The sequence below is a fragment of the Epinephelus fuscoguttatus genome, linkage group LG17, assembly GCF_011397635.1.
Source record: "Epinephelus fuscoguttatus linkage group LG17, E.fuscoguttatus.final_Chr_v1".
NCBI lineage: Eukaryota > Metazoa > Chordata > Actinopteri > Perciformes > Serranidae > Epinephelus > Epinephelus fuscoguttatus.
In genome coordinates, this window is record NC_064768.1 from 15,318,032 (window position 1) to 15,456,265 (window position 138,234).

Here is a 138,234-nt window from a genome sequence, read left to right on the forward strand (position 1 = left end):
ACTTTTCTTTTGGCTCAGTAATGGGAGGTAGATTTAGTGAAGGTAGGTTGTCCTCTTGCTTTTAATAAAATGCGTCTAGACTTCTGACCAAGAGTGAATGTCGACCATTAAAATTACACATACACATTGCATGTCACAGTTGGAGATGAGTCCAGTAAAAAATCCTAATCACATTTTGTGTCAAATACAATATCAGATCACATCCAGGACCACCCTTTTTACAACCAAGGATTTCACTGCATTTTCTGACAGTTGTCAACTTTCATCTGGACAAAAACAGATGGAATTGGACAGTCAAGGGGCCTGAAGTTAAATCTCAAGTCCTCATTTTGTGCACATCCAGCACATTTGAATCAGGGCTGGTGTAAGCCTGTAGCGGATCATGCATTTAGTCGTGTGTGTGTGTGTATATATATATATATATATATATATATATATATATATATACACATCTATCCCCAGCAAATTTGCAAACTACTGGACCGATCAGCCAAATAATGTGTGTGCACATTTATAATTGTATCTTTGAGGATTTCTCATGGTTGTGGTGGTTCACAATGTTCGAAAAACCTCTTTGACTTTTTAATACTGTTATTGACAGCTGACTCCTCACTCCTAACTGGCTAGTAGGGGCTGCAAGTCATCAACAAAATCATGAAGCAAAAGCAAAAAACCAAAGGCATTTCCAGCAATCAGCTCAGCTAAAAACTACAAGCCTTACCATTTGCTGCAGGCCACATTTGATCTTTGTCAAAACTCAAAAACTGACATCCATAGAAAAGTTTGGTTTCATTTTGTACAGGAGCATCTGCAGATTGATTCCATAACTGATATGTTAAGTTCCAGTAACGTGAGGCATGATGCAAGATAAAAAATAAAAACATTCACCGCTATTATGACTGTAGAGGATAATTTACCCATTACATTAGGCTCTGCTTCATGTTGAGTGTTATTTTTTCATGCTTTTTGTTGCAGGTGCTCAAAAAAACTCACATTATAACCCTGTCATTAAATGTGCTTTATGAATCTGCCTCTTATTAGATAATGTAAGTCATGTACAAGGCCAGGTAAAAGTTGAGAGAAGCTTCGTGGCAGTATCAGTCATCCCTGCTTCCTCTGGGCATCGCTGGTGCCTGTACTGTCTTTCACCCAAAACCTCCCCCACACGCCCCTCGACGCATTTACCCCTCATCTCCCTGAACCCACTGCAGAAATACCCCAGTAAGAAGTTGTCTGTCGACGCCTGCAGCCTGTGGTGGCGAGGTAATGGAGCAGTTAAGAGTGTTTTGGGTCATGTATCTGTCGAGCTGCTGCAGGCTCGCTGCTCTGGGATTAGCATGACAGAGGAGAGAAGGGGCTGTTTCCTCATATTTGAGTTGACTGGGTGACCTCATTGTCTGCAAAAGACACACTGCATACCATTAGTCTTTCTAATCACCTCAGCAACACAAGAAAATATTTCATGTTAAGGCCAGAGAGCAAGAAACTGTAAAGTTTATTGCATTAGTTTGTGTAGCCATTGTTTCCGCAGCGTCTTTGATGACTTTAATCAGCCCACAAGGGGCCTGAACTCTGTGACCTCTGGGTCCAGCTTTGATCCATGGCGTTGTTTCCAGGGATCTCTGAGGGATGGGTTAGGAATTAGCAGAGAGTCAGGCTCCCTCTACAAACAGGCGGTGTCACCAGCACTTTGCCAAAATATTTCACGCTTAGCCAGGCTTTCCCCGCAGCTCATTACCTAAGTGAGGAGGAGAAGGGGATAAGGAGGAGGAGGGGAGTGCTGCCGGTGACACCAGCATCAGGCTAAGATGAAGAATGTGGATAACGCTGTTTTTAAGGATCTGCCTGCATAGGAATTTAAAATAACAAATGTCCAAATGGAGTCGCCAGGAGTTATAAAGTCTTTCAGCAGGTGTTAACAGGGATTTGCTGATTTTTTCCTGTCGTCCAACAATAACAACTTGCAGACATATTGACGCTGTCAGGGAAAAATATTGTATCTCCAAACATAAATATTTTATAGACCTGCATGTACTGCTGTTTATAATTGTTGTAACAGAGAATTATTAGGAAACATTGACATGGATCCTATTTGTTTTAACTTGCTTTAAACTACTTGACAACTTTCATTTGAACTCAAGGTCCATTTAGTAGCTGCTCTGGAGCTTTTAATTGTATGACATCGGCAGATGCCCAAATCTCAGTTTTTCTGAGCATTTCTCGTCCATGCTGAGACATGTCCACATAAGGCATAACAGAACAGAAAAGTGTTTTGTAGCAGTTGCAGTACAAAGTAGGAAAAATATCGATAAACAAATCAAAATCCAAAACATACATAATGCCAAAAATATAACAAAGGTTAAGAGAAAGGGTCACAAGGTGCTCATAAAAAAACAAATATGCATATTAAGATAAAAAAAAATGTCAGTAAGCATCAAGTAACGTGTGCTTTTAATCTGATGCAAGGATTTTTCAGTTAAAGGTGAAACAACAAAGATATGACAGGTTAAAGTGTGATTTGCCCTGCCTGCCCCAGTGACTCCAACAGAACTGACACCAAAGTCTGGCTCCTGGACTGCTGTCACTGTCGTCATGACCGTCCCTTCATTTATACCTTTCTTGTTTTTCAGTTAAGGTTATTTCTCATATAGAGAATGGGGTTGATAGTCAGATCAGATCTGTTAAAAGCCTTGTCTCAATTAAACCCCTAGTCTCTTTTACTAGCCCAGTATGGGTACACAGTTTGACAAATAAAGGCCTGTCTCAATTAGAGGCCTGGTCTGGTTACCAAGCAGTTCATTTTTATAAAAGTTCTTTGATATATAAAACTGGGTTGTTGGCAACCCACTTGAGCTAACAATTGTTAGCTGCTTAGCTTAGCATAGCTTAGCATAGCTTAGTTTAGCTTAGTTTAGCAGCTTGCATACAAATATCAGTGTTTGAACTGTTGTCAATATGGACATGCTGCAAAATGTAGACATGCTGGCATGGTTAGATTCTCCACAATTCAATTGTTCAGTTCATTTTACTGAAACCATGTGCACCAACGAATAATTCAGATTTACCAACCTGGTTATCAAGAGAGACGGAAAAAAAAGATAGTGACTCTATCTCTTAAGCGGTCATAACGTCAAATTATGTGCCCATTTGTCAGTTACCTGGTAAGTTATTCATATTCCTTCAGTCTGTGAGGGTCCACTGAAAAGAATCAAAAGGGTTTTCCAAAAAAATTAATCCAAGATGTGAGTATTATTTTAACAGGATAAAGTGGTGTTGTGCCGGTATGCTCGGTGATGTAATTCGGGGTGCTGTAAAACAGGTGTCCTAACTCTCTCCCTCTGATGTGTTGTCTGTCAGAGCTAGATCAAATGAATAATTCATAATTAATGAATATTTTTTAAATTTTAACTCAAAGACCTCTAGGCAAACTTCTTTCAACAACAGCCAGCAAAACAACATTCATCTGCACACACTGCGATGACACAGCTGGTTAAAAATCTGCAAAGTTTTCCTTTACACAGCCTACTGTAGTCTATAGATTTTAACATACCCGTAACATAGACAAGGTGAAAAAGTTGAAATTATACAGTCCTGTGCTGGGGCCAAAAACTAAAGGAACAAGACACACAATCCATAATTGAAGGTTAACATCTTGTTCTGCCTGTCACTCCCAGAATACGCCTTAGGTGTCCTGCAGGTGTAGCTGGTAAAAAGATACATTTCATGGCCCTGTGAACAGACCACATCCCTCACGTCTTCAGTGTAGCCAAAATACAAGTTAGGTTGACTAACTAGCTCACCTTGATGTTCTGTTTTGTCACTCAGATGCAAAGATGGCATGGCAATGCACCTGCGCAAGCTCGGAAGACGACTTATGACCTGCAGCATCTGCTATACTGTAGTCATATGCAATCTTCCTGTTTAAGCTACAACTTTCTTTATTTGACAAAAAAAGATGGCAAGACTCCATGAAATTACTATCACGTCTATAAACTACAGTATGTTTTTTTTTTTACACTTCAATTTTTGTACAGGTTAAACAAACTACATTAACATGCTAATTGATAAGCTCTAGAGATACTGGTAGACAGATTTAGTTTCCTTTGGACATAGGCGGGCTAGCTGTTTCCTCCTGTTTCCAGTCTTTGTGATGAGCTAAGCTAATCAGCTGTTGGCTGTAGCTTTATGTTGAGCCAACAGAAATTAAAGTGGTATCGATCTTCTTATCTAACTCTCAGCAAGAACACAAACACATTTTCCAAAATGTTTAACTATTCTTTTAAGCAGAGCATTTGAAGAATGTTTGTGGAGTTCAATACAAACACTACCTGGTATCTAAAAAACAAAACATGTCAACAGTGATGTTAGCAACAGGTCTGTTCTCACCATCCACAGGTGACCTGGATTGAACAAACACTGCATCAGCTTCTATTCACTGAATCAAATGAACCAGAAGAAGCGAAGCTCAGTGAATCAAATATGTGCAAAGTGTCGGATTAGTTGTGATTTTACAGTACGTGTCCAGGTACTCTTGCATCACACTGCAGATCGCTGCGATGAGTGTGGCATGAACGGAATGACTGTGGCTCGTGTTTATTTTATACGTGTTTTTCGTAGGCGTGTTTGGATAAAGACAGAATTCAGGATAACGGCTTCATCTGATACTATCTGTACCTTCTCATCTCTCTCGCCTTTTTCTCTTCGTAGGTTTACAATAAACACTGAGGTATTTTAGTATCTCAGGATCAGGTGAGACCTCACTCTGGTCTATCGTAAGCAAGTGATAACATGAACATGGGGAAATGTGTTGAAATACTAACAGGACACTGGTGAGATCTCACCACAGCAGGGAGAAAGTAGTCCAGGCAATTAGAAAATAAAGCATGTCAGGGTGTTAAAATCACACCACGGCATGCTGGCTGTTAATTCACTCATTATTAGCAATATGTATGTGTTATGCCATATTAAGATGAAATGTTGTAGTTCTGCTTTGAGCCTTCTAGACTCTACTTTACCCCATGCCGTCACTTTGCACTCTAACCTTCCTGGACAAGTTTTTTCTTCTTCTCTTCATTCATCTCTTTCTTTCAGCCTTTTGTCCCTGACTCTCTCTTCCTCTGGCCTTTCAGGAGAGTGTTCTCGTTTCAGGTTCAGTGACCAACAAGCATTTAACACAATAGTTCGGAGTCTGAGAAATCAGGTTCAACTTTGGTTCCTGTGCAGAGAAATCCAGTTCTTTCCAGTTTGTTAATGACAGTGAGTTGTTGTCTTACCAGGGCTTTAGAAAGTCTGTGGTGACAATCAAGTTATTAAAGGATCAGTCTGGAGTTATCCTGCATTGGTCTCATGTCAACAAATCCCATGAAAAGACAAAACCTACAGTAACAAAACATTATCTAATGCAATGTGTACAATAAAAATGGGAACTTGATTATAGTGCTATAATAAAAATGTAATCAAATATAGAATAAAGGGTTAAATTTAAAAAAAGATTTATTCTATTTTAGTCTCATTATTATTGCTGTAAGCATCTCCTTCTGAAATGTACAAATGGTAGTAAAATCAAATTAGTATGTAAAAACTGACAGTTTTGGATCCCTTGTGGATGGATAATGGATTAAAGGACACATGGTCAATGGTTAGTTGATAAACCTGCGTAGAATCACATTAGATTCTGCAGGTCCTCTCGGGTCTGTGGAACATTTTAGAGTCTTTCAGCTTTTTGTTTTGGTTTTATGGCTGCAACTGTTTTTCATTCTCCCTCATTGCTCTCATCAACATTTTTTCATTGTTTGTTTTCAGTGTAGCTCTAAACTAGAATTTCTGCCTTGCAGTTGTATGCCTCTGTGTCCCAGTCAAGTTGCTTTTACATTTTACATCCACTTCATTTACTTCACACACATCTTCCCCTGGCAACACAGTAGATCTATACAATCAGCAGAGTTGCAATGTGGGCACCCAAGATCAGTGTCATCAATTCAGCGTCCGACCAAATGTCTCCCCGTCTGTTCCTGAGTTATGATGTTGAACAATGGCCAGAACATTTACAGAGCATTATAATGTCACAGTGAAGTTGACCTTTGACCTCTTGAATTTAAAATTTCAATCAATCAATCAATCAATCAATCAATTTTATTTATAAAGCCCAATATCACAAATCACAATTTGCCTCACAGGGCTTTACAGCATACAACATCCCTCTGAGAGAGAGAGAGAGAGAGAGAGAGAGAGAGCGAGAGAGAGAGAGAGAAGCCCGGTGTATTATAGGGGGGTCCTCCGGCAGACTAGGCCTAAGTCAGCCTAACTAGGGGCTGGTACAGGGCAAGCCTGAGCCAGCCCTAACTATAAGCTTTATCAAAGAGGAAAGTCTTAAGTCTAGTCTTAAATGTGGAGACCACTTGTGGAGCAGTTAACAGCTAGAGAGGCAGATATTTCCCTCGGAGTTGGTGGAGACCAAAACAGAGCTAAAATAGAGTGAATGTTGCACTTACTTTCATCAGGTGGACACCGAGCAGCAATCTCTGAGGGTGAAAAATGAAGCCAGCGCACAAGTGGCAAAAACTGCAGTACATCAAATGGCCACTTGAGGCTGGCTCCAAAACAGAGTCAAACCCTCATAGTCATACCCGTATGTTAAATTTTCCAACTTTTCCAACAGCAGAAATAAATATGTGTACAGCTTGGTATAAAAAAAACAGTTTTGGTCTCTATAGCTAATTTTCCATTTGTGACAACTGTAAAAGGGGTGAATTTTATATAGCTCACCCATTTACATTTTATTAAGACTTGTGTCATCCCAGCTAGCTAGTCGCTAAAGTTGGCCTCTTGGCCGTGTTTGTGGTGTTGGTACCTTTTGGATTGTTTTTTAATGCTGATGTTGGACAAATGATGTGGCTAACTTTGTGGTTAATTGTACAAACAGACCTTCCGAGAAGTTTGATCTCCATTTACTTCAGAGAGAAATAGCTCATTATCCAGCTACTTAGACAGCTTATGATTTGATGATGAGCAATTATTTTAGACCACACAAATGTTTGATATGCATCCCTACTTTGCTAGGGTCATGGTTAGATGGTAACCTTACATTTGTCAAAGTCATGTGAGCTGCTTCAAAATATTCTTGTCTCACTGTTTCATGGTGTGATAATGCTGTGGTTGAGGTCTGGTTAGGTTATAGCACAAAAACCACATGATCAGGGAAAGATAATGGTTTGGGTTCAAAATCATTATTTGAAATATGGAGCATGAAAACTCACAGGGAGTATTCGCAAATCTAGGGTTACAATCAAGACATGATCCATGGCTAGCCACGTAGCTACATACAGAAAAAATGACATAAAAGTTACTACAAATGTGGATGAAATCAATTTGTTTCACTATTTCATGCATATTCTTTGTTGTGAAAAAAACCTTACCGGCTTAACAACAACAGTGTAAAAAGTAAAGTCACTGGGTACCAGTTGTCTCAGGGCAAAAATTTAGAATAATTCCCACTTGCAACAAGAAATCCTGTAACATACAAAACGATGTCAAGCTAAATGAACTAACTGAAACAAAAAAGTTTTCTCTGGTTATCATTTTTCACACAGTTCTCTCTGTGAAGCAGCCAACAGGCAGACAAAACTCAAATTTTTCATGATCATTCAACCAATAAAAACCATAAATAGAGGTCATTTTAGTGAAAAGTACATCCCTTATGTCTTCATATACAGGACAGAAAAACAAGAAATTAAACTCATTTTCTCCTGAGCACCAACTCTCAGAACATTGAGAGTTATTAAGCTCTTCCACTTAACCACCAGTCCTCCTTATTGACCCAAACTGTCACACCATCAGTCGCATTTTATTTCCCGCCCCTTCAAAAACAACACAAGTCACTCAGGTGAGGTGAGACGCTGGCGAGCAGCAGCAAATCTCCCAGCAGTCACTTTTGAAAAGTGGCTTTTCTGGATTCTGGCGGTGAAATTGCTCCTATCTACAAAGGGACGTTAGAATTATTTATTTTTTTCTCCATGGTCCCTAAATGCCTTGTAAAGAATAATAAACAAGCCGCCAAGATAAATCATGCCATGTTTTTCACTCTCAGTTCTAAAGACAGACTTTTCATCATGCTGCTGTCATCCTCGCAGTGAGGTTCCTGAGGCAGATAAAGGGTCAGGAGACTTAGAGGGTGCAGAAAGCAATCTGTCCTCCAGCTTTATTCACTGCACACAAACACACACCCAGTTTGCATCCTCTTGTCTGTGGCTTTTGGCAAGTGAGCTTGAAAGGGAAATTTACATTGATTTGTCCGGATGTCTGCATCGCACCAGCCAGAACGTTGATATGAGGTGTTTTCACTGAGGAGATAAAAGAGCCGGAGCAGCGGCCACACGGCAGAACACAACACTAAAGGGCACCATCAGGCAGGATACACTCAGCTAAACAAATATGACCTGTGCATTGATAAAGGTGTCACTAAGCTATTATCACTTCCGCTCACTCTTATAGACGGCACAAGATTTTCCCTTTTTACAATCTTGGAATGCCAAACAATCGTAAAGGACCAAACTGCTGTTTATGTACAGCATGTTTTTACACCGTATATCATCTCAGAAATTCAGCTGTCCAGGTGCCACCAGAATGATGGAAGTTAAAATATAGTAGTGTTGGCCTGCCTACGAAAAATATGTACTGTAATAAAAATTCAGTAACACTTTACTTGAAGGTATCTACATAAGAGTGACATGACACTGTCATAATTATGACATGGCACGGTCATGAACTTGTCATAATCAAAGTGACATTACGAGAAGTTGTCTTTGTCATGACAAGTTGGCATTAACAAGAAATGCATCTTTTTTTTTCCAAATTTCTTTATTCATTTTCTGCAGACAGTACAGAAAGGTACATCTGTTTCAAATAACACCAGAGTGTCTGCTTTAGAGTGAAAGAAAACCCTGAAATAAACCCCACCACCCCACCCAACAACCCATGTCAGTTGCGGCCACAGCAAACATAATATGAGTTAAGTAACATACAGCATAAAATATTACAATAATAAGGAAATGAAAATAAACAAACAGACAAATAAAAATAGATACATAAATAAAGGGGGGGCTCTCTCTCTCTTTCTATTTAGGAGTTTTCAGCATCATCTGGAGTAACAGTAAGGTTACTGCTAATATAGGCCAGCAGGGCGTCCCAGGTTTTATGAAATGCTGTCAGCGATCCCCTCTGTGAGAACCTTAACTTCTCTAACTGTAGAGATTGTAAAATGTGCATTTTTTTTGTGTTTATGACAAGTTCACATAATGATTGACAAAGACAACTTCTGGTAATGTCACTTTGATTAATGTCAAGTTGTCATAATCAAGACAACTCAAACAATATCAATTTGTCATTACAAAAACCGAATGACACTTAATGACAGCAGTCATAAATGTTTATGACATGTACATAATGTTCATGACAAGTTTATGACTGTGTCATGTCATAGTTATGACAGTGTCATGTCATTCTTATGTAGATGCCTTCAAGTAAAGTGTTACCAAATATTCTTCACCTGACACACATTTCTCTTCCTAACCCTGTTTGATTTCACTCTGCACTCTGCTTACTGTCTTGCCATCACATTTTAGCTTGTAACTAATCATGGACATATGGACGTGCTACTGAATGTTCATGAACGTGACCACATAGCAGGTTGATATTAAAACAAAAAAAATATAACAGGAAAGGCAAAACATAATTTAAATCACAGTTCAGGAATCTCGTAGTTCCTTCTCATCCACTCTCTCTGTCTTTTCCTTGACTTTGTAACTCAACTCAAAAATTTGCTTTGCACTCATTTTGAGCACACCTCTGGGCTGTTCACTAATTCATAAGGAATGCTGGAGCTGCTGAGCTGAGTTATAATTAAACCTTTAATTGGTGCCTAAAAAGAAAAGCACCGTTTAATCTTGTCATGAAACATAACACAAACAAGTAGTTTCCACCAGGTGCAGACAGTAGTCATCAGTGGTTACATGCTTCAAATATATGTCTCAACATTATGTACCTGCCCTTGAAGTTATTGTCTCAGTGCCCCCAAAAGATGAGAGTCATATCTGAATGAATCCAAATGAAGAGATGCTCTTAAGTGTACAGATGTTTGTGCGACTGAATGCTTAAACAAGAAACTATAGGTGTCTGCAATGGATGTAATGGATGTGCAGTTGCTTTGCCTTCTTTCCATCTGAATAACGGTCATTAGATCTTTTATTTGTATCTGCTCAAAGCGTTAGGTGTGGTAACCCTAGAATGCAATAGCACCATGTTGTGATCAGTCTTAACTGGCATTTTGTAATAACTAAATCACCTTGCTTTGATTGTGGAACACTTTAAAACTGCCTCCACCCGCAGGTCAGTTTTACACTTGGTTTTTCACTACCTCTTTGCTGGTGGTCTGTTGCTGCTGGTGATGACCTGTGTGGTCTGAGAAATGGATGTCAAGGTCAGGGGATACCATAAAATCTTACAGATTTACACAGTCCAGCTATGAGTCCATAGTGCCCAGGGGAGAAAGTCCAGCAAAGAGAGAAAAATGGATTGATAAAGGCTCTTTACATATGTGCTGGCTTGGTATGACTCGGCACATCAGCCCAGCGCAGCAGGGGTTTGTATCTCCACACAACAGGGTTACTTGGTTGAAGGTGTGTCTTTAACCAATCACATGCTTGTGCTTGTGAACAAATGGAACTTTAATCTGTCCGCCCAGCTGGTCTTATTGTGGTCATAACCTTTTTTTTTTTGTTGTTGTGTGAGTTTTAAAATTTTCACATTTGCACATCTCCCGTCTGCACACTCCTCTTGCTCCCTTTGCTTTTTTTTGAGACACAGATGAAAAAGACGAAGTATCTGCTTTGTCTGGCGATAGCAGCAGCGGAGGCTATTTAGACATGTTGCTGAATCATCACTGAATGTTGACACTGAATAATGATGCCAAAGCCCATCTGACGTCACCACAACTTGCTTAGTGCTTGCAAGTGGTTGGGTGCATTTTGGACTGACTTAAACTCTATGTATTTAAACTAGTGATGGAAACAAAAACAAGCGCGGCATGGTTTGACTCAGCGCGGCAAATAGAGCCTATGGGAGAGACTTAATGTGTCTCACCATAGGAAAACAATGCTGAGTCACTGCCTTAGAACAAAGCAACAAAGTTAAATATGCAATTGATAGACAGTGTCAGTGGTATGACATCAGCGTCCTCATTTAATGATTTGCAGAGCCATCCAGGGTCGATGACACATAGCACGTAATTTATAACCAGCTAAACAAGTGTGGTAAGTTCTTTTTATTACAAGTGTGTGGGCATTGTGCTTCAATTACCTTCATGTTGGGTGAGGCAAAAAGGTCCTCCTCTGAGACTAATTACTTTTTAATGTGTCTAATATGTACATGTATACAAGAGTCAGCACTATAGCAACACAGCAAACTTTGACACAGTTTCAACCGTTTCTCTGTGTCTCACTGAATATCAGTGTTGATGACTGGCAGAGCTACAACTTATCTGTTGGTGTCACTCACCAAGCTACAGTGGCTGAAAGGAAGACAATGAGCAGTGCCGAGTCTGTGTTGTTATCACTGAATAAAGTCCGTCTGACACAGAGCCAAAAAACCTGCTCAGTGTTCAGCCACACAAACTGGACAAAATGAAATTTGGATTATTTTGGGGACGCTTGTTTCTAGTTACTTCTCTTTTTTAAAACTAGATAATCTATTCATTTTTATTTAAATGTTGGTTGTTTAAAGGTACAGTGTGCAGGATTTAGTGGCATCTAGTGGTGAAAAAAGAGCCTTGTCTCACTTCGAATTCGTCGAAATCCAGCGCTTGGGTAATGACTTTTGGCGTCAGACACCGACAAAAAAAGACATCCTTTAACCTCAGCATAGTAGGTTGCCATTGTAGTCTAACAATGGAAGAAAGGGGGATGCACTGAGACAAGAGTGAAAGTTGAGGCGGCAAATGTCCGAGTGGTGTGGTGGATGGGTTCAACAAACACTGACTGTCATCCGAGTGCGCAGTGTTCGTGTCCAGTAAGATTACAAAGCCAAACCCTGTTCTTTTTTCCTAAACCTAACCACGTGTTTTTGTTGTCTAAATCTAACCACTATCATCAATTTGCGATGTTGTACCGAGGTAGTGCTTTTATTTTGGAAGAGACTGTATGTAAACGTTGCCTATTGTAGTGGTTAGAGCACTGATATGTGGAAGGTCAAGGGTTCGAATCCTGCTGGGATCCTGCCAACACACCCAGGATACCTTGCATGTATGTGGACGTGGAAAGTCCATGACCATCACGTCAATATGTGACGAGGACGGAGTGAGAATGTGTTGGAAAAAAACACAAAAATTCTTAGTTTCAGGTGATCGTACAGGACAATTCAAAATTATTTTTGTCACCTCTGACCTTTGCTTTTAGTGCCACAATCAGGTCAGAATTTCTCCTTTTTTTAAAACACACTTTTGTCCATGATGTGGCATCTTCAATCTTCAAATTAAATTTGCCGTGGACATTCATTCATTAAAGCTGTAGTTGGTAACTTTCATAAAAAAACAACTTAAATCATATTTGTTGAAACTGTCACTACATCCAGTCAGCAGTACATGAGACAGATAATCTGTGAACACAGCATGTTCCTTCTGCCTCCTCATAGTGCTTCTAACGGCCTTATCGCACGAGAGCAAAAACAAGTTTATGAACCAGTTGGCATGTTGGAAACAATCGACCAAAGTACCAAGCAACGCTCACCAGCTGACGCAAACACTAAAATATGTTTGTGAAAACATTTGAGAAGCAAGACATGGCAAGAAATAGGCAATGCAGTAACAGAATCTTCATTTATATTTGATCAGCGCTGCCTAGTTCCTAAGCAGTGTCTGAAATGATTGACAGCTGTGTGAGAGACTCCTTGGCTCTGATTGGTTGTTTTCTAACAGATGTGCCAGATTCTAGCTGATGATATTAGAAGCACGAGTGGGAGGCGAAACCTGATTTTGTAACAGACTACATGTTTCATGTAACACTTTGTGTATATAGTGACGGTTACAGCAAATATGACAAAAAGTTATTTTTGTCATTTTTTATACAAATTTTCACTTGTGCACTGAAGTGATAGAAGTCAAATGAACAGATTTCACTGAGGCTCCCCTGAGGAAAGTCTCTTATCCATTATTTTTACTTTAAATTCTCCGACATTTCCTCTAACGTTTACCTTGAGTTCAAACAATCATCTCAGAATCTACCAGTTAGATTACCATGCCATTTCATGAGCATCTGCATAAACCAAAAAAAGTGACACTAAGACCTTCTTATAGCTGCAAAAAAATTAGATGAATTACAGATGATGGTGAGGCAGCACAAGGAACCAAAACACAAATATTAAGTCTTTGGGAAAACATGTTGTAATTGGCAGCGGCGTTCCAAAGTTGCAGTTCGACATGCGTTCCACACATTTCGTATCATTTCTTGTTTGTATAAAATAGTAAAGCATTGATTTCTTGTATTTTGCTTTTAACTTAAAGGTAAAGTGTGTGAGATTTCGGGGGATTTGATGGCATCTAGCAGTGATTTGCTGCCTGTCTGTCTGGCCAGAATTCCTTTAGTGTTCATAAAACCATCTCACGTTTCAAATCAGTGCATCTACGACACTGCTCAGCATCTTGGAGACGGACAGCTCGCCTGCAACATGCTATTGTGTGCTCATTCCTTTTGTCTTATAAGTTAATGAATGCTCATCTTATTTCTGAGTCAGATGTTCAGGAGGGTTTAACCGTAAGCCAAATTATCTGCATATTCCAGTTGGCCTTTTTACTATGGTGGCCAGCACAAAAAAGCAAATGGCTGTATCTGGAGCCAGTGTTTGGTTTGTCTGTTCTGAGCTACTGTAGAAACATGGCAGTGCAACATGGCGACCTTCATAAATGAAGACCAGCTTTCTATGTAGATATAAACTGTTCATTCTTAAGTAATGAAAACACGCTAATTCTCATTTTTAAGAAAACACTTATTGTATCATATTCCATTTCCACTAATATATCTTCCTAAATCTTACACACTGGGCCTTTAAATGCCCTGCTTAAACAGCATACCAGTAAATGAGTTATATTATTTCTTGCATACCCTGTAGTATTAAAGTGGGACAAAGGCATGTATTAGATAACACTACAACCTCATAGGGCTGTTACTGGAACTTTAGCTTTATGGTCTGTTACCTCTTATTTAGACTTTAATAACTGTACACTGTTCTTGGTCTCCAATTGATACTGAAGTAGACTGTCTCCATGTACTGTGTATACTACACTCATAGAAACAAGTTGCATATTATGGAACATGCTGCTCAGTGTTTACAAGCTGACAAGGAATGATTTTTGTTTTGAATTGTCATCATAAAGTGTTTTGGTACAGTGTGTGGTGTCAGATGATTACTACAAAGCAGTGTGGCTTTCAATATTTAATTTTATTACAACACCCAAACAAAAGTGAAGTACATCTCCTTTATTCTAGCCCAAAACATAAACATCCAAGAGAGATAACCAGCCCTAGTTTTCTTATCTATAGTCAGTTTCATGTCAAAGAGTCACAGATGTGGTGTTCGGGGTCACACCTGCTACCGATTACTGTACCACCTGTGACCGTGCAGGTGGTACAGTAAAAGTTTCTGTACGTCACAGTTGCCAGATACTGTCCCACCTGCAAGATGCTAAGCAGCTGAGACCATCAGAAGTCTTCCTTGTCTGATACAACCAAGACGTGGCCTCTAAACCTCTTCTTGCTGCCCTCATGTGTCCATTCCAAGTGGGTGGCCACTATATTTTTCCACAGCTTGTGAAGGTTGGTCAAACGGAGGCCATTAAGAAAAGGAGAAAGATATGTTGACCCCATTGTTCCCCTGTCACTCCCTCTCTGTTTCAGAGCCTGTGTCCCCGCAGGCAAGGTCATCACGGCCTGAATGGCGTCCCCAAATAGCCCTCATAAAGGCATAGTGGATGTGAAATCCTCTGTGGGGATCAGGTAGTGCATCGGGGGTCCCATAGATGAGGCGGGGCTCCACACATTGAGGTTGGTAGGAGAGGAGGGCGAGATCTAACCCTCGGGAACAATGAGGTCAACCCAAAACCAAATGTTATTGTGGATAAAAGATTTACCTTTGCCTTTAGCTAAGAAATAGCTATGACATGCCCAAGCCCATAGCCAAACCAATTTGTCATCTTCAGTCTGTCAATGGAGCACCGCACAAAACACCTTGTACTGTACATCACGGGTGTCGGGCTATTGAAGGCAACATTTACTGGAACTGACATCCCTCGTTGCCTGGCAACCTTGAAGCGACGAAAAGACGTAGCAGGAATAGGTGTATTTCCTAATATGTCAAACTGCTTCTTTACAAGTTGCAGACAAAAGATTAATATATTATAATCTCAGTGTCATTGTTAGCACGTTATGTAATAAGCCTCCCCACTTTTTCTGTAATGTATGCACCAGTTTAGCAGACGCTTCACCCTGGGTTGTGATAATCTTCCATGTTATTTTGGTTAGAGGTGTCTGAGGCTGTGCCGGGTGTCAGCTGGCTCACCCACTGTTGACAGAGTTTGAGTCTTGTTTGGGAACGGCTGCCTCGACATGCTGCAGGTGCACACAATCTTGTTTAGCTTCAGGGAGATAGCACCAAAGCAGTGAGGGAGAGGGTACATTATGCGATGACGGGGCACACTATCAGAGCTGCAGATGTACTGAAGTAGCTCGGTTATAGAGGAGAGACTGGGGTGATGGAGTGATAGCAGCGTGTGTAAACACTTGCCTTTTGTGTCTGTGTGAGTTTCTCTGGAAGTCGGTGCCTGCTGCTTGTGAAGACAGGTCACAGTGTAGGTTTTTTTTGTTGGGCTCTTTTCACCCTGAGACAATTGGCACAGACGTAATAGTGCGCTGCAAAGAAGTAGATACTTTACAGGAAATGTGTTGAATGTGTTGTAGAGTGAAGGCTACACTTTGGAGACGTGGGCCACTGCAGACAGACAGTCACATAATCAAATTAGCTGACTGTAACTGGGATGTTTACACAAATTTAGGCTGGAAGAAAAACTCAGACCACAACACAGCAGAAGGTGCAGGGTTTTGCACAACAGCACAAAATGAATACCTATACAAGTGTCTCTGTTTTGTCCAGTGGTTTAGCCCACATCCCAGTTCAACCAAATGCAGTTTAGCATCCAAGCAGATAGTACAGACAACAGCAACGTGCTTATGAGAATGAATCAGTGTATAAAATGAATAAAAACGTGTATAGAGTTTATAATGTAGAGTGAATGAATGTAATTATGTAGCATTTAAACATAAAAAGGAAGCTCGTCCTGTTGCATCAAAGCCGATAAGATTATACAAAATAGATTTAATTACATAGCTAAGGGAGTGCAAATACAGTTAGCGTGACAACTATGTGGCAGCATGAGGTAGTGGCACAATAACAGCTGTGCCAAAGGTGAAGTGAAAGTCTCTTTTTTTCAGTCCTGGTTGATTTGACAACACTCTTGGCTTGGCCTCAGGTACTAACAGGAAGTGTGGTTTAATATCGCGTGTCTGTTGCAGTGCAGCCAAAAAACTCATGTTTTGATAAACACTGGAATTGATCATTGCTACTAAAAACAATGTACTTCCTGTGACTTTACAATAAAATCCACCCCACGTTTTGCTACTGTAGTTGCAGCAGGTGAAAGGTCATCTGTGATGTGCTCTCTGCTATGCTAACGCTTGCAGCTGTGATCAGGGACGCTGTAGACCGACGCTCAGCGGTGACGTTTAGATGGTGAGTTTCATTTGTGTGATTATCAAATAATATTTATAGTATGTGTTACACAGCATCATCATCAAATTGTGCATCAATTAAGCAACATGAGTTTAATAGTGGCCCTGACTGCTGGTTCTTACTGCGAAAACCCGACAAAGACCCACAATTCAGCAACACTTAATGACTGTATTCTCCTCTTTAATGAGAATTGTCAACTGTTGCTGTGGCTGCTGTGCACTGTTGCAGTTGCATCGCTCACAGTCACTTCAAAAAACAAAATAATCAATTAAACAACCCCAAAAATGCTTCAAACACTTTTCTAAATAATCTTAATATTGAAAAGAAACAAAATATACCCAGATAAGGTCGGAGGTCTATAACTGCACGTATGTGCTTTTTTAATGGCATAAGTGGGTATAGTTCATTTCCTTTCGATATTAAGATTACTTAGAAAAGTGTTTGAAGCATTTTTGGAGTTGTTTAATTGATTATTTTGTTTTTTGAAATGACTGCACTGAACAAACCCGGTTGGCTCATCTTGAAGGGTTGTAACAAGTTTAAACTTTGTCCAATACTGAGCTTTTCCCTTGGTGTTGCTCACCGTCTTCAGTTCACCATCTTCAGTCTTTTTCTTTATGTTGTCCATGTTTGTGGCGGGACCTGTGGGCTGGACACGTGAACGGGATCAGTAAAATATGATGAGTGAGGTACAGCGGAGAGGGAGAGGCACAGCGGCTGCTGCATTCAAGTGTTGCCGTTTAAATTGGTTAAACACAAACACACACCTCTCTAATTGGCAGGTTTAAAAAAAACGCCTGAGCCCGGCCCGTGTCTGAGGTAATGATGTGGTAATTGGCCCAATGATTAACTGATTAGATTTAGTGGTCAAAGGTCACGGCCACCTTGACCTTTCGTCAGTGTCATTCTTGTGAAGTGCAATCTCTTAAGAACAACTTGAGGGAATTTCTTTGAATTTGGCACAAATTTATGTGATTTTATGGTTCTTTTTTTTTCAGAAATTTAAAGGGAAAGTCAGCTGAAATGACATTAAAACACATTCATAATTTATTCATATTTATTTCTCATAGACCCTCTCCAATTTCATTGGATGTAGGACAGTAATATAGTATGATGTGGTTTGTTGAAAGATATGATGTTACATTCAGTTTTAATATGAGTTGCTAAACTTCAACAAATTATATTGTAACTTACTTCAAGTTTCTTGTATGGTGTTTTAAATTATTGTTTTATTTTGCTCCCCTTTTAACTTTAAGCTCTTGCCCCCCTAATGGTCTCTGTCCCTGTTCTTGGTCAATGGATTTACAACTCTAATTCTTTCTTAAAATATTTCATGCATTTCTTTTAGATTTTACTGGGTTTTCCTTAAATGTATTTCAAGTGTTTGCATTTCAAAATAGGCCCTTGTGTCTTTGTATTTGCTGCAAGTACTGCTGTGCCACACCGCGCCATACATACATCTCCCTGTGATCCACAGTCTCTCACGTGATGGGGCCACAGCACCTGTCTGACCACGGGCCTCCAGTGCAGCTGCACTGTGTGTACCGGTGCTGTGAGTGTGGGGTTCAGTGTTGAGTGGGGACATGTAGGGCCTCAGTGCAGACTGACAGACACTTTGGCAAATAGGACAAAGTCTTTCAGAAAAAAATGCCAGGAATGTGTTACAGAAAGATAGAGAGAGAAAAACATGACAAACTTTCATATCCAAACCAGATGAAGGTTATGGTAACAATACGGTCCTCTCCTAGTTTATCAGTGATGTAAGTGTTTAACCCCTTGGCCTCTTAGATAATTTTCAAGGATGTTGGCCAAGCTGTAGATATCACTTACATCAGTATGTGCAGTAATTCAGTTTAGTAACTTAGTTAAGTTAATTGGAGTCAAGGTTATGGGTCATGTATTCTATATAATGTAGTTTATTCTCCGGTTTGTGCTACTTTACATCCTCATCTGAAACTGGCGTCCCTACTTTGGACAGAGCCAGGCTAGCTGTTTCCATTCTTTATGCTAAGCTAAGCTAACAGCTGCTGGCTGTAGTCTAAACAGTCAGATACTAAAGGGGTATCTATCTTCGTACCTAACTTTATTCAAGAAAATGTAAGTGTATTTCCCAAAATATTGAACTGTTTATTAAAGGGAATATCAGCATTTAGTTGATCTTCTACCAGCCATAGACATGTGAACATGTGATGCTGATTTCTTTGCACTAACAGAGTCTCAATCTAAGAACCATTGGTTGAGACCTTACAACAACATGACCTTTTCAATTTAAGGAATAATCTCTAAACCCATAATGTAAAGCAGATCATGGAAACAACCCAATTTAAACATTGCAATAGGCTTCGTGTCAGCCCTGGCACTTTGCACAGACCTGTTGGCTTGCACTGCTGTGCACTTCAAAGCATTTGGATGTTTACATACCGAGTTGCATCCACGTTGTATCACTACACACATGTCAACAGTCCTCTCACTCCTGAGAGCTCCCGTATTTATGGACCACATTCTGCAGCTCGTCCCGTATTGTTGTTACTCCCTTATTTTCCTTCTCAGGATGGGATTAAATCTCCGAACTTCCACTGCAGTACATCACTCCAGTTTAACACATCAAAGAAATGTGTTACATGTTGAAGGCTGCTCCAACCAGCTCAATTGTTCTGTTAATTCTTCTACAAATATTACAGCAAAGCCATGATGGTATAACATAGTGACGACCTGTTACAACAAAGGCTTGGGGAAACTTAAGACTCTTTGAAACAAAAAATAATTAGGAGCAAAAATGTTACATAATCTGAGTGGCCCTGTCACTCATTTGAAAATGATGGAATGACAATTATTTCCATTTGAAATTATTTTCATGAGACTGTATCACCAAAAATGTGAAAAATGCAGCTGAATGAATGAGACTGTAAAAATATCTCCAGAGATATTAATAATGCAATAGCAGAGGTGAATCATAGTGGGCAGAAGTATATATTATTGTTTTGGCTGAGACTGCTGTCTGATCAAACCACTTTCTTTTTTTTTTTTTTGGACAATAGAGGGGATTGCAAAATTCCAGACCCCAGTATGAACAATCATCTTGGCATGACTGTATACAATGAAAGGCTGAGCTAAAGAGGACGATGATGGAGCTTATAAAAAGACTTAACACAATGAGTCGAACACAGAAGTTTATCACTTGGCAGCCGTCCTGACAAAAAAAAACAACAACCCAGACTCTTGGTGCTGTCACAGCCCAGGTTGGCTGCTGCTGGCGGCTGGATGGCAGAGAGGCTCTGACCACGCACTTGAGTCATTCACCTCTTAATACACTGGGTTTCGTGTCTTTTGGGTCAGTGTGCTTCGGAGTTTAGCATTAAGACCAGACACAGGTGAAAACAGCCAGTCTTGCTCTGTCTAAAGAAAAAACCATCAGACCATCTTGCTGCCTTCAAATGGAAGTGGTGGCTCGAGGCTAACAACTTAGTGAGCTAGTGAGAGGATCATGTAATACAGGAAATGCAAAGGCTTAAAGGAGAAGTCCGGTATTTTGCACTTTGAGCCCCATTTCTGGGTTGTTTATCATGAAATAGAGTGGTTAAGACCAAAATAGTGATGAGTGCTCCTTTTCAGAGAATTTGGCTTTCCCCTGCCTGGCTAACACTGCTGCCTATGGCCCTGTGTGAACCTGTCCTAAAACATCCTAAACGTTAGTTTTCAAAGCCATGAAATTCACCGAGTGGTCAGCGGTGTTCATTGATGTTCTGGCATAAAAATCGTTGCAAACTGTGGTTTCCGTGATGATTTATTTTACATTTTATCGAATCCATTGGTTTTCTATAGAAGCCTCATTGTCCATTGGAAGAAATCCGCCACCGGAAATGGAAAGGGGGTTGTTTACGACAAGGTTGTAGTCACTGTAGGCTTTTAGCTCAGCGAAAGTGCCGGCTCGACAGTGCTGTGTGCGCTCCTGGAGGAAGAACGAGAATGAACGAAAAAGTTTTGTAATAAATTTAAATAACTGCACAATGGATCACTTGCTTGTAAACCTTCTTTGGGGAGTTTTTCCCTATCCGCTGCGAGGGTCTAAAGGACAGAGGGATGTCGTATGCTGTAAAGCCCTATGAGGCAAATTGTGATTTGTGATATTGGGCTTTATAAATAAAATTGATTGATTGATTGATTCTGCTTCTTCTCTGTGTCCCATTACATTGCAATGGTTTCCTGCCGGTTGGTGACACCCACGTAAAGGAGCATTATCGCCATCAGGTGGGCTGGAGTGTATAATGCTTCAGGGTCAAACGAACGATCAAGCGGAAGTTTACACACGGGTGTGAGGCAGCTGAAAAAATAGTTCCACAATCGCGATGACTAACAAATACACGGATGGAAACCACAGTTTGCTACAATTTTTATGTCAGAACATCAAATTCTCAGAAAATGAGCAATTGTCACTATTTTGGTCTTAACCACTCTATTTCATCATAAACAACTCAGAAATGGGGCTCAAAGTGCAAAATACTGGACTTCTCCTTTAATGATAGAGAAAAAAGATGAAGCTGTTGGGAATATCAACATTTTACACAGACATATTTAAAAATTGCAAAGAAAAACTATACAACTAAAATATATTAGCTTAATATCCACCAAAAAATGAACTTCCACAGCTTCTGCCCTTTCTTAAAACATAAGCAAACAAGTCACAACTTGTGAACTTGAAGCTTTCAGAAAATTTCCATTTACAACATTGTGAATACCACAAGAGGGTGTATTCATATGTTTGTCTCGTGAATACGATAAACAGGACCCCATTTGACGACAGCATTAAAATGAACTTGAGCCAGGGGTGTAAAGTAGGTGGGCAATGGCCCCTTCCCTACTTCCTAACTCCTACTTCCTGCCCCCTACCTCAGACCACACCATCTTGAAAACCACACACGCACAGACTCACAACTTGAAAACAATACTTGTTGTCATGGCGTTGTTGTGGCTGGTGAATATGACAGTAGTTGAAGTAAATTGACATTTTGGAAATTACTTTCTTGTCGAGAGTTAGATGAGACGTTCAATACCACTCTCATATTGGTACACTGAAGCTGGAGCTGAAGCTGGAGCCAGCAGATGGTTAGCTTAGCTTAGCATGAATACTGGACACAGTGAGAAACAGCTGTCTAAGGGTTAAAAACACAAATACCAGCACCCCTTAAATGTACTTGTACACATTATATCTCATTTGTATAAACAAAAACATAAATGTTAAAATGACAATAGTGCCTGAGTCTGCACTGGACTGTATTTTAAATTGCATTAAATTATTCCCTCAGCTGTGAAACTCAAACTCTGGTGCAGTTACAGTTACACGTTATGTCCAGGGTGGGACCTATTTGATCATCTGTAAAAAAAAAAAAAAAAAAAAAAAAAAAAAATTGAGTTTGAAAAACAAGGATTGTTTTCTTTCTTCCCAACATGTTGACAACTGAAGCAGTTTACCACTGCACTGTACGCAGTAACCTATAGCATCGTTGGCTTTGTGTTACGAAACACTTTGTGTACTGATGGATAAGCTGCTCCAGATAAAAATCGCTTGAATAACTCAACACACTAAAAAGTTTTTGTTGTTTCAAACCCACTGCTTCTAAAGACTGATGCAAGGCTTTGATATTTTACATGCATTAACAAATGAATTATGAGATAATGTCAGTGATCTCTGATGAAACGTCTCTTTCTGAAGAGATTTAGACACAAAGGAAAAGGCTTCATACACACCATCAGTGTCTATCACCATTCACCTTACATATCCTTCAGAGGGGATTTTCATCATGTGTTGAGAGACCGAGCAAGAAAAAAAGAGAGTGACTGAAGAAGAGCTACATCTCCACCTGCCTAGCAATGTAAACAAACACAGTGATAAAGGAGAGCAAAACAAACAGAAACACTCTTAATAACATGTGTTACCATGCGTGCTGCTGTAAGTGAGTGTCCCCATTACTTTGTGTTTTTCTTTGAAGTTATCTTTGGAAACCCAGAGCAGATTGATATCCGTCTGTGGCTGAGTGGAGTGTTTTCTCAGATAGTGTAATATTTATTCTTGGTCCAGTATATCAGCACTTTCAGAGCAATCAGAACAATGAGAAAAATATGGGTCAAAAACCTCAGGCTGAAGTTGCACATTCTCCTTGGACTAAAATAACCTTGCAACAGTTTGATTCTGTGTAGAATAAAGCTTCAGGAAGCAAGACTGTCACATCAGGGACCTGGGTCCTGATCCAAAAACACTTGACCCCATAGTCACCCCTTGGGACGGTATGCTGATCATTTGAAAACGTGGTCTGGTATGGTTCATTTATACTCTGGTATGGTACGCATCAGGTGTGAACTCCAACTGTACCAAAACAGAGAGTAGGACTGCTATTTAACGCCACAACATGGAGATTTTAACCAATTATGAAACAGTCTCAGTTTGACACTAATGCCTCTATATCAAACAGCAGTGCAGCCCAGAGTGGATTGTGGCTATAAGCCTGCCATTGGGCCGCTGATTATCCCTTCCTTTCGCTATCTGGGTGTTATCGTTTCCAATTTCCCATCGCTACGGGAAACAACAACAACAGCAACAACAACCTCTGAGCCAACAACTTACACCCTGAAAATGGCATGTTTTGACAAAGATTTGGGTTGTACAATCAGACATTTGGAGAGTATTTGCCGCATCTTTTAACTCCAGCAGTGGCATGTGCCAGTAACACTGACTTCACTAATGTATTGATCTGTTCCACTAAACACAAGCTTCTGTGCTGTCGTTGTAAAAATGTTCTGCTAGAGCCACGTACAGCCAGCAAATCATCAGTGAGCTCCTCTAGAGCTTAGGTATAGTAATACTTCACCTCAAGGACACAGATTATCACATTTTGTTTGCCTGTTTTATTAATAAAAGTTGAATCCCACAGTGACAAGCAACTGTTAATGTTCTAAGTGGCATTTTCCTTCTCAGAGCCATTTTAATGACAGTGCTTGCCTCCCTACATGCAAATGTTCCACAAAAACAGGTTCATCACCGACACTTTTTTGCAAGCGCATCAGTTGTGGGCCAGTTGTACTTGGGAATGTTATGAATCAATCGCACATAATATGAAAACGCCTGAAGAGTCTACAGCAATGCTACAAGGCCTGTGAGGCTCTATTTAGATACAAAGGCGCTTTGAGCTCAATGCTTACATGCTAACAATAACAATACCAATATGCTGGTGTTGAGCACTTAGAATGTTTACCATAAACTTTTAGCATGCTAACATTAGCATATCAGCAATAAGCACAAAGTACAGCTAAGGCAGATGGGAATGCCATAACTTAAGCATATATTTTGTCACAAACCAAAATCTGATCACACTAAAGGGAAGGTCAAGGGATCAGATTTATCATAATTCATCCTGAGGGGAACATGAATTTCTGAACAATATTTCATGTGCAGTTATTGCTGGCATATTTCAGTAACCAATTTCAGGATCACCAATATCATTGATACATAATCTGGGAACCTTGAATGCCTGCACCAAATATTGTGCCTATCAGTTCAGAAGATGCTGAGATATTTCACTGAATGAGAAAAAAACTTGGCTTGATAGAGACAGAGGGTCACCGACATTGTTACAGTTCATCCTCTGGAGATCCTGAGTACTATGTGTCGTAATTCTAATGAAAATCCATCCAGAAGTGGTCAAGACATTTCACTTTGAACATCAAATGTCCACCTCCTGGTGTTGCTTAAAGAGAGGTCATCCTCTGAGGACCATGAATGTCTGCACAAACTGGCAATCCATCCAGTACTCACTGAGTTACCTGATATCAGCCAGAATTGTTGACTTGTTCGATTTAATTTCCATGGTCAGTCTGACATTGAGTCCACTCTAACTGGTTTTCATGTGGGAGGGGGACTTGATTTTCCCCAACCAGTAACTTAAGACCAATATATCTGTCTGGCATCAAGTCCACACTGAAGTGCAGCCATGCCAACATACCTGTGGAGCGGAATGAAGTAAAAACAAACTACAATATCTGATGATATTGAGAAGACATGCTGATTTAAAACCGGCTTGAAAGCAGTGTTTATCTTGTCTATAGGGGTCACCAGGGTTATTGTTGCTCCTTATTGGTTCCAGTGCCATTAGTCCTACCTTTGCCACTGATTGGTCATTTTTTATTTCAACTAGGAAACCACTGTTGCATGCCACGATGCTGGAGGAATCAGTCAACTTGAACTCAGCGGAGTGGGCAGACTCAAAGGTCTGAAGCCAGGCAAGTTGTTGAGATGTTTTAGGACCAAACTGGGGCACTGACTGACTGACTGACATTACCATCCCTCAAGCAGTGCTGCTAGCATGACCAAAAATAACTGAAACTGTGACTCTTTGAAGTTAATTATGCTGGTTTAAAGCTTTAACTGGACTTAAACTGTACTTGTACACAGCATGCCTGCAGGCTTTATCTCATCAGTTGATGAACGTTCGACAGTGTGAATAACTCCATCTGGAATGCTTTAAGACAAACACCTGTTAACCACTTCAACAAAAATGCAAATTATTACTTCAAGTGCCAAATAAATGCATATTTCACCATCCATTTATCATCTGTCTGCACCAAGTGTATATATTTGTTATGTAATATGTGTATATTTGAATCTATGGAATATGTGTTTTTCATCGTCCCCGACTTTGACTGAGGTAATTTTGGACTTAACTGGGACCTGTTCCTAAAACTTGGTGTATAATTCTTTGCATACTGAACATTCCCTCCAAATGTGCACATAAGCAATGGGTGACAGGGCCCCCCACTCTCTTTGATTCCAAACTACAGTAATGTTGAATAAACCCAGGGAAGAGCAGGGGCATAAAACTGCAGACAGGACTCATCCTGGCATTCATGTCTGCCAGCAAAGCATTTTTTGAATATCTCAGGGATATATCCTGTAATGCTTTTCAGTTTGTGTTGTGCTCCTTGCAGGCAGGCAGGGAGTAGCTGGGTTGGGTTTTGACAGAGAGTGGGATTACAGGCAGACAAAGTGCTGAGCGATACCTGCAGATTCCCATAATCAGCTCTCCGAGAAGTGTGTCATCCCCTCTCGCCCAGATGTGATGACAAATCAAATTCAACCACAAAGGAGACTCACTGGAGCTGCCAATCTTGACTGTCTCATGCAAAGCTAGACTCTAAAAAGGCAACCCCCCCCCCAAAACCAACCCTAACCCCTCAAGTAAAGCTCCCTGACAGATTTCTCATGGTGTTCAGTCATTCAGCTGACTCCTGGTGACCCTTTCAGCCAAATCCCCAGTTTGACTCATCCTACTGCAGTAATTAATCCCCGCTGGTCATGCTGCAAAAGTGTTTCGTGAGATGCTTTGGCACAGCTGGAAGAGTTAGTTGGAAAACAGGGTGTGTATAGGTAAAAGTCGGGCGTTGATCAGACGTCAGAACTCGAGGCCAGTCCGCCCCGCCCAGACGTTCTTTGCACAGAGTCCTATTGTTTGGCTCCTGAGCTCAAGAATTCCTGTCGAGTCGAGGAGATTCCTTGCTGTGTAATGGGGTATTATGTTAGCGCTGGCTCTATTCAATAGACTAATGAGTTATGCCAAAAGCTAATGTCTCAGGGGAGTTCCTTGCATAGAGCTGCATACTTTAGAGGGTAAGTACCATTGTGTTTGGTCCCAGGCCGGTCCACGTGCTGTTAACCTCTTCAATGTGCAGGTACATCAAGGCATCTCCTTTTTAGCAATGCTCCTGCAGAACTGAAAGCTTAATAAAGCAATGGCTGGTTCATGACGTCAGGCGTATGGCAATGGTTTTGAAGATATGAGTGAAAGAAGTCATAGAAGCAAACATGCAGCACTCATTTTGATAAAGGTGATCTGATAAACTGTGGAGTCAGTGTGTTAAAAGGGCTGTCGTGATATGGATTTTCAATAGAATAATGTCAGTAGTGGAAAGCGACTAAGTACAGTTACTCAAGTAGTGCAATTTCAAAGTACTTGCACTTTAATTTTCTATTTAATTCCACTTTATCCCTTTACTCAACTACATTTCAGAGGGAGATGTAGTTTTTTACATTCTGATTTTACATAAAAAAATAGATAAAATTAATAAAATTATAGATCATGTATTTTATCAATTAAACGACCTAACAGTATGTAAAATAGTTCCAATAAGCTCAATATTTCATATGTTAACATCAGTGCTTAAACAATACTCTTATCGCAGAGGGGCTGCCAGTGTTTAATTTGTCCATTCTGGGCTACTGTAGAGACATGGCGGTGCAACATGGCAGATGCTGTGGAAGAGGACCCACTCCCCATGTAGATATAAGCAGCCCATCTAAGGTGATAAAAACACAAAGAGGCTTATTTTCAGGTGATTAGACACTGAAGAAAACATTATATTGAATTTCATGTTGCCAGTATATCCCCTTAAATCTTACACACCTGAAAACTTAAGTACATTTTGCTCAAAATACTTAGTTTTCCTCTGTGGCATTTTCACTCAAGTAAAGAAATAAATACCTCTGGTGAAATGCATGTAGAGAAATGTAGTAATGGAGCATTATTGAATTGGAAGGCATGATTATTATCTCTTAGCTTCACTTGTTATGTAACATGTTGTGGACAAAATGTTAAGCATTATGCTGGTTTCTTGTTGACTTAATAACATTTCCTTTACAAGCTCAGGGGAGCACAGATGTACTTCCATTCACAGGTTTGTTAGGCTGCAAAGTGCACACTCTACCTGCACTGTGATTAAATCCATCCCAACACATTTCTTGTGTGTTGTCAAAACTCTGTTGTCTTCAGACTGTCTCTGCAGATGTAACTGTCTCCTGCAGCGGGCAAGTCTTAAAATTGCTTTGCAAACAAAAAAGTGGGTCTTTCTCGGAAAATATGACATCAGTATTATTTTGATTGGACTCTGCACGCAGGAGGATACCACAGTGTTTCTTTCAGTAAGCCCGAGGCACAGAATCCACCATGGATTTGTTTGCTAAATGGGCTGGCTAGATAAGACTTTTCAACCAATTTGCATTGGATTGTTCTCCGCTGCCAGTTCAGGCAGCTGTGTGATGAGTGATGGGAGCGACTTTTAGGTGCACCAATGTTTGAACTGAACCCAAGAACAACTTGTTTGACATTCATCATATTTACAGCTGATATAAAGGGGGCAGATTTGACAAATTGATGCAACACACTCACACTGCTTTAATTTCTGCTTGGCAAAAGTGCTTGTGACAGTAGAAATAACTTTTAAGAGCTACAGCCTTTAATCATTACACCACAAAGAGTTTCAGCCAAGTCTTATTTTCTAATCCATGCTTATCGGGTGAGTTTTATTAGCAGATTTTTGGAAGACATTGTTTTGCTGTCCATTGAAATTCCTGTTTAATGGCGATCTTTACACTGACACTGAATTGAAGGATTACATGCACGTCTATGGGTGTTTAAAAACTGATTATATCATCTCAAAAATGCATTTCTCTTAGTTGCAGCAAAGGTGTTGCAGGCTTTTCTTTCCAACAACAGCAAAATTAGCTAGATGAATGATTTACTCAAATAAAACAAAGCTGATTTATGAGCCGAGATGGAATTAAGGATATGCGCAGGGCAGGGCCAGCAGGTTTGGTTTCATTTAGGGAAGCAAACAGATGCAAAGGCCACCAGAGGAACAGCCGTAAAGGCTGATTAAGGGACAGCAGCTGTAAATTATGGCCTTTATCTGCAGTAATCGTCAGAGGTGAGCGGAGAGGCCAGGGCAGGTAGTAAAGAGAATAACATAACAGTGACTCAGGCTTTGTTGGATTTCACTGAGTCACTCATCAGGAGTTTGGAAAAGCTCAGGTTGGAAGTATTTTAAAAGAAGGGAGATCATTAGAGAGCTGAAAACAAAAAAACCCTGCTGGATGAGTGTTTGAAATCTGAGCTGTTGAAAGAAACCTAAATCCACTTGCAGCTGATTTAGAAATTGCCGTGTGTACGCCGGTTTGGCACAGACATTAAAGGGCTGGGTTAACTGGGCTTTATTGCTATTTGCTTTATTGTCTTCCACATCAACATGGTGTGTGCTAGCATACTGCTCGGTAACTGCTGTCTGCTGTATGTGTGTGTTTTTGTGCCTCTGTGCCGCTGCAACCTAATTTGCCCTTTGGGACATTAATAATAAAACTGTTTTCTTTAGTGAATTAATCACCTGTAAATATCAATCATGTTTCTGTTACCTTATTTATATCTACACCTTTTCACACCATCATGTGTCTATAGTAGTGCAGAATGGACAAACCATGCCATTGCTCTAGATAGGGCCATTCACCTTTTTAGTTAGCGGCCCCCATGCAATGAGAGTGTTAGAAGATCACTTATATTTTAGCGTGAAACTGCTTCATTCTGTGTTTTTAGCAATTTAAATTAGCAGGTCCATTTCTTTTTAAAACGAAAAGACCTCTGCAGACAGTTCGGCCCCTGCTAAAAACTTCCTAAATGCCTCAACCTTAAGTTATCAAAGAAAAAAAAAGGTGCTAGGCTAGCTGCCCTTGTGCGACATACTAAACAGTGTAAGGTTAAACTGCTTTATTCAGTGTTTTACCAGCTTTAATTACCTGCTCTGTGTGTTTTGGAGGGAGAGAGACATCTGCAGACCGTGGTAAAAAACCTCCTGAACAATGACCTCTGAATGAATCCTAACCAGGAGAAGCTTCAGCTGGTTGCAATCTAGTAATCTATAATGTTCACACAGCTCTTTTAAGATGGTGACATGCAGCTTTTTTTTTAAAGTCAGTGTAGCTTCAAAGATCTAATTTACAGCAGATAAAACACAGCACAGCATATGAAACAATAAAGATGAAGGAGTTGATTTTAAATAAGTGTAAAAATTTATTTAAGTTTGGCCAAAATTTGGCACTTTGGTGACAAAACATTTCATAGAAACGGCAAACCCAAACATGTGACGGACCAATGTGGCCATCAAAATACAAAAACGTAAAAAGAATAAATAAATAGCAAACATACATATTTAGTGAAAAAAAATTAAATTATGATAAATGCTCAGAAAGCTGTGATAACATCAGCATGGAAAACTCCCAGCAGCTACGGTACTGCATAGCTACAATGACCTGGCACACAGGAGACGACCTGTTACGTAAAATGCAGTAAATAGTTTCAGTCAATGAGAAAGTGTCTTGTGTAAAGCAGTGACACAAGGCACATAATCCCTTCTACACAGGTTTTACAGTCTGCTTTTGCAGCTGTATAATGGTGTTTTGAAATATAATAAGCAGAACTGCCTTCACCCGTATACGGCAGTGATTTGTATTTTCTGTAACAGAGGATTTATGTTAAATCCTTCCAGTAAGATGAAATGCTATTGGTGATTGAGTCCAAAGTGTCTGACCATGACACCTACAGGATCAATAAATGTCCTTGATTCTGCAGACTGAGGTCAAGTCCACTGTTCGACTTATCTCCTGTCACCTGAACTCCCCATATTGTCTGTGACCTCGTTCCTTTGCCTGAAGTGCAGCCAAGCAGAGTTGTGAATGCTCTGACACCGCAGCCATGAAGCCAACGTTTGCCATCCTTGTTGGGGGCTCTCTGTTGTCTTCCACAGGGCTGCCCATTGGCTTTAGAGAAGGGCTTACGAAACCTTTTCCCCCTCTGTGTGTGACAAGGTGCGGAGGTGATCTGTCATCTTTAGGAGGCTGTGCTCTCGCCCTCCCATGATCTCGCCCTGTGGTGCTGTCTCACCCTCCACTTCTCCAGCAGCAGACGGGTCTTCAAAGCAGCCCTGATTGCTGGAGGTGACACCCGTTTCTTGTTGCTGTGTGTCATCCTGCACACAAAGACAGAAAACAATCAGACATCCGAGCCATGATCTCTCAGGGTTATGCAAAATGTAAACTTAGCTGGGTGGATTTTAGCTGTCAGTCAGTCACATTTAAACCGCTGAATGTCATGCAGAACACACTCTCAAGAGGTTTTTGGCAGATTGAGGTTTATTTTTACAATTATTAATGTGTCAGAAAGTGCAGACAAACAGCGCCGCAGATATGGAGAGGTGTTTGAGTTTGAAACAAGATGGTACATGAGTGCAGCTGTGGCTCTGTTACCACTCTCACAGTTAAGAGATGCAGCTGACTTCAGGTGAATTCCATACAATCTTATGAGCTTTTAAGGAATTTATCATGGTGCTCAGTCATTTTGATATACAGGGAATTCTTTGCTTGAGGGTAAATCCTGAAATTCCTTCCTCTTTCATACTGTTTTTATCTCCCAGGCTCACCATGCAAGCATGATGTACTCTGATATACTTTGCCCTACAAAAGACCTCACTGTTGCGTGTGGTTCTAATTACCACCTCCATTTATTTTGCAAATACACTTGGAGGTTTTTCAGCCTCCTTGAGTGTGAGCGGTTTGTCTTACCTCTTAATCCTGCCCGTGTCGGCTGCCAGCTTGTGTTTGCACTGCGCCCCAACACAACCATCGCCCTCGGCGGAGCGGATCACCGTCTCTGGCGATGTTTCATACCTGTGAGCACAGAAAAACACAGCATGAGTATCTGGATCACGTTTCATTTATTCATCTCACAGGACTCTCGATGCACTCGGGGGGCATTTTAAGACACGGAACTTGTTCTCACATGTGGTGGAGACACGCACAAAATGATAGACTCTGGTATCACTGACATTAAATATGATTAATCTTCGGCTTATGATTGTTATTGCTTGTTGCTATGAAATGTAAATGACATACCTGAGGTGGTTTTCCGGCCGGCAGAAGTTTCTGCACGTGTTGTCGTTTTGGCGGAGACACTGGCAGCGAGGTCCGCTGCTCGTTGCCATGGAGTCCGCGACTGCGCGCCTCGTCCTGGGAGCGTTGCCCAGTCCGTATGAGACCACGCGCCTGGAGAGGGACAGGGGTTAGAAATTACAGTCAATCATCTGAAATGATCAGTCAGGACGGGAACTGTCTGACTCTATAAGCGTTAAAGTTTGCTTGTTTTACTTTTAAAAGTAACACTTAAATGCATTTAAAAATGTAAGCGTGTAACACCTATCCAATACTTCAAATGAGTAAATTAATTAACTTGTTTTTGCCCAAAATAAAATGTCTCATTCTCCTCTTGGGCTTCTGTAGAATGTATTCAATCTATTAATGCTGACTTACTCAGGTGTGTTGACCCAGATGATGTCCAGGTGGCAGAAGTAGACGCACTCCTTGTCCAGGAAAGTGGCGCAGGAGCAGCGTTTGGTCCGCACATGGGGCCGCTGAGTGTCGGCGGGCACAGTGGGTGTCTCTCCAGCTGGTGCTGACAGCGCTGTAATGAAATCATCTTCATCAAAACACTGCAAATCAGCTATTAATGCAACACCATGTGGCAGAAAGTTGCATAAAGCCGACGACGGTGCGTGCAGCATGGTTTTACTCTGCTGCGTTGCATCGATATGATCCAAATTTAAATGTTACTTAAAGTAGCCTAATTCAAATAGTACTTATATTGTGCACCTAAAGTGTATTAGTGTTCATGCACAAGTTAAAAAGCTGTAACTAAACATGCCAAAGTTACCTGTCCACAACATCCAGGAGTGCATCACTGACAACACGGAAATCAAAATGTATACATCCATTTCTCCAGGTTCTTGTGAATCAAAAATATAAATCAAGAAAATTAATAATCCTCCAAAGGTGGACAAATAACCATCCAGTGTTTCCCTCCTGGGCACAATGTTTCGCTGATCGTCCTCAGAGATTCACGCAGGAGCGCAGAGGCGTCAGTGTGGAGTCTCTCTGTGTCAGTGTGGCCCCACATGTGCAGCCTTTTGACTTTATACAAGCGCTTCCCACCTCCCCTCCTCCTCCTCCTGCTCAGCCATACACTTTTGTCCCTTGGCTTTTACCCAGACAATGATGTTTGCCAGTAGTCGGCCGCTGATAAGCAGCCGCGCAGACCAAGCGGAGGACTTTGAGATGCCTTGGTTCCGAGGAGGTGGATAAGGGGAGACGCCGGGTGATTGAATGCGACCTGTGCCTGCGCTCTTGCTGGGCTCTGTGGGTGAGTTGCACCTCTGAGACAGCAGGTGGCAGTCAAGCGACAGGAGTCAGTCCCCTGTTTTAATGGAGGGAACTAAAGCAGTGCTGGGGATGAGGTAAGATTTTATATGATGTGTATAATAGACCACATGAATTGAAAGTATAGGATGACAGTGAAGTACTTTAATAATCACAATGAGAAGTTGCAGTGTCAGCAGCCATACCACACAAGTTTGTTTGTTTTATTCAAAAGATCCCATTGAGTTTAGAAAACTTCTTTTGCAAGGAAGATAAAACTATACAAAGATGAATCAACACTAAGAGCAGATAACAATGAGGCAAAAATAGACCAAGAACAGACAATAACAATGAGAGTCATTTACTGTAAAATTTACAATAGTCTTGAAATTGTCCAGGGAAACCAGTTTCCTTGATTTACAATTACAAATGGGACAAAGGCAAGATAAAAAATACAATTAATAGCCATAAATAATTCTGATAAAATACAATATAAGATAGAACTAAAACCAAGGACAACATTAGACTCTAAATACAAGTGTGTTGAATACACTAAACAATGATAGTGCCCTAAACTGCACATTCTTTATGTAAGACAAGTAAGAAAGCAAAGAGTGCTCTCAGTAACAGGGTCACTGTGACATTGTCATTGTAAATGCTCCAGTATACAAAAATGTGGAGATGCTCTGGTGACAAGTTTTAATTATAAAACTTTTGTTAGTTTTCCTCAGTGGTGGAAGTAGTATTCAGATTTTCGTACTTAAATAAATAAATATACAAAACGATTAGCATCAAACTTAAATTATCAAATGTAAAGGTACTATTTTTCAGGGTGGTCCTTTTCAGAATCATATATTCATTGATGCATTATTTTGGAAGCATAACTTCAGTATTGCAGCTGGTAAATACGGGGCTAATTGTAATTCAAATGCCAGTTATATATTACTTTATACCAGTGGGTAGCTTGTGAATTACCCCCCTGGGGATCAGTGAAGTCTTATTGATATTGTTGATTATGTTTTATATCATTAATCTAGTTCTAGAATTTAACTAAAGTTATGAAGTAAAAAGTTCAATATTTGTGGGGCGTCGGTGGTGTAGTGGTAGAGCAGGTGCCCCATGTACAAGGCTGTTGCCGCAGCGGCCCAGGTTCGAGTCCAGCCTGTGGCCCTTTGCTGCATGTTTCTCCCCTTCACAATTCACTATCCTATCAATTAAAGGCAAAAATGCCCTAAAAAATATCTTTAAAAAAGGACAATATTTGCATCTGTGTAGTCGTGGAGTAAGAGTATAAAGTAGCATAAAATAGAAGTCCTTAAATTAATGAAAGTCAGTTTAATAAAAAGAATGAAACTAAAAAAAAACCTGGAGGAATTGATCAAAAAAAAATTTAAAAAATTGACATATGTGACCTTTGACCTTTTTGTAGTCATAGGAGTAAATTAAGGATTTTTTAACCCTTGTGCCCTCCTAGGAGAACACTTCAGTTAGATTGCTTATGACTGTAAATGATCAAATGCGACATTTGTCACTTTTTAAAAAATGTTTGAAAAATTCCTCGGGTTTTTTTTTCTTTCATTCTTTTAATTAAATTGTTTTTAATTAATTTAAATCATTATTTGATTAAATTTTAACCCTTTACATGCCAGTTTGTATCATATTCCACTAATTTCCATTTGTTAAAAAAGACAAATATTCAAGTATTTTCAACATACCAACAAATATTGAGATTATTCTGCTGTTATTATCTCAGTCTGACATTGATTTTGGTGCAGTATTTTTTTGGGGTGCAATGTCAAATTTTAATTAAAGTCCTTGATTGTGCTTAAGTACAGCATTTATGTACTTTACTGATTGGAGCTCCTTAGCACTTAACAAGCTGGTGTCTTCTGTCATTCTTGGCCTTTGTAAACAGAGTGCCATACTTTAATATGTACATCAAATATGTCCTAAAGTGAAGATATACTAAAAAAAACTGTACTAGTTTTACCTCAAATCTTACAACAATAAAAGTTCTGTAAGTGTTAGACATTCCAGTCCATTCTAAAGCAGCGCATATTGAAGAACTTTAAGAGCCAGTCCACTCTGTAGGACAAAGGAGTTGCCTGCTAGAAGGCGATTTTTCGCTTTGCATTGTCTGCACTGGAGAGTTGGCATTAAAATATGCACTTCACTGTCTGTCCCCAAGCTCATAGTATTATAGGGTTAAAATCTTGGAATGGACACTACACCCAGCATTATATAACCAGTGCAAACATCTTTATCTCCAGTCCTTTCTGTGCAAGATTCTTGCTGCAGATTGAACATTTCAACAGGTAATCAGCAATGAATATAGGCTCCTGCTGTACCTTGTGCTCCACAACTGAAAGAAACCGTTCATACATGATGCAAGTGGATGTTAATCTAATGGTTTCCCTCCACCACCAATTGTAAGAAACTATGGAAACCAAGGGGCTACCTCATTTCCCTAAATCAGAGACGCTATGCCGTGAGGCAGCTGTGGAAAACTGACCTTGTTTGTGCGTGTGCATTGGTGGAAAACTCTTAGGTAAAGTATCCTGACATGCTGCAGCTCTGAGGCCCCTAATCAGAGGCTGGTGTTAAGACTTTCCACTGGTCAGGAAATGACAGGAGGAGAAAGAAACAACCCAGCAGAGCAGCATCACAGTGAAGGATTTGTTAAAGTTTAGCCAGCTGAACTGTGCAGCTGCTGTGATGTTGTGTAACAACAGAGATTTCTTCTGAGTTGTCGATGTTGTGGCCACATCTTCACTTCACAGCCTGCATCTTGTTTTCTCAGCACTAGCAGATCATGACCTCTAGGGGGCTCTGTTTGCTTTGCTATGGCTTCCACCCACAGGTTTCATTCAGGCCTGCAGGAGGAGGGGGTAACATGATGGGGTCTGTACTGTACTGTAGATGGATGAGTCACCTTCTGGATAGCATGGAACAAGAGAGATATCACTGTAAAGCCTCTTCAGATTGCTATGTTTGGTCCTGGTACTCTGACACCATGACTCTAATTGTAGATGTAAAATAATATTGATTTAGGCTATTAATCAGTTACCACTCATGTCAATGGTGATTTTTAATGTAATTGGTATGCTCATAATGGTGAGAGGATCTCAAAGCTGTCTCCTGGGGATTTACAGTGATCTTTGCTGTACAGTAGCTCCTGTTATGACAATTTTAATAACATTTTATAACGTACTATACTGTCACCTTTTATGATATTTTTCATGATATAACATACTATGACATTTTAAGGATTTCTTTTGACAGTATGACTTTTTTATGACATTATATCATTAATTTTTGGACACACTGTTCTATGATTTTATTTTCTATTTTTATCCCCCGTACTTTACTATGATTTTTTTATGGATTATTTTATGACACACTATACAATGAATTTTTATGGATTATTTTATGGCATTTAAACTTTTTTTTTTTTTTTTTTTGCATACTATACTATGACTTGTCATGGATCTTTTAGTGATATTCTATACCATGACTTTTTTTTTAATGAATTTCTTTGACATACTACCGTGACATTTTTTATAGTATAAACACACTATGACTTTTTGGACAAACTTTACAATAAGGGTTTTTTTGTTACTATACTGTGAGATTTTTATGATTTTTTATGACATATGGTACAATGACTTTTTTATGATGTACTTTTTTTCTAGCATATTATACTTTGTCATTTTCATGATCATTTTTTAATGACATACTCTACTGTGATTCATTTATTTATGTATTTTTTTGGCATGCTAGACTATGATTTTTCATTAAATTTTTATGGCATACCATACTGACATCTTTATGATTTTTTTATGGCATTCTATCCTATGACTTTTTTTTATGAAACTTTAATGACACAATTAACTGTGAAGTTTTTATTACATACTTTACATTTTCTGGTCTTACTATACCATGTTTTTTTCTTTTTATTTTATATATATTTTTTGCACACTACTTGATGACATATTTATGTTTTATACGATTTTTGATTATATGATTTTTATGACATACTAAACTAGGACTTTTTTTTCATTGTGTACTATATTATGACCATACTATACCGTGACATTTTTATGGCATAAAATACTATGACTTTTCTCATGATTTTCCACTGAAATGTTTGACACACTCTGACTTTGTTTATTTATTTATTTTTTACAACACTTATTCATGTCACACATTTTCATGAAAAATTTTCTCACATATTATACAATGCCATTTTCAGGACTTTTTGTTTTACTACAGTAAGACATTTTTTGATTATTTTTATATATTTATTTTATTTTTATTTTTATGGCATGTTATACTCATGTCAGTGTTTATGACATTTATTACAGCATACTATACTATAGATAGTGACACTTTTTATGACATATTTTTATGACAAAGATATTTTTAGGACATTTTTTTGACATGTTATGCTGTGTATGTTTTTTTTATGACAAACTATACTGTGACATTTTTATTTGCTTAAAAAGATTTGTAAAAATAATTAATCAAATATCAAAACTTTGCTAATCAATTGTCTGTCCAGTAATTTCTGCAGGTCAGATTATAATGTTTTGATATGAAAAATGTGGCATCCAATATTAAATGTGACACGCTCACTGCACTTCTCACTGCCCTTCCAATAGTTGTATTTACCAATTTAATTCACTGATCGTAAGAATTCATACTCCTTTTTTATTACCATAGAGTGTGGATGAATACCTATCCTCTAATAGATGTTCAGTCTATCTTTAAAGTATGTTATGATGATACAGTTCCAGTGTTAAACTGTATAAAAATACAATGACACCAATTTAATGTTTGTAAACAAATTTTTACTGATACAGTTAAGAATATTGATACAGCAATGTAAAGCTACCATAATGCACATAACTATGGACTTATGAATCATAATGGGCACTAGATGGATTATAATAAATAGTTGAACACAACATCTGTACACAGAAACATTGCCCCATAATCCATAGAAATGTACATATACCAGTACAACATTTATATTTCCATAAATTTACGAATGACAAATCCTCCAAAATAAAATTGATATCCTCCATTTTTCTGCCTCGCTTTACTTCTATTTTTTGAAATAAACACAAGCAACTACTGAATTTATGAGGAATTATGTACAGGTTCCTAAACAAGAAACTCCATAAAGGCACAATTGTCTATACAACATGTACAAAAAAAAAGAAACTGTCTGGAGCTGACAAAAAGTAAAAAATAAAATGATTGGTCATTATTGTAATTATCATATGATTGCACATACAATATGAATGTCAGCATCTGTGCTTTGAAAGGTGATTTGCAATGAAACAAACCCCTGAAAAGTGTTTTCAGTCTTACAAAGTGACAAGAATTACAAAAAGAGAACAAGAAGAGCTTTCCACTTGGGTATTTTTAGGTGGCAATGACCAGTCTGTCTTCATCATCGCTGGATACCTCATTATAGTCATCAAGTACCTTCTGCCAGCTGGTCACTGGCGGAGGTCGTGGAGGTGCTGAATCACTAGCGCCCTCAACTGGTGACTCCTGAGCACTTTCTGCTCGGTTCTCAGGAGCTGGTGATTGATGCTGCTGTGGAGATTTATCCCTTTCTTGCCTCTCAGTCTGTGTGAGCTCTGCTCTGCTGCTACCTCCGGGGCTAGCCCTGCTGCCTGAGGTCACTTCTGGACAGCTGCTGACCTTAAAAGGGGCGGGCGGTGAAGCAGGCAGCATGCAGCTCCGCAAAGAACCGAGCCCATGTTCACTTTGAGATGGCTGTGCTCCCGGAGCTTCAGGGCTTCCCTGCCTCTCTGAGAACCCAGGGAGAGGACTTAGAGTGGAGATCGGGCTGAGAGAAGGAATGATGGCAGGCAGGGCAATGTTAACTATCTGCAGACCTGGGACATGTGTCTGGGGGCCAGTGCTGCTTTGGGAGGTGGGGTTGGCAGCAAGAACCTGCAGCCCGAGGGTGGCATTGAGTGTGAGCCCTTGCTGGGGCAGCAGCTGGGTGGATGCCAGGCCTGTGTTGGTCAGCCCCATGAGGTTAAGTGTGTCCAGACCTACTGGCTGTATTGTTTGAGCCTGCAGGCCAGTGACCTGCCCTAAGGGGAAGCAGGGAACAACACTACTGATTGGTTCTTGGACCACAAGTGGCTGGGTTTGCAACCCCTCCGGATGGGGGGGAGTGTTGGGAGCTGGTAACGGGCTCGTGTTTCTGTGAATGACGCTCACTGCTGGGATAGTGAGCTGCACGGGGCCAGCTTGGATTGGTACAAAGGTGGAGTAAGCTGCCAGGCCAGCGGGCACCAGCTGGATCCCCCCAACTGGGACCATGCTGTAAGAGGAGCGAGAAGGCTGCTGGGAGTGCAGAGGCAGGTGACTGAACAGGTGTGTCTGCGTCTCTGTTCCTGGTGTTTGGGATAGACCCTGTGGGGGAAAGTGCATGAGACCTTGAGAGGCGTAAGAGGAAGTCTGAGTGCTCCGGTCCACTGGTATGCCTGATTCACTTGTTGCCACAGCAGGAGGCGTCGATGAGATGTCCTGTGAAAAGAGACAAAAATCAATCTTATTCTTCGTCTTCATTGTGGCACAGTCTTGAGGGTTTAAACAGGGCTAATGTAAAATGGTATTTGGATTAATTAACCAAGCCTAATCAGAATCAATAAGACTATTCACCTTTTTAAGTGCAATCACAGGAGCTTTGTGGAAGTGTCTCGCATGCAGGATTCAAAGTAAGGGTATGGATAGGAAAGAAAGGAGGAGGGCAGGGAGGGGTGGAGAGAGACACAATGAGAATACATGGGTCTCACCTGGCCTAGCTTGGAGCCCTTGCTTGGCACTGGGGGACTAGGGGGCACATCAAAGTCAGGGTAGTCGATGGACATCTGCCTGCATGGCGACACTGGGCTCATCATATGCACTGACTCTGTGTCTGAGGTGTAGAAGTCTGATGTTGTGGCAACAGGCGGAGGAGAGTAAGGGAGGGGCACTGAGCTGCAGCAGGACCCAGAGATGGATATCTGCTTGCTCAGGGATACGGGGCTCATCATGGGGACAGATTCTGAGTCTGATGTGTGGGGAGCCGGAGGCTGGGAGAGAGGAAGGGAGACTGAGCTGATTGACATCTGGGCTAGGAGGGCGCTAGGGGGGACTTCAGCCTCTTTGGAAGGGATATGCTGCGGGCTGGCAGAGACAGAGGGGTTGGTGGACAGGCCAGACTCTGCCTGGCTGTCCTCCTCTTCCTCCTCATTGTCATCATTCTCCTCATCGTCAGGGCCATCGGAGTCATCACCATCTGAATCTTGGCGATCAGCGCTGCTCACCTGACTCCGGTCTCCTGTAGACGAGAGAATAAGTAAGAAGTCTATTCTTGGTGTTCTGCAGAACATATGAGTCATCAGAGCTGGTATGAAAATATATAAACTTTTTGGTAGCACTGAACCACTTTCATTCATTAAAGATCCCGAGTTCCTTCCATACAGAGAGACAATCCACCACTATAAATACCATTCAATGATGTTTTGTGCTGCAGTGCTATACGCCCTAGACCACCATACGCCCCTGAGCTCCATCGCAGGCAGAGGAGGAAAAACAAATATGCTCTTAAGAGACTGGGACCATAGAATGCTTTCAGGCAGCTCCTCTCTCTCTCTTTTTTCTAAAATTAGATGCAGCAATTTCCTCTTTCTAAACGCTGTGCATGCCGCCCACATGCGCTTTGAGTTAACAGAGGAAGAAGCTGCATTTAGAATTTCTAATTAGACCATGGCAAAGCTATTGATCGACATAGCAACAGAGCACAAGCAGGGACAATCTGTGTTTTATATCTCATGCCATGAACAGAAAAAACTATTTAAAGAAGGGCAATCCTGTTGTTTGAAACCAAAGCAAACAGGACCTGTCTCTATTAAGTCACTTTCTAACGGTAAATAAAACCCTTAATTTACAGAGAATAGTTCATTTTGTTTGTTAAGCTTTTGAGCACACAGCAATCCTTCTGTTTTTCCCTCTAGGCTAAGCCTGTGCAGTGAAGCACTGTACCTGAGTCCTCTGCATCTTGATCCTCAATGAGACCCTCAGGAACCCCCATCTCCATGCATTTCTTACTGTGGGCCTTGGATTTCATGTGCTTGGTCAGATTTCCTGCAAGAAGAGAGGCAGTGAGGTCTTGCGGGTGGGTAGAGCTCGAACAATAGCACAGAAGGAGTTTACGTAAGAGAATGCGGTCTTTGGGCAAGCTGTATGTAAAGGGTGAGTAACTGATAAAGACATTTTTAAGTGAACGTGGGTTGCTCTGACACCGAGTACTGTTCTGCAGTGTGGCGTGGGTAGGCAAGTTCGATGAAGAAGGGTGAATCATACTGTCTTGGTTTAAGAGATGGTGAAAGAACATCTTTAATTTTATAAAAGGATGAAGATGAACTGTGGCAGTTCAAGGCTATTAAAATATATTGTTTCAAATGTAAATTTGGGTGAAAACAAATTGTGTGTTCAGATGTAAGATGAGTGTCTGCAAATATAATTTTATTTAAAATTGTGGTACCATAATTGTCATGGTGTACATGAATCCACCACCACAAATAGTGCAGTTCACTAGAGGAATTTTTCACCCACAAATTGATCATTTGTTTATCAAATACACACCCCATTGAATTAGGGAAAACAGTTTTTCCCGAATGCTTCCAGAGTGAATCCAAAAACTGAGAAAATTATTGATGAATTAGAGTAAAAGGGAGTTTAACAAAAGCAAAACATCCATTTATAAACTCTCACACAACTAGTGCAGAATAATACAACTCATTTATTCAGTTAACATGGACCACTATAAATTCATCAAGAATGTTCGCCTTTTTTGGATTCTTTGTTCATTGTGGAGGCATGTGAGAAAAAGTTTTCCTCATGAATTCAATGTAACACATAAAGATAAAGATAAAGCATCTCTATCACATCATGGCATATGTACAGAAGTACAGGTGCAGTGGCTTTTGATTTGTAGCACTGAACACTGATAAACTACCAAGCTCTAACCTTTTGTCTTGAAGGAGAAGTTGCAGTGGACACAGTGGTATGGCCGGACATCAGAGTGGGTGCGGATGTGTTTGCGTAGCATGCTTGGCTTCTTGCAGCGGATCCCACATTCCTCACAGATGTATTTACCGCGTCCACGCCCACGTACATAAACATACTCTTCATTAGATTTGTATCTGTGGGGTCAAAATAGCACCATCAAAAACACAGGAAATTGGAAGACAAACACATAAAACCAAGCAAATAAGATTTATATTTGTAATATAATGTAAAATGAATTAATCGTTTACAAATCGTACCCGCCATCGAATATTTTGACCCGTCTTGGTTCTGTTTTAGATGCCACATCCTTGTCTGACTCATTGCTGGCCTGAGTTTCTGGTAGCACTTTACTTCTGGTTTCAACTGATGCAGACTTCTGGGTTATTGGCACCTGCAGGGCGAAATGATTGATGTATTTATTGATCTGGTTTAAAAAGAAGGCAGCAATATATTAAAAAACAAAAAAAACCTTTGCATTTCTTACCCTGGGCATGACATCTTTCAGCTTGCCTGAGTAAGACAAGATGTCAGATTTCCCACTGGTTCTTATGGCCGAGGTGTAGTGTATTTTCTTGGAGCTCTGCTTGGAGTCGAACAGAGACATGACCACCTTGGTGGGCAATCCGAGTGGGTTATGGTTGTTGGGGCTTACTGTCCAAACAGCATATGCAGAAGTCTTCAGGTCAGTCTGTGGAACATGAAGAGATTTCCTCTTCATCAAGAAACACCATGTGAAGGTGGTGGTAGTCTTCAGGCTGGGGAAAGACAGGCGATGACTGTCTTTGGTGTTAACCACAGACACAGATGTGGTCAGTTTTACCTGACCACCATGGAAACCGGAAGGTCTAAGCGGAGATTTGGCAGGTGTCCATCTCTGTTCCTCAGCTTTCTCTTGGGGCTTCAAAGTGTTATGAGCTGGCATGGAAGTGCCCTGGCTGCCAGGTGTAGTATTCAGTGCAGGGCCGGCCTCCTCGTGTATAACAGTGCTTGTGTCTTTATTCAGCCCAGTACTGTCAGGTGACATAGGCTTAACATCATCAGTAGCCTGTGAGTCCTTCTCACCATCTGTTTTGACCTGTGGCAGAGGTGGGGCCTCAGTTTCAATGGGACTGTCTACCGGCTCAGTTGTGCAAACCTGCCTAACAAGTGTTAGCTTCCGCTGTCGGGTGACCTCTGACATCTTGGAATTAAGATAATTGACTGACCTGCCATCAGTTAGACAGGCCACACCATGCTCATCCTTTGCTCGTTTCTGGTGCTTTTCCATGTAGATGTCCAAGCTGTTGGCAGGTGACAGCATCCGTTTACTTGAGGCAGTGGGTTCCTGCTGTGGGCAAAGAGTTACTGATGCCAGTTTCTGTGTGCAATGTAATGACCCAAGAGAAGGTGCTCGTTCTCCAGTATTGTTATGAGTGCTCACTGTTTGAGTTGGAGGCCTGTCCTTCTTTGCAGTTGGTACAGCATGAGCATCACTCTCTACACTGTGAGTGGATGAGTGGCTATTTTTATTGGACACAGAGGGGGCAGGGTGCATCTGCTCATGAGTTATGAGGATCTGTGGCAGTGGTGTAGTACCTGCTTGGGCCTGATCAAAAGGGTCCCTTTGCTGTTCACCTGACAAAACAACAGTCTGTGTCTTGATCTCAGAGGCCTGTTGACTGGGTTGACCAACATATACATTTTGGAGTACATCTGACGATTTTGAAACACTCAATATTGGATTGGCAATAGGTATTGTTAAAACTGGCAAGGCTATCTGAGTCCCCTGTGTGCTGGAGAATGAAAATGTTTGGCTTGCTCTCAGAGCGGGACACTGCAGTTGGTATTTGGGCACAAAACATTTCTTTTCTTCAGAGTCGGCTTGTTTGTTTTGGACATTCTCGCGGCAAACTAAGATCTGGCTCAGCGGTTGTTGTATCTTTTGGCATATTTGAACCCTTGATGTTTGATGCCAAGGGTGTGGAAGGCCATAGACTTGAGGCTGCTGAGCTGGGCTACCCAAATTAATGCTTTGCACCATTTGCTCATTCTTTTGCAAGGGTGCTTCTCCAGTATGCAGGATAAAAGGCTGAGCCATGGTGCGTCTATTGGCAATATGAATCTGCTGGGATCTATTCTGAGTTAAGGAGCTTACATTTGTAATGGGAGGTTTATCTAGCGGTATGACAGCTTTCCGAACAGGCTGCTGACTCTCGGGCCCTATCTTTAAAGACATTTGGCGAACTAATGGCCCCCGTCTCCTTTCGATAAGTGGCACCTGGGCAACTTGGGAGATATGTCCAATTTTTGGCTGGCCAGCAGGTGACAGAGATCTGCTGGGAGATACATTGCCACAGTCAAAGGACTTGCTACGGTAGTCACATGAAATCTCCACGGAGGGTTGAGTACATGTGATCTGTTCAGATGCGGCACGCCTCATCATTCCAGGCACACCGAGGGTGTTGAAGGCTGTTGGCAACCCTTGAGGCTCTGGAATTTTGCTGACACACTCCCCCCTAGAGGGACTCTCGGACCTGGATGGCTCGTCTCTGTCAAATGAGGCTGAGATGCTGGAACATCGAGAAAGACTACTGTCCCTGCTGAGGCTTCGCGAGAGGCTGGACTCAAAACTGGATTCACCCGAGGAATGGTCCATTTGAGCAAGACGAATTCTTTTCTTTTTTGGTGGAAGTTTCTCTGCTGGTAACTTGGACAAACTCTCACTTCTCTGAGGCCAGCTGAACTGATCTGCAGGCTTATCTGCTGGCTCAGTAGTCTGTGTTTCATGTTCTCTGTCAGGCTCTTCCGTGACCAAAATCTCAGGAACTTGGATGTTATTTTGACGAACCAGACGAGACTGATGGACGGGAGTGGTGTTTTCACCAGCTGCTGCTACTGATCCATCAGTGCATTGTTCCTTCCTTTGTTTTCCATAGTCAGCACTCTTGGGTTTGGACATTTTTTCATGGTAGCTGTCAGCCGAGACATTTGCTATTGCATCTGTTTTGAGCTTGTTGAGGCAATCCTTCTCTAAAATATCCACAGGAGAGGCCCTGTCGATAGAGTCGGTCTCAAATGAATTGGGTCTGCTGAGAGAGTTGGTGTGTCTGATGACTGAAGTACCACTGCCTTGCCGTTGCAAGTCTCCTTTACTGGAGGTGCTGATCTGGGTCTCTCGTATCGGTGACAATCTGGAGTCTGAAGTATTAATACCTCTTGCTACAAGCTGAATCTGAGGTAGCTTTGTCTGGTTGTTTTTGGGCTGTATGTCTACTATTACAGCATGCTGAGTGAATGTCCGACTTGCCAGAGCTGTTGGTAGCTCAAAACTAACCGAACAAGGTGGAATGGTGTCAGTAGGAGACTGATCATCCTCATCTCCAACACTTTTCATTTTCCTTCTCTTCCTAATTGATGTCTGTTGATCAAGTATTCCTGAGCCACTAGTTGATCTGGGTGCTATGGGCTGCATTATGTTAACGTGAAACACATCTTGATCAGTTTCTTTAACTGTGTTTGGCTTGTTTTTTGGACCATGAAGCTCAGAGCAATAAAACTTCTTGTGAGTTTCAAAATTTTCTAACTTTCTGTACCGATTGCGACATGTTTCACACTCATACATTGTGCCTTTGTTCTGCTGAGGCTTTCTGTTTCTGTCCTGGCTGTGCTCAAAAGATCTACTCCTTTGCATCAGCTCTGTGGAACTGCTCTGACCATGATAGCCCTCATCCATGGAACGAACAGTAGGGAGGCCATGCCCCTCACTTGTGGTAAAGTCCTCCACCGCTGCTTGTCTGACCAACATTCGAGAATGTATCGCTGGATTTGGGGTCGATGGGGCGGATGAAAAGACATCATCATTAAACGAACTAATTTTGTCATCAAATGACTGGCAGATTCGCAGAGGGTGGGGGAGAGGGGGAACATTAAGAGGAAGAGCAGAGTGTCCTGGTGTAGTAGGCATAGAGTTACTTCTTGTTATTGGCAAACAATCCATTGGCGGATATTGAGAAGGTACAGAGAGAAGAAATACTGGCTTTGATTTATCTGTAGGAGTGAACGGGGACTTGGGGATGTCTGAGCTGGAACTTGACCTTCTTCCCATTGGTTTAAGATCAAACTGAAAAGAGTCTTTAAATATGTATGACTTTGGGGAGTCTATGCTACCTCTCCTTGAGAGAGATGTCCTCCTTGGCTTCACACTGTCCAGCTGCTTGTTGTCAACTACTGCCTCATTATCAGATATCAACTTTGAAATCCGCTCTTCCAGAGAGAGTGCCTTGGCTTCTAATGGTGGACGCATCTGTCCGTCTGTGGTTCGTGGCTTCTGCTCAGCTGCTACATGCATTACTGTGGCAACCACAGGAGGGACAGTGGGAAGGGTGGGAAGGGTGTTCTTAGCGACGTCAATGTCCACTGGTGGAGTTATCTTAACGAATGGGCTGGGTGGACTCATTGCCTGGTCAGCACTTTCAGAACGTGAGAAGTAGCCAGAATCTGTACTTCCCAAACTGCGGGGGCTAAGTAGACACTTGACCTGCTGCTGTTGAGAAAAGTCTGTTGCTTGTTGCCTCTGAAGCTGAGCATGTCCGCCTAACAGTGGAGACTTGCACTGCTGGTCTTCATCCTCACTCACAGTATCTAGTGAGGGATTTGTCCCATCCACCTCTTTCAGAGACGAGAGGAGTGTGAGGCTTGATCTCATGCTGGCAGTCTGAAACTCTCGTTGCCGTTGTGCAGCCGCTTGCTCAGGTGCTGCACATGTGACTCTTGGACTATCTGCCCTCAGAGGGGAGACATTAACCGGGTATACAACGACTTTTGGAAGTGCAGCTGTCACTTTGGGCTCATGCGCCCTCTGACCTGGGGCTGGTTTAACGGACTCAAACACACCTGATGAGTCCACTTCCACTTGACTTGCTTGGGTTGTACCTGCACACTGTAAACTATTTTCAGACAAAGCTGCCACACTGCTCTGTGATGAGTCTGGGTCCAAGTCTGCAGTGCTACCATCCTCGTCACTGTCACCGCTCTCCTCCGCCTCTGAATGCGTTCCTGCGGCTTTGTCAGATTCTTGAGAGAGCGATCCACCTCCAGATTCAGAGCGTGCAATGAGACCCAGTTTTATAGCATGAGCGTGTGACTTCTTGTGCTTGTACAAGTTGCTCTTGGTTTTGAAAGAGAAGCCACAAGTAACACAGGGGTACGGCCTTTCTCCTGTGTGAGACCTGATGTGTTTGAGCAGTACGCTGGGTTTTGCACACGCCCGGCTGCAGTATTCACAGACGTACTTTCCGGGCTTCTTAGGCTTTTGGTCCTTTGAAACCTGATCAGCACCAAAGTTCATTACAGTGGTCATCTGAACTTGGTTGCTGCCAGGTGTAACTGGGACCTGAATGGTGCTGGGAACACTTGCTGAGAGGGACTGGCATGTGTGCACGACTGGTGGTTGGCTTTGTGGCAAAGCGTTGGAGCCTGAGGGAACAGGTGCATGGGTTATAGTGGATGGTCCAGTGTTAAAGCTCATGTGCAAGCTGGGCTTTTCTGGATTTGAAGCAACAGGCATAAAATGCTGTGTAGCGAGCGGAGAGGACTGCATGGCTGTGCCCTGTGGAGACGTCTGCACATTTCCCTGTAGAGGTGCTGCAATGCCTATAAAGTTTCCTTGCTTGTCAATATAATAAGTCTGCATATGGGAAGGTTGGTTCTGGAGACCAACATTGACAGCTGGCATTGTTGTTAATTCACCACTAGATTGAGCATTAAGGGTGGAGGCTGGTTTTCCAATGGCTGTGACCTGCAAGGAGTTTTTCCTCTCAGCCAGTGTACTAAAGTCAGGCTCCATGGCCTTGAGTAAAACATCAAGCGGAGCACTGCTGTGGTAAGGGTCTCCCTCAAAGCTGGGGTCTCGGCTCTTGCTGTCTTTGGGCTGTGATGCTTTACTCAACGAGCCCTCCTCACCATCAGTGGGCTCAATGGATGGCGGTCTAGAAGATGTTTCTTCCTGCTTCAGCCTTTCAGCATCGGAGGAAGGTGACCCCTTGTGAGGGGATGCTGTAACTGGTTGAGCATACTGTGGGTCTATTTTCCCAATGGGTGATGCTGAAGGATTGTGAGAAGGACTGTTGGCCGAGGAGCAGCAGGAAGAAGGTGTAGTTTTCGTGGCCGATGCTCCGTGGAGTGCAGTTTCAGATATTTTTAACTGCAGAGGCTTCTTCACCGGAGATTTAGGAATTTTCTCTAGCCGATTCTCTGCAACAACCTTTTTCCTCTTCAGGCCTTTTATGTTATCTGCATTTCTCCGACTGCTTTCAGATATCCCTATGGGAGAAAGAGACAGAAAAGCACAGTTAATACAACACCATCTTTCTCCAAACTTTTCCCAGCACTCACATACCATATGGGCAGAGTGAGCTCTAAAGTCCCCTCTGAGAAAATGAAGTCTCTTTCCTGTGCTGCACTGTTAAAGTGTCATTATTGGCTTATGAAACTAATAGCATTTAAATAAAAAATAGACTGCAGATAATTTCCAGCATATCGTATTTAATTTAGAGGTCAAAATTTTTAGACATTTAGTCATACTGCCTTTTTCCAAATTAGTAAAATTGTGGAGACAGGGGAGCCCATCAAAAACTAAAGCTATGGCACTTGGCCTTGTGTTTTTTTTTTTTGTTGTTGTTGTTGTTTTTTTACATAACAGACATTTTAATATCAGTTATATTTAATCAAATTTTCATTCCTAGTTTGCATTTACAGTTAAGCACGTGGAAGAAATATTTTTCTCCCCAATAATAAATGAACAAGTTATTTTATCTTCGATATTCAACACACATTGATAAACACCAACTGATCAATTATAAAATCTAATTACAATTCTTCTCATTAATTAGTCACAGTTGCTTTACAACATTTCTCTGCAGAGATAATATTACTTTCTTTAGCCAAAAAAGCAAACAAGTACTGTTAACTACCGTAGAACTACAGTATTTTGAATTATTTTTATATATGTAGTAGTAGTATCATTGAATTAGACAACCTTTATTAATTGCTATTGTGAAAACTTAAATATGTTTAAAGCTTTAGTTGGATGCTTTTATCAACATATATTTTTTTTTGCCATATTTCCTGAAACTGTCACTATATTCAAACAGTACAACATGAGACAATAATCTGTGAAAAGAAATCATGTCTCTCCTTCTCTTCGTATTTGCTACAGTCTACTGCAGCACAGGGAAAACAACCAATCAGAGCCAAGGAGTCCCTAACTCAGCTGTCAATCATCTCAATCACTTCTTGTGAACTTCAGTTAAACTGTCAAACTCGGCAGCACTGTTCAAATAACCAAGATTCTGTTACTGCACTGCCTATTTCTCACCATAACTGTTTTCAGATACATTTTTTAGTGTACTGTTTAGCTGTAAAATGTGAACGTTTGTGGCCAACATGTCGGAATCAGTCGAGCTGAAACGAAGCACTGCCCTCTGGTTGGACCAGCATTCTCATTTTATTGCTAAACAGCACACTAAAACCATTTGAGGCAAGAGATACGCAATGCAGTAACACAATCTTAATTCATATTTGATCAGTGCTGCCTAGTTTGACAGTTTGACTACAGTTCATGAGGAGTGATTGACATGATGACAGCTGTGTTTGAGACTCCTTGGCTCAGATTGTTGTTTTCAGCCATATGCAGTAGGCCAATATAAACAGTTCTGCCATTAGAGGCAGAGGAATATGATTTTTTTTTTTTTTCAAGGGATTTCAATAATTGACCATTAAACAGTTAAATAGAATATTTTTGACTGGTTATGCATGCTGGTCATTGGGTTAATTTTGCTACCCTTCAGTGTACTGCACTGCCCACCATCTGGAACTGGTGGGAGACAGACAACTGCCTAGCCATGTTAACATGCAGAAACATAGTTTCCACTCCCTGCCCGCTGGTCTACACTGATTGGCTAACTTAGCCTTGGCAGCTGTGCACTGCACACCAGTGGTGTTGGGTGGGAGCTAAGTTAGATGGTGGCACTGATCATTCACAACTACCACCAGTGACAGTAGTGTGGTGGGACAACATTGCTGCAGGAACATTGTGCCCGCCCTCCAATCTCCCCCCAGGTTGCCCCACTGGGTAAGTGGCTAAATTTTGAGCCACAAACCCCCTTTAGCATCACTGTTAGCTCTGTTAGCAGTGCCAGAACTGCTTGTGGTGCTAACATAGTTAACAATGCTACAGGGGGTTTGTGGATCAAAATTAAGTTGCTTACTCACCAGAGCTTTATGGGGTGAGACCAGAGGGTGGTCACAATCTTTCTGCAGCAACGTTGTCCCACCTCCGGGATGCTGAATCAGTAGTAACTGCCAATAATCAGCGCCACCATCTAATTTAGTTCCCACTCGGCACCACTGGTGTGCAGTGCACAGCAGCCAAGTGGTTAAAATTTAACCACTTCTATTAAATTATCACTTTGAAGTGTGGCACTAAAGCTCAGAGTCAGCTCAGAGTTTCACATCATTTTATGTTTCTTTTATATTGAAAACAAATATGTGTCATGTGGGCTCCTACTGTGTGGATAATGGTGACAGTTTCAGTAAATATGATTAAAAAAACTTTATTGTTATAAAAGTTACCAACTAAAGCTTTAAGCATATTCAAGTTGAATGATTCTGTGCTCTATCAGCTGTGTATGGTTTACAGTGTTGAACTTTCAGACTGAATCAAAGCTATTATTCTTGTTTGAACTGTTTCCTTATAGAGCCATTCAGTCGTTCTTGAAACCTGCAATTTAATGCTGATGAACATACCGAATAATTATACTGCAGTGCAATTACATAATTGATATATAGCATCCATAAGTGTTACATAAGACAAAATCTTGTACTCGACAGCTGTTTAAGTGTTCAAAAGATAAAGAGCATAATCTTCCACATTGAATTTCTGAAAAGCTTTTACAGAAGCTGAACACCTTTACTTTTTATTTTTATAATTTTTTTTTAATAACTTTTGTGTTGAAATTAGATGGGGGCATATTTTATAATTTAGACACGTCACCCTTTTATTTATTTGCTGTGTGATTAACACCACAAAGGCCCACGCTTCATTACATAAGATTGTCGATGTACGGAGGCTCGGCTGATCGGGGAATGTAAGTGCTTTTGAAACTGCATTCAAACAATAAAGCAGTGCTGTTTTGAAAAGGGCGCACCCATACCATGGTGTCCCATAATTTGTCTAGTTGGCTCTGCCACAGTGATTCATGCGTGTGTGTTTAAGGACATGTTGCATAAGGTTAGCAGTGCCCTGTCACAGTTTCCTGGCTTGTGTAGGTATTTCCCAAGATGAGGTCAGGGTTCCTTCAAGGTCTCTAGTATAATTAGATTGAGGAACGCCTTGTCTTTACATAAGTTAATCCATTCTCCACGCAAACATGCAACCATTTTAAAGCGGCACACAACCCAATGTAACACGCTCTCAAAGCAAACCCTGTGATTTTTTAATGACTGGCCTGACAGAGGAACAGATTTGTATCAACTGCTGCTGAAGGACATGGGAAAAGGATTAGCTCTTCCTACCCACAACTAGTCTGCAAAATAGATTCCATGATTCACCACAACTTTTCCATCATAAAAAAGGCACTTCACAAACAAACATTTGTCACTGTCTTTCTTCAGCTGCAACTTTTATTGTTAAAAACAGTTGTTTAGGCGATCATCGGATAAAAATAAAAATCATCCAATCAGAAAATTCTGCTTGATATTATTTGCCTCCATTCTCTAACTATTATATCACTACATGAAGGTTGTGGTTTTAATTATTGTAAAATAAGGTCGTGCCTTAATGATAAAGTGTGAAAGAGCTTCTGACAGAATTAACTTCCTTTAAAAGGCGGTTGTCAGAGGGATTAACCTCTGACATGGACATTAGTACCTCCTGTACTTTGAGCGGGGGATTGAGATATTCTTATTTGTTCTCTTTCTATTTAGCGTCTCCACCCAGCCTCAATTACAGTGGATGATTCAATCAAAGATTGCATGTCCTGCAAATAAGCTGGATGTTTGTTTTTTTAAAAGGACAATGCTGCAGCCATGACTTAAGATCAGCTTTGACAGAAACCACGAAGCTGCCTCGGCTCAAACAAACTGACTTTTCTATTCTTCTCTTGAATGCAGTTACATAACAACTCACTTAACAACAGAAAAATGTTCCTTATGTGTGTCACAATGGCGCTGCTGTAGTTGTACTGCAATACTAGGTTCTTCAAAGATCACTGTGTGTGTATACATCAACTTTAATTTACAAGAAGATTTTCTCAAATGATTAAGGCTTGAAATGTTACGATTTTTCCAATTTTCTGGATAAAGATTTATTTCTGTGATGAAAATAATTTAACTGCAGTGTAATCATTTAACTTTCTGCAGAATGTGAATTAAAATTTAGAATTATGACAGGTCACTGCTAAAACAAAAGAGCACATTAAGATATTTAAAACAAAGTTTGTACCACCACAAACCTAAAACCCTGCTACTGTTAAAATATTTACTCAGGTATGTAGAAGCTAAATAAAACTTTTTTATTACAAAAAGTATTCATAGTCAATATTATTCTTTAACTTCACTCACTGGTAAATAAAGGACATAAAAATCAATAATGAAGTTCAATTTAAAAAAATAAATTATCAAAATTCCAATAAACCAATACTGCAGGGATAAAATCATTAACATTTGTAAATTACATTTATTTTGTGCATTTAGTGAGAAACCCATTCTAGGTTAAACTGTTCATTTTAAACTACCAGGTGTTGAACAAGAACGAAACCCTACTCAAACAAACTTCCATTTAAATAAAAGAGAAAACATTTCACCTATTTCTTCTTAAAAAAAAAAAAAAAAGTATTAACTTTTCATTCAGGGTCTTGATAAAACATCTCTTACCTTTCTGTGAGCCTTTGGGGTCTTTAAGTTCTTTCTGCGCCTCCTCGATTTTATCTGTAAGACAAGAACAGAAAGCTTTTTCAGCACAGATGCACACAGATTCTTGCTACACAGCGCAGGCAGTGCAGAATGTAACTAATGATACTGGGGATGCTTCCCACACGGCTGCAGCACGATGAAGGTCTTTCAAATGAAAAACAGATATTCTTCCATAGCTCAGAGAGAGTGCACTATTCCGTTATGGAAACTACTGTAATTATGAGCCGGGGATTGTGTGCACACACAATAACACAACCACGCAAGCACACCCACTTACAGAAATACCAGTGAGAGTATGTATGATACACAGGTTAAGTTTGCAAACAAGTCAGCGCGGTGAGTTCACTCTCATTATCACAGAGCGAGCAGTCACCCACTGATCAATCTGCATATTTAAAGAGCATTTACACCCCTCGGGGACCTTCCTCTATACGTCACAGTCCTCACCCACAATGCATCAGGTGAAGAACCTGTTTCTGTATAAACCATATGGATGTGTGGGAGGTGGCGCAGTGTTTACCGTGTGTTACTGTAATCAATATTAATTACATACGCTGGCTCAGCGTGGCGTGAATGGGTTGTACGCAGTGGAGGAGAGGCTCCTGCAGGGTCACTACCACAGGCTGTGGGAGTGTGTGTACATACATGCACGTCCAAGGCTCATTAGTTTAACGCATGTATCTCTTAGTGCTGTCATCAGTGGCGTGGGCTTTGTTTCAATACTGGGGGGACACACGTGAAGCGGTGGTTTGAGGGCACAGTATCTCTTTGGTTTAAAAAAACTGTTCTGTTTATGAATAATACAATTCCCTCGATATAAGAAATATTTACATTGCAAACTCTAGTTTAACACCTTTTTTAATCACTTTTTGTTTGAGGAAATCCAGCAGCTTTTTTGCATTTGCGTATATTTACTTTTTGTTCTGTGAAACATATTCTGCTCACCACAAGACAATTTTGTTTACTGTAAACTGCAGTAATCAGTTTCTTATGTGCAAAAGCATTTAACAACATGAAAAATTACAACCCTGATTCCACATAAGTTGGGATGCCGTGTAAAACATAAATAAAAACTTTTTTTTTCCCAATGCAGCTATTCACATGAAATTTAGACCAGATACTGGTATTACCTCAGTAAAACCCTGATAATGAAAAGGTAACATTTCTACCCATAAACATTGCGTGCAATAAAGTATAATGACACAGGGAGAAAAAAAGCCTGCTAACTGAAATTTATTTAATATTTGGAGAGGCCCTTGTTTGCAATGCCAGCCTCAGGACACTTCCTGTATGAAGAAACTAATCCCTCACAGTGTTCCTTCCTCCACACAGTCGTTAAATCTTGGAGATTTTGGGGGGCCCACTGGTGAGTCTTGAGAAAGAAATTTTGCTTTCAAAACTTTCCCAAACACTTACTCAGCATTGTTACAGGAAAAGGTTGCAGAGATCAAATTAAGAATGAGTGTATATTTAGAAAAAAATAATAAAGTTTTTCAGTTTAAACATTAAATATCTTGCCTCTCAACTGTTTTCCATTGAACAGAGGTCGAAATTGATTTGAAAATCTTTGGATTCTTACTTTATTTTACATTTTACACAGCGTCCCAACTATTTTGGAATCAGGGTTGTAGTTTAAACCAATCTGCTTTTTTGTGTAAATCAGTAAAAATAAAAACAATGTGCCTTCTACATGTTTAAGTGCAACTGTGTGTGCAACACACTGACACTGACCGCAGAAGAAAATGGGCAATTACTGGAGAAGCCTGGCATGTTTCCGCCTCCCATGACCATGGAAACTAGATGGAAAAATAAACCCTCTGTGGCTTCTGTGCCCTGCATATGACATTACAGTACACGACGAGTCCTCGAGGACCAATAGTAACAATTTTGTCCTAGATTGCACAAACGTTAATGGAGGGTGAAAGAGGATGTTCATCTGTGGTTCCCAAAAATCACAGCGCGGTGCCGGGAATACTCAGAGGAGGGGGTGGACATGAGTGGGCCACAGAAGAGGTCAGTAGATTATGTCATCATATGTGTGTGTGTTTGTGTGTCTGTGTGTGTTACTACAGTCACACCCTTCTCCATCTCTCTCTCTCTGCATCCCAGGCACACGCCACAGATTACATAATGCATCCCCACCCCTCCCTGTGCTGCCGTGGAGCAAAACAAAGGCACCCTGCCAGCAGAATCACAGCAACTGAGGCTCATGAGGAGAGAGAGGGTGTTTGTTTATGTCTTTGACGGTAAGGTATGTGTGTCTTTCTGCATATAAATGATCATGTGAACGCCCTCCTATAAAAAGAATCAGGTAGGTTGGGTTTTCCTGGCAGTGACAGAGAGAGGATCCCGAAGCTTCCCTCACGGGTTACCACGACTCGACCTCACAGCTTCCTCAAGTAAATGTCTGTTATTGCAAAAACCAATTTGAGATAATAAATGCTTATTTAAGTGGTTAGAAGATTTGGAGGTAGATTTTTTTGCGAGCATATGCTTCATTGTTTGCACAGCTTGATACATATGTCTCGTATTAGACCGCACTGGCAAACCGAGGCGCAAGTGATTACTGCCCAACAAAAATCTTATTAGTGGTTGTGTATGGTAGGAGACCAGAGTGTAAGCTATTATGGATCGGATTGCATTTCTTACATAACAAGCCACAAAGAGGACCCCTCACGCTGAATGACACCCATGGAGCGAAGCTCTGGAGCATGGAAAAGAACAGGAAACACCCAAATCAGTGGAAAGGGACAAGGCAGCCCAAAAAAAAAAAAAGGATAAAAAAAATATTCCATGCACAGTGCCCGAGTTATTAAGACAGCAGGAAATGATTATAGGGTCGTTCATATTTCCGTTATTATGGCTGTTGGGGTTGCTGAAGTGGTCTGGGTGATGTTACGCTGCATATTTTACTGCGGACGCTTCGAGATGCCATATGAAATTCGTGTAATTACTCTTTGACCACGTGGGAAACAATAAGAGGAATGTACACAAATGTTTTGCATGTTGCTGTTGATGAAAACCAGAGCGCTCTGATGAAAACATGACCACGAAATTTGAGGCAAACACAGTTTGAGGGCACTAAACACAAAGACGGTCCCACTTATAGCTAAACTGTTTACAAGTGTGGTCTTAGACAAAACTTAGGAATACTGTGCTTAACATTCTGCAGACAAGTCACACTGTAAATCTTTTTGTTAGAGCTCCTTCCAACCAATAAATGGCACAAAAAATTTACATGGCTTAGTGAATGCTTTAAAGCTTGGATAGTTGCCATGGTAACTTATGTCCAAATCCTTATCCTAAATAGGCCATAAATTAAGAAATAGATATCCAACATAATTCGTTATGCATCAACATGAATAATTAAATATTCTTAAGCAAGGACATATTAACTTAGTGATAGGCCTAGTTTTGTCACTACGACAGTTAGACCACACATGGCAGGCTTACAGATATGCTAGCATTATGTTAAAAAAGTCAAACATCTGGTGTGGTTTACAAATTCACAAAGATGACCCCAAAAAGTTTGAGTGCCAGATTTGCCAAAGGAAACTTCCATATCACAAATCTACAGCCACCTTAACAAATCACTTGAAAACTGTAAGTAACAGCAGAGTGGTCTTGCAAAGTATTCTTTTTTCTAACTATTATGGCTAATGTTACTGCGACCTGCATGCCAACAAGCCCCTTTTACACTGCCTGTTCAAGGTGGGAATTTCGCATTGTTGTTCCGCCTCGCTGTTCTATAAAAAAAAGTCTGATTGCGGAATGGGAAGCAGAGTTGTCACGCCTTAAAGCCGGCAAGGGAGGAAATAACAGTGTCTGTGTCTGTGAGAGACAGCTGACAGGACAGGATCGTGGACGTGACAAGCGTGACGTTTTAGTGATGCGTTGTGCGTGGGACCCACTGCCAGCAGGTTTAAAAAGCAGCTGATAGCAGTTAGCAGCTAACTCAAAAAAGAGGCACAACAGACAAAGATGTCTGCCAGTTGGGGAAACAACAATATGTCACACTACAGGCCAACGCTGTTGTTATACATATCACGCCCATCATGCCTTTTTTGCTTTTGAGGTGTCAGCATGCTGTTTAAAATGACACACTGGGACAGCATGATGCTGCTGTTGTTTGGCTCTGTGTAAAAATGCAAAGGCAACATGATGAAGGGACTTCTTAGCAGCCCTAGTGCACGACCTCTGCGTAAAAAGGGCTGAAGTAGCTCTACTGTCACATTATTTTAGGTGCGTCAACTCAAAACTGGTGTTTAAAAAATGTTCTTATGTGTGATGGTGGGAACAAGAGGTGCTGTCCTGCTCCTGCTGTGGATCACTGGTACACACTGTACAGAAGCGGCTGCAAAGGGGAGTCGCTGCCTGCGTTGTGGGAGGAGTGATCATGCAGCTGTCTTGTTGAGGTCGGGATGTGTGGACAGTTAAAATCATTCCACAACCAGGAACCATGGGTTATGAAAACCACCCAGAAACATGGAGAATTAGTTTTACGACAAATAAATGATAGATTGATTGATTGATTGATATTTTTCACTTAAGTTTTATTGCACCAAATTTGGTATTTGGGAAAGCCCTAAAAATGACCAAGAATCTGCAGAGCACACTGAACCACTTGCCTGAGAGGTTTATTATGCTTCAGTAGGCTGTAAGCAAAAGCATGTGAAGCATCTCTTTAATAATTTAGTCATTTATGAGTCAATACACTCCGTAGTTGTAACTTAAACATGTGGCTGTAACATTACATCTCTGTCAAATCATAAAAGAGACTGATCTTCATCTTGTTTACTCATGTTTCCCTCCCTCATCTACCTGACCCCTCTCTCCTGATGCAGTGCTGCTTAACAACAGCGCAACAGACAAAATCTGAAATGCAGATCAAGGTTCAGTCTCAAGGTGGCCGACTCGTGATCTTTGATCCGTGCAACGTGACATTTGTGCGAGGATCGGGCTGGGAGGGGCCGGAGTGGGTGGGTACATGTCAATTAAGCAGGAGTTTGTAGGCGAGGGAGTCAGTGTCTCCTCTGTGGTCGCTGTCATGACAACCACGAATCTTTAATGCAAACCCCCTGGCTTGCTGCATCTTCCAGCCCACTCCTCTCTCTGCACTGTTGAAGACGAGTGGGAAATGTGATTATTCGCGCCCCGAGGTGCAAAGTGACGTCACCAGCACAGGAAACGTGCACATTTCTAGATCCTGCTGCCCACCTGATGTGAATTTACAACCCATCAGCTGTGGCCGAGGGGGGGGTCGCTCAGTGGGAGGGGAAGTTCATCGCAGCTCCATTAAGGCGTCTGACAGACAATTATTAGTGAGGACATAGCCACGGATACAAACACATGCTAATGAGCTGGAGCGCCAACCCACCCCTGGAAAATGGATCTAATAAACCAAACTTGTGTGTGGAAGTGGACCCCTGCCTGTCTAATGAATAACATTACATTGCAGATAAGTGGCAACTTCAACCCACATGGAGCAGCAGCACAACTGCATCTCCCTGGCACTGGAGCCCCCTCCCACCCCGAGAGCCCCCGTCTGCCTGTTGGCCAACAAATACCCACCAGGCCCCACCCCCCACCCCCCCACCCCCCGGCCGGTGCCAGCTTGTAACACATTCATATTTTGCTCAACAGCCTGCCCTGCTGGGCCTCAACATGCCAAATGGCAGCCATCAATGGCAGCTTTTCACAGAGTCCATATGCACAGCGTCCACGTGTTTCAGACGGCCCTGGCGGCTTGGCTCCAGCTTTCCCTGCTAGCATCAAAGATATATGTTTGAGGGGAGGGGGACAAGTTGTTTTGCAAAAACAGCATCTGTGAGGGTTGAGGTGTCATCAGTATGCGTGACACTACGCCAGTACACCAGCAACAAGCCTGAACAATGCCAGTGGACCACCGTGTGTGGGCAGATGGGCGTCCACCAGCGATGATGAAGCGCAGCAGCAAGTCACTTCATTCCCCCGTTTTAGGACAAACGGCGCTGTAAGTGTTAAAGGTTGAAGTCATGTACCTGTTAGTGTGGAGCAAGCTGTCGATACACACAGACATACAGCGATAGCAGGTTGATGTCTGGGTGCACTGCCAGCTGGATGTGGACTGCACACAAACAAACGCAGTGTTTGGAGAGGAAGAGGAGGAAGAGATGCCTCAGCAAGCTGAGGATGACGAGATGGGAGTCGGCAGCTGCCCCCTTCTTCCCCGTCACTGTGCGGGAGGGAGATGGAGATTATGTAACTCGAGCACCTCCACCAGCCTGCTGTACACGCCCGGCTGTGTGCAAGTGCATCAAACACACCCTCGCAGTGGCTGATGCATTCTCACATTGATTACTAGCGAAGACATTTTCCAGTAAACACAAGCGGATGGAAACTTAAATGTACAAGTCGATTCATCAGAAACTATTTTGACATTTCATCAATTGTTTCAGTATTTTTTCAAGCAGAGAACACATATCCCAAGCTTCCACACTGTGACAGGCTTTTCTTTGTCCTATGTGATAGCAAACTCTTTGGGTTTCATACTGCTGGTTGGACAAAAATGACCTTGAGTGTGACTTTACCTCGCTCCTGACATTGTGCAGCACAGCAGCTTAATCAATAAGGAAAATAATAGTTAACTGCAGCCCTCTACAGTAGAGCAGAGGCAACTAGTTTGGATAATAATAATTAATAGACATAAAATTCATGGTTAACAATTCGGACATCTCGATTATATTTACAGTAATTACTCTAGCAGAAATTAAATGCTTTAGTTGGTTTTGTATAATAATAACTTGATTAACCTTTGCTAAGACAAAACAAGAACTCAGAAGACAACATATAACACTCTAAGAACAGTATTAGAGAACTGAGACTTATTCACATTGTTGCGCCTTCCCAGAGTCCCATCCATGTTTACTGTCTACCTGGTTTGCTGCTTCTAATTTGGTGCTGGAGAGAGCGCAGCTATTCTTCACTGTTTACGAGCCAGGACTAAAACTTATGATAATATTAAGCATCTTTGACTTTGCTGGAACGGTAAGGCACTAAAGAGACTGACTTAAGACATCTCGGACTAAGTTTTCTGACCACCTTACACCAAACAGTTGAGATCATGAGAGCGTGCACCAACAGAGGTAAAACTCGTGATTTTATTCCCACACTGAAAACTTGTCTGTGACAGTGAAAATCACAGTCACTTGAAAAGTCATCTGATGTAACACCAGCCTAACTCCACAGAAATTTCCAACAGTTTTTGTTTAAGTTATTTCTGAAGCAAGATCCTGCTGGTTCAGATGCAATGATTCACTGTTCTTTGTCTTATATGGCAGTAAACTGAACCTTTTAAGTATTATGCAGATTACTGTTGACTTCTTTGTTCTTTTGTATTACAGTTTCATACAACAGATCTAAAAATATTTCCTTTCCTTTGACTGTGGGTCCACATCAGTGTCACTCACTGAAACAAAATGCAATCATATGACCATAGCTCTCTTATTACACCAGGACGTCTCCTCCTATAATAGTCACAACAACAGCTGGGCGATGCACGAGCGCCGCAGAATTCCCTGTCATCTTTTACAGGGAAGTCTGTTGATCCTATCTCAGCTTTTTTCTTCCTGCGGCCTGCGGAGGAGACGCAGCGTTTCTGCAGCCCTCAGCAGCTGACCCGTGCAATAAGTGGCCATAAGGGTTACTGTCAGCATCTGACACATTCTTTATCTTCGTGGACACGCCCGTACAAAGAGACGGCCTTGAGGGAGATGAACCGGTCTGAAAGCAATGACTGAAAGAACAGGAAGTGCTCAGACGATGATGCAGAACAGAGGAATCCCCCCCCCCCTCCCTCCCGCCGCCATACCCAGAGTGTCCCATTACCCTGCAGTCCATCATCATCAGCTGGCTTAGAGGAGAGCGCAAAGTGACTTCCCTCCCTCTCCTTCCTCACATTAGTCGGACTGAGAGCTGGAGTGGCTCGCTCTATCAACTCTAATCGACACAAAAGGACAGAGATAGGGAGGATGAAAGATGGAGAATGAGGCGAGGCGCACATAGAGACGAGCATGGAGCCACAAAACTACTGAAATGTGCTCATAGTGCTCAAACAAGGACATTTTGATAATTGATTAATGCGTAACTGTTTTTGTTATAAATTGTATTTATGAGCAAACAGAGTAGGAAAAACACATTTATATCAGCTTTCTAACTGTAATTTTCAAACAGCAAAAATATCTCAACAGTAAAATGGCTGAACACAGTTTGTTTGTAGCTGGTTTCACCTCTTATGAACAGCTTCCATATACGTAGCCAAGTTAGGCTATTTAAACAGCGTGACTAAGGCCAAGAAAATGTGAATAATGTACGTACGTAACCGGGAAGTGCATCGTACCCACCCCACAGACCCTAACCACACCTGATTGACGCAACTCTCATATTCCAGCTGGTGCAAAAGACAGAGCTGACACACACTCAGCAGAGGATTAAAACATTAAAACATTCTATTAATTCTTATTTCATTACAAACCTTATCATCCAACACCCACAATCCAACCCCCATGTTCTTATTCTTTCACCCAGAACCTAACCAGGAAATTAAATTAAGACAAAATAACACCTACAAATCAACTATTTTGCAGGTATTGGGTATCTGCAGATACCTGACCTGATGAAGGACTCTGTGGTGTTGCACAGGGAATATCTTTAGGTTTTGAACCTTTTGTATGAAAGGAAACATCTCATTTAGAGACATCACTTTGAACATTATGAATAAAATGTTACATAATAATGAAAAATGCCTCTCTTAATCTCCTTAAGTTCAAATATCTTTACATGTCTTTGTTTAGTCCAAAACATCTTGAGTTTATAAAAACAGAAAAGCAGACAAACTGAATCCAGCAAATGCTTGGCATATTTGCATGATACATTACTTAAAAAAATAACTGATTGTCATAAGAGTTGGAGATTTTTTTTTCTGTCAGTCATCTTATCATGAGACAGGTCTCTCCGACCATCAGGTCTATCCAATCACAAACTATCATTCCTATAGTACAGTAAACCAGCCAACTATGCTGACAATAAAACTGAAATGTGCAACAACATTTTTTTTACCAACACTAGCTATCAAACAAAAACCAGAGACCGTGTAGTTGGTTGCTTTGATGTGTAAATTAACCACTTCCAAGCAGAGGAGAGAAGATAACGTTGTCTCAGAGCCTGACTGGGCAAAGCCTCGCCGACCCTGGGCAGCTGCCTCTGTGTCCACAGCTGCTTTACGTAAGAGCGACGTGTAAACATTAAGTGCTCACTCTGTTGCTAAATGTGGGGACCAAAATGTCCCCAGAAGTGCACTGTACACTGACTGACAAATAAATAAATTAAACATGACTGCTAGACTTGAAGGAATCTCAGTCGACTGAGGGGTCACTGACTGATGATTCAAATGTCCAACTTTCAGGGGGCGGCCCTAATCGACGCTTTTGAATCTTTAATCGCAAGGATAATAATTATCAGGGAAGTTATATGAAGTCTGGTCTCATTTTTTAATGTATGCAGTTTAAAAGTAACATAACAGAATGAAAATATTCCTACTTTTAATGAAGCATAAATGAAGAAGCACATTTTCATTTAGGTTGTCTGTTTTGTTTTTCTTCCTTTTTTGTTGTACATTTAACTTTTAGGCTGATTTTTGCTTTATTCTGTTTGTTACTTGTTCTTTATTCATTCACTGTAGTATGATTTCTTTTGTTGCATTATGTTGTTTATCTATTGGAAAATTTAATACAAAAATTTCAATTACTAAAAAAGATAACACTGAATGTCTTGTCATCTTGTTTTTCATTGTTTGATCAGAGAGTTTCTGATTTAAACACATTTTATTGACATGTTCTCTTGGAGCTGCTTTTGTTCAGGCAACATTTCACAATGCAAGAAAAACATGATTATATTAAAGTAAGGCACACACAGGTATCCTATCTGCACTGGAGTGAAACATTTCAAAAAATAAAGAGCAACATGCAGAGCAGAAGAAGAAGACGGTTTGATGCATCTTAAAAACACTCGACATAAAACAGTGACGCAAAGTCCTGCTCTCTTTGCAGGGTGGAGACCAGCTGCTGACTGCTAAGCATCGCGGTGGAGGTTGTGTATGAGCAGCATGTTGAATGGAAATGACAGAGCCAGGGCAGGTATGAGTTAAAAAAACATCGCCTTAACCAGAGCTTTGGGCAGGCAGCCTTTTAATAATGCATGCCTATAAAAACAGGGAGGGATGCTGTACAGAAACACAAGCTGTGCAATTATACGCAGAAATGTGGATTTGTTTGAGTTTCTGTCCCATTTTCTACAATAATAATAATAACAACAATAATTAGAGGACATGTTTGGAGGCGAAGTCATTACTTCCTTCCCTTGTAATAATTCGTGACGAAGCTGCAAACACCCAGTCAACAAATGAAATATTGATCACACAGACAAAGACAGTGGTTTGGTAGCTGTACAGTACTGCTGCCCCCGCAGGAAACTGTAGGTGGAAGAAGCAGCAGACTGGAGGCCACTGATTATTGGGACTGCGTGGGCACCCTTGTGAAAAATTGATATAACGAGAACTCTACTGGGTGGGTAGAGAAGTGTGTGCATGTGTGTGTGTGTGTGTGGGGTGGGGGGGGGTTAATGGTGCAGGCGGGGATGAATGTGAATGTTAATATAACCTCTTCCATCTTTTTCAGACCACACACACAGATTTAACCCCCACCAACAAAAAAAAAGATCTGCCTGCACCAAAATAGACCATAAAGAGCCAGACTCCAAACACAATACAGAGCAGTGACGCCAAGAAACACTAAATAATGATTTCCTTCCCTCGCAGTCACAAATCATGGAAGGTGTGAAGCCTGTAAAGCTTGTTTTTATTTAGGATGTAGTAAAATAAATCACAAGCTGCCCAGAAGAATCTGCAACTAACATTTATTTTCATTATCGATTCATCTCAAGTGTTTTTCCATTAACCAGCACAGAGGTCAAAAATTCAGTGTGAGGGGGTTTTAAGTGGACATTAAAGCAGAAAAAATATTTTTAATACACACAATCCTGCTCTTTCATTTGGATTTTTTATTTAATTTTTAGGGATTTTTTTCCTTACAAATTACCTGGTTAATTTATGTAGTCAAAAGAAAATCGTGGTTGACTGAAATTCTACCTAATCTCTGACCAATCAATTGGTCGAAGGGGAAAAATATATGGATGTTATCTCAAGATTAACTAAATCAACTACAGTGCAATTTTTGTTTTCCTGATGCTATTGTTGCAGTGGGACCTAAGGGTCCTACACTACAGTACTAATGCCAGTGGTGTGATGAGGCGTGAGCATCTATTCTGCATGGAGTGGTTTTGAGGGTTGAAAGATGTTTGAATAAAATGCTTCAGACGCTCATCACTCTTACTTTTCATCCATCCAATCATAGTGACGAAGAGGTGGGACAAATACCACAAAGACCAACCGTCACATCATTTACATGTGCAGAACAGCAGTGCTGGAGCGGAAACTAATACTGAACCTGCTCAGGTCGGCGGGACCGTCCTCCCTGCCTACGTGCTTCAGCCTTTGCTTCATCCAGAGCAAGTACTCTACCTTGTGCTGGCATTTTCACTTCAGTGGATGTTCTGTTTCATAGCAACCAAACACAAACAAAGCATCTCAGTTGAAAATAATGCTGTGCCCAGTTTGGCATTTTCACTAGAGTGCCTGGAGGAAGAAACACTTTGAAAGTAACACCAGCAATTGTCCAACCAATGAGAATGTGGTCAGACTAGCGCACATCGACCAACTAACTGACCAGCAGAGCAGAAGGCATCAGCCCTGATTATTTTAGCATAATTTAAACACAACAAGGGAAATAAACCATTTTGCGTTAACTCATCACAATCAGTCGACATATGCAACTGATTAGGAGAGCTTTGCTTTAAGGGGTCATGAGCCAAAATGGTTTGGAAACACTGATTTAGTCGATGAATTTAAAAAACAAAAGCAAAAACACCAACACTTTTATAGAATCCAAAATTACATAATCAAAATGCTTCTTTTGTTCGACGTTACAGAAATACAAAAACAGGCTTGCACATCAGGAACTGCTCCTTTTGGAAATTTTAATCGTATCACCACTTGTGACGTTTCAGGCACCAGCCCTTCATCAGACATGAAAAAGACAGGCTTATCTTATTGTTGACCTGTTTTTGTTTGTTTGTTCATCCAGAATTTAGCATTTATCATTTCTGGATGTGCGTGCTGTTTTTTGAGTCTTCTGTTGGACCTCAGGTGGAGGAGTTTAAGTATCTCGGGATCTTGTTCACGAGTGAGGGTAGGATGGAGTGGGAGATTGACAGGCGGATTGGGGCGGCATCAGCAGTGATGCAGGCGCTTAACCGGTCCGTTGTGGTGAAGAGGGAGCTCAGCCAGAAAGCGAAGCTCTTGATTTACCGGTCGATCTACGTTCCAATCCTCACCTATGGTCACGAGCTCTGGGTAGTGACCGAAAGAATGAGATCGCGAGTACAAGCAGCCGAAATGAGTTTCCTCCGCAGGGTGGCTGGGCTCAGCCTTAGGGATAGGGTGAGGAGCTCAGACATCTGGGAGGGACTCGGAGTAGAGCCACTGTTCCTCCACATCGAGAGGAGCTAGTTGAGGTGGTTCGGGCATCTGGTAAGGATGCCTTCCGGACGCCTCCCTTGGGAGGTGTTTTGGGCATGTCCAACCGGGAGGAGACCTCGGGGCCGCCCCAGAACACGCTGGAGGGATTACATCACCCGGCTGGCCTGGGAATGCCTCGGTGTTCCCGCGGAAGAGCTGACGGAAATGGCTGGGGAGAGGACTGTCTGGGCTTCTTTGCTGAGGCTGCTGTCCCCGCGACCCGGACCCGGACCCGGATAAGCGGAGGACGACGACGACGACGACGACGACGACGACGACGACTGTTGGACCTAACAGCCCAAAACCCAAAGATGTTCAGTTTACAATCAGATAAAACAGAGAAGTAAATCCTGTAAAGCACAGGACTTTAAACCAGGATACTGGTGTTCATGTCCTGCGTGAAACTAAAAATCAGTGTTGAGCTGTTCTGTCATGTAAGTCAACTGATGTCAACCACAATCTTTTCCTAACTCTAAGTAAGTAGTTCTTTTAACCTAACCGCCAACCTGTTGCATCAAGATACAACACAAAAGGCTGTCCCTGGCATCGAAATAATGACGTGTCTGCCCAAGCATTAAAATATGACGACCACACGTACCACAGAAAATACTCTGTTTTAAGTAAAAGTCCCGAATTAAAAATGTTACAATAGTATACTCATAAAAATTTAAGTATCAAAAGTATTTAATACAGAAAAAATGTCCCAGTGAGTATTGGGTTAAATATATTATATCATCACATTATTATTATTACTGATTTGAATGTTTTATTAATCTGACAGTTGTTTTCTTAATTAATCCATCCATTTGATTTGTAAGAGACCTATTATAAATGCCATCACAGTTACCCACCATCCAAAATTATTCAATTTACTGTAACTTAAGATAAAAGCAGCAAATCGTAACAGTAGCTGAAACTATCAGTTATCAAAGGAGTTGCAGATTAATTTTACAGCGATCAGTTAATTAAATCATCATCTGCATATTTCAGCTCTAATTCTACACTCTGCTGGGTAATTAAATGTTTCACAGTGCATCTTATTTTTAAAGTTCCTCATATGTTTTGTATGTTGATCGAAAGAATCAGTAACTCTATGGTGGAGCACGTATAAATCAAAGGAAAATGGAAATACTACTGATCCTCACATTTAAGAAGCTGAAACTTTGGTCTTCTCACATTCAAAGGTTACTACTGATGATTAATTTTCAGCTAATCGTTTCAGTGACTGCTCTATAAAAAGTCCTGACTGAGCCCTCAACTTTTCAGTTTAGATTCCTGTCAGCGTTTGAGCCTAACAGTTTCAGATAAGACGTGAAAACACTCATTGAAATTCAGCAGCGAGCCCTCGACTGTACACAAACACCCACTTCTTTCTTTCTTTCTTTGCCGAGGCTAAAAAAAAAAAAAAAAAAGTGGAAGTAAAACAAGCTGCACGTCAAACTTCGTCAGCGTCTCGAGTTCCCCCTCTGGGTTGTGAGGTGCTGTGACACAGAACTAACTGAGCTCAGTGACTGACGGGCGGCCGCCGCGTCGACGGGCCTCGTGGGACAGGAAGCACGTTTCATTCGTTTCAGTGTGAAAAACAAATTTTGCACACATACAGTGAGCTCTGTGCGTCAGCTGCAGGAAGAGGAGGGAGGGAGGGAGGGAGGGAAGGTGTCACATGCAGCTCAGACTGTATTTATTAATCATGTTAATTAGAGCTGAAATGATTAATTGTTCAATCTATTTGTTAATTGACAGAAAATTTATAAATTCAATGTTTAAAATCTCAGATTTACATTAAAAATAACAATAACTTCCTGCTTTCCTTTGGGTTTTTTTTGTGAATAAAACTGAATATCTTTACTATTGTGACATGGATACCCTGTGATATTTGCTCACAATTGTTTTATTGTAAGAGCATTTTTTTTCATGTGATGCTAATTAGAAATTAAATAAAGAAATAAAAGATAAATTCTACAATTGGCTAATTCTGCTTGCCGAGGAAGACCCTGTGATTCAATCAAAAGCCAGAGAACAGATACTGAATGGACCTTAAAGTGAGACTGTTCTGCCAACATCTGTTTCTGTTTCAATTAAACTGAGTATCTTTGGGGTTCATCCAGCAAAATCATTACGTAAGCTGTTGCTGTTGCAACTAGCAGCCAGTCACAAACTCCATTTTTTTTCCAATGTGTGCACCCCAAAATAATTTGTTCATATTTCTTACATTCATTTATTCATTGTAACCGCTTATCCTGTTAGTGGTCACGGAGGACTGGAGCCTATCCCAGCTGACATTGGGTGAGAGGCAGGGTACACCCTGGACAGGTCACCAGACTATCACAGGGCTGACACATAGAGACAGACAACCATTCACACCTACGGACAATTTAGAGTCACCAGTTAACCTGCATGTCTTTGGACTGTGGGAGGAAGCCGGAGTACCCTGAGAAAACCCACGCTGACACAGGGAGAACATGCAAACTCCTCACAGAAGGGCTCCCCATCCTGGGTTTGAATGCAGAACCCTCTTACTGTGAGGTGACAATGGTAAACACTGCATCACCGTGCCACCCCTTTTTCTTATTAGCGATATTTTAATAATGCAGTCACATTTGGAACCAGAACCAGACAACACTGCACGTGCTGGTACATTTACTCGCATGCGCACAGGCATCTTCTGGTACTTTGTACACCAGGAATTGAGGGTGAAGACATTAACTTAAAACACTTAAGATTCAAATTCTGAAAGAATCAGACAAAACACAAACTACAGAGAGGTCTGTTTTGTTACAGTCAAATATTCATTACTAAGTTGATGTAAAACTGCATAGTATCTCAACTACTCAAAATATGAGCTAACTGAGAATGACATCTTTTCAGTTTCGCCAACCAAAAGCTGACGCCTGCTTTCCTGACAACCACTTTAAAAGTTATCGCTGAGCTCTGGTTTCAGCAATGATGAAAATAATAGTTAGCTGCATCCCAGTTAATAAACCCACACATCTGTGCAGAAAGCCAAGCACCTAACAAATACTGCAGTTGCACAGCCTCTGAGTGTGGAGAGCTTTACAGTAACAGTCGATTATAAAAACCAAACTTCATCACAAATTAAGCCCAGGACTCACATGTCAGTCTGTTTGCTACAGAGCAGCCCGGCGTCCCGCAGCTCCTGTCAAACCATTACTGAGAGCAGCGCTGCCTTCAGTTTAAGGAACTGAACAGTCGAGAACAACTTTGAAAACACGCTCAGGCTCGACCGTCCCTCTGCTCGCTTGTTGTTGGTTACCGTGGCGCCACGGGTGAGTGGCAGCACTTCCTGTCTGTGTCTTTCACTCTGAGCAGACCTGTATCATTCAGTTTCATAAGAGAAGGGGTATTCTGCTGTTGATTTTTAGTAGAAGTTAACAATTAAAAAAAACACCACAAATAAACAAAGCTGCAGCTGCACTCAGGTCTGACCTCAATCTGACCAGCGACACACTAACATCTCATTCAGCACAGAGCAAACAGCTACTTCATAATAGTAAATAATGCAACATATCTCTGCCTGTTTCACTACAGGACAAAATGTTCACTTCTTACCCTGCTGATGTTTCATGGAACAAACACCATGAAGCTCCTTTTGTTCAGGAACAAAAGGCAGCTGGAGAAAGAACAACAACTGCACACACACACTCCAGTGTCAACACAAGCAGTCACAAGTCTGCGTTTCCGCCCTATCAGCTGTGGCTCTGCAGCGGTGCGGGGCGGTTTCCTCCGAATAAAGTGACGAGGAGGGGAATTCCTGTAAGGCCCAGGAAGAGAGAGAGGGGGGAGGGAGGGCCTGCCCAAACAGAGCAGGCCGGGTGACGTCACTTAAACCGGCTTTGGCACCCTCCAGGGGATCCTTCTCTCTCGCTCTCCCTCCCTCTCTGTGTTTGTGTCAGAGGGGGAGGAATTTAATGTGCCCTGCCAACTGCTGGCCCAACAGCTCACTCACCGGGTGAGAAAGACTTCCAACTCTCGTCCTACAGCTTCTCTTTCGGTTCCTTCTCAACAATGAGCTTGCAACTTTAAAGTTGTACAGTTTCATTATGTCTTCAATGAGCTTCATATGACTGAGGCTCCCTTCAGACGGGTTTTAAGATACTTTGTTTGGCGTTGAATGTCTGGTCAGATTCTTGCTCAGATAGTTCCTGCTTGAAATCAAAATGTTTTTGTACACCATTTTATTCGGGCAAACTTTTAGCATGTGTGCATATTTCTATATAATTATTTCACTACCTGTTTACAAGCTGTTTCTCCAACATAGTATATTTATTTACCTATATTTACCTTAGTTTTGTCTTACTTATGTTTGGTAGGACTGTTTGTCTTTCTGTTGATACATCGCCCTCTCAGTATCCTGTGTCTGCTTTTGTTTGGTTTTTCAAAGCAATTTGTAAACTCTTTTTTTAAAGGTGCTATATAAATAAAGTTACTATCTCTCATGTCCTATTACTGCATCTTGCTAAGTCGGCCATTCTGGATGTCACTAACTCGGTTTCTTCTCCGGAGCCTTTGTGCTCCACTGTCTCGCAGCTTAACTCATATCGCAGTGGTACCTGGACAGCGTGACGTGTGTGGTTGTGCTGCTGCCGTGGTCCTGCCAGATGCCTCCTGCTGCTGCTGTTATCATTAGTCATACTTCTACTGTTATTATACACATATGATTATTGTCACATATGTATACTGTCAGCTACTATAATATATTTTCAGCATATTGTACCACAGTAACCAGAACTATAATTATAATATTATTACTTTCATTAATGTTGTTGTAAGCTACTGTCATTCCCGTCTGTTCTGCATATCTCTCTCTCTCTCTCTCTCTCTCTCTCTCTCTCTCTCTCTCTCTCTCATTGTGTCATACGGATTACTGTTAATTTATTATGCTGATCTGTTCTGTACGACATCTATTGCACGTCTGTCCGTTCTGGAAGAGGGATCCCTCCTCAGTTGCTCTTCCTGAGGTTTCTACCATTTTTCCCCCGTTAAAGGGGGTTTTTTTGGGGGGAGTTTTTCCTTATCCGCTGTGAGGGTCCAAAGGACAGAGGAATGTTGTATGCTGTAAAGCCCTGTGAGGCAAACTGTGATTTGTGATATTGGGCTTTATAAATAAAATTGATTGATTGATTGATTGATTTCAGTCCAGTCACCAGAATGGAATGTCGTCATTGTACCCTTCTGTAAACCACTGTTTCTGATTACATGCTTATGAAATGACTTTGGCATCAGGAGGTGGTCGGGAAGCAAGATGGCTACCAAGCTGCAGATCACTGTTCAACACCAACTGGTTGTTTTTTGGTAAAAACATTGGGCTGCATTTCTGCTACATAAAAACGTGTTACATATTACATGTTACATATCCAGGGTTTGCAGAAATGTACAATGCCAACATTAATTTGGGTGATGGGGTTGTTTTAATATAACATAGTACCTAGTTTTAAATTCTGCATAATTTTATGCCTTGGATTCAAATTTTAATTGCGTGATTTTCTTTTTTAGACATATTTGTATGAGCTAAAACATTAAATGAACATATTAAAGTGGCAGAGGACTTATATTTGGACAAAATTATAGATATTTTCACCATAAATTGATCCAGAAAATGCACAAATTGGTGCATCACCAGAATGCAGAAAACTAAGTATTTAATGCTCAAAATTTTTTGATGGAGGAACTCCAAATCCCTGTTTCATTTGTGTCTCCCCCAAAGTTATAACAAGACCTAACAATATGCAAAAAATATATATTCTGATTAGTTTTTATATGTAATGTGTATTTTCCTTTCTTTTTTTGTTGCTTGTATTTTTTAATGTCTGTCTTTGATTGATAATTTAATCTGAATGTAATGTTATTTAAAGCAAATAAAATGTATGAAGTCACTGCTGTTCTTCATCTTTAACTGAGGAAATCCGTGGCAAACGCAGACACCCGGCAGCAATGTTGTTTTCCTTTCTATCTCCAAAAAAAAGGAAAAAAAGAACATTTAAGGTCTGTGTGTGGGCGTGTGGAAGTGCCTGTAAAAACTGCTGAATTTTTAAAGTCAACATTAAATTGTGCCTCTCTGGACTGACTGAGTGACAGAGAGATGTTGACACTGACAGGCTGAGAACGCTACAGGGTCTCAGTCAGAAACAGCCCGCAGGTCACTGTGGGAGGGTTTTTTAAAGGGCCGGTCGATATTTAAAGGAGGGATTCACCCCACTCAGGGCTGACAGGCTGATGGGTGTTACATAAGCACAACTAGCCAGACGCTAAATGACACACGCATCTCCCTGGGTGACGCTCGCCTGTACATTTCACCTCACTGTAGTGGAGAAAAGAGGAAGCTCCCTCTGCTTTATTTTTGGATTAGTCATTACGGGGAATTCTGAGGGTTTTACATTTCTGCCGCAGAAGAGGTTCAGAGAATCAGATAAATATTTACCCAGGGCCAGAGACAACAAACAGCGTGACCAAGCAGTTTTTGCAGTGTCATTGCCGGGGTACAGAAGATAAATACTTCACAGGCAAAAGCTCCAACATCAACATCATGCTCTGTAATTAGGCCGGCCAAAGCAACAGCATAAAGTTGGTGTTGGCGGGCTGAAAGCAAAAATAAGCACTGAGTCACTGAGTTCTTTAAAATGACCTAAGGAGGGATCACTCAGAAAGCACTGCCCCTGTAAGTGTGTGTTTGAGTGGAGAGCAGAGGAGGACACGCCGCCTCATCCCTGTGGGAACATCTGAGTTAATGACAGCTAAGCTGGTGATAATGAAACAGAGCCTGAATGAAGTAATCCAGCTAGTAACTCTAATACTCTGCCCTCTGTGTGTGCCGGCTGTCCATCAGGTTAAAGATGTCTGCAAACACACACGATCACGCACATCCTCACAGTCAGTCAGCTTGAAAATAGTCATGAATTAAATCATATTTGTTGCCAAAAACTGTTCAATCCTCTCTGCATACAACCAGACGCCCACGCTGACCCCTTCATACTCTAAATACCAAACTGAAACCAATCCAAAACCACGCGGGGAGGGACGATGAATAACAAAGCTTAATCGCAGAGTTAGACTCCATTCAGACAGCTCCCATCATAACCTTCTTTTCACTTGGCTTCATCAAAAAACTTTCATGCATACAGTCGCTATCAGAGCCGCATTCAGCCACACACAAAGGCCGCATTCACATGTCCTTTTGTTTGTCTTAAATGAGCTGATTTTTTGGCAAAAATCTGAAGCAAAATGTCAAACTGCAGCCTGAAACCAGTGCTGTCACTGAGTTCATTTATGTGAGTACAATTCTGAGATACTTGTACTTGAGTACAAACTAAACTTGAGTATTTTCATTCTTTGCTACTATAAACTCCAACTCTGCTACATTTAAGAGTAAACCAGTGGCTCCTCTTACAAATAAAGCAGTGGCCAGTTGAGGCTCCTTGTCATGTTTCAGATATCTGTGAGATGTTCCACCATAGAGCAACAACCCTTCAACCCATACAACCATATCATGGACATATAAGGAGACTTGGATACAGCGTTGGGGTTGGGGCCCCATTTATTCCTATGACAATTGCCCAGTAGCTCATGAAGCCAAAAATGTTCAACTGCTGCATATCAAATTACCCAGATGATCGGCATCTGATCGGCATTCTGCATCATTGGGCCCCCAGAGCAAGCACACAAGAGACTTATGACGGTCGAGCCAGCTAGATTAGTTCAAGTTTAGTGCTCCGCTAACTTTAATGGGGATACAATTACTTAATCTCGTTGCCCTTCTAGACTTTCCAAATGTTATCAGACCAAGTGCATGAAATCCCAAGGGTGAAATGAGCCATTTTGCAGAGGTTGTGATGTGACGCACATATATATATATACACATATATATATATATATATACACATACACATATATATATATATATATATATATATATATATATATATATAAAAATATCATCATCCACTGCCTACACTAAATGTAATGACTCGTAATAAGCTGCTTGTACAATTTTAGTTTTCTTTTTGAGGAGAAGATGCTCTCCAAAGAGGAAAAAGTCCAAAAAAAATAAAAAAAAGTAAAAATAAATAAATAAAATAAAATAAATTGTGTAGCAGTTGTCATCTCACATCTCAATAGATTTATCTTGTGACTCTTCTGAGGGTTCCAACCGCTAGATTGGGAAATGCTACACTAAACTGTCGATAAAGTAATTAAAAGCTGCAACAGTAAAACACTGCTTCATGTATAATAATGTATCAGTTCCAGGGGACATTTTCTGAGGAACAAGCACTTTTACTTTTGATGCTGTGATATTACCTCTGTACTTTTACTTTAGTAGAATTTTAACTGCAGGACTTTTACTTGTATTGGAGTGTTTTGGTACTTTTAATGAGTAAAGGATCTGAGTTCTTCTCCCACCGCTGCTAAAATTCCAGAGAAGCCTGAACACGACCACTTACCATCAGAGACACATTTATAACTCAGAGGCACTGACGCAACTGTGCATCCAATCAGAGGAATCTAACACAGTTCTGGCCAATAAGTTTCATCCGGCTGACAGATGTTGCTCTCATATCTCTGAATCTAATCACAGCGCCATCCTCGCTACGGGAGAGGAGACTATTACAGCAGCCAAGCCTTCTAGGAAAAAAGACAACTCTTAATTAGATCTGGAGCTTATGATGCTGAGTGCAGTGAGAGGCAGTGGGTGTAACAAAAGGCAGTGAGCCTATACAGGAAATAAGGATCTAAAACGTACACCAGGTCATTGATCATGTTACAAAACAGCAGTGGGATCCTGCTCAGGATCAGCTTCTGTATCTTGGCTGCCTCTCACCTATTCTCTTCCTCCCTCTCCCTCCTCCCTTTTCTGCTGTTTCGATTGCAGAACAAGGCTCGTCTCTTAACCGTCAGCCACTCCTCCATCCGCTGCCTCCCACTGCTCACTGCTCGCCCCTCAGGGGAGGAGCTGAGATATTAATGAAGCTGTTGTGATGTGAGTGTATGTGAAGAGTTGTACTGTACATGGAAATGTGAGGCATGTTTACAGCATGAGACACATTTAGACAAATGTCCTTTTTGTCTTGTCTTGATTGTAAACTGCAAACACAATTCTTATCAGACTGTACAGTGTCAAGCCAAAATGACTAATTAGTCAAGCAGCAGCTGTTGGATAACTGATTAATCAGTGTGCTGTTACAGTGTGTTGTTACAGTGCATTTCTGCCTTACTGTGTGCTGTTACAGTGTGACATTTCCCAGCAGGAAAAGCAGTCACGTCTCTGTAAAAAAAACAACCACTTTTCAGGCCACTATCCCGGGAAGAAAAACAGTATCTCAGTGTCTCAGTAAAAAATAACAACTGCGTTTCATGCCAAAGAAGCCACTGGAAAAAAGTGACGGGTCGCCACAGAACCCCCACATTTGGTGACTAAAAGGCTGCTGGGAAAAAAGCAATGACTCGCTAAATAACAATCTCTTTTTGTGTGTGTGTGTGTGTGTGTTGGGCTTGAACAGTGGTCTACAGCTTGGGGGGTGTCTCCATCATCCACCATCCCCTTCACCTGCTGATGTCAGTCAGCTTAGATATTACATGACTTTACTAACGTTGATATGATATGCATAGAAAATACAAATGTAAGGTATTCGTGATGCCAACATTTTCTTCTAGACAGACTGCTGCTGTGAATTACAGATCGTTGCTATTCATGGTTATGATCATAAAATGGCAGAAGAAATCAATAAAATAATTCGAAAATCATTATTTTGCATCACATTATGATTTCTCCTGTAGGTAACCATGCAATAAACAGGATACTGTACAGAAAGTGGGTCATTATGGTGAAATTATCCCTTCAGGGTGATTCAAGACATCACTGTGTCGGTTTATCTCGCAATGCTGACCCTCTCGCTGTACATTATCCCTCACTTGCTATACAGTGTGTTTCTCTCATGCAGTGTATTGTTACAGTGTGTTGTTACAGTGCGCAGTCGGCTCGCCTGGAGAGAGCGGTGGCCGGCTTTGCAGACTCCCACAGGGCTTTCCTGCAGCTGCTCTGAGGCTCTCTCTGGTTTCTCTCTCTGTGGATGCCGCCAGACAACCATCTGCCTTTATAGCTCATTTAGCACATACACGCTCTCGTATATACGTGGCTGGTGCTGCATGTAAACACAGAGGGACACGTCTCGACAGTGGCCACAACAGACAGCCATGTGCACGTCAACCAGTGAAGCGTTAGCACCAGAGACAGAAATCAACCCTCTGGAAGGATTTAACCAAAGAAAAAACAACCAAAACATTCCATTCTCACAGAAATACATCACCTACAACTTTTTTTTTTTTTTTACAGAGATAAGTCTGGTGCAAAAACTGTACATGAGGCATTCAAATGTTATCATCCTACAGTCACTACCCAGAGAGAAGCTGTGCACTCTGAAAACACTGCAAACTGTCTGCCAAATTACTACTAAAGCTGCAACTAACAATCATTTTCATTATCTCAATCAGTTCCTTGCTTCGTCTACAAAATGCCGCAAAATGGTGAAAAACTGAATGTGCTGAATTCCAAAATAATGTCTGCAGATAACTTGTTTTATTCAACAGTTCAAACCCCCTCAAAATGATTAACTGTAACATAAAAGTCAAAGAATAACAGGTTTTGACAGTGGTCATCTTCATCAGGTTGAATTCTGGGAATTACAGGGAGGTAAAAGCAGCTTTTGACCTTTGATATAGTTCTAATGGATACTGCTGCTGCTTCTTCCTCTGTGGTGTTATTGTTGCCACCCACCTCCACGCCATCCACTGCTGTTACTCTGCGCTTTCCTCTGCCATCAGCAGTAGGCAGGAGGTAACGTTACATAACCACACCGAGCACCAGAGACATGGCGTTCCCTCACTGTCTTTTTATGTTCCTCCTCCTCCTCCTCCTCCTCCTCCTCCTCCTCCTCCTCATCTAAATCCTCAATTTCCCCACCTTGTCTTCCTGTTCTCCTCCCTCCTTTCTGCCTCTTCCCATCACCATCACCCTCTTTTACTCCCCCCCTTTCCCATTTTCTCCCTCCCCGTCTCTTTCCTGCCTCCGCTGCCCACTCCCCGCTCCTCCGTTTCTATCACATCAGAGGTTAAAAACACAGCGAGGACGTGGTAACCAACAACATGTCTGTGTTTTATAAAAGTGTTTTATAAACCCCATCCATCTGAGCACAAATGCGGCTGCCAGTTACTATAAGGGCTCCATCATTTTCATTATTGATGAATCATGTGGCCAATAAAACGCCGATCCTAGAGCCCAAGACAGTGTCTTCCAATGGCTTGTTTTGTTTGACCAACGGTCCAAAACCCACAGATATGCAGTTTATGATAATGTAAGAACCTAAATATACTTTTTCTCACAGACTTACATCCAGTTCTCTTCATACATCCATGGTTTCATGTGTTAATTTGAAGAATGTTACAGACTCCTCATCATTTGTTTTGTCTCTCCAGTGGAAGTTTAAAGGTCTAGTGTGTACGATTTAGTGGCATCTAGTGGTGAGATTGTAGACTGCAACCAACTGAAACTAGTCCCGTGTACCAAGCATGTTGGAGAACCACAGCGTCTGACACGACAACGCAAATGGCACTATCTAGAGCCAGTGTTTAGTTTGTCTGTCCTGGAGTACTGTAGAACAACATGGCGGACTCTGTAGATGTCGATATAAACAGCTCATTCTAAGGTAACACAAACACAGTGATTCATAGTTTCAGGTGATTATAAACTCATTAAAACATAGTTATGAATATATTATTATTTCATTTTCTGCCAATAACCCCCCTTCTTGTGAAAATGTTCACAGAACCAGGTGAATGGAAACTTGGTGAGTAAATGCCACAAACAGGAAATCCTGCAACATCGGAAGATTAACGCAGGCCACCGCTGAGGAGGATGTTTCCAGGCGATCTAATAAGATGACGCACTTACAAGAGCGTGATGAAATTACAGCAGTAAAAAAAAAAAAATCAACAAAAGGATATTTCCAAATAACTTTGGTCAAGAGTGCATGCAACAGCACTGACCTCAGTGTTTCTTCTCTGTAATAGCTACATCTATTCTTACATGAAGCCGTCCAGTGGAGGGGGAGAGGGAGGGCAGCTAAGTGAGTCTGATGATCTCATGGTGTGTTGGAGAAGAAGTCAGAAGTGTCTTAGTTCAGCTCTGCTCTATCTCTGGACCGAGCTGTTGCATAACACCAGCAGCTCATCCACAGGCTTATCCTGTCCTCATGTTGTACGTCAGCTGCTGCAGTCTGGACGCTGAGGACGAACACGCTGCTGCAGACGAGTGCTTGTTATTGTTGGGGGGTCAGAGAGCTGCCGGAACCATGAACCCTCTGACTGATGTGAATGGGCGGTTGGTAATGTTTTGGAATGTGTGGAATGAAATAATCGTGTTATAAAGGCAAAAACAATCTTCAAAAACTTGTGACACTGTGGCATTTAGCATCTTTTCTGTTTAATTCAAACTGTGAAAATAAGTTTAGTTGAAACAAATAAATGATTAGTCGACTATTGCAGCTATTTTTACGTAGCTGTTTACAGCACAAATGCCAAACATTTTATGGTTTCACCTTCCTAAAATGTATATTGTCTTGTATAAAAAAGCAAACTAAAAATTTGGGGGTTTTGGACTGTTGGTTGGACCAATAAGTGCAATCTGAAGATGTCACCTTGCTCCAGGAGACTGTGATGGATATTTTTCCCTATTTTCTGACTTTAAAAACCATAATACTTTTAATCAAGAAAATAATAAGACAGATTAATCAGTGATCCCTAAATGAGCCCCATCACAGCAGGATCAACCCCCTATGAGACAACACTAGAAACAGAGAGGCAGGAAGGGGAACCATTACTAAGTTTGGCAACATTCAGGAGAAATGAAATGATGTAATGACCCAAGAGAAAGGAAAACCAGGAGGAAGATAGAGTCAGACAATGAGACTGAGCCCACGCTGAAACAAAAAGCCTACATGGAGGAATAAAACACAAACTGATCAGCACAAAGACGAGCTCTCTCGGCACAATACCTGTTAGGAGGCAGAAGTGAACCAAAGAAAGTCGACACTTTCTCAGAGAGTAGCTGCCGGCTGGCTCGCTGGCGGCTGCTGCTTTTCCCTCCTGGAGTCAGTTGTGCTTACGGGGGAACACCTGACATTCCCGACCCAGACAGACACACACTCTCCCGACCAATAACCGCTGACATTCCTGTGCCTCCCTGTCTCCCAGAGAGAGAAAAAAAAACTGAAATGCCACTGCAGAGCAGAAAGCCGGGCGTCTGGCCGCCGTCTGTCCTCACACACTAACACACAGCTGTGTCGCTGCGCTTTCACTTCTCACTTCTGCCTGGTTTCTCCACTGTCAGTGTAGCAACCACGCTTCTTCCTCCTCCCTGCCTGCCTTTGTGTTCCTTCTCCCTCCCTCCTCTGCTCTCTTCTCCACCCTCCTCGTCTTCCTTTTTTTTAAAGTCCCTACTCCAAATCAGGGAAAGCCCTCCCTGCCTGCCTGCCTGCAGGAGCGCTGACTTCCCCGAGCTGAGCAGCAGCGCTCCCTCCCTCTATAAAAAAAAAAGGCAAAACAAAGCAGGATGGAGGCTCTAAAAACAGCACTAATTCCTCTGTATCTCACACACACACTGTCAACATCAGATTAGCAGCTAACCTACTTGGGGCGTACAACCTCCCACACCCTGGCACAGGCTATAAATACTCACCTATCCGTTCTGTGCATTGATCCTATCGGTGCAGGGCCAGTGCAAGGGACAGCAGAGACGGCAGGACTAATGAAGGCACTAATAGGAATAAGGAGTGTGACGTACAGGGTTAACCTGCCCCTGAACGCACCAATGCATCCATATCAACATGCAGGGACTGCTGAGTCCAGATGGTTATTTTTAGGACTTTCATTATCACTTCATCTGCACATTATTATCTCAATTAATCACTATGTTACGTAAAAGATTCTCATTAGATTTTAACTTACACAGTTTTTTATTCTATTAATTTCATTGCCAGTGACTGCTTCGCCGCAGTTGTTTTGCACATGACAACAAAGGATTTGAACTTAATCTTCAGTCTTTACAGTTAAATCTCAATTTCCTGAAGCTTATGTGACGACTTCAAATGTCTTGTTTTGTCCGACAAAAAGACATTCAATTGAACTGTCACATAAGATAAAGAAATGAAGCAAATCCTCACAGCTGAGAGGCTCGAACTATGGAAAATTGTGCATTTTTTAGCTTTAAAAAATTACTTGTATCAGATAAGCTGTGATGAGTCAGTGGAATAAATGATTAATCTATGTATAGTTCCAGCTCTAATATACACTCCACTTTATTAGATACACCTTTGCAGTCTAATGCAACCAACTGTTTTGCCATAAAGTACTTTCATCCTGCCTACAATGTTTCATTTTTGTTGATTCTGTTATAGAGGTGTTAATTAGTCTATGTTTTGCACCGCATTATATTGAAAGGTGTTTCTGATGTTCTGTACCTTCTCACGTAACTAAAATGAGCATATTACTGAGGACCCAGGAAAGAGTTGAGCGCAAGCTCTTGAGTCCTACTGGTCAAATTTATTAGTAGTGCATTTTGTACAGGATGGAGCTGTGGAGGAGTGAGGGTGGATCTGACTCATAGACTGTGTGGTGACGCCTCGCAGCCTGTCACTCAAAGCGGCCACTCCCTTACAATCATTCAAACAGGTGAGAATAAAAAGTCACCCCCTGTACAGCTGTCATGAACGGGGAAATTAGATGTGGAGACCAAAACCATTTTTGTACCAGGCTGTAAATATGTTTATTCCTGCTGTAAAGTTGGGCATTTTAACATGGGGGTCTATGAGGACAGACTCACTCTTGGAGCCAGCCTCAAGTGGTCATTAGAGGAACTGCAGTTTTCGCCACTTGTGCGTAGGCTTAATTTTCCGCCCAGGAGGTTGCCGCTTTGTTCCAAACAGGCACATTATGAATGGGTGCTGTACTTGTGTATGTAAATAGGGATGAGAAAAAATTAGAAACACCTCTCAATATAATGCAGTCAAGTATAACATATATGAAACCATAATAAGCTGTAAATCCTCACAGTTAGGAAGCTGGAATCAGTGAATGCTTGGTATTTTTGACCAGTATGCTTATTTGCCTTCAAACCTAGAGGGGTCCAGGGGCATGCTCCCCTGAAGATATTTATTTTTCAATTTATGGCAGCTATATGTACTGTTTTTTAAGCCATTTAGAGAATGCCTAAAACTTTGTGCTTAATTTGGGAAAAACATGATAGTCGCCAAGGGAAAAATATCATCCTGTAGAGTTTTGTATCAAATTGTTCTCAAGCTGTCTTCGTCACACTGAAACCACCACACAAAAAATGTTGAGGATGACTAATTTTCACTCCTTCCACCCAAAAAGAGGCAAAAAAACTCTGATGTTGCTATTTTTAAGTTACATAACATAGGTGAGGTAGGGATTTGGTGTAAACAGCATTACTAATCTTGAAACCTGTTCTTTGTGATACTGTACTGGAGTTCACGGGATGATTGTTTCGCTGACAAATCTGCTGTCTTTGAACCCATCTCATAATAATCTGGTCTGCTCCAATTGAAAATCAAGGATCCCAAACAGTGCAAAGTAAATGAGGTTGTATACTACCAATTATATAGGGCTGCCCCTGAAAGTCAGAGATTTGAATTATCAGTTGGAGTCAGCTGAGATTCCTTCAAGTCGAGCAGTTGTTTTTCTCAGTTAGTGTGCAGTATACTTTTGGGGATGTTTTGGTCCCCAGATTTAGCTGCAGAGTGAGTGCTCCTTGCTTTCACACAGCTCCTGTGTACGGGCAGCTGCAGACACAGAGGCAGCTGCTTAGAGGAAGGGAATTCACGTTTTCCTCTGCCTTCTGCTTAGAAATGGTGAATTTACAGCGCAAAGCAAATTAATACAATACAGTCTCTGGCTTTTGTTTGATATCTATTGTCAGAAAAAATGTTGCTGCACATTTCCGATCCATTGTTAACTTAATTAGCTCGTTTATCATATTCTCGTGAATGTAACTGTCATCCTGAGTGTCCCACTGAGCCATAAGCCCTCAAACTATCAGACTCTGTTTGGGAAAAAAAGTATCAGCCAAATCTGGTTCAACTGGTATCATTCTGAGTCACATACAGCCCTACAATTATATAAGATTTACTGAGGGAATACCATAGCTTCAGGGCTTTTGAGAAAACATTTGGGTCTGGAGAAGCAAAAGCCACACCTGTGCTCCTCCCTGTCTTAATGACAGGATTCCCATTTAACTACAAATTGGTGTTTTTACTTTTCTGTTTGTGAACTAATTAAACAAAGACACAGATAAGTGTTAATTAGTAATCTTTATAGGTGCTGATGGAGGTTAATAGAGCTGAGCTAACAACTGTTTCCATCCTTTACGCTAAGCTAAGCTAAGCTAACCACTTCCTGGCTGTAGCTGTACATTAAACAGGAAGATGAGAACTGTTGAGATCTTTTGCAGTTGATTAATTATCTGTTCATATTAGCACTACAAGTGAAGATGCATGTATTCTTCATCACACGATTAGTGACCAGGCTGATAAAACACACCCACACACACACCATCAGACACAACACCTGCACACACACACTGCTGAGACTCACTGTTAGTCATGTTGTGCACATGTTGAAAAAAACTGTGGTTATACACAATGCCTGGATTTGATTTTACGAGGCACACCTGAACTAGAGACTGAGTCACACACAGTTCCCACACACAAGCACAACTTCTGCCTCGCTCACACAGTTTCACATGGCAGCGGGTTCCTTATTTTTTATTTTAAATGTTTTTGGAAGTAGCCGGCAGCTTTGCTCAGTGCTTTGACTAAATATCATCCAGAATGCAAAATCTAGAAATATCACCAGTGGATTTTTTTTTTTTTAAATGTCTCTTCTCTGTTCGAGGAGGGAAGTTGCAGCTCAGAATTCCCCAGAGTCTCTCCCACCCGTGAGGCATCGGGAGCTCAGAAACCCCCCTCCCAACATCTCTCCCCATGGCAACAGCAGCTAAAGGAAGAGATGGCCCATGTTACGCAAGAGGATGAAGCTTTGCCAGCAGGCAGGCACCCCGTCCTCCTCCTCCTCCTCCTCCTCCTACACATATTTTCACAGCCTATTCCCTATTAACCCTCTTTACATTTGTCCCTCTCGCTCCCTTAACCTGACATCATTCCCTCTCTCTTTCACGCTCCCTTTCACACCCTTAACTCTGGCGCTCTGCCATCTTCCCTTCCCCATCTTCGACTGCTGCTTTGCCCCCTTTTCATTTTCACCCTCTCCTCGGGTCTTTTTCAGAGGCATTTATCTTTGTCCGTGGCTGCAGAAACACTGTGATGCTGCTGCTGCTGCTGCTGCACGGCTGAGCGGCTTTCCATTTTTAAAAAAGAAGCTATTTCCACAGTCAACTGACCCGATCGCTTGATGTAGGCTCGATGTGACCGTCTGACCCAGCTGAGGGGAGTGGAGCATGAGTTTCCCATCGTAAAGCCTTCGTCACGTAATCGAGGGCCCTGCAGGGTTCACTAAGTTTAAGACTTAGAAGATGATTTTAATACCTAATGGTATCATTAAATCAATGCAGCCTGGATAAGTGGCAGAAAATGCATTTATGGACCAATTAAAAATGATTAATTCATTAAAGTTTTTTTTTTCTAAAATGGCTGGCTGCTGTGGCCCACAGTAGTGGCAGTATTTGTTAGGGCTTATTTATACTCCGGAGGCAGTGTTGTAGACAGCAGTGATCTCAACTTGTGAATGAAGAATTCTTTTCACTAAGTTCCTGATTTGTTCCGTTCTGCCATTTTAAAAATGTGTCCTACACTTGTGTCTCGTTTAAAATATGCTAAACTGGCTCCAAGATTTCAGGAGGTACTGCACCGTTTCATCCGTATTCGTAAGCTTTCAGCGAATGTGGACAAATGCAGACAAAATGAACACACAGCACAGACAGAAGGCTCCGTTTGTGTCAGTATCCAAAATTGAGCATAAATGAGATTTTACAGATGGTTCTGACTGCTCTCCACTAAAAGAGTTCTAGTCATTTTTTCTTTCATTGTTTCCTTAATGAACATCTGGAGACGAATTAGACGGTTGATGGTCAATGTTTATCTTGGAACTTACAGTCACTGATTTTTTCCAATGACAAAACAACAGATTCAAACTGACACCACATCCACATGACTTGATAAAGGTACATTTCTGTGGCTTACACTTCTCCCAATGTCTGTGTGCTGCCTGCACGTTTTTAGGATTTGTTTCGTTGCTTTTGCAAATTGACTATTAGTGTATCGCTTACTTTGTTTTTATGGCATGCCTCCACGGTGAATGGAGAATCCAAAAAGGCAAACACTATTCATGAATGGAAGTAAATGGGGTCATTATCTAACCCCGTCACAAAACATCTGTTACAGTTTTACTGTAACAGATGTTTTGTTACAGTAGAACTATAACAAACCATCAGTTTACAAACTCTCATGCAGCTCGTGCAGTATAATTCAAGTCTCACTTACCCAGTTGTATGCTCAGAACTTCCGAAAGACATGCATTTTCGCTAAAATAACATGATTCAAAACATACCAGTACAAACAGTCTGATGCAGAGTTAAGTATCCCACCTGAGCACTGAACACACGCCTGGTCAGGCATGCTCATGGCGCACTTGCTGTGTGCAGAACTGTTAAGTTTTAGCAAAAATTCATGTTTGGGAAGTACTCAGCATTTGGATTTTACTGCACGAGTTGTGCGAGAATGGAACACATTTCATCAGAGGTTACTTTATTTTGGTCTCATTTTTGTTGTGAAATATTTTTATATCAATTAAATTAACGCTGTCACAAAGAGCAGATACCATGTTGAGAGATCCATCCTCAATAACTATTTTACTTTTTACATTTTTGAGACATGACAGATACTTCAGCTAACAACACATCCTCTTTATAACGGAAACTGTTTCCTTTCAAAATGTATTTGCTCTGGCAAACCACTTGCATATGAACATATTTTCCAGGTCACAGAGTTCAGGGCTTCCTGGACGATGCATCAACCAGTTTCACCTGACTATCACCTGTCACTGCTGTCTGCACTCCTGCAACAAGCTAAAGATGATGGCCGACAACCTCCTGACCTCCCCCTAAATATATATGTGTGTGTGGGTTTGTGTGTATGTGTGCGTCTTTAAAATATTGACCCGACCTCTCTGACCCCGCTCAACCTTCCCGATGACTCACACTGTTTAGGGGCGTTCAATCTTTCACCATTGACCCGCTGGAGTCCACGGAGGGTCCTGAGTAGCCAAGGACAAAGTCCTCACCCGTGCACTCCCCTTCCCCTGACACTGACAGACACTTCAGGGCGTACAGCGCTCACTTCCTCACCCCTCCTCCACATCCTCGCTCAGTCAATACCTCACAAATACACAAACCGCACAGATGAAACAACACATTTCCTGCTGATGGCAACATCAGCGAAGAAACAACACAGAGTTTATGAATGAACAGGCTTCTTGATATGAGGCAGGGCCCCTGTGTTTTTTTAAGAGGCCCTGCGGAGGTGAGCTGTTTGCTGACATGCAGAGGGTCCACTGATTCCTGTAATACGCCCACAGTCTGAAGTTATATCACTTTCAGCTTCATTATTCAGCATCCTGCTTTCTGCTGATGGACTACTGAATCCCACGTGTGTCTCCAGACTGTGAGTGAACATTTACATGAATGTATTAAGTAAGCCTCTTAATCTAGCTAGCCTAATTTCCAAAGTAAAAACAAAACTATAAAACATCTCTGAAGGTCAGTACCACATATCTTGGTTTTAAAGGAGCTCAGGGGTAACGGTGCTAACCATGGGAAAGTGGATGGTGGGCGGCATGCTTCCGGGTCAATGCCATCCTGATAATAAGAGAAATTGCTGTATAAGCGCAGTGCAAAGTAGCAACAATGAGCTAGCCCGTGGGATACATGCACTACCACAATAAAGCATACAAAGACATAGTGTGACGCCATTACTATCTTTACATAGCAAAAAGCTGTTTGCTGGTATATTAAAGCTCTGAATGCTGTACACAGAACCCTTAAATAAAAGCAGGCAAGATGTTTAAATAGCACCATGGACAGGAGCTATTGTCTCAGCAGTGTTGCATCAACAAACAAAGAGCATCCTGAACTGCACACCACAAAAAGGCTTTCTGCAGTCTTCCCTAATCATTTTAAATTACTTGTTTTGCTGCTAAATGCGCAGCACTTCTTCAAGTTTCTGCCTCTGAGCATCTCCACAGATCACTAAATGTTTACGAAGGAGAGCACAAAAAAAGTCAGTAAAGTCAATGCTTGAAAAAAAAACAGTGAGAGACGAGGCGACGGGATGATCTCTACTGGTGCAGAGAAGTGTTGTGTGGAGAGTTTTTTTTTTTAAAGACAGCAAATTGACACATCTCCTGACAGTGAAGTGTTGTAGACGGAGAGTTGCTTCAGTTTGTCGCCTGTAAGCAAAGCAACAGTTTCTGTTCACACGAGATGGTGATGGTTAGTCATTCCCCCGTCTGATGCATGTGACCCCCACACAGCTGTGCTCTGATTGGCCACTGTGCTGCAGTGATGATGGCAAATGTCCCACGCAGCAGAGAAACAGCAAGTGTCAGTGTTGATAAATACAGCCCACGGCCTGACCTTAAGGAAACCGCACAGCTAACCTCTGCCTTCTCACCCATCTGCCCACCTGCCCTCAACATCTGGTGGGCACAGCAGCAAAGGACGCTCCTCAAGGTCCCCTGACTAGACTCACAAACTGAAACTTTAAAGGGACAGTTCACTTTAAAAGTCAACTTCAGCATAATGTTTGTAATCGCTGAAGAAAATACAGCAGGGTTAACGTCCCAGACACCGTGAGCAGAATTAAGATGCTGACATTAATTATGAGCTATTGTGTCACTGCAGCAAACAGCTCCCATTAATGCTAATAGCAGAGCAGCCTTACAAATGTATATAAGGAAAATCAGAGTCAGCAGCTCTCCTGACGGCCTTATGAATCAATGCATGATGCGAGCGCAGCCTGACTGGACACTGACTGGAAAAAAGGATGACGAGCAGAGAGGGGGATTCACAGAGGAGGTTTTTTGAAGCAGCTAGGAATGTCTGAATGTACCTCCGGGCTTGTCACTCACAGGACATGAGGGGAAACACCAGATCTAAACTGACATCCACACATGCAGCCATTTTCTCCATCAAACCTCAAACCTAGCTGTCCTGCACTCTGCCAGGTACGCGGGTTATCTGACAGTATTGATGCCCTTTCCTCCTCATAGACTGAGTTCTTCTTTTTTCCCCCTCAAACTCACTCTGACAGCATGACTTCAGTTACGGCCCTCGACTTTAAACCCGTTCAGACGTGGAAACATAACACTGCTGGCTTCATCAAGCTGGTGAGGTGCAGGCTCTCTGTCACTCAGACATACTCGGTGTGTCCTTTATGTTTATGAAGAGTTTTACGCTTGGTTGAAGTGAAAAAGATGGTGTATTGATAAAAGCAAAAGTGCAATGTAAACAGATTGAGCACGTACATCATGACGTACATGAAGCTTGTGTTTAAAGGTTCACCAAAGAGAACTAGAATCACCTCACGGTTGTATTCCTCTGGGAAGCAGTCAAGCTGCAGTTAGAGTTTACTTGAATGCTTCACACACATCTTCAATTTTAAGGTGGACACCCAAAAGAGTATCTGATCAAATGTCTCCCCTACTGTTTCTGAATTATGGCGTTGAATATGGCCAGAAAAGTGTTTTTGCAGAACATTATGATGTCACAGTAAAGTTGACCTTTTGGATATAAAATATCACTTCATTTCATCCTATTAGGCAATTGTGTGAAATTTTGTCATAATGAGCAAATGAATCCTTGAGCTATGGCCAAAAACATAATTTATAAGGTCACAGTGACCTTGACCTTTGACCTTCGGCCAGCAAATTCTAATCAGTTCATTGTTGAGTCCAAGTGGGCATTTGTGTCAAATCTGAGAAAACTCATTTAAGGTCTTCTTGAGATATCGCGTTCACGAGAATGAAACAGAGCCAAGGTGACACTGACCTTGACCTTTGACCACCAAATTTTACTCAGTCGTTGTTAAGTCCAATTGAACGTTTGTGCCAAATTTGAAAAAAAAAAAAAAAATCCTTTTCGGTATTATTGAGCGCTTTTCATAGAATGGCATGGACAGATGGACAGACAACCCGAAAACATCAGATCTGTGGAGCCTTGACGAGAAAGTAACCTTCCTTAAATGAATACATGACACAACCAGAAATGTTATAAAAAAATAACAATCACCAGAAAAAAAAAAAAATCACACTGTATAATTCTGTGAACCAGGATACGTCACATTTGCACGTAATAATGCAGCAGAAACTTGAAACTTTGCATTTCTCAACAACTCTGTGGTGAAGCTGTGTTTTGGTTTCGGCGTAAGGCCAAAGTTCCAAATGATAAAGAAAACTTGTATAAAAATATTCCCTGTGAGCAAAAACCTCAGGCTTCAGACACTGCTGAATACTCAATTTCCAATGTGTTTTTCTACTTTTGAGATAAACTAATACCAACATGTGATAGATTTCTTTATATGGTCATCTGTTCAGGGCACGTTACTGCAGTGTTAGTGTTAATATTACCTCGCCTACACTGCTACATGTAGCTACATTCTGACGTCGGGGAAACATTATCTTGGTTGTTGATGTTGATCATTTCTCCCTGATTTTTAACAGTAGAAAGTGACACTGTTCTCTGTTACTGTCATTGCCTGGCTCCAATGACAGTGCAGAGATGCTGGACTCAAAAAACACTGACCAATCAGAGCAGACGGGGCTTTTTCGGGAGGAAGGCTTAAAAGACAGGCACTATAATGGAGCCTTTTCAGACAGAGTGAATAAAAGTGTTTCAGCACAGACAGTATGAGGAACACAGATGGGTCTTTTTACCATTTAAGTATGTAAACATGTTCTAGTAGAAACAAAATATAAGTGGGTGGCTGTGGCTCAGAGGGAGACCGGGTCATCCACTAATCAGAAGATCAGGGCTTTGATTCCCAGCTCCTCCAGTCTGCATGTCAAAGTATCCTTGAGCAAGATACTGAAGCCCAAACTGCTCCCAATGGCTGTTCCATCAGTCTGTGAGTGTAAGGTAGCCTCAGCCACCAGTGTGTGTGTGTGTGTGTGTGTGTGTGTGTGTGTGTGTGTGTGTGTGTGTGTGTGTGTGTGTGTGTGTGTGTGTGTGTGTGTGTGTGTGTGTGTGTTTGGGTGAATGTGGAGTATAAAAAGTGCTTTGAGCAATCAGATGCTAGAAAGGTGTTGGTCCATTTACCAAGTATGAACCTGAAAATGAGTACAATAGGTCCCGTTTAAACTGATTTTTTCTTCATGCATGAGAGATAATGATGAATATGACCCATTCAGTGATCTTGGAGGATGGTGCATATTTCTGTCTGTGCACGTTTCACCTTGTGCTGCTGTGATCTTTACTTAAATCTGACAGCATTCAAAGTCAGTACTACTGTATGAAAGTGATGCAGAAATCTGACCAGGTCGGATCTCTTAAAATTTCTGCTGTGACTGTTTAGTAAGAGTGCTGCATGTAATAATCCCAACTTTAACTGCTCTTTACTATCTGCTGTGTATCTGTATCAGATCTACTTTTACCAGTTTTCTGAGCTCTCTTTCCCCCCAGAATTCTTCCGTGCCCTCCCTCGTCTCTCTACCCCTCCCTGCACATTCGTAGGAGGTTCCAGCAGTAGGACACAAGGAACAGCACCTGCAGACCGAGACTCATGCTGCTCTGTTTCCCTGGCAACCCCTACATCGGGCTTTGCGTGTGCAAACCATTAAGCAATGCCAGCTCTGCATACACACACACACACACATCCAGCTGCACACACATACACACTCAGAAAAGCGCCCCCACACAACATCCCTTTTAAGGGTTTCCGGCTTGCAGGCTTTTTTTTTTTTTTTTTTTCAAAATGAGTTTTTCCAAAGCTTTTTTTATTTTATTTTTTTTAACTCCTGCAGCTTAACTGGCGTCACATTTTCCCCACAATCATAAAAACAGACCCCCTGAGTATGAGGAGCTGCCGTCGAACAGAGGCAGGTTTTGTTGGGGCATTTCTCTGCAGATGACATACATCCTCAGTGCGTACAGGAGCTCTCTCCGCCCCCTCAATGTGTCATGAGCACATCTCCAAATAATGTGACATCCAGCCTCGGCTTAGCTCCTGCGTCGCCAACCGCCGGGAGAATTTCTTCCACTATTTTGGGTCTCTGTGCTGACGTGAGCAGAGGCAAATCCTGCCGCGCCCCCACCCTGTTTTTATTTTCTCCCCTCATCATTCCCACTCACCTCTCTGAGTTGCCAACATCAATGCTACTCAACAAAGTTTCCAGGAAGTGGCTCCACAGGCCGCAAAAGCTCACCTGTGGAGGGGAAAGGTACTAACAAGTACGAGGAGGTCACCGTTCGTTAGCTCCAATTTGCCTGAGCCCTTCACTAATGCTTCAGTTTGAAAAGTTTAAGTGCAATAATTTGACGGATTGGGCTGCAGTCCTTGTTACTGACACACACAAGAGAGTAAACAGTCGGGTCATCTGTCTTCAGGGGGTCGTACGTAAATGGCTGAGTGGGTGGCAACGCACGCACACACACACACACACACACACACACACACACCTGCCTCAGCTGTGGACGTCTGAGCAGCAGCAGGCTTTGGCAGGCTGTTAATGAATGATGCCTTGATCATTTGTAGAATATTTCAGAAAATGTATCTGCCTCCACAGAGTGACGCTCACAGCACAAGATGAGAAGGTGCACGACTTAACGAACACACATGCACAAGACCTTTCCTGCACAAGCAGGCAGGCGGTGTTAGCTGTGGTATTAGTCATCAACGTCTGATAAACAGGCAGAGTTTGACAGACATTCAAACTGAGAGTCTGCACACAGCAAATGGTTTTAGGGGAGGTGGGAGGAAGAAACACTGAAGTGGGAGAGAAGTAAACTATTTCTTTTGTCTTGTGACCGTAAACTAAAGATGTCTTTAAAATTATTTAAAATGTTGTTTTTTCCAAGCAAAACTCTCAAAATGCAAACAATTAATGACAAAAATAATCAGCAGAATAATCAAAAATTTAAGTAATTGTTAGTTGCAGGTTTAAATAACATACATTTTAGCATGTTTGGCTCTTCAGCATCATGTGGTCACTGCACAGGAGCTAAAATGTAAAAAGTCACATACTGTATGGGAACAAGCAGATTTAGACTTTTTATTTGATTGAAAATGGTTTATATTGTAATCATGATTCAGTTACAGTCATGACCTTTGCAGTGCAGTAATTAAAGAGCCTGTTAGGACGAACAGACTCTTCAATATTAGATCTTTGGTTTAACATTTTAAAGACACGCACGGATGTTATAATGGGAGAGAAATGTCAGGTCACAGAAGACGAAAAGAAAACTATTATTACTCTAATATAGCTTGATGATTATTGCTAAAAAATGGATTCATTAATGCCAGATCATATTTTCTTGTCTTCATGAATGAGTTGATATATTGTTTTCTGATTGGACCTCAGACCACTTTATCTGTTTTATAGCTTATTTATTTTTAGTTTATTTATTTTTTGGTTATTTTCCAATTGAGTTTTCTGCTCAGTCTGTTAATTGTACTGCTGTTACTGTAATCTATCATTTACTTAATGCTGTAGACATTGTTGACCAAAGATAAACTCTTCAAAAAAAGGAAAAGAAACTTGTTAGCATCATCAAAACGTCTAAAAAACAGGAAAAATTCAAAATGTTTCAAAATAAAATGTCTGGCAGTGCTACCCTGTTTAAAAAATAACATACACATTCCTAATAAGGCTGCAACTAACAATTGTTTTTATCATCAGTTAATCTAGTTAATCATTTTCTCAATTAATCTATTAATCGTTCTGCCTCAACAATACAAAGAAACCAGTAACATCACAATTTACTACAGCTCCAAAACGTTATGAAGAAGGACTCAGATCTTCGCCTAAGTACAAGTAGAAATACTGTGTTCTAAAGGTTTTACTGAAAAAGTGACTTAAATATATCAGAAAAAATAGTTGCTGATTGATTTTAATTAATATTCCACCAATCAGATGAATTATTTGACAAATTGATGCACCTCTGATTCCTATAAATTAATCAGAAAACAAGGCACCTAATTTAGTGATTAAAATGTAGGCCATGAAAATAAAAAGTTAATATTTCTGAAATGCTTTCCTCTTAATTAATGATATTTTCTGAATTCCCAGAGAGCACAATGTAAACACATGACTCGCAGTTTCAACCATCCCCCCAAATTAGCCGACTCACAAATTGGCTTCCTCTAAACCAGATGTTACCAGGTGTTCCCGAGGATCCTCTCTCCACCACCGCAGTGTTCTCGTTACCCAGAGGGCTGATTTGTCACGGAGAGAGACTGCCCTCCACTTAGCAAAACGCCCAAGGTGATGAGAAACACCGCCATTTGTGAGATACACCTCACAATTAAGTGTTCACACAAAATAAAAAAGGCCACAAGTTCCTGATGATCGCGTTTTCCATCATCAGAAATGTATTTTGCTGAATGTCTGAGCCATTAAAACCAGCACACAGTGAAAAAGATCAAGTAAATGCTTTTACTCCTCCATTAATAGGAAGGAATAGACATTAGCCCACATTTCAGGATGGCAAAGTGAGCTTTTTTTTTAAACCATATTCAATTTCATTCACACAGAATATGGCCATAAAAATTCCTCCCTCCCCGTCCCAGCACTGCCTCTCTGTCAAAGTGAAAGCTTCTCTGAGGTTACCACTAATTCAAACAGACATCCCTGAACTAGTTTCAGCCCGTCTGTTGTAGTTACTGTTGCTAAAACCCCAGTTTATTCCTGCCTCTGGGAGAGAAGTTCCCTTTGTGTGAATCTCGCTGCGTTCAAACACACACTGTAATTTGAAGGGACCGTACGGAAACACTGGTTTGGCTGCCTGAGCATGACACAACATGTAAAAATCCATTCGCTCGGGGCGAGATGTTAACTCTTTCTTTGCACCTCTGAAGCATTTACATGAGAGAAATATCTAAACAGCATAGTAGAGTCATGCTCATTACCATACTGCACACTGACATTTACTCTAACTTTTTAAAGCAGTTATCCTCTTTTCTAAAGAGGATAAAATCATTTTTGGACAAACTAAACAGCATTGGTTGACAGACTTTTGAAGGCCGGTGTTGCTAAGAGACGCAGAAGCTAGCAAGCTAGGCCACCTATCTTACAGCCTGAAAGTGGAAGCTAGTTAGCTAGAGGTGGAAGAAATCTGGCCTTTACACGGAAAATTTATTATAGTGTAGAAATACTCTGCTACGAATAAAGGCCCTGCACTTAAAAGTTTAACTTAAGAAAAGTACACAAGTACTATAAAATACACCTAAGTATAAACTTAAAAGGACCAAACATAAAAGCAGGCTACTTATTATGCAGAATAACTTAACTTGTTATAAAATAAATGTAGTAGAGTAAAAAGTACAGTATTTCCCTCTGAACTGTAGAAGAGTTAAGTAGCAGAATATGGAAATACTCAAGTACCTTAAGATTGTGTTTAAGTACAGTACTTGAATAAATGCAGTGAAGTTAGTTACCACTGCTGTAGTTAGCCTAGCATGCTAATGTTGACAATGATTTCAGCTTTGTTTACATTCTATCAGAAGTCACAGTAACAAGTTCTGTGACCACAGCTCTCTGTACATTATCCCAGAAATCCAATTATTATAAAGAATAATGTACAAAGTAATGTACAAAGTAACATACACAATAACATACAAAGTAACATATAAAGTAACAGAGTAGCGTACACAGCAATGTACAAGTCAGGTAAAAGGTCACGTACAAAGTAGCGTACAAAGTAGCATACCAGTGTACAACGTAGTGTACAACCTAGCACACTAGGTGGACCAGAAAGTAGCATACAAAGTAGCGTACAAAATATCGACAGAGCAGTGTACAACGTAGCACAAAAGGAAGACCAAAAAGTTGCATACAAAGTAGCGTACAAAGTAGCGTACAAAACAGCGTACAAAGCAGCGTATAAAGTACCATACGGAGTAGCGTACAAAGTACTGTACAATGTAGTGTACAACGTAGCACATGAGGTAGACCAAAAAGTTGCATACAAAGTAATATACAAAGTAGTGTACAAAGTAGCGTACAGATCACTGTACAGCTTAGCACAAAGGTAGCCCACAAAGTTGCATACAAAGTAGCATACTGAGCAGTGTACAACATAGCACACGAGGTAGACCAAAAAGTTGCGTACAAAGTAGCGTACAGAGCAGTGTACAACTTAGCACACGAGGTAGCCCACAAGTTGCATACAAAGTGACAAAGTAACGTAGGGTAGTGTTGAGGATACAGATGGTACGAGCAGCAGCTAAAAACATCAGCTGATTTGTGTCTGATAAGAATAAAGTAATATCACAAATAACTTTCAGTGCCAACAAATATTACATTGATCAAAACTAATTAAATAATCAGAACACAAAGTTTAGGGGACGCTGTGTCTGCAGAAAAATAAATTACTCTTAAATCTCTTTTTTAATAAATGCAAGACTCATAACAAACACCATAAATATTCATCACTGTCTTAGCAAAACACACACAGCCAATGGGTGCTGAAGCAGTGGTGTGGTATGCAGGAGACCCTGACTGTGGTCTGACAGGGAGATTAAAAGGGACTGAGAGGGAACTTCACAGCAGGTTAAAGACAAAGCACAAGGCCAGGGCAAAGAGCTGACAGAGGCATCGCAAACCTCTCCGACCTTCATTTTTAGAGACTTCTGAGGGTTAAATGAGGCTCACACTGTAAAAGCAACAAACAAACAGCTCTGTGTCCAGCGTCGGGCCAGCTCTGGGTTACCATATAACTCTGATTAGAGCCATTTATTCTGACCCTGGATATTTAACCACAGTCAGCGCTGAGGTCAGAAGCACAGTTAATCATTAACAGGAAAGTGTTGTCAGTTTGTTGCAAATCACCGAGGCGGTGAAAAACAACATGGAAATCTGAACTGTCTTCATCCTTTCACATTTTGGCTCATGAAGGCAATTTTTTTAACAGCTTAAAGCATAATAAATCCACCAAACATTATTCAGCCATCAGACCTAATGTATTAAAACACACTAACTTTATTCCTGTGTATAAATACCCTTGTCAGCACAGTGAAGGATGTTGAGATGGATGAGAAACTCCATCTCCGTCTCCCTGTATGGGCTTTACAGGGTAAACATTTTCCACCTTGTTAAATGTACCCCCCTTTCACTGCAGTTGTTCACCATTTATCACGCAGCATGTTCTCCACTAAAGACCTGTTGGGTTCTGGTGCAAGGAGACTTTTTATAAGACATGAGGAATGCAAGAGTCAGTTCTATAAACACTGGTGTTGCTAACAAGTCTGGGCATTTTCAGGGGCACTTTGAAAACCCTACGCCACACAGACAGATGACAAATACCACCCAACCACTGAATGCCCCGTCTGGATGAAGATGCCAGCGGTGGAAGAAGTACTCAAAGTATTCTTTTACTTATGTAAAAGTACTGATACTTCACTAAAAGTCTTGCAAAACGTTACTTAAGTAAAAATATTATAAGCAAAATGTATAAAAAGACTTATATTACTGCAGTATTAATGTACATGTTGCATTTTACTGCTGCAGATGTTTATGGTTGTGCTAATATTAACTCCTTTATATACTGTTGGGTAGTTTAATCTGCAGCAATGCATCATATTCTGTAAGATCATCATGTGTTTCTAGCCCGGCTGTCCTGTGAGAACCACATATCTCTTAAAAGTCATCTTTCATTTCTAAAAAACAGCCCTGTTCTCAGCTTTATGACAATACAGCTGACCCATGAGGGTTTTCCTCAGCACATTAAGGAACACTTCATCCATCAGTTTACCACAAACCATCGACACATTTGGAGATACATGGTTTTCACTGGACAGGAAGGGCACATGATCTGTAAAATAACTAAAGCTAAAATGACAATATTTCCCTCTGAAATGAAGCAAAGTAAAAGTATTCAGTTGCATAAAATGGAAATCCTCAAGTTAAGTATGTCGAATTTTCACTTGAGTTAAACGTACTTAGTTACTTTCCACCATCTGAAGACGCTAACGGCAGGAGGGGGAAGAAAAAATGACGTTAGATACTAGATGTATAGAGACAGTGAGTAAAAGCAGCAGAAATGTTTATAAACTTTACCTAGTTCTAAATGTTTTAACTTTGGGTCACATTTTTCCAGTTGCAACTTACTAACTGTGTCTCTCATCCTACAGCACGCTACACAACAGCGACTTTACTCGAATTCAGAGCACTTAAGTTGTAAAAAACACTTGTAAAGAATCAATTATTTTATGCATTTATCTTGAGATCTTGGAGTCTTGAGAGTTACCTTCACACTACCACCTTCAGAATTACTGGCTGCTCAATTATGGCAAAAAACATTATCTTGATATTATTTTGGTCAGCACTGAGATCACGATATTCAACACATTTACTCAATGACTTTGGAAACATCAAGCATTTATTGAACTTTCAAAAAAAAGTGGATTTTCTGGAAAAAACTGGAGAAAAAACATTTAAAACTAAAAAAATAAATAAAAATTTTTTTGTAATAGATAAACACGGCGAGGAGAAGGAGAGACACTGTTGCTGGCAGAGGAGCTGTGGACTGTGATTACTCTGAGCAACATGCATGGGAATGAATTACAATGAAACATATTTGAATATATTTTTCTCTTTTTCCCCAATGGTCTGAATAAGTTGCAAAATTTGTTGTCAGTAGCTATTGAGAAAAAAAAACCTAAGGGGGTTGGATAAATTGCTAAATATAGCAAGAGACTCGCCAAGTTTGCAACACTGAGCACATCAGTGTAAAGGAAAGAGGTGCGCTGGATTTATAACATAAGACAAAATGAGAGGATCGTTGCAAAACAGCATGCTGCACAATAATTGTTTAATCGCAGTTATCTTGTTTTCATAATCATTGGAAGCCAAAGTTATGATTGAAAATTAAAGTTGATTAATTGCCCTGTCCTGTTCACAATGCTTGCTTTGTCCAACCAACAGCACAGACCTCAAATTCAATGAAAGGAAAAGAGGCAAATCTTCACAGTTAGGAAGCTGGAACCATGAAATGTTTCAGCATGAAAAATGACTTAAATGATTGTAAGAATAGTTGTCAATTAATTTTCAACGGACTGATCATTTCATCTCTACTTTTTAATGTTGGATTGTTTAAATTATAACAAAATATGATATTATCTTTGTAAAAACCTAATTTTGAAAAGTAAATAATGCTGCCAGATAATTCGAGTGTATAAAAATTCAATATTTCCCTCTGAAATGTGAAGTGAAGTACAAAGTAGCATGAAACAAAATACTCAAGCACAAGTAAGAAAAATGTGCACTACAGAAAATACAGCACAGATTTACTCACTGAGAAGTAGTAGTTGGAACGACACAGTTTAGCTTGAATACACTAACTTTTGTTTTTTACTGCAGACATTTAAAAACCCTAATATTTCATTACAGTTTGCCTGGCAGCAGGGTATTATTATCATCACTGTGTATTTCTGCTGCTGTCCACAGAGATTACGTGAGTGTGTCTGAAGGGGAAACTGCTGTGTGTCCCTGCTTGGAGACCAGCTGTTTGAGAAAAGTAAACAAAGACTTGGAGGAGGGGGAGCCGGAGTTTCGAACTTCCTGCATTGTTGCCCACAAACTGCGTCAGAGGACACAGAAAAACAGGAGCCAAGGCTCAAAGTTAATGGGTTATTTTTCCACTTACCCAGTCAGGCAGGTGGCTCAGAAATCTACTTGCCCCTAAGTTCATGTTGACTTGCCCCTATACAAATTGTTTCATTTATTAAATATTATCAAATAACAACAAAAACTGAAGTTAATTTTTGCATGAAAGTGCGGTGCTAGTTTTACCAGCCACAGATGCATTTCACTCGCCATGAGCAACCATGCAATCCTTAGTGGCCACATTTCCACCTTACAGCCATACGTAACCTGCACTGACATGTATCTAAACTGTAGATCTGCTTTGTGTTCGTAGCCTTAAACATAAGCAGAGTTGTTACCAGGCGCTAACAGCTACGTCACCACTCTACCCAGCTCCCCCTGTGTTTCCCGCTTATGCAGATGATGCAGAGAAACGTCTCCAACTGGATGGTCATCCACAGAACAGGGTGGTGTGACATTCTCAGAATAGAAAAGAAGAAGCTGGCCTGTTTACGGTTTTTGTCACAGTCGATGGTATATTTAAACACAGCGGGTTTGTGCACTGAGTTCTGGTCAAACACCAGAGTGTTGACTCTCTTTTGACCAATCAGCAGTCTGCAGTGTTTCTAGTTCCACCTTTTAGCTTCAGTTTAGTTATATTGGTCCTATCCACAACATGCGACAATGGAAATGCAAAATTAAAAGTTCTCATGTGTAACAAACTGACCTGAACAGCTTGGTGGAAATGAGACTTTACTGCTGAGCCCTGAGGAGCACTTGGGCAGGTTAGAAATCAGAGAATTAGCTGTATATATGCCGTAAAAGCTTCATAAACATTTGCGAAATTGAGATTTGAGTGAGTGAAATCTGTCACCATTTATGCGTTTCACCCTGTTCACCTTTATTTTGTTAAGCTGTGAATTTTTTATGAATGAATCTCACAAATGTCCCTGGAGGGTGAATGATTCATGGAGTGCCTGTGAGCAGGTTTTTTTTCTTGTCTTACATCTCAGAAGAGGATCAGAAAACTACTGAGCACACTGTTTAGTCTCTATTTGTCCACAGCTGATACAACAGGGATACTTGTGCAAAATGCCAGAAGACCCAGGGCCAGTTATTAAATAAACATCATAATTAATATATAAATAACTAGCCCAGGCCTCTGTAAGGGGGTCCTAAAGCTCTGTGTTGATGCTTTTTATGCACACTGACACAGTATTTACACTAAAAGTAAAAGAAAAAAAATCCCAGTTTGAAAATTTAATGTCAATGTGAATTAGAAAATGGTCGATGGGGCGGCAGTAGCTCAGTCCATAGGGACTTGGGTTGGGAACCAGAGGGTTGCCTGTTCAAGTCCCCGTCCGGACCAAAATATGGAGCGTGGACTGATAGCTGGAGAGGTGCCCGTTCACCTCCTGGGCACTGCCGAGTTGCCCCTGAGCAAGGCACCGAACCCCCCAACCGCTCAGTGCCAACATAAACTGATCATAATAAGCTTCTTAAAGTACAGGTTTATAGCAGCTCTGTTGTGTTGGATAGTTTTACTTTATAACAACTGACAAAAGTATTTATTTCTGCATTCAGTAAAGTTCACACTAGCTTTTCTTTTTTGCAACAACAGTTTAAAATGATATAAAACTGCATTAAGACATGATATAAAACATTAACTCTAAACACAAGTGAAGCTATTATCTTATCATGGCTCATATAAAATATAACTGACAGCTTTACTGACAGTGAGGTTGCACTCGTACCCTCATACACCAGCAGAAATGCCGTGCTGCCTTAAATTCACCTGACAGATGTCGGCAGTGCAGCCGGGTCGAGACGGTGTTAATAAAACAATTCACTCTTTGTGTCCCCTGACAGGACAAAGTGTGTCAAGACAGACTCCAAACGACCGAGAGGGAAAATGTTAATGTGGTTTCTTTTATACCAGAGTGAGACTGCTGCCAAGCCTCCGAGGCAGAAAGGACCCAAGAAGAGCCGAGGCTTCCCATCATGCAGCCAAAACTCTGAATACTCAAATAAATACCACGTTTGCATCTGTGCTGCTGAGATTCATTTCTGCCGTGTTATAAAGCAGAGAAAACACTGTGTTAAAAGCTCATTTAGCTCTAAGCACTGAGGTTTTTTTTACAGCTCGTCGTTTGGAATTAGGAATCATTATGTGATGGCTTCAGGGCAGCAGAGTTTAGGCATGTGATAGCATGCCATGCAATTATCATTTCCTGTCTGATGAAGGAAAAGCCTTGAGTGCAGGCCCGGGAGGAGAGGTGACGAACTGGGTCGGAAGGCAAAACAAGAAGCCAAACAAATGTCTCAACAAGTTATCAGATGATGAGGAAGTGAACTTGGTACTCCCCACAACATGTTGAGTAATTTCCCCAGAACTGGAGACGGCAAGTCACATCGAGTTCAAGTCAACACCGCTAAGAGACACCATACTACATTTCAATAAGTCACTGCTGTTGTTTCAACTGCCTTCAAATTTAATGATTTACCCAATGTATAACACTGTAGCATCTTAAATGTGGATAAAGGTCCTAATAAGACAACAGGCAGAGAAATGCACTGGCATTTTTTATAACAATTAAAGCTGGGGCAGGGCCTGAAGCATGGCTGCACAGGGACAGAAAATTATCACAAAGAGATTGAAGATGCAGAACAACCACACAGAGGCACAAATCACAAGCAATGATAGAGGGACGTAAAAAGACCACAAATAGACACAAGACTATAAAACAAGACAAAACAAGAACAAAGAGACACAAACAACTCACAAAAAACTACAAACAAATGCTAAACAACTACAAAGACAAACAAAACAAATACAAAGAGATGAAAAAACTACCAAAAAGAGACACAAAACAACAATAAAATGAGGGCAAAACAACTACGAAGAGACACAAACAACCCCAGACATAAAACAACCACAGATATGCAAAATGACAACGAGACACAAAACCACAAAACGACACAAAAAACCACAAAAAAGACAAACAAAACAACCAAAAAACAAACAAAACAACCACAAAACGACACAAAAAAACAAAAAGACAAACAAAACCAAAAAGCCAACCACAAAACAACACAAAACAACCAGATATGCAAAATGACAACGAGACACAAAACAACCACAAAGCAACACAAAAAAGACAAACAAAACAACCACAAAACGACACAAAAAAAACAAAAAAAGACAAACAAAACCAAAAAGCCAACCACAAAACAACACAAAACAACCAAAAAGACAAACAAAACAACCACAAAGATAGACAAAAACAACATACAAATGGAGACAAAATAACCACAGAGATGCAAAATAACCAAAGGGACAGAAACTATGAAACAGGCAAAACAAAAACAAAGAGACACAAACAACTCCAGATACAAAACAATCTCAGAGATGCAAGATGATTACAAAGAGACACAAAACAACTCTGGTTAGAAACAAAACAACTACAGAGATGCAAAAACCCACAAAGAGCCAAAAAAACGACCACAAAGACACCAAATGACGACAAACAGAACCACTACAGATAGTTAATTTATGTGTCTTTATGTCTTGCTCATATGTGGGAGGGGTGGGTGGTGGGGTGTGGGGGGGGCTTCTACATGTGTCTGCCCAGAGGCCTGTTGTCTCTTAATGTGTCCATGGCTGTAGACTTGGGTTAACATACAGCAGCCATTTATTGATTTTATTGAACATAAGAATAGTTTAAATTATTCATTTGACATGCAATTACCACACTGGATACAAAAATGCACCTCTTAATAATGTATAGTTCATTATCTGTGAGAATCAGGGCTTTACATTTGAGTCTTAACACATTTTTACTTATTTTACAAATGATGAATTACCGCTCAAGAGTCTGTAAATCCGCCCAAATCTTAAGGATCCTCCATTCCAATCAAATCACTGTCAATTATACTCTTTCCACGTCCAGATCTTTTAACCTCATGCCGAAGCACTGCAGCAGCTGCAGCTCTATTGTCTGCACCACGAGAAACGAGGGAACAGTCACCATTAAAAATAGAATCAAGTTTCATTTGGCCGCCGTTTCTATCATCCTCTGTTGGGGTGATGTAATGTGCTGTTCTCAAACTTAATTATTTATGTTGTTTGGCCAAGTAATGTGAATGAAAAGAAAAGCACAGGAAGTGTTTATATGATAAATAAACAGAGGGACTCTGGCTTGCTGCTCACAGACATGAGGAAATCTGCTGTGTGGATCTGCTGCTGGGGAATGGCAGTGATGCACATTTTCACACCCAGCATGTAACGCTGCAAAATCGTAGATCTGTGAACTGCAAACGTCTGTTGACACGTAAATCTGTCAATTCTCAACATAACACAAAATCCCTCAAGCCAATTGGTGTTCTGTGTTCACAGGGGAAGATGCTGTAACTTCAGCCTGCCCTGTCGGCCCTGGTGTCTCAGTATGGACTTATGCTGCATTTTGTTGCATTTTTGTTTGGATCCAAGTGTGTTCTGCCGTCTCATCTCAAACAGTGTCCATGCTCTCACTCGTTCTTCACACCATATACTGTTTAAATAAATACTGCTTCATTTAACACATTGTTCTCATCAGATATGACACAATATGATCACCGCTGAGCGAGATCGAACACAAACAATGCAGCCACGCACACTGCAAATAAATGCCAGAATCACCCGTTTATATCAATGACCTCAAGAGAAAAGCAGATAAGACAAAAGAAAACGTGCACCAGATCATATTGTTTATGATAATACCACATACGATGTCATGCGATTCAACACTATCATATTACGATCTGACAATTTTATCATGTATTGATTTATTTGTGACATTACATACAAGCAAAGCAACGTGCAGCTGCAGTGCTGCCAGATTTGACCCACACAGAGCAGCCAGATCAGAGCCATGAACAAATGTAACTGCCAGAAACTTGCCAGTATTTTACTTCACATTGGAAAGGGATTTTTATGTTTATCAAACAAACATATGTATTACATTATAATCATTTTTTAAGAAGTCCTCACTATATTAAACATCCCCATCCAAACAACATTCTTACTCTTAATAATACTTTCTGTCCAATATGATTTTTCCACAAAAAAAAGTTAAATAACTCCCTCTCCCTCAATGAAAAACAGAGTTGACCTGCCGGACACAAAACGTCTCCTGCTTCACTGTGGAGGGTTGAATATTGAACCAAAATTTGCTTCCAAACTACAGTAGCTGTGGCGTCACATTATCCTCTAACACAAACCTAACCGAACATGTTAACCTGAAATTTCAGATAAAGCAGCTACCTTCCTTCAGTAGATCGATGTGAGAACAGCCTTTAGTATCAAACTGCATGTACATCGTTCTGCAGAGTGACGGTAAAACATCAAAATGAAGCAACAATAGGAATAGCAAGTTTTCAAGTGGAGAGAAAGTATCTCCTCCAAGTTCCTGGATAATGTCAACTTAAAGAAAGATCTAGCTCTTCTTCAATGAAAAGCAGCCGTATTGAGAGGGGATGGCCCAATCTGGCAATGCTGGTTGACCAAATACATACACGGTAAAATGTCAGGTCTACAACAAGCCTCAGTAACATGTAGGCAGAGCAAGGATGCTCTACAAGATCTCAGTCTCAAGCAGAAGCAACTGATGACTGAGAAAAATAGCTCTGTTGTCAGCTTCAGCTGATCATACACTGTACGATTTGAATCTGTTTCTGACCCAAGTTTTGAGTAACACGACACATTTTAGGGTCAGACTGAAATTCAGCTTCATCTGCGTCATTTATCATTAGTGTACAGGAGGGAGTTCAGAATTTCAGATGATTTTCAGATGTCAGAAGTTTCATTTGGCCATCATCAGGCTCTCACAGTTGAAGCAGAGCCACGAGTTGTTTCCCCAAGATCGGTGCCTTTTTTCTCACTGCGGCTGCTCCAAGTGGGAAACCGGACGCGGGGACGGCAGGCAAAGGAAGGTATTCCAGACGTCTCTCTCCCCAGCAATATTTGCCAGCTCCTCCTGGGGGATCCTGGGGCATTCCCAGGCCAGATGAGATATATAATCCCTTCAGCATGTTCTGGGCCTGCCCCGGGGCCTCCTACCAGTTGGACATGCCCAGAAAACAGGAGGTGTCTAGGAGGCATCCTGATCAGACACCTGAACCACCTCAACTGACCTCCGAAGGAGCAGCAAGCTCGTTCCATATGTCTGACCTCCTCACCCTATCTGAGGCTGAGCCCAGCCACCCTCTGGAGGGAACTCATTGCTGCCGCCTATATTCACAATTTCTTTCTTTCGGTTACTACCCACAGCTCATTGCCATAGGTGAGGGTAGGAGCTTAGGTGGACTAGTAAATCAAGAGCTTTGCCTTCCAGTTCAGCTCCCTTTTCTCTATCACAGTCCAGTGCAATGCCTGCATTACTGCTGATGGCTCATCAAACTTTCTGTCCACCTCATGCTCCATTTCAGTTAAACGTGGAGGCCAGGTTGGTCGAGCTGTGGCAACAGCTCACACGCCTGTTTGATCCTTCCTCCTCCACATATCACGACCGATGAACGAGAGCAACGTTGGCAATAATGCATCATTGTGAACCGGACTGGTGAAACGTTACACACCTCTGCTCGCAAACAAAGTTCAGCCTGCCTCTGAGCTTTTAAACAAATCTTTATTTACAATTGTCAATAGCCAGAACAGTCTGCAGGGGCCTTTTGTGTGAACACGTAAGTCATGGCTTGACAGTTGGAGTGTACAGTGTGAAGACATAAATCGTGAGCTTCAGCTTTGTATCACAGACGATTTACTCGTACAGTAGGAGCTTTAGTGACGTTGCATTATGGATCTTTAATTTCGGGGCCTTTTTTCTTGTTCGGTGAAAAAAATTGAATCACCAAATTCAGAGATAAATGGTTTTCCCTGGACAGTAATTAAAGTTGGACCAACTTTCAAATCAGGCAGCTGTGGCTCAGGAGACAGAGCAGGAGGTTCGATCCAGCCTGCATGCTCAAGTATTCTTGGGCAAAATACTGAACCCCAAATGTGTATGAATGCATTGAATTGTAGCTTCAGCCATCAGTGTGTGAATGGGTGAATGGGACATATAGTGTAAAAGTGCTTGAGTGGTCAGAAGACTAGAAAGGGTCTGTACAAATGCAAGTCCATTTACCATCCATGACTTTACTAATTATGATGCGAGGTCTAAAAACACAAACAAACTACACCGGCAGGGACAAGCATCACTGCACCACTGGCAAGTTTCAACAAAAGTCAATGAAGTATTTCACAGCATTTTATCATTTTGCCATGAACAGATCCTGCAATATCATGGCATCATTTGAGGCAATATCACCCACAGCAGTGACAGAGACAGACAACCACCTGCTGTTATCAAAACTCTGTCGACTGTATCTTCTACAAGTCTTTCTGTACTCGTATGTCAGGACACATAACAAGGAAATATCAAACTATTTCAAGCTAAACATGTCAGAGTAATGATAAGAGTTGATGATGCCATTACTTTGTGGTCAGAGGTGACGACTGATGAGTTCCTTTTTGCATCCAAATCAACAAATCCACCAGAAGACAGGAAACGCAGCAAACAGCAGTGTGATCTCACCTTTTAAATTTTTCGGGTTGTTCTGCTTGGTGCGCGGCATCTTTCCGCCCTCAGTTCACAGGTGCATCTTGGGGAAAATCTAACGTTGGACCTTGAGAAGAGTTGACTCCGGAGCCACAGTCTGGGTACATCTACAGAAACACAAACATATACTGAGTCAGGATCAGCTGAACGTGAACGCACAGATCAATAAAGCCACTATGTTGGCCCTGCAGTGTGTAGAGTCCTCTGCTCTCACTCGGCAGCTGTCTGGGAGTCCAGGACAGAGTCGCTGATTGAGTTAATTCCTCAAACAGGTGCCCCAAACAAGGCTGGACTTTTCATTTCAGGGCCTCTCCTCTCTGAGCTGCTGTGTAATAATGTGCAGTGCGGCTCGGGCTACTGTCTGCTGTCAGTGGGAGGAGGTGTGAATAATATGTTCCCCCCATATCAATATAACCTCTGCAGCAGCTGCTATCTGCCACTCTGATCTCAAACAAAAGCCTACAGAGGTGGAGGATCGGCTGTTGTTTGCGGGGAAACGTCTGATTGACGTGTCAGAGGCTGATACAGGGTGCCCGCTCTTCACTTTGACGAATGTCAGCACAGATGACGAATGATGCAAACAATAAGGTACTGTGTGTGCCGGTGATGAACGCTCAGGGCAGCTGGGCGGCCACACAGAGGTTACTATCAGAGAAACCTCCCTGTTGAAGTTAGATCACTGCAGAAAGTCACAACATCAAAAGACTGAACCCACCTTTCACAGGGGAGTTGTTTCCACTCTGATGCCCTTTAAACAAAACCAAAGATCAGAAGCTTCAGAAGGGTTTCATGCAAATTATGTGAGGTGGGTGTTGAAGTTAAATGTTAAGATGTCAAACACGGAGCTGCGAAAGCCTTTCCCTGATGTGCACAAGCAACCACAGAGGAAACATCTGCATAGACAGAAAAATCACAACATCCTGACTAAATATCTCCTTTAAATTATATTTTCTAAGCTTTCTTGCCCTTGCATCATCCCCAGCACGTCCCTACAACACCTCTACCTCCTGCTGGAGCAATACATTGCAGAGAGCAGCAGTGCTTCAGGAATCTGCCTTTGTTTCCCCCCTCACCAATATTACATAACACTTACTACAACTGGATGATGATTTTGCTCCATACAGTTGGTACATGTGGCGCTACAGCAATGACATCATCTCAAGGTGGATTTCGGTAAAGGGTCGCATGTGTGCACGGTGGCTGCAGCAGCAGCAGCAGCAGCAGCAGGTCGCATCAAAACACATCCAGGTCGGGTAGATGTCACACGATAGGAACATGCACAGCGTCTCACCTGTGATGCACAATCTGGTGTCAGTTCAGGATCGACGGCGCGCGCGATGAGGCGGAGGAAAGAGACGTGCACATTTTCTCTGGCGTGTCTGTCAGTCCGTCTGCCAGCCTGTCTGCTTGTCTTTGTGTGTGTGTGCGTGTGCGCGCGCGCAGATATTTGAGGAAACACCCTGATACTGACACAAGAAAAAAAAACATACCGGTGATTCAAGCTGAAGCTGTAACGCTGTGTCCTAACGCAGGCAGGCTGGAATGCACTTGCAGGTGACTAATGATGATTTCCGTTCACACCTGAGGATCGACCGGAGGCATTATGTAAAAGGCGGCGGCGGGGATGCACGCATAGTCACGTATTGACGGTGTCTGAGCGTGTGTGATACAATTAATAAGATTAAATATGAGGAAAATATAAATAAAGAGTGATGCTGCACAGATTATTATTATTTTTTTTTTTTTTTTGCAGGGAGCGATGAGCGGGTTCATCGGGTGCAAAGCTGACAAGCACAACAGGAAGAGGGGAATAATTGGGATTTAACTGCATGCAATGAAGTCAGCAAAAACAATGCGTGGGAATAGCGTATTTTGTGCCTGTTGCAACACGTGAACGCCCTGTAAGTGAGGGAGGAGCCAGGGAAAACCCCTCACTGTCTCTGCAACAGCCTCTCGAATGGGATACTTCCCCCCCTTATCCAACAAAACCCAGGCTGCGGCCAACAAAACCTCCAGCCGCCGCACACAGGCACATTTATCCCAACAATAGCCATGACAGTGAACACATCAACACACTCCAGGTGACAGTAACAGTGTGTGGCTTACCTACAGTGCAAAAGAGAGCAACAAAGAGCGCTGCGTAGGGAAGCACCGGGGAGCTCAAGTTGCCTCCTCGGAGCAAGGTTTGCTGCAGGAGTCCGAAACAACACTGCGCCAAAAAACAGCACCTGCCTCCACCTGAACAAACTAACAGAGCCTGTAAAGTTCACGGCAGGCTAAAACCGGACGAGACACACAGCCGATAGAAGCATGTCCGACTCTCTCCGGCTGCAGTTACCGACAGCGACCTATATCACAGTGACAGAAACCCGCTCGGGCAGCGGCTCCCGCCCCGCAAACACACAGAAAAACAAATCAAGCGCACTCAAAGTGGATTTATTAATACTCACAGGTGCAGGGTTGTAACACACCTTTTAGTGTAAGGAGAAGGAGGGGGGGTACAGCTCTGTATTTTCTCCCTTCACCTTCTCTCTCACTTTCTATTGCAGGAAACAGACAGGCCCACTGACGTCAACGGGGGTCCCGTCTCCGCCTCCCAGCTACAGGGTGTCCTCTCCGGGCAGCGGGGGGTTACCGACGGCCACTGCAACACCGCAAAAGCCGACCACACCGAGGACAAAATTTCACCCGTGTGTTTTCTCCGTATTCTTCAAGCTTCTCCTCCTCCTCATCCTCCCGCGGTAGGATAGTATTAATTGTTTCTAGCCGCTTCTGGAGGACCCGAAGCACGCTTCGTTTGTCGTAAACCCCCCTCGCGGACCCACACCCACCCTCTCCTCTGCACATACTTTAGGACTGACGGTTTTCCCGGAGGTTCCTTGTTGTCAGGTCACGTTGTGCCCCTCCGCCACTACCGACCGGGCTTTCCCATGCACAAACCCGCAGCAGGCTCATAATACTGGGTCTCTGTGCACCAGGACCGGAGCCCAGAGGGATAAATAAAAACACATGGATGAACTGTGGCCTCCATTAGTACCAAATAACCACTCACATAACTGTAGTGCAACTGTATTTAAACGGATAATGTTCATTTATGGGATTTGTCTTACCAAATAGTCATAAACTGTAAATTTCACCAGCTTGGCCTTATTTGCTATAATGGTGTTAAACACAGGAGCATTTGGGTTTCCACTCTTACAATACAAGTACCATTAAAATTAAGATAAAATTAAAATTTATTGCAATCAAACTACAATTACCATACAGTATCACCCCCAGATCCACACACCCCAAGAGTATTTCACAGTGCCCTAGAGCCACATATTGCACAGATGCCCAACCCAGCCCTATGCAAAATTATTGCACAAATGCCCTACACCAAAATATTGCACATCACCCTCCCCCCACACCCACGTACACACACTCTCCATCTCCTACTGTTTACTAATGAAAATTAATACCTGTTCAGCGTGCAGTATGGTAACCTGTACCTGCTGCCTGAAGGCACCAGCTCATTCTCCTTATGAAAGACGTGGTTTGGGTCAGTGGTGATTTTAAGGCCCTGCTTCCTCACTGTGTCCTCAAATATCTCCTGGAGAAAGATGGGGCAGCATGCCAATTATTTGTCCTTCCTTTCTAATCAGGTTTTGTGATCTAAATTTGACAGTCAGGTTATTAAACCATGTGGTAGCACCATAACAAATAATGGATTTGATGGCTGCTCTGTAAAACAACATGTTTCTATCAACTACATGGACCTGACATCCTCAACATGATGAGCCCATTGCAACTGAGAATCAAAATGAATACCTAAGTACTTGAATACTATTACCTGTTATTAAATATTAGTTTAATTCACAGAGGGAATCTACAATTCAAGTAGAATTAAAATTCTGGGAGTTTTGTACATTGCACAGTTAGTATTTCAAGTTTATGCTCAAGTTAATTATAATAATAAAAGGGGGGCTCTGGAGGGTCCTCCTCCAGACAAAAATTTGCAATTTGAATCCTATTTTCTGAGTTTCTACACACATTCAGGGACTACTGTAACCAGATCTAAATCCAGAAAATCCAGAAAACAGTAGCATGCTAAGAAAAAATAAAGACAGAAAGAAAAAGAACACAAAAATGTACGTTACCCCTGATAAATACATTTCTTAGAAATATTTGAAACAAATCTAAGTGCTTCTTTCTGTATCCAAATGAAGCTCTAGAGGAGGACATGCTACCATGGATGTATAAAGAGATGTGGTTACAGCACTGGAGGCCAGGCCCCAGTCAAAGTTGCTCAGTGGCGCATGAAGTCTAAAAAGTTTGACTTCTTGGGTATAAAAATAGCCAGATCTTCTGCATCATGGAGCCCATGCAAACACACCAGAGACTTCCACCAGCTGAGTAGATAACTTCCAGTTTAGCCCTCTGCTAACTTGAATGGAGATAAAATGCACAGCTCCTCTAGACTCACAAAATGTAGGACCAAATGGATCAAATTGTGATAGTGAAATGAGTCATTTCGCTCAAATAAATGTATTAGGTTGTTAACAAATGTCTGTTTCACAATGTAACTCTATGCGAAAAGTCGTTTTGGGCCCAATGGCATCACATGACGGACCCAGAAGTTGTCATCCAACCACTATGTAGAATTGGTGTCAAAGCCTGGTGCTGTTCCTGGGCTCTTGATTGCTATACCTCTATCCTGATTCACAGGTCACCATGGTAGTGACTCGTGCATACCCTGCTTTATCGTCTATTTTACTCTAAATGGGACCATAATTACTAAATGCAGATCCTTCTGTATTGAAGAAGACTTGAAACTATCAGTTGAGACCATAAACTCATTAGGATCATGTTTACAGAGTTAATAAATTAAGTAAGAAGCAGAGTCATTTTCTCATATACTCCAATACAACCTGACTTGTATTTGCCACCCGGTGGCATCGCCCCCTGATGGCCATTAGAAAGATGGCAGGTTTGAAGCAATGACGGCTTCAGTTTGTAGACATAGAGGCTAAGTCCACTTCTTTTATACAGTGCTCGCACACCGTGAAGAGCTTAAAAACTAACCTACGAGTGTTAAGATCAGCATTTTTAGACGATGAAAAGTGTTAAGCATGTTCTTCAGTATACGTACCAACATTACACGAAAGTTAGCAGTTAGCAAAGCAAGATTGTGAAGTCCACTGTCTGTCAAACATGGAGGCTAAAGGAGCCATTCATTTTCAAAGCCAAGATATTTATTCTTCCCTTTAAAAGTAAAATGTTAGTTAACAGTTAACAAAAGGCAGATTAACATAAGTCTGAAATCAAAGTAGCCTACTTTAACACCTTTTGACGCAGAAATGAACGAGCTCTATAAGAACTGAATGACGGAACTACACAAAATAATAAAATCTGCAATGATTGCTAAAATGTGAGCACACATGTAGAGTCAAATGGGCGAGGTTAAGTTTCAAAAGACCTTTTCGGTGCTCACGCTCACTTGTGCTTCCCCTGCGTTAACTCATATTTTCCACAGCAGCTTTATGTTAGCAAGCTGTTAGGTTGTTGTCTTAAAGCTACTGAAGAGAGGCATGGAGGGAAATTTTACTTGTTGCTTAGTTTCACCTTTCTTCCAATAAACATGTGAACCACAAAACAAGGCCGCCCCATAATGCAACATGTTCTTACTGCCCACTCAAAAAAAGGTCTGTGAAACAGGATGATTTTGAAACTGCTGAAACAAGTTGATTATAATCATGGGCAGATTATGAGACAATGGGCCCCTGGGCACAGAAGTGCAAAAGGCCCCACCACCTCTCCCACATAGGGGCAAGACAGGCAGACTTTGTGGTGGTTTTGCCTCTTTTTTGTTGTTGTTGTGCATCTCTTTGTAGTCGTTATGCATCTTTTTGTTTGTGTCACTCTGCAGTTCCCTCTTTGCCTTTGTGATATTTTTGTGTCTTCTTGCACTAAGTTTGATTCTCTTCCTGCTCAGTAATTTGAGTGACATTTTGCAGAATTTATTTTTCTGTAAATTGTCAATATGTTCATGTCATTGGCAGCAAAAGAAACCCATATTATTTTTATCCTGTGTCTGCAGTCCTCTCACTACAGCCACCATGAGCGTGATTTAGTCCAGCTATGACATATCACGGAATGAGAAAGGTCATGCTATTTTTTGCCACATAGTCAGAAATAGCTCTTAAAGAAATGCGTGAATAAATTCAAAGTTTTCACCCACATTCCTCGTAGAGAAATGTGTCAGCGGAGCAACAACGTGATGAAAAAATGAGAAAGCATCACAGTATAATTAAAACACAATCCACAGTATATTCTACTTTAAAAAGGCTAATTTATTGAGCTTAATAGTTTGTGTGAGAGGAGGTGATAACTGAACTAAACTGCAGTTTTAAACAGTTTCAGATTTTTCACATGGAGCTGCAGCTGCTGCATAAACTATCTCTGAGAAACTCACCCAAAGAAACTTTGCTGCAGTGAGGCAAATCTCCCCATTAATAAGTAATTGTGTGACAGCCGCCCACCTTCATATCACAGGCTTCCTGCAGACTGCAGAGTGGGACTCCTGGCTCAGACAAGCTTTATGACTCACCTGTTTCAACCGCAACAACTTAAAATGGCACATTTGAATAGTGGAACTTTTTTCTGCAGAAAAAAAGTAGAAACGAAGTGTTGCAGTCTGAACATTGATGCAGTGTTTGGGGATGTATTTTGTAGCGATGAATGAGGGGATGCTGATAACTCCATACATGTTAAAGTGTTTCAGTGTTCTCTTAAATATAACAAAGCTTTCTGACAATTTAAATCATCTAAAGTTGCAACAGAGGTCTCTGCTTTTTATTGAGAATGAGCTCACTTTTGCATTCACTGCTGTCTGTAGGCCCACATAAAATTGAGATGTTTTTGGTTTTTCAGTGCAGGATGACAAAGGCAAGGAGGAGGAGGGAGTGTGTGTGTGTGTGTGTGTGTGTGTGTGTGTGTGTGTGTGTGTGTGTGTGTGTGTGCGCGCGCGCGTGCGTGATGTGAAAACCTTTTTACATAACCACATTTTCCCTGAGAAGACAGCTTGTTTGGTTTGAGCTAACGCTAAGCCAAGAGTGGAACAATTGTTTATTAATTGAGCCCTCAGCTGCCATTCTGTTAACCAAAGTCAATGCAAGCGCCGATCAAATCAGAGTTTTCTGTGGTTGGAGCTGGACTGGATCCATTTGTGTCTTTAAGGGTCAGCAGAAATGCAATATTGCTCTGGAAGTGTTTGTGGATTTGGATTAATGAAGTCCATGAGGGAAGTGAGAGGTGTTGCTCTCCTCTCCTCATAATTCACCTCTTGGACAAATGATCAGGCCCTTGACATGGCACATTCAAAGTTTACAATAATAATGGTGGCAGATATGACAATCAAAACTTGTGGTCATATTTTAAGCAACTATTCCAATTTAATACAGACGCAGGCTTCTTATTGCTGGCCAATGACCATCAGTTATGTCAGCTGAAAAGACGACTGCTGCTTTAGCTGATTTTCTTAGTTGCAGCCATAGAAGCAGAATGAGAGTAGAACGGACTTTGAACTGATTGGGGCTGTTCTCATGCACTGTTTGTATGTGTACATACAAAAAGTAATGCACTAAAATTCGTATCAAACCATCGTAACTGGGAAGGCTGTGATCATGTGACCAATGCAATGATGTGAGTAAATAAGGAAGTAATATAAAGAGTTAAAGTCTGCATAAGGAGGCAGGTTGAGGTGATAGATGGATCAAACAAACACAGGACTTTACCCCAGGAGACTGTCCCATGTGAAACCAAGTAAACTCTGAGTTATTTCAAGGTAGGTCATCACTATGTTATTTTTCCTAGACTTAACCTACATAACTTAACATTAAGTAACATAATGATGCTATGGGGTGCTAACTCATTAGAAGTTGTACCAACCATTGTATGAAGACATGCTGAACTGTTTGCCGTGGTCATTTGAGAATTCAAAGGAAAGAAGTGTGTCATAATCACTAGCCTGAGAACGTTAGTCCTAGTATACACACTGAGCTGGCAGTTTCTTTTGTTTGTCTCTTGTTAATGTTCCTCATGTTAGACTACACTGCACAAAAGATGTCTCTCCATGCTTTGTATTACTCCACTGCTCATTTGGTCATTAGTGCAAAACCTCACCAAGTTTGCAACTTGGCCTGAGCCTGCTACAATGGCAACTGTCCACATAAAAATGGCCGTTGCTCTGACCATCTTGTTGATTTGAATGGGAATGTCTGTTCTACTCTCATTCAGTTTAATGCTTCCAGTTGATTTGTTTTAATATAAAAAGCCTGTAAAGAGCTGCAAATTATTCATACTACATTAATGATATAGTGCCAAAGGACTGTCCTATGTAAAAAGGCAACATCCTCATCAGCTGATCAGACTTTGAAATAAAGCAGCGGTATTGTGTGTATTGCAGAGCAGAGCTAGTATTATTCATGAAAATGCAATTTAAATGTTGTATTTTCTAGGATTTGCCCTGGGTGTTTCTCTACCCTGCATGAAGGATGTTTACACCAGACGCTGCAGGAATAAGGTGAGGGGAATCATTAAATATCCCAGCCAACCTGGATAACTGCCTTTTCTCCCTGTTGGGGTCAAGAAGAAGGTGTCAGTTACACCAGGCCAGCACTGAGAGAATCAGTAAGGGGAACTGCCCATTGGTCCGACAGCCCAATGGTCCGACATCCCATTGTTCCGACCATATTAAACTCATTGTTCCGAAGTCCCGTTGTTCTGAAATCATCATGATGCCCTGTGGTTAAGGTCTGGTTAGGTTTAGACACAAAAACCACTTGGTTAGGGTCAGGAAAAGATCATGGTGTGGGTTAAAATGAAAAAGAAAGTGACAAACACATAAGCCGTGAGCCTGCTCCGCCTCAAGCCTTTCCCAGCTGACCCAGAGCCGGTTGCGGCGCACCATCAAGGTAGAAATATGCCCGCCAGGAGCCATTCAGCACCGCGGACAGTCGGACTAATGGGATGTCGGACCAATGGGCTGTCGGACCAATGACATGGACCCTCAGTAAGAGCCTCTACTCTCAGGCCACACGGATCCTAAATGACGACCCTGCCTGCGACCTCCCCATGTGGAGACCCTAATTCCTGTTGTTGTTTCTTCAAGACAAAAACTGACCATATTTTACCAAATCCCGAAAATGTGGTGTAATAGGAGTTTGGGCCTGCTCCTAACAGTGTTTGACAGCCTTGCCTTGTGTTGTCATTCTGTTTCTCCATAGTTTATTGTGACTTCCGTCCACTGTCTTCTTACAGTATATTTATTTCTCTTCCTTCTATTTTTCCATGTCAAAGGATATCTTGGGGAGTTTTTCCCCTTGTCTGAATCAAGGTTCTCAGGATAGAGCGAGTTGTATGCTGTACAATGTGTGATAGGTCATTTGGGGCTGTAAAAATAAAATTTACAACACCTCCTCACACTTTTTAAGATATGGTAATAAAGCTCTGAGTGTTGACACACAGACTCACCAGAAGGTCTGAAGCTGCTCTGTTTGGATTCCCTGACATTCCCAAACTCTGCCATGTCAGTTAGATCTCTGTCGGTGCAGCAATATAATCACAGTCATATTAAAGAGGGGGACTTCCTCAACTGCCCCCACTATAGTGTTAGTGAATGGCAGCGAGGGCTATTAATATCCTGGAGTGGTTACAGAAAATAAGCACAGCTGCCCAGCTGAACTGTCCCCCTGAACAATAGCCTCTTATGTGAAGGGAAGGCACTGCTGTTTGTGTCCTCCGCTAACTGATGTTCATGGGGGTCCTTGTGCTGTTTGTCTATCTTTGTTTCCCTGCGTATCAAAAATAGATATTTATTGAACACGACCTTCCAAAGAAAGACAGTATTCATAAGGGAATGTCTGAGTGTCCTATTTCTCTTGGCACACAGTGAGGCGTTTGGATAAAGATTGATGTTGCTGAAGTATTTATAGGGTGGTGTCCTTTCATCCCTTTATTTTTTTTTGTCCTCTGTGCACTTCCTATTGCTGCAGATTTGCAAGGAACTGGCCATAAACACCCTATATAAATACAGTACAATGGTTCTGACACCCAAGCTGTCCTATGGAGATAAGCTTTACCTTACACACATATCACACTGGACGGCTTTTTATTTTAACACCATTACAGAATCCAGAGGCAAACAGCCCAACCACCTCCCCAGCAAACTATATTTCAGCATTTTCAATTAGAGGTATCATGCATGGTTGTAAAGGTAAATTATGAGGCCATTATGTCCACTGCTCTTGGGGTAATTTGTATCTATTAAGGCTGTTTTCTTACTCATCAGTGTAACAGAGGAATCAGAGAGATACTAAAATATTTAACTGCTGCACACTGGTTTGAGCAGAATGTCTGTTTCTGTATTTTCTCCACAGCACTGATAAAAGACATTGCTGAATGCTTTGTTTACACCGCACCATATGATGTTATGTAACTGAGGCTGTTGCCATAGCAACGTCAAGACTCCACCCCTCACCCAACCAGCCTTAGACACACATATAAACACACACACACACACACACACACACACACACACATACATACACGCCCTGCTCAGGCAACAGGAAATTCTGCGACCACATGACTGGTTGATTTAATGCTCGCTGATACTCTATTAACTAGATGGCCTCTCTCTGGTGTCCGGAAAAGTTGTTCCTAAGAGATATTTTACAGTCACCAGGAGGGGAAACATCTCCTCTATGATGACCCACCCTGGTGTTGTTTGATAGACAAATTAAACATTCACCATATTTTATTACCTGCACTCAAACAATCCCTGTTATTTATGGCCATCAAAGCAAAGCCCAACAAGAAAAAATGTATGTGATGCAAGATCTCTCTGAGATGGCACAGTACAATGTACATGTTGTCAGCCGCTGAATGGCAACAGTGTGAGTCAGTTTTCATTACTTTGTGTGAGCAATCAGCTCCAATAGTTGAATTCAAGGTCAGGGAGGCACTCCTGCCTTCCTGAGCCGCACAATAACAACCGCAGGCATCCCCGTACAAGAGCTGTCTCTTTGTGTTGAAGGGTACAGCGCTGAGTGCTCTCTCAGCTCTCGACGCCGTCTCAAAGCTCCATTCACACGCCATCTGACAGGCCATCGAACCAGCTTCTGGTCCAGGAGGCAGAAATAGAAGCTGTGGGCCTTCCCCTGCCGCTGTATCTGTCAGCAAACTGATCAATTAAAAGCCACTTTTTGTACCTCTGGATAGTTATTTCACCCTTCTCCAGTTTCAAAGAAAAGTCCAAAAGTATAAAGTTGACATCTGCAATGCTTCTTGGGGTAGGAGCTCAGTCTGTGGGGACCAGAGGGTCTTGTTCAAGGGCACTACTGCAGTGCCATTGAGGAAGACACCAAATCCCCGACTGCCCGTGGTGCCATCCTATGACGCAGCTGCAACTTTCCATACATTAATGCATGTGTACAGGTCCTGTTTGTGCTTCTTCTTGCATCTTTAATATTATGGCATGCCAATCACAATATTACTGTAGCTTAAAAAAAATTCACTCTGATGCTGTGTTCACACTGTGAGCGACACAGCAACAGGCTGCTAGTCATTTTTAATAGAAGCCAATGACATGAAGCTACAAACTGATACCCGACACCTTGTTGTTGTGGACAGCCATGACGTGCCACAAATCAAAGTTGAGCTGGCCTCAACTTGTTTTAGCGCCTCTATGATGCAGTGAAGCTTTAACCAATCATATGTGTTTGTTTCCTGCTGTGGCACTGTGTTATTTAGTGTACTTAGCTGACCCTATGCTAGCTTTATGTGCATTGCAGTGCAGACGAGGATTCAGTGGGGCGGCGAAATGTGACGTTAAAATGGCTCAAACATTGATCAAAAGCATAGATTTTTTTTATCATAATATTAACTATGTTGATGACGGTCAGTCAGGGTGCTTTATAGCAGGTAGCAGACACACACAACCCTGTGACGATGTAACTGAGTTAAAGAGCAACACTTGAACAGTGACTCAGCAATAATGTAGCTGGTCACACTGTTGTGTTGACGCTTGTAGTGTGAACACAGCATTAGAAGGGAAGAAATCCAAATCTGTAACTTGTCTTATCACTGTGGTTCAGACTGCAATATTGCAACAACTATGAAGCGACTGCCATGGAAATTTGCACAGATTTGCACAGAAATTTGCACAATATGCAATGTTCAATGTGCAAAGGTCAAAATTTTCACACTGAAATTAAATTTTGTGTAGACAGCCATTATGCCCAGAGGATGAACCTTAATGATTAATTATCCCCTGAAGTTTCGTCTGCCTCCACTATGAGGTTGAGGTTTGAAGATTTAAGTGAAATGTCTCAACAACTTACAGACGAATTACCATGAAATTCGGCTCAGACAATCACGTTACATTTGCATACATTATTTTGCAGCATACTGAAACTTTACATTCTAACAATGCTGTGGTTAAGGTGTGGTTAGGTCTAGGTAATATTGATGTCCCTAAAAGCAACCTCAAGTAAAAAGCTGCTGGAAAAACAGCCATGGGTCACTAAAAAACACCCATGTTTGACACCTAAAAAGGTGTTGGAAACAGTCATGACTCACCATAATACAACCGGTTTTGTTGTTTGTTGGTCGTAAACAGTGGTCCGCGGCTTGGCAGCCTTCTGACCTAGGTGACATGCCATCGACCATCCACTTCCAGATGACAAAGTTAGCTCATACATTAAATCAATTTAGAAACGCTGATATGATTTGTAGGGAACATGCAAATCTAATGTATACGTAATTTCAAAATTGTACAATGATGGCATTTCCTTGCTGCGTCTCACGCTGCATCGGGTCAAAGTTTATAGTTGTCCAATGCTCCAACCAAATACCTGCAAAAGTAAAGACAGTCCAGTCAGCCACAGTTGTACTTTTAGTGTAAATCATCAAATGTTAGCATGCAGAGATGCTAAACTAACATAGCAAATATGATAAACATCATCATTGTGAGCATCCATGGTGTTAACATTTAGTTCTATGTCTAATCAGCAGGGTTCAACTGGATTGATCTCAGCAAATTAAATCAAGTGTGGAAAGGCATGTGTGTATAATCTGTTTACATATGTGCTGCATGTTTCAGTGCTATAAATACCATTTTCACATACATATTAAGACATGAAACCATGAACTCTCAAAGTCTTGTGGACAACCTCCGGCCTGTAGGGAGCGTTAAAACAGTCCCACAGCATGCAGCCGGGCACAGATCCAGAGATGCTTATCAATAAAAAAAAAAGAAGAGCAGGGAAGGATAGTGTGTATTATGTGTTTGTGTGTGTGAGCAGACGTGGCCCACTGAGGGAGAACATTTGATGGTATTCCCATGTCATCCATCATGGCTGTGCAGAGCTGTGCAGTGAATACATGATGGAAAGTCTTTGTTTCACCTCTAGACGTACGCAGCACAGTGCAGGATTTGTGCAAACTGTGTGTAATTATGTGTGTGTGGGGAAAGAAGCTGACATTTAGACGTATTTCATATGGAGATTTGTTTGTGTAAATCTTCTTGGTTAAAGCTAAAGCCACTTTTAAGGCCTGACTTTAAGCATCATACAGTATGTGTATTTGATGTTTAATCAGTGGAAAAGAAGTGGAAAGATTTTACGCCCGACACTAATCCCTGGTGAGAAAAATCACTTTGCACAATGCCAGCTTTAAACACAGCACTTCTTCTCGGAAAAGCATAGCTGAGGTAAACCCCGTTTCTGTGCCCCGAGTAACCCCAGTGGCTCCATCCAGCTCTCCATGCCCTGCAAAATGAGCTTCTAGGAAAAATAAATTCCCCCTTTTTTCACTGTTCCCATGTGACCCACATGTTGTCCAGAGGAAAAACATTAAATGTTATTTAAGCCACTCTTTAAAGCACGGCCAACATCCTTGCTCTGCATTGAGTCACTGCCACAGACTGGTGCCAGTGAATTTTACTACAGTCCAGCCGAGTTTTCCATTCAGCTGCAGACACAAACCTGCAGACCAGGGTAGGACACCGAGCCGGAGCTGTGACGACATCTCCAGGGCATCGCTGACTAAGATGTGGGTTGAGGGAGGCCAGACTGAAAGCTGGATCTTGAAGTAGAGGAGTGTTTTCGAGGAGAAGCCTGGTGTTGTGTCAACATTTCCAGTGACGTTACCACAGAGGGAAAAATCCCTGCCATTGGGAAGGCCAGGCTGCACTAATAAGGGAAAATGCTTTGAGTGTCTGCTTATGACAGTAAATGCACTATTATGAGAGGAGAAATTCAATAATTCCATTCCAGGGTGGAGCAGAAAATAAATATTAAAGAGAGTAGCTGTATTCTGTAGCCTTTTACTGGTGCTAAAAATATGTATTGTAATAAAAATGCTTCAAAAACGTAGCTACTACTTAGGATTTGAGAGGTTCAAACTGTCTTTGCAGGGTTGTTTTTAGGATAAATTTGTGCATGAAGTTCTTACCAAGTGAACTAAACCAGTGGTTTACTAAATCACATTGCACCATTAAAACCTGAAATGTCCTAGTTAGTGCAGAATTAACCAATGAGAAAATCTAACTGCAGTGTAACTTGGGTCTATCCCAGCTGACAGTGGGCGAGAGGCAGGGTACACCCTGGACAGGTCACCAGACTATCACAGGGCTGACACATAGAGATAGACAACCATTCACGCTCACATTCACACCTACGGACAATTTAGAGTCACCAATTAACCTGCATGTCTTTGGACTGTGGGAGGAAGCTGGAGCACCTGGAGAAAACCCATGCTGACACGAGGAGAAGATGCAGGTTCCGCACAGAAGGGCTCCCCCACCCTGGATCAAACCAGGAACCCTCTTGCTGTGAGGCCACAGTGCTAACCACCACACCACCGTGCCGCCCACTATCAACATGACTATACTATTTTTTTGTATTATTTTTCCTATAATGTCAAAATATAAGTGAGTTCAAAGTACATTGGATAGGTTCAATCCAGTGTCCAAGCTAAAAGAAGTGTATCAGCAAAAGAATGAAGTTGTTGGTTAGTTAGAAAGGACAATCTCAATGTTTTTCTACCCCGTTTGGCTCCAAAATGACATGTGTTTGATTGGACCAGTTCAAAAATGATTTCTGAATTGAGCTCTCACAGTCCTCAGAGGTGAAAGCTGACTTCCTTCCACATCTGAAAATAAATCTTATGGTATGCTTTATGCTTCTGAGAAACGTCATGCTTTTCCCATAAATGCACAGTTGTTATGGTTATCCCCCAGAGTATTCACACCACTGCAACCTTTTCTGCTACGGTCTAAAATGGTTTTGCCTTGTAGCAAATCTTAGGTCTGAACTGGGCTTAGAAGATTGATAAGGGCTATTTTTGCAGTTCAAATTGCAAAAGAGAGAAAGGAGATGGATGTTTCAAATGCAGTTTGAATGGTAAAAATCCATGAAGTCACTGTGAAGATATCAACGTCTGAAGTCAAGAAAACTGTTGAAGGCGTAGGTTTCAAGGAGTGAGGTAGGCTTGTACTGTAGTAGGTGGATGATTTCAACACAACTGGCCCATGAAACATATATTGAACATCTGACCTATGGGGAAACAAAGCACTTCTGGGAACATGAAACCCTCAGAATAGTCTTAAAGGAGCTGTATACCACATTCAGAGCATGTCTATGATTCAGAGTCTGAGCCGGGAGATTCTTCACACGGCAGACTTTAGATCCAAGATCTTCCGTTTGACTACGTGCAAAAAAAGCTAAATAAAGAACCACAATGTTGAAACACTTGGACACATTTTGAAATTTTTTCTTAGTTGCAAGTCAGAAATTTCCTATAGGTGAGGTCGTGCAATGTTGCAGTGACTCATGAGCTCACTAGTTCTTCAGAAAGAGATTGCAGATAATTTCTGGGAATACTGAAGTGAAAGTGGCATTGTGTCCGACTTCTTCTTTGATTGTTTTTACAACAGCACATAAGTAAATAAATAGATGGAAATCGTTTTTCCAGGCTTTTTTGAGAAATGTCATGCACTTCTCGGGTTCGACACAGCACCTTAAAGTTCTCAAAACCTATCAATGAGTTTGTGTGTGCTTCTGAATTTATCCATTATGTAACAACACTGTTGACACTGTCTATTGCACCTTTAAATTAAAGTCTTCATGCTTTGTTTCCACTTGTTTGCACTCTGAATGCCTGGAAAACATTTGCGGGTAGAAGGGGAGGAAAAAAAACGAAGGGGGGAAAAATTCATGTCAGCTGTATTGTTTCTACTTTTAGATCCTTCACTGGAAAAGAAAAGAGGTCGGGAAACAAAGAAACACACTGGGTTTGCTTGGAAAAATGCTGCATTAGCCGGAGAGGGGAGGAGGAGCCGGATGCAGCTCCGCTGGTACTTTATACATCAGCTGATTTATGGGTTACACACAGCATTTAATAACCCTCCACTGTCCCTGTGAGCATGGGACCTGGGGAGCGTCAAAGTAGTTCAACGCCTGGAGTGGAGAGCAAAGAGACCCAGAGGTCAGTGCGCTGGGAGAACCTCCAGTATCCAGTTCATTGATCTATTAATTGTTGTCTGAATGCTGGAAGATAAATGTGTGAGATGCTGCCTTGTGTGATGCTTTTTGTCTCCCTACAATGGATCAAGAAACATCAGCAGTCTGACAATCACCCAGGCTGTGAACAAGTCAAATAAACCACTTTATGTGGAGGTTAAATTCAGGTGAATGCACCCAGATGGTAATTACAGTACGTACTGAAAGTCAGAGATAAACCATGGAAGTCTGAAACATAGACAGGATGGACATCGCCTCTCAACTTCCTCTGACTGAACAAAAAAGAAACCAAAATATCCAAGATACGGGCGCTGTCATTTTGCACTGGTGATGTCATTTGGAGTCAAACTGCACAGTAGCGATTGGGAAGTGGAACTGTAGTTTCAGGTTCCTGCCCAAACTCCCATCCGATCCAGCTGCCAGGAGAACCACTGATCATAAGCACACCGATTGACACACAAAGCTGTCAATCATGACGCCACACCCCCTTTTTAAAGCATCAAATCACTAATTAAAACCAAATTTATCAGAAAAATGACCGCTTGAATATGGGCCCTGTTTAGACCTGGGATTAACATGTGTTTTGGGCGATTTGATCACAAGTGGACAGTGCTTAATACAAGTGTTAATGACCACCAAGACAGATTGTGATCTGGGACACATCTGATCATGTATCATCTGTAGTGTACATGCATGCAGGAGCATATTTTCACTGCTGCAGACCACTGTTCAAGATCTACAAACAACAACAAAACTGGTTGTTAATTAGCGAGATACCAGTAGTATTTCTAGCAGCTACTGAGTCACTAGATATTTTTTAGCGAGACATCGGTACATTTTAAACGTCTTTTTTCATATGTTTTCTAACAGGTATCTCATCATATGCTGTTCAAAATGTGAGACAAATAGCCCAGTAGTTATTGTAAAATATCCAACTATTTGCAGACTGTCTTGTTTCACCCCAGATCAATCGGGGTTGTGGCAGCACCTTCAGCACCCACCATCCTGCGCCCTTGGTGTGTAAATGCTGATGAGTCTTGATGCATCCCCGACAAAGACTATGTCATCAACACAGGATGTGGTTGCTATTTTGGTGACAGCGTGCTAACGCTCTATGACTCGTCCATTTTATGAGAAGTTCTACAAAGTGTTGCGTGACCATCTATCATTTTGCCCTACGGAAGTAGATGTGGATTCTGTTGTCATCTCTAGCTATACCAACACAACCGCTAACGTGACTAGTGAGCAGCTAGCGAGAGTGTGGCTGAATAACCGTGCGCAGGGCTCTTAGACCTTCTTCTGTAAATGACATAAGCAGTAAGAGAATCTGAACCCAAGCAGTCAGCTGGGGATGCATGATAGACACAGGTGTAAATGGCGATGTGTGCCAGCTGTCCACTTGTGTCTGGATCACCGAAACACATGCTGTTACCATGTGTGAACAGGCTCAGACATCAGTGTGATAACAACTGCCACAATGATATAAAATGTATTTGATGTGTATTTGGATCTTTTAGTTTGGCCCATGTCCCATACACTAACATGGAGGAGGCGGAGTTTATGACCTATACTGCAGCCAGCCACCAGGGGGTGATCGAGATGCTTGACTTCACCTTTGGGGAGCTGTCATGTCGTCCATCTTTATATACAGTCTATGGAATAAATCTGCTGTGGATGTTTACAACAAACAATTTGAGTAATAATTCTAGTGTTATAGTACACCCTTCTGTTCCTAATAGGTTTGGCTAACCTGTTTTCAACCACAAATACTCTTGTTGCCTTCTTTCCAAGAGTTACATGGGACAGTTGACACAGTTCTCATGTCTGACTGTGATTTACAAAGCTAGATCCAGGACACAGTTAGCTTAGCTTAGCATGAAGACTGGAAACAGAGGGAAATGACTGGCCTGGTTCTGGTGTGTACCAAACAGTTAAGTTGTGGCTCGTTTAAAACTTAGGTAACCATGATGCCGCTCAAAGACTACCACTGGCAGTTGATTGATTGATTGATTGATTTCTGGAAGACGATAAGACAGTAATTCAAAGGATGACATGCTAAAGTAAAATACTTGTTTCCAGCGTGGTGCTTGGTGTTTACACACAAGAAACAAATAAACAAGAAGCAGACAAACTCAGACTAAAAATACATACAGTTACTGACATCTTTCAGGGTGGTGTGTTTTCTTGCATGATACTAAATGCATGAGTTGATGTCATAAATTAATCAACACACCTTAAATGTCAATATGACAACTGTGACCTTTCCATTTCTTTGGACTGTCTCTTTTGCATGATTGGATTGGATCTTATAATATGAAATTCAATCAGTTTATGTGAACCAGCAGTGTTTTATTTTCTGAATAAAGTGGCGGATCGTTGTTCCTGACTGATGGATGTATTTTGCTACATTTGAACAGAGCGAGGTTAGTGTTTCTCCTCTGTTTCCAGTCTTTAAGCTGCTCTAACATACCTGTCTCCAGCTTTATATCTGATATACAGATATGAGTTTCAATTTCCCAAAATGTCAACTTATACCTTTAAGAGGAGAAACCAAGGCTTTTGTACTCGTTTGTTGAGAAACTACAGACAGCATACAGGTCAGACTGACTTCAAGTGATTTAAATACCAGGACAGTATGTTCCAGTATTTGTTTTGTTTATATTTAGCTTGTTTTGTTTTGTTATAATTGACTGGTTCAACTGGTTTGTTTCACCTTGGTTTCATCCTTTAGCTACACTGTCATTTGACATTAACAAGGAGGAAATGAAAGTATCTTGGTTGTTGTTGGTATATGAAATACAGTGTTTCCCCAAAGCAACTCCAGCGTGTGAAAGTAGGTTACTTCTTACTTTCAGGGTCACACAGAAAACTTGAAGTACTTCCCTTAATACTGTGGATATCAAATGTATTTCAGCTTATTATATTCTTACAGGAAATATTAGTGAAATGTGTCATATTTTATCTCAAGCTGTGGGAAGAGTTTCCTCAAACTATCAAATCAAATATTTTAAAGGTTTTCAACACTTCTTATGAACTCAGATTCAATCACTCTGGACTGGAAACATGGTATTTTAGGTCGTTTAAATATATAAATATATAAGCTGTAATCATGCAGCACAGGATCATGTAGATGGTGAACAATGAGGGCTCCAGTTTACTGTAAAGGAGTCCACTGCAGTTGGTCCTGTGTTTTAAGCTCTCTTCCACCCCCTGTGGACAAAACAGAAAAACATTCAAACCAGCTCTGTCTGTATTCTACTGATTTAATATTAATAACAAATATCAGAATGCCTGCCCCAAAAAGTTTTGTTGTGATTATTTATAATGAGATGATTGTCAGACTTTTAACTGATAAATTCATGTACTTTATTTACAAAGACTATGGAAAACTGGTGGGAAAAAGTTCATTTCTATGGTGGCAGTTCTGCAGCATGCACAAAACAAACCTGAAATTCTACAGTACTTGTGCGTTTACATGAGTATTTTAATTTTGTGCTATTTGATATTTCTATCACACTTAATTTCAGTAGGTAAATATTGTGCATTTTACTCTACATTACCTTTATCTGACAGTTGCAGTTACATATTTGTGTGTCTTTATTTTTTGTCTTTTTGTACATGTCTTTTTTCTTATTTTTCATATATTGTAGCATAATCCACATATTTCTTGCATACTTCTTATTTCTGTTTTCCAATAATTTCTCTATGCTTATATACAGTATAAGAACAAATGAAAGTGTCCCAATTTCCTCCTGGAGACCATTAAAATTATTTCTTATTTTGAATAGTTTGCAGATAAGGATTTTAAAAACCTATAATGACCCAGTGAAATACAGTAAATTATTTTGAGAATGTTATCCTTTTTTAACTGTGGCCCTAGTGTCTCACATTTAGCTAATCAAAACAGCTATAATCTTTAGTTCTATATTAACGTGGGTCAAAAATGACCACATGTATGTGAATGGACTGCATGTAGTTACAAACTCATCGAGAATTATTACCCAACTCTGCAGTCTCCCTCAGCTCACACCATTTTAGCATCTTTTCTGCTCTTTGTTTTGTTTTTTTCTCTTGAAACTTTATTGATTTGGTTCACTCTCTCCGCTCTCATGTTTGGCTGCATGGAGGAGACCAGAAACAGAGCTAAAAGAGAATAAATATTGAACTTACACTCGAACACAACTCAAAATGAATGATAACATTGCTCTGTATCTGCTGAACGTGTAAACATACCACTTCAAAAGTGCTTATATGCCACCATTTTCTTTAACACAAGTAGCAAGCTTCAGGGCTGAAATATGGAGCCAATGTGCAAGTGCCACAAACTGCAGTTCCTTAAGTGGCCACTTGAGGCTGGCTCCAGCAGCCTCTTAAAATGCCCAGCTTTACAGCAGAAATAAACATGTTTAAGGGCATGGCCGCTTTGCGAGGCAGGTGGGTGCAGTTTGTTTTCAGTTCATGAAATTTAATTGTAATGAAATGGTTGCCTAAAACAGTGGTTCCCAACTAGTGGGTTGTGGTCCAAAAGTGTGTTGTGGGTCCATTATTACTCGCAAATGTGTCAAGTTTGTAAAAAAAACACACTTAATTTTTAAGTACAGTAAATTTCTGGCGCAGAACTTTTATTGTAAAGTGCCTTTTCCTGCTGTAGAGTGAGTGACTAACAGACAGCCACTTGACAGAGACAGTAAACTAGCTCAATGACATCGCCAAACGCAAATATGATGCTTAATGTATTAAACTGTGTGGACCTTGAACTAATGACTAAGGAGCAATCTGGACCTCGTGGCAGGACCAGCTTGGAACCACTGGCCTAAAAGTCTTGTTCAGTGAACCTAAGACCTAGTACCTGACACTGGTTCTTAACCTGGGGATTTCAAACCCCACTCGGGGTCAATGAAAATTCACGGGGGCTTTTTGAGGCCTTCGTGATATTAAGGGGTGCAGGAATACTTTAAAAAGCACACAAACAGTGGACATATATCTCAGCATTTCACTGATTTGTGTGAAGACAACAAAATGAAATTGTCATTTTTAAAGATAAAATTATTATCTAAAATATGAACTTAAAAAATCTCACAGGACAAGGACAAAGGTGAAGACCTGAACACAAGCTATGACCACACCGTTTTCACTCTCCGCTAAAGGAAGGAAGGAGAAGCCTATAAAAAGTTGTTTAAAATATCAGGGACCTATTTCTGACGCAGTATTCGAGGAAATAATCTGCTCAAGAGTTATCCAAATGGTTCTTTTCCACAAACTTCCTACAGTTATTCAGTTTATCACTTTTTCTTTTCTGTTATAATCACTTAGTCAGGGGTCGTCAGTTTACTCAATGATCGAAGAGGGGTCCCTGAAGGGAAAAAGCTGGTTATTCCAGTTTGGTTTGATGGTTTCAAGCCTGTTTTCTCTGGCGAAAATGATCACAGTTAACCGTAGCTGTATATGGACCATGCTAACCAAGCTAGCAGCTGGCGTTAGGGTTATCTCTACCCTCTGGTCCAAATATGGTAAGTTCTGAAAATGCCAAACTCGAGCCTTTAAAACAAGAGTCCCCAAACCAATGGGTGACGTCATGGTGGCTACATCCATTACTTTCTACAGTGTGTAGTTTAACAGCTTTGGCTAAAGATCAGTTATTAAAAATTTAAAATGAATTTAAATTAAATTGACTCTGGTATATTTGAAGTAAAGAAACACTGTTGTCCTCCAACTCCTGGGAGATTTCTCAGTGCATCCCCGTGTCTCCACTTCTGCTCCAGTCATATTTGATAACTCCTTTGCGCCGTAGCCCCTGGGCCGTCTGTCGCTTTGCACTCACCACCGCAACCGACTGATTTTAAGCACTTAAGTCTTCATTCGCAGGTTTGTCCGCACAGAGTCGAGCATCATAATTCAACCCAAAAAACACTGGTGATGTGGTCGGGGGCTCACTTGGGTATAAGAGCTACCCCTCAGTTGAGTCCCACATTGATGAATTATACATGCCTCGCATCACACCTCCCACGCTCTGTCTTATGTAATGTCAGCCACGCGTGGAGAAGCGTATGAGTATACGTGTGTCTATGTGGATGTATTTATATCCAGACTGGGATTGAGGGAACGGTGACTCATTCTCTTTGCTCTTTATTTTTACCCCACAATCTGCCCACCCACCCATCGCCTATTTCTAAGAAGAAGAAGAAAAGAAAGAAAGAGTATTAGTTTAGAGAATATCCCAACTGTACATCAGTGTTAAAGTATCACTGCATCTTCTGCATCCCTAACCTAACATGTTTTTCCCAGAATGATGGTGAAATTATGTATAATAATGGTTAATCAGCCTCCTGTAGGATCATTTTATTTCATACAAACAATGGCTGAAATAATAAGAGTAAAAAGATCAATAGCCTCTTTTTCAGGAATCTCCTCTACAACCTTTGTTCCTCGGATAGTATTGATTATATACGTCAATCTTCCAAGTGTTGTTCACATCAATCACAGGTGTTGGAGTGTCATTTTAAAATGGCAAAAATGTTTTTTATGTGTATTTGGAGCCCTCAAACACATAAAAAACAAGCAGGCATACTGATGGGAGAGCAGGTTTTTGGCATTTTAAGTCACTGAGTATTCACTGAGCCAAACAATTTCGGTAATTAAACAGTTTTAGAGAACAATCCAATGCTGCTTCACACTGCAAGTTTAACATGCATTAGCTTAGCCAACAGAAAAACAATTTTGGCATTGTACGTTTCTGCAACCCACAAAGGGGTTCACATTCACATCAACATTTCTGAAGTGACGCACTGTATGAGTTGATTTTGTCATGTGGAGAAAGAAGGGATGAGGTATGGTGGTTCATCCAGGTGAGAAAACTACTGGAATATGTTGTCAGTGAACATTTTGCTGATGTGGTCAGTATCAACATTTTTGCGACTTGCCAGATAAGCAACAATTCCTGATTTGGTTAATACAAAATCTGCTCGTCATTTCCCTCAAAATATATTTGCTGTTACAAATCAGTTGTAGATGCTGCAGATGCAGATGTTTGGTGCTGCTTCTGCAGTGGCCAGAGAAGGGCCCAGGTGAGCTTAATCAGCTAACCACCCTCCACTGTCAATCAATCATCTACTGCGGTTAGCCAGGACAAGACAGTGGGGTTTTGAGATGTGAGATTATAGTTTTAAGTGGAGGCACTTGTGAGACACAGATTTTAAAAACAAATGGTTAAAATGAGTTAAAAGACATTATACAGACTTATTTACCACCCCTTATGATTAATAAACATCATGAGGTTTACAAGGGTTGGAGTTTGCAGTTATTTATGTGTGAATATCTGTAAGGATAATCTCAAAATTTACATTTTTGCCTTTGCAAATAGCTCCCTATATTTCAGATTTAGTGAAGTCATTCCAATATCTGTGATCACATGATTAATCTAGTGTATATTTACTTGGAAATAAAAAGTGGCTCGTCTCACAGACGTTGCAAACACACAATAAAGTATTCTCTACTCCATCCCCTCCCTACACTGCCTCTGACAAGAGCTGATCACATTTGGTGCATAGTCACTATTTTAAGAGACTGCAGCCAGCACAAATCCAGCATTATGTTTCATTACATAACTCTACACCTGCCTGAAACTCTCTCATCCGGTGCTCAGCAACCTGCAGGCTCGGTTCACACCTGCCAGCACATCACTGTCACATTCCTGTTCAGTACAACTGCGCTAATCAGCATTTACTGCCAAACCAACACTGGTGGAAAGGTCAGAGTCCCAGCCAGCAAACTGAGAGTAATGGCCGGGATAAAGTGCTCCTGCCCCTCCCCTCGCTAAGTGAAAGGCACAGGATGGCAGACAAAGCCCAAATCAGCAGCGACATCTCAGTGGTGGTTTGTTACCGCCACCGACTCAGTGTGCTCAGTCAAAATGTCAGAGGCCGGGCCTGGCAGGAAGGCTGAGGTGCGGGCAGGCAGGTCTGCAGGGGGCCTGATAGGGGTCGAACATTGTCCCCTCCTTCCTGAAGAATGCCATCCTCCCTGTCTGTGGCATTTTACCGTCAGCTATGTGCTACACAAAGAGGAGCTGGAAGGGTGACCAGGGGTGGCAGAGGTCCCTGGAATCTGATTGGCTACCCCTGGTGTTTCCCCTACTGGTGGATTAGATTGTTTACTTACAAACGGGTTCAGGCCTGGTGACCCCAAAGACACAAGAAATGACCACAAAGGGACACAAAATGACTACAAAGAGAGATTCAAAATTATTGCAGAGATGCTAAACAACCATGAAAAGACATAAAACAACCACAGAGAGATACACAATAATCACAAAGAGATGCAAAATGATCATAGAGGTGCAAAACAGCCACAAAAAAAAACATGAAACTACAAAGAAATACAGAACTACAAGGAGATGCAAAACGATCACTAAGACACGCGATATGATCGTAGAGATGCAAACAACCAAAGTTTATATTTGCTAAGCACCAGGGCTGAACCAGTTTTCACTCTTACATTGTTACTCATTTTACAAATGTGCCCCCCTCTTGTGCCCAAGTCTCGCCCTCCCCCTCCCTCACAAGTTTCTAAACCCGGCCCTGGTGTTGCATAACTGTTCTGGGAGAATGTCGGGGTAGATGAAGCGGTCCTGAAGAGCAGTAACGACAAACGTTTTTACAGTGGGAATCCATTATTGATGAGGAGGAAGCTTGTTTATAGCACAACTCATTTGGATCAAGAAACCACCAGACAGTTTGCAGTTCTAACTGAACACATTACATAACAGAGTGCTGGAGTGGATGAAGGAGGAAATCCTTTAGTCTTGTGTCTGAAAAGCATCCGACGTGCTCGCTGTGCAGCGTGATGCTATCTGGGCTGCGAGACGTGTTCTGTCTTATCATCACACTGTGTAAAACGTGTCATCCTCAAACAGACACAACACATCTGATAGAGATTCTTAACACTGCGTCATATCGCTTTTGTCCATCTGAAAAGGAAAGAGACACAAAATCCTATCAAAAGAGAAAGAAAAAGCTCAAAGGATGGATGACATTTCTGCAGCTGTGAACGTCTTTGCCAAAAGGTTTTAGGGGCAAAAAAATCCCAACAAAAACAGGACAACTATACATCTTATACTTCATATCCTGTTGTCCCAGGATGATACTACTGATATAAAATGCCTTCTGCTGAATGTTCTTTTCAGAATGCTGTTTTATGAGCTCGTCCTTTTGATAATATATTTTATATCTCTGTGTCTTCCAAGAGAAAAGCCAGTGAAACAAGAATGCATGCTGTAGGATGCAGGTAATAGCTTGACATAATCAAACAAAGTGTTTAGGCTGATGGTGGTCCGAGAGGACAGTCAACATCAAGAGAGAGAAAGCATCTCTGTCAAATCATTATAAAAGTAATACTAACATTTTAAAAGATTGTTCTGTGATAAATGTCCCTCTCCCCTGTGGACATTTGTATTGGAAGAGTTTTTGAAAGTGTGTTGTGGTTCCACTTAGGTAAGAGACATGACATAATTCTTAAATATTTTCTAAAGTTCAGCTGAAGTGGACGAATGACAGCCAAGCCACCAGAAGATATTAACGTTTCTAAAGTGACGTAGAATATGAGCTGACTTCATCATCGACAAGTGGAGGAGATGGTGGATAGGCTGACAACTAGGTGAGATGAGTGCCAAGCTGCAGACCCAGCCAGCTTTAACTGAAAAACTGACCACAAGCAGGTTCTTAGGGACCCATACTTACATTTGTCATACAGCGCTACACTCTAGTGGCCATAACGGTTATTACAGGAGCAGAGGAGGAAGTGACGTGATATACAAATATCCAAGAAGCCTCTGTAGGTTGGATGGGACAAACAAACACAGGACTTTCACCCAGGAGACCGGTGTTCTCATCTTAAAGTCAGCATTGACTTCTTTTTTGTTGTTTTGAGAGTGAGATAAGTTGTTTTGAGAGTGAGATAAGAGAGTGTTGTGCAGACCACTGCAAACCACTGTTCAAAACCAACAAACTACAAAAGTCTCATTTAGTGAGACATACCTGTGTTTCCAGCTGGGATAGTGCCACGAAAAGTAATTGCTTTTTTTTCCACCAAGACATCACTACATTTCCCACAGGGATTGTGACACCAAAAGTGGTTATTTTAAGCCAAAACATTATCTTTTCCAAATCATAATCAACTTGTGCCTAAACCTAACCACACGTTACTCACTGCGTTATTGTAACGTGATGTAAAGAAACATAACGTTTCAATGTATCCACTACATAATAAGGTACAAATGTTAACGAGTCATGGTCTGTAGAAATGCAGAATGCCAACATTTATTTAGGCGATTGGTTTGCTGCATATAAAGTGGGTATCTTCCAAAGTTACTGTCTTTGTGCTACATAATTTTGAGATAGTAATACAAATTAGTTTTACTCTGAAGCCTCATTTAGCTACAACATTTCTCTCATCTCTAACAGTGGGATGGCATTAAAGAGGGACCTCAATTCCAATACACAGATGTCGGCTCGGAGAAGTGGAGACTCTAACCTGCCTGTATGTGTGAATGTTGTCTGTCGGCATGTATCAGCCTGTGATTGATGCTGACCTGTCCAGAGGGACCCGTCCGCTCACCCCTAATATGAGCTTTGATAGACTCCAGCCCTCTGGGACCCTGCACAAGATAACTGAGTATATCTGTAGATAATGGATGGATGGATAATTACCTGTCAGTCAACTGTACCATCTACTTTACATACCTTGTAGTTGCTGTCAGAGGTGGAGGACGGAAACTGAAGACTTTGTCGTTTGCCATTGGCTTTTATTAAATCAAACAATTACAAATTTCTTACACTTCACTGTAGCATTCATTCGACTCTTTACTACTGTTTTTATTTGTATTCAAATGTTGTTTTACATTGTGTTACTTTCGCATTTTGTACGTTGTTTTAGATGTTTTATGTAGAGCACTTATAAATAAAGCAACAATGCTAGTGCAAAAATGCTCTTATTGTTGGGCGGCACAGTGATGCAGTGGTTAGCACTGTCGCCTCACAGCAAGAGGGTTCCTGGTTTGAACCCAGGGTGGGGGAGCCCTTTTGTGCGGAGTTTGCATGTTCTCCCCATGTCAGGGTACTCCGGCTTCCTCCCACAGTCCAAAGACATGCAGGTTAATTGGTGACTCTAAATTGTCCATAGGTGTGAATGTGAGTGTGAATGGTTGTCTGTCTCTATGTGTCAGCCCTGTGACAGTCTGGTGACCTGTCCAGGGTGTACCCTGCCTCTCGCCCAATGAAGTACCCAATCACTACTGCTGGTATCCTAATCTATAAATAATAATACACGATCATTTATTAGTTAATTTGAATATTGTATTAATAATCTGAATCTTCAAAGTAACTCAAGTTGTCAAATACATTTAATGAAGTAAAAAAATATGATATTTTGAAATGAAGTAGGGTACATGTTTTTTCTGTGGATAAATAATGAAATAAAACCAGTAAAACTAGAAAAAAAATCAGTACGCCTCCTGCAGACCAGTCTCCCTGTTTGTTTTTCCAATCATTCCTCCAGCTCGTGCCACAGCTCTGTGAGACGCTTCAGAGCAGGCCATCACTCCCGCTGTGCCACAGGTGAATATAAAAGCTAATGCCTCGATTTACGGGGGATCATCACTGCTTGGATCGGATATTGACCGGCTAAATGAGTGATGGGCTCTCTGACTCAGTCGTCAGTCCCAGCGGCTCGGAGGATGAATCACTGTGGGGATCCCAGTGGGTGATGTGTGGACAGCCAGCAGCCTCACAGTGAGGGATGTGATGCTGCTCTCTTGTGGCATTTAGGGAGAATAACAATTGATGCTGCAGCTTTGAAAGACTGCAGCTGGCCATGTCCATTTGTTATTCTGGGAACCTGCTATGCAGCACTGTGAGATCTCATAGCCGGTTGTTACTGGTCATTTCTAATCTATATATTGTTTACTGCTGTCATGGTTTTGTTTTCTGCAGACAGCAGCTCAATGAGGCTGAACTGAAAAACTGTCAGATAAAAGATGAGATCAAAAATCTGTTTTGATCTTAAGCAGATGTGGTGAGGTAGATGTGATAATACATACAATGTAATATTACATAAATATAATACATTTTAAAATTGCTAGCACATCAGCACAAACAGCTGTCCTCAGCAAATGAAAATAAACAGATGTAAAAGACCCAAATATCAGACGTGTCCTGAAGAATGTGGGTTTGTAAAAGTCCTCATTTTTTTATTAGGCCCCATATTTAAGATTTACGGTTTCCTGAATTCTGCCTCATTCATCAAAGTTCACGGTCCTTCCTGTCTGGCGACAGAGCCGGAGAATCGGGTGTTTGCTGATGTTTGTCACACTGTCGCTTGCATGCGACCACTGTTGGTTGAGACAATAGTCCCTCGTCATAAAGTAATTATCGGCGAAGGAGGAACCCAGTAGGGGATCCCACATTGTTCGTACAAGGAAGGGTCGAGCGGACACTCTGCGGAACAATGGAGTCAGAGAGAAGGGCTATTTTTTCTCCTCATCATCATCATCATTTAATATCCAAGAACAAAACTGTCTGGGAGACAGGAAGACGAGATGACTTTTACAATAAATTGTGACATTTCCTGTAACATGATTACTTTACTTTTATCTTTTTGTTCCCTAAGAGTCTTACATAATCTCATAATAAGAGACAATTTATTCTAATTGATCAACTATAATTAGAAAACCAGCAAAACCAGTTATATTTGAAATATTTCATACACTAATAGAGGCAGTGGTAGACCAGCAGCTCCCATGTTCTGCGATGCAAAATTACTATTTTAACTAAGGGCCTTGCTTTAGAGAGGTCGCCATCTTGCACTGGCATGTATGTACGGCAGCCCGAGCGGACAATCCAGCCAGCCAGAGAACGCGTTTCACATGTATAAATAAACCAACGAAGACAGCGGAAGGAAGGAAGAAGGAGGAGGAAACCAGACGCAAGAGGGGTGAAGAGGGGCAAAGAAAACGGGACAAGCGGTGGCAGAGAATAAACATCGGTGTTTTTCAGCGATGGAGGGGGTTCATGAAGGACAAAGGGCTTCAAGGGGCTGTTTTCTGCTGGACAGGTAAACTACTAAAATAAATGCTACTATTTGTCAGCACGTAGTATAATAGCGTTACGTGTCGGACTCGACAAGTAGGGAGTGAGGAGGAGAGTTCGTAACGTTACATCATTTCCAGGTAGAGCAATTACTGTAAAACACAATTTTAATTTTTTGGGGGGAAAATATTAGTCTTATGTCTCTCCGTGGCTGAGGCACATCGCCTGGCCCTTCCTGCACCTCCTCCTCTCCCTCGTCTTCCTCCTCTCCCTCCTCTCCCTGTCTCCTGTGGAAAATCACTCTGCAAACACATATTATAACATGTAACTTTAACAGTTATCCTACCAACCTAACGATTATTTGCCGCACTGTGCCATGACTTTATTTAGCATTATTGCGCTAATGTTTGCTCGTGTTACCAAAACAATTAGGAATAAAACAATCCTAACCTCTCACTGATAACTTATAACATATCGTAATATGGTTTAGATCTTCACCTCATTGCTCACTGTTTCGGATATGTTACCGGCAGAGACGCTGCTCTCTGTCACGAACGACGCCATTTTTCCAAAGTGTTTTGGTCCTTGGAGGCCACCGTAACTTTGCCAACAGGAGGGGTGAGCACAGGCGAGCGAGTGAGCGCTGCAATCTAGAATCTAAACGCTACATGTCACTGTTTTCAACCCATTTTACACACTGGCCCTTGAACAACACATTTCTTTTCTACTAATACAAATTCTAATTTACTTACATGAGAAAACCTTTATCACCCCTCACCCTCACATTCAGCCACCAGCCTCTGTTTTTCTTGTGATTACTCCATCATAACAATCATTATCAGGTCAAAACTGTGACCTGTGAAATCACATCAATCAACCTAAATTTGGAGCGACTGAAAAACTACAAAGAAATAAAGCACATTTTTGGCATTCTTTTGACTGCGAGCACACCCCGGTCTTACTCAGATTTCATTGTGTTGACACTGTCGGAGAAAATGTTCCATGTTTAGGATATTACGGGAGACGGAGGAAACCCAGATGGAGATCACAGCTTCATCTAGGCGGCAGGCGCTGTTTGTTGTCTGTGCTTTATACACTGTACATCATGAGCAACTGGAGTCAAGTCAGTGAGCACAAAGGCAAGGTCAATAATGTGAAGTGATCAGCCGGGTCAAAAGACCTGGCCCCGCTCCAGCCATTGTTGGAGGGGTGGGTTTTTTTTTTTCAAAGCAAGCATGCGATCCCCTTGTCTGCACTCACGCTCAACTCCTTGAGTATTTCCTGTGGAGGAATCAATAAGACAATAGTAGCGAGTGGCTTAGCGGTCAGCATGATGGGGGCAGCTCTGAGAAGTCAGGAGGTCTTATACGACTGAATGTTTGATGATGCAAAGTAAACAAACTGTAAGCAATTGATGCAAACAATATAATTTACAGAGCCAGAAGGAAACTTTGCAGGAAGTTTGTAACATGCCTGTCCTGCAGCTACATGACATAACCTAAGGATCTAAAGGACTTTTCACAGTGCATTGTCTTAGTTCAGGCTATCCTTAGCCTCAGAGTTGACCCTGGGCTAACTTAGCCAGAAATCAAGAACACTGCACTTCCACTTGGCCCTCAGTGAACTCTCAGTTTGAACATGTAGTTCTTGTTAACATTCTCAAATCCTGCTCAGCCCAGTTTGTGACACTGGCAACTTTGCTTTGTTTTTTTTTAAGATTATTTTTGGGCTTTTTGCCTTTAATGGATAGGACAGTGTAATGTGAAGGGGAGAGAGAGAGAGAGAGAGAGAGAGAGAGAGAGAGAGAGAGAGAGAGACAGCATGCAGTAAAGGGCTGCAGGCTGGAATCGGACCCATGGCCGCTGCAGCAAGGACAGGACCTTTGTACATGAAGTACCTGTTCTATCCACTAAACTACCAACGGCAGATCACACTGGCAATTTTAACTCTTGGGTTAAGTCCATTTTCAGGATATAAGCCTGCCAAACTTGTGGCTAGCCTTCCTCCGCTCCACTCAGATAAAATCCGAAACTTATTTAACCGGTTTTCCAAGTGAAAATGAGAGTTGAAACACGTTTAACTTGCAGCGCTCATCACTGTCACCAGCCATCCAATAGCCACTTGGCAAAAAGTCGGAGTGAGCCTACTTGAAATGTGTCAGGACTGTGCTAGTGTGAACGCTTTCTTAGCCTGGATCTAAGAGCAGTGGGAAATGCCTTCAGCAGCAAAAACCACCTTTATGACAACAAAACTTTTTTTTAAAGACATATCACATAAACATTTATTTCTGTAAGATTCTTTAAGTGGTATTTCCAGGACTTAAGGCACTTTCAACCTTTCAGTCACTGACTAAGGCAGGATGGTGTGAGGCAGTAGGGGAAGGACAGTCCTCCAGGATCCAGATGGCTGGGAAGCATGACAGGAAGCAATATTGACATTCTGGCCAGGACTGAGTGGGAAAAGGGTTGTTAATATACTGCAGGACTGATGAGGCAGAGTGGAAACAGATGAACGGGTGAATGATTGAGTCAGGTGACTGGGACAGGTGTAAGAGCTCAAGGAAGGGACAGGCAGGGAGAGGCAGAGGTTGTGCCACAAATCTCAAATTCTCTTCAAATATTATAGGCAAGCACATTTACATGCATATGTTTATTATACATATGTATAATTATTAAAAAACTATTTGATTTGAATATTTACATTAAAGCTGTAGTTGGTAACTTTAATCATAATCATAATATTTGCTAAAACAAGAGACAGATAATCTGTGAAAAAAAAATCATATTCTTCTACCTACTATATTGCCTTACTGCGTGTAAACAAAAACAACCAATCAGAGGAGTCCGTAACGCAGCTGTCTTTCATGTCAATGATCTGTGGTCAAACCCAGAGCAAACGTTTGCTGCTCACAATAGTATTTTCTTTGTTTTGACAGAAATAAATCAGTTTCTTATTTGGAGATTACTAAATTCTGATCTGTTTCCCCTAAACCTCCTCTCAGGAGAAATAAGAAACAAAAGAATAAATCAGTAGGAGTTATTTTGGTCCTGACAGTGGGCGGTGCTTCAACTATTTCCAACTTGGTGGTCACCAACTTTTGGTGCTGTAATCAACCAAAGAATATCTTAAAAATTGTAGCTACCCTTTGTCCCAATTGATTGGTCGATAGGGAGAAAAAATCTGCGCACGTTACGTCTAGATTAAGTGATTAACTGAGTGTGCTTTACATGGTTGCTTGTGTTTCCACCAAAGCATTAATTTCCTGTCACAGAGCTCAACATTAAAGGAAATGGCCACTTTAGAATGAAAATACAGGCAGTACTTACTGACCCTCATGCTGACAAGAAGTCCAGTGTAGTTTTTAATCCACAAAACTCGTTCGGGGCACTTGGAATATGATGGACGATCCATTCTGATGTTTTTGAAATGCATTAATAGAGTTTTATTACATTTTCAAAATGTGGGTTCCGTGCACTTCAAT

The 138,234-nt window shown here is 41.4% G+C and overlaps 2 protein-coding genes across 8 annotated transcripts; both read right to left on the reverse strand.

The window, feature by feature from the left end:
* Positions 1 to 29,684: 29,684 nt before the first annotated feature.
* Positions 29,685 to 32,724, reverse strand: edn1 (endothelin 1). Its single transcript, XM_049603233.1, has 5 exons — positions 32,400 to 32,724; positions 32,000 to 32,150; positions 31,586 to 31,735; positions 31,256 to 31,360; positions 29,685 to 30,663 (listed from the first exon to the last, which is right to left on the reverse strand). Exons 1-5 carry the CDS (start codon positions 32,458 to 32,460, stop codon positions 30,525 to 30,527), a joined length of 606 nt encoding a protein of 201 aa, XP_049459190.1. The 5' UTR covers positions 32,461 to 32,724; the 3' UTR covers positions 29,685 to 30,524.
* Positions 32,725 to 37,709: 4,985 nt separating this feature from the next.
* Positions 37,710 to 107,683, reverse strand: hivep1 (HIVEP zinc finger 1). Of its 7 annotated transcripts, XM_049603220.1 has the most exons (10): positions 107,563 to 107,645; positions 105,828 to 105,860; positions 105,089 to 105,219; positions 52,877 to 52,930; positions 42,450 to 48,265; positions 42,223 to 42,356; positions 41,924 to 42,099; positions 40,937 to 41,038; positions 39,706 to 40,232; positions 37,710 to 39,436 (listed from the first exon to the last, which is right to left on the reverse strand). In XM_049603220.1, exons 3-10 carry the CDS (start codon positions 105,126 to 105,128, stop codon positions 38,312 to 38,314), a joined length of 7,974 nt encoding a protein of 2,657 aa, XP_049459177.1. In that variant the 5' UTR covers positions 105,129 to 105,219; positions 105,828 to 105,860; positions 107,563 to 107,645; the 3' UTR covers positions 37,710 to 38,311. The 7 variants fall into 7 exon arrangements, with proteins under 7 accessions (XP_049459177.1, XP_049459178.1, XP_049459176.1 ...); XM_049603221.1 differs by lacking the exon at positions 105,828 to 105,860 and having other exon boundaries at positions 107,584 to 107,683; XM_049603219.1 differs by lacking the exon at positions 105,828 to 105,860 and having other exon boundaries at positions 107,563 to 107,670.
* Between the last annotated feature and the right edge of the window lie 30,551 nt (positions 107,684 to 138,234).

Excerpts from the sequence above, each read along its gene's own strand:
- hivep1 (XM_049603221.1), bottom strand. The coding sequence starts at position 105,128 with ATGCCGCGCACCAAGCAGAACAACCCGAAAAATTTAAAAG. Across the intron at positions 42,357-42,449 it reads TGAAAGATGTCATGCCCAGG|GTGCCAATAACCCAGAAGTC; the intron begins GTAAGAAATGCA and ends TTCGCCCTGCAG. Across the intron at positions 39,437-39,705 it reads AGGGCTCCAAGCTAGGCCAG|GACATCTCATCGACGCCTCC; the intron begins GTGAGACCCATG and ends CTCTTTTCACAG.
- edn1 (XM_049603233.1), bottom strand. The coding sequence starts at position 32,460 with ATGGATGTATACATTTTGATTTCCGTGTTGTCAGTGATGCACTCCTGG. Across the intron at positions 32,151-32,399 it reads CTCCTGGATGTTGTGGACAG|CGCTGTCAGCACCAGCTGGA; the intron begins GTAACTTTGGCA and ends ATTTCATTACAG. Across the intron at positions 31,736-31,999 it reads ATCTGGGTCAACACACCTGA|GCGCGTGGTCTCATACGGAC; the intron begins GTAAGTCAGCAT and ends GTCCCTCTCCAG.